This window comes from Thunnus albacares, chromosome 11 (assembly GCF_914725855.1).
Source record: "Thunnus albacares chromosome 11, fThuAlb1.1, whole genome shotgun sequence".
Classification (NCBI taxonomy): Eukaryota; Metazoa; Chordata; class Actinopteri; order Scombriformes; family Scombridae; genus Thunnus; species Thunnus albacares.
In genome coordinates, this window is record NC_058116.1 from 865,339 (window position 1) to 994,885 (window position 129,547).

General features: G+C 38.9%; 3 protein-coding genes across 5 annotated transcripts; all 3 read left to right on the forward strand.

Annotated features, from left to right (window-relative positions):
- Positions 1 to 478: 478 nt before the first annotated feature.
- On the forward strand, positions 479 to 36,466 carry LOC122992844 (MAGUK p55 subfamily member 4-like). The gene is made up of 21 exons (XM_044366833.1): positions 479 to 851; positions 4,156 to 4,227; positions 6,150 to 6,271; positions 9,451 to 9,528; positions 10,906 to 10,989; positions 11,140 to 11,271; positions 17,347 to 17,428; positions 17,620 to 17,705; positions 17,969 to 18,040; positions 18,389 to 18,585; positions 20,053 to 20,111; positions 20,648 to 20,665; positions 22,855 to 22,896; positions 23,004 to 23,024; positions 23,846 to 23,884; positions 25,183 to 25,350; positions 26,317 to 26,397; positions 27,637 to 27,730; positions 27,878 to 27,986; positions 33,413 to 33,547; positions 34,797 to 36,466. Exons 2-21 carry the CDS (start codon positions 4,206 to 4,208, stop codon positions 34,980 to 34,982), a joined length of 1,827 nt encoding a protein of 608 aa, XP_044222768.1. The 5' UTR covers positions 479 to 851; positions 4,156 to 4,205; the 3' UTR covers positions 34,983 to 36,466.
- A 4,342-nt stretch (positions 36,467 to 40,808) lies between these two features.
- On the forward strand, positions 40,809 to 51,771 carry LOC122992342 (transmembrane protein 237A-like). The gene is made up of 11 exons (XM_044366110.1): positions 40,809 to 40,898; positions 42,709 to 42,788; positions 43,647 to 43,775; positions 44,858 to 44,963; positions 47,504 to 47,658; positions 48,542 to 48,662; positions 48,988 to 49,179; positions 49,261 to 49,334; positions 49,421 to 49,508; positions 50,448 to 50,569; positions 51,539 to 51,771. Exons 2-11 carry the CDS (start codon positions 42,719 to 42,721, stop codon positions 51,604 to 51,606), a joined length of 1,125 nt encoding a protein of 374 aa, XP_044222045.1. The 5' UTR covers positions 40,809 to 40,898; positions 42,709 to 42,718; the 3' UTR covers positions 51,607 to 51,771.
- Positions 51,772 to 60,913: 9,142 nt separating this feature from the next.
- LOC122991968 (abl interactor 2-like) lies at positions 60,914 to 116,836 on the forward strand. Of its 3 annotated transcripts, XM_044365462.1 has the most exons (12): positions 60,914 to 61,318; positions 81,091 to 81,258; positions 92,094 to 92,270; positions 93,948 to 93,965; positions 94,266 to 94,369; positions 99,999 to 100,151; positions 102,668 to 102,792; positions 103,254 to 103,580; positions 108,294 to 108,458; positions 108,824 to 108,904; positions 111,227 to 111,409; positions 115,978 to 116,836. In XM_044365462.1, exons 1-12 carry the CDS (start codon positions 61,202 to 61,204, stop codon positions 116,151 to 116,153), a joined length of 1,794 nt encoding a protein of 597 aa, XP_044221397.1. In that variant the 5' UTR covers positions 60,914 to 61,201; the 3' UTR covers positions 116,154 to 116,836. The 3 variants fall into 3 exon arrangements, with proteins under 3 accessions (XP_044221397.1, XP_044221398.1, XP_044221400.1); XM_044365463.1 differs by lacking the exon at positions 103,254 to 103,580 and having other exon boundaries at positions 60,925 to 61,318; XM_044365465.1 differs by lacking the exons at positions 93,948 to 93,965; positions 103,254 to 103,580 and having other exon boundaries at positions 60,925 to 61,318.
- The last annotated feature ends 12,711 nt before the right edge of the window (positions 116,837 to 129,547 follow it).

The following is a 129,547-nucleotide window of genomic DNA, read 5'->3' on the forward strand; positions in this document are numbered from 1 at the left end:
GAGGACATGGATCTCTGTCATGCTTCATTTGGCAGCTGTGTTTTCTTATATCTGCCTTATATCTATGACCTCTCTCTCTTCCTGTCTTTCTCTCTCTTTCTGAAGGATCAGTGTTAATCTCTGAGGAGCTGACCCAGTGACCATTACTCTGTAATAACCCCCAACACACACACACACACACACACACACACACACACACACACACACAGAGCTGATAACGGCTGGCCTCTTGAAGACCCAGATGTTGCAGTGGGATTTAATGCATCAAAACTACTGTACTCAATGTTTTTGTGTTGTACTCTTAACACTGTTTTGCCTGCTGCTGCGCACGTGTGACCTGCTGTGCATGTGTGTGTGTGTGTGTTAGTGTGAGTGTCTGGCTAAAAGCAGCAAAGAGTTAAGAAGCTTTGTCATCTGTTGAAGTACTTAAAGTGAGTGAGAGAGCGAGAGCATGATAGCATGAGGATGTGAAACAATGTGTGAACAGTAGGGAGGTAAAGAGACACTGACAAAGAGCGCACCAGAGAAATAGATGGAGTGAGTGACAGGAGGGCAGGTGAGGAAAGAAAATTGTTTTTAAAAATCCTAAAATAAAAGCAAAGAGAAACCGAGACGAGAGAAGAGAGAGAAAGAGATAGAGAGGTCGTTGGTTTGTGGATTAAGTCGGGTTAAAGAGGATTAGTGCCTGTTTTGTTTTGGTTTGGTAGTAAAATCACATGAATGTCAGTCACCACTGGCTGCTGCTGACACACCAGCTCACACCGCTGATTCAATTCACCACAGAGTTCACACACTGAAACATACCTGCTGTGGAAACTGGACCAGAGGAAGAGGAGGAAGAAGAAGAGGTGGTAAGTTCTTCTCCTTAAAGAGTTTTGAGTCTTATATTTTTACTCTTCTCCATATGCTAACATGCTCACAATAACAATGCCGAAAGCTGATGTGTAGCAAGTATAATGTTTACTGTGTTCACTGTCAATTAATTTGCATTTTCCTGAATTGCCACAAACCAACTGACAAATAATGAATATTTTAGCTTTGCACGGATGGTAATCCAAGCTCCAAGTTACAGGTCGTTCCTGTTGTGGAAACATGCCTTCAAAACCTTGAGTCCAGGTGGCCAACTTAGTCCAAGAAGTTGTCAAAAATCCAGCAAAGTGGTAAATAGAGGATCAGTATGAATGTTACAAAAACAATTCATATGACTGTTTTCTGATCTGCCACCTCTGGCTACAGTTTGGTTAAGTTTAGGCAACTAAAACTTAAGATTCAGGGAAACGGCTGCACTGACACAACCTTCCTAAATGCTGCCCTCACACTTTGGGCAAAAGTCAGTCATGTTTAAGACATTAGGCATTTAGAATTTTACTGTTTAAAACCACAAACATATCCCTATTTAATAAAAATCTACAAAACACTTCTGTATCACACTGACAGTTAAAGTAGGCCTAAAGTACAACAGAGTTTAAGCAGCAGAAACAAGGCCAGGCTTTATAGCTCTGTAAGGCTGCGTGACGTAGTCAGTTGACTTTTCATGACTTTCAGGTCTGTTAATGGAAACTCTTCCTGAGCAGCGTCAGTGGAAACAGAAGCTGAGCCAAGATAATAGGCTAAAGAGGAGACGTAACTTCAAATTAGTCCACATTTAGAAACCTGCTGCTGTAAAAGGAAGTGCTAAAATAACACAAGGGGTGTTTAAAATCTTCAAGTCTTTCATATAAAGAAAATCCTGTTGTTGGGGGACATGTAACATACTCTAATAAAATTACTGATTATTAACACTCACAGTGGAATATCAAGGATGTTATCAGCTGATTTATGACTTTGAAAATGATAACACTGGTAGGGCTTTTGTATTTTTCAGCTCATCTTGAGTAAGTTTAAAGGGGCAATAAATCCAATTTTATAGACTAAACTGGTGATAACATACAGTATGATCATATATTGGCCGTTTTGATGGATTTGATTTGATCAGGTTGTTGATAAATTAACTAAAAGCATCTTCTACATGTAACAAGACACTCATACAATTTGGTTTATTTATTTATTTTCACATTTATTTATTTTTAGTTTTCATGTTTAAAAAGGAACTTTAATAAAAAAGTTAATGATTAGACGTGTGTGTGTGTGTGTGTGTATATATATATATATATATACACTAATATATGTTTAGTCTAAAAGTAGTCAAATACAGATATTATGTATATAAATACAAATATTGGCTTTTTAAAAATATTTTAAAATCAAAAAAATTTAAATTTTTCTCTGTATTAAGTTGAAACTGACAGAAGTATATGGTATCCATCATTCTTAATTTCACATTGAAAATAACTGAAACTTTACTTTGGATTTGCCATTTTACATTATTTAATACAATAAAACAAATGAAAATAGCATGGCCAAAAATATTGGTACTCTTTAGTTAATATTTTGTAGCACAGCCTTTGGAGGCAATAACTGCAGTCAAACGCTTTCTGTAACTCTGAATAAGGTTTCTACACTTCTCCACTGGTAGTTCGGCCCACTCTTCTTGAGCAAACTGCTTCAGTTCTCTCAGGTTTGATGGCTGCCGTCTCCCAACTGCAAGTTTCAGCTCTTTCCACAGATGTTCAATGGGATTCAGATCAGGACTCATAGCAGGTCACTTCAGGACGGGTCAACGTTTTCTTCTCATCCACTCTGGGGTGTTTTTTGATGTATGTGTGGGGTTGTTATCCTGCTGGAAAACCCATAACCTGCAACCAAGACACAGCTTTCTGACATTGGGCTGTATGTTTCGCTCCAAGGTGCCTTCATAGTCTTCTGATTTCATTGTGTCCTGCACAGATTCAAGGCACCCAGTGCCTGAGGCAGCAAAGCAACCCCAAAACATCACTTAGCTTCCTCCATGTTCCATGGTAGGCATGGTGTCCTTTTCTTTGAAGGCTTCATTTTTTTCTTCTGTAAACAAACAGGGTTGGTGTGATTTACCAAAAATCTCTGATTTTTATCTGTCCAAAGCACATTCTCCCAGAAGGACTGTGGCTTGTCAACATGCATTTTGGCAAAGTCCAGTCTGGCTTTTTTGTGTCTCTCTCTTAGAAGTGGGGTCTTCCTGGGTCTTCTACCAATGGAGCCCATTTTCATTCAGACAGTGACAGATAGTGCGACTTGAAACTACTGTACTTTGAACTTAAAGATCAGCTTGGATCTGTATTGAAGTTCTTTCTCAACCAGATAGAACCTTCTGTTCTATCTCTCCAATTTTCCTGTTGCGACCACGTCCAGAGATGTTGGCTACAATTCCATCAGCCTTAAACTTCTTAATAATATTGGCAATAGTGGTTTTGGAGATGGTCTTGTAACCTTTACGTGGTTACTACCTTTTTTCTAATGTCTTCAAACCACTCTCTAGTTTTCCTTTTGTTTTCCATGTTCAATGTGATGCACACAGTGGCACAAAACAGCAGAGTGAGTCATTTTCTCCTTTTAAACTGGCTGCATGAGTGATTATAAGATTGACACCTGTGATACTGATTAAAACACAATAGTCTGCTTAAAGTATCACTACAAATCAATTATTTCTGATTAATTGTTTGTGTGTATTTGTGTTTGCAAACTTCCTTGACTCAAGTTGCCCAGTGAGGAATAGGAAGGGTAAGAAAGTATTTTATACGATCAGAGTACAATAGGAGAATAGAAAGTTATTTAAATTATTACCCAATCTGTCAGTTATAAACATCCATTTGAATTAGCAACTTCTGTCCAACTTTTTCTATGCAGTGATCCATCAAAAACATTTGTATTTAGTATCAGTTTCACCTCCATATGATTACTTTAGACAATATGGCAAAACACAGGCCTGCTACTAGCCCTATGTGAACTTCTTTTGCAGTCAAAACATGTTGCATGCAGTTACATGCTAAATCAGCTCTTGATTAGATCATTTCTGTGTATCATGTATCATATCTGTGTACATGAAACTAAGAAACATTTAGCAGTTATTTCAGTTCATGTAGTTTAAGAATGACATTTAGTTTGTTAGTGAAAGGTTGTTATATGATGTAGAGCATTAGATATATGCATCTTGACACTGTTGCCTCAGACCAGATTATGATTAATTTTGTGCCTCTGAACCTTCCACACAACTGAAAGTTGCTTTACATTTATTTTCAGTGAACTAAGCTTTTTTTCGTCTGTGGTGATTCTGTGGCTGGACAATCACCATGAGACAAGCTATGGAGGATGGTGAGAAGCACACACACACACACACATCCCTATATGAGCTTCTATTTTACTCCTAGCATAAAGCTAATTGAATTCTAGTCTTAACCCTGAACTCAGGTCTAAATCCTGACCCGGGCTTAATTTGAATTTAATCTTGTCTAAAGCCTAATTCAGATGGTATTAGTCTCTCGGTCACTGTGGGGTCAGGCCTCCTCAGTCATGTTAATCCTGTCTGGCCCAAACATGTCTGTTTTTCACCTTCTGCTCTGGAGAAACATCCAGCCTCAAACATCTGCCGTGATATCACTATAAACTCCTGTTGACCAGTGTCACATATTGTATTTGCCATGGTGAGGCTTCAGTGTCTTATTTCTTTCACTTTTTGGTGGCAGTGTTCATCATTGGATATACCCTGTAGCCTACATGAATTGCTCCACTTTATCTGAATGTCCTGGTTGTCATGGTGTTCATCTGTTAGTTTAGAACTCATCTAAAATGATACATGATATCAACGAGGGGCCCTGCAAATACTTTTTAGACACATCTGTCAGAAAAACAATCGTCTCACAGCACAGTTTGATTAAATCTCAATCTTTTACCCACCACCTAGAGGAGTGAAGAAAATCAAACTCATTTTAAAAACAAGACTAAGATGCAGAGGAGAAAATGCAGTGCCACACCAGCGAATTGCTATTTTCCTGCAGTGCACTTAGGTTATATCCTCAACTGTGCAGGTTTGGTATCTTTGTGACTCACCGTGCATCAACTACTGTTTGCCTGCTCAGAGCAGGTCTACAGATTGGGACCTTGTGTTCCATAATATTTTGTCACAATTTGGTGAATAATAAACCTTTCTAAAATCACACAAACCCATGTACATTCACATTCTGCTCTTTTTTCTACTTACATCATCAGCATATCCAGAAAAATGAATTCAACTTAAAAAAGAGTCATCATCTGCTGTTTGAAGCATATTTTAAGCTGCTGTATCCATATTTTTACATCCTGGACAACAAGTTTCCTCTGGGGAAAAGTCTCTGCAGGATTTCAAACTATCAGTGCATCATGACCGGGAAAGCCCTGTGTTTAAAGGGGATGAAAGCAAATGTGATATGCCATGATTGTCAACACGCCGGCTTATAAAGTGTGATAAAGTATTCTTTGTGTGCCACGGATGCATGCGATGAACCTAGCCATGAAATTACTTAAAGTGTGCTGTGACACTTGACTGCAATCTGTGCCACGAAAATTGGGTCTTAAAATTCTACAGCCAGACAAGCAGACTGTGAGGCTGTAATGCTTGTTACAAAAAATGTTGGTGGATGAAAAATGGAGATGCAGCTTTGGCTATATTCAATGCCAGTGTTTTTAAAATTCTCACTTCCTACATTACTTGAGTATGGCAACTACTGTATGGTTAAGGTTTAGGTAAGTGGTCATGGCAAATATACTATAGATATTGTATAGTAGGGGTAAGATTTGGCAACTAAAACACTTAGTGTCCCAACATGGATTTGCAATCATTCATGGCAAATGTTGCATTAGCCGTAAATCATGAGTTGTCCAAGTACTCAATTCGTAGGGGTACTGGGCTGCCTGTCATAAACTGAAGTAGACAAGAGGATATTCAGAAAGATTGGTGGATCTAGATGAACAGACAGGGGGGTCACCAAAGTCATTAGGGTTCATCTTGTGCGGACCATGACTGTCTGTACCAAATTTTATGCTAATATAAACAATGACAGTTAAACTAAAAATGGCTATCATATATGTAATATAATATTTGAAGAGATATTTTACTCCAGACCAAAGTGTTGGGCTGTACAGCCAGTATTGCCATCCAGAACACAGAAATATCCAAAACTGTGGCTAAAAATGTTTCTTATGCTCTCAAATTGAACATCTTCATTTCTTTTAAATTTTTTCTTGTGCTTTTTCTGCAGGTGTCAGTGAAGTGCTGTCCAGTGTGGTGGAGGATGTCGGTCAAGCCATCAGCAGAAACATTAATGGTGCTCAAGTTCTGCATGAACTATTGAGCGCACCGTGGCTGCGCAACCTGCTTAAGGTACAACCTGATTCAAAAGGTGTGCACTAGAACACACCTTGTACAGGTGTCTGTACTTGTATACAGATATACTGCCATCTCCTGGATACTACATGGTAATGTTATTCAGGTTCAGGGACATACCTTTGTTTAGTTAGGGCCCGAGCAAGAAGTGCCCGGGGCAAATGGTTCCTGACATGAAGTGCGAGGAACCTATTGTTTTTGTAGAGATTATTATTATTCTCCATCACCATTGCCTTTTTGAGGGGCTTGGAATGCTCAAAAAAAAAAAAAAAGAAAAGTTCTGTAGTGACTGGGCTAAGGTGTGGCCAGTGGGCTTCATAGCACCCCCAAATGCAGACCCATGTTGGATGTTCATGAAATTTGGTGGGATTATTGCTCTTGTTACTCTGGACATAATACATATTTTTTCAAAGTTTTTTGCTCGACATGAAGTCAGTCATTTTGGATTTTATGCGTCAATTTTCATTTTATGAACACATTTGTGGCCTTTAGGATGCACAAAAACTCACAAAACTTTGCTTCTATGTTCAAACTAGTACATATTTTGCTTAGGATCACAATTGGGCTTATGCATGGTATTTCAGCTAAATAGTGCCCCCTAATTACTTTTACCATTTTTGAGTTGTGTGTGTGTGGCTGTACTGTCTGTGCTGCCGCCGTGTGAGTGACGTGCGTGTTGTGTGTGTGTTAGGGATGTGCAGAGAGCCCAGTATTAGCAGTCGTGTTTGTATTTGTATTCGATTAAAAGTGGAAAGAAGCTTAACAATCCTGGGTTTTTTATACGCTTTTAATTTTAGAAAATCAAAGTGTTACAATAAGTGTTCACGAATAAACTACCTTACGAAGGAGGTCCCCCACAGCAGATCATAGACGCCTGCACTGACTACTGAGCTAAAACTTTACTCATCGCCTCATTGCCTATTTATACACCCATAACACAGAGACAGCACACCATGTAATGTGTAGGGAAGAACTTCAAAGGTGATTCTTGCCTTGCACTTTTCATTTATTGCCTATTTTTTACAACCTAACTTTGTGGAAAGGAGAAGGGAAACAACAGGTTATGGAGAGTCCCTTGAGAGCACTTCGCTTATGTCAGTAGCTCAGTTTTATCTCTGGGGAACACCCCCAACACCAGGAGTGATGTCTAAATAAAGAAATGTGCATCATGTAGCAGGTGGATGTGACTCCCCTTGTTGAGACCTGCTGATAGACGTAACAGTAGGGTGGAGTAGAGAGACTGAAATAGCGATGTAACCGTCTTGCGTGCTGGTATTTGACATGGGTTTTTTTTCTTCCTGAAAACAAATAATTTTTGAAATATTTGTATGAAACAAATACACGTAAAAACCACCCACCTATTTGTGCTTTGCCAAATAACATATTTGTATTCGGGCACACCACTAGTGTGTGTAGCTACACTGTCTGTGCGCTGTGTGCGCAACATGTATGTTGTGTATGTGTGGGGTGGCTGTCTATGCTCTGTGTGTGCAACGTGCATGTTGTGTATATGTGTGGCTGATCTGTCTGTGCTCTGTGTGAACGACATGCATGTTGTGTGGGTTGTCTGTGCTGCAGCAGCTGTGTGCGTGACATGAAACATAGTGCAGCTATGTTCGGAAAATATGATCAGCAAAAAATGGGATATATGAGACTGATCAGGGCTGGTCACCAGTCATGGCCAATTAGCCATACCCTAAGTCCGGCAAGAAGTCCACCATTTTGAATCTACTGTGCATTTTCTTTTCACAAAGTGAATCCATGTGCAGGCATTGTACTTTAACAAATTCCTCTTAGTGATTTAACCTGAGCGACTTCAAATTTGGCAGGTGACATCTAAAGGCCTTTGCGATGCTAAATTGTGAAGCTTTTGAGTTTTCATGGAAGGCCCTTGGCGTGGCATGTCAATCAATTTGCCCAAAATATTTTTGGGGCCTTAAACAGGAAGTTGTTGTTACTTGACTTACATTGTCCAGTCTGCCCCAAATTTCTCAACTTTGATGAGGCCTGAACATATCTTCATGTCAATATTGAGTCATAGTCATAGCACCACGTACTGACAACAGGAAGTCAGCTTTATGTGACAAACATCATCCAATTAACATGAAATTTACATGGTGTGGTCTACACATGAGACATAGCAACCAGTAGCAATACCACGGCACACACGAGGTGCGAGGGCTTGTTCGTCGTTGTTTGCAGCTTTAATTTAATTTAGTTTTTTGGTGAACTTGTTGGTTGTAGCAACCTGAGGGAAATTTCCATTCTATAATTAAAACCTTACACGTGGTGGGTATATTATAAGCTGATTACAGTTGGTTTTTAACTGAATATGTGTACATTTGACTAATTCAGGCCAATAAAAAAATAAATACATAAACGCTTTAGCATTTCTCTCGCAGAATTGTATTCCTCACAGAGAAGGCTTTAAACACATTTTAGACCTTCATGTTGTGTAAATACAATTGGCAGAAAGTATAATGAAACAGCTAACTGATCAAGTAAGATATGAAGAAGAACGTTTTTTTAGAGTCCTTTGGTTTGTGTCATGTCATTATTTAGAGCAATTTGAGCCAAACTGAGGCAAACGAGTTCAGCAAGAAGACTGCAACTAAAAACTACAATACCCATGACACTTACGACGCTATTGCTGTAGGTGCTACCAGAGCCATGATTTCGGGTCAGTGTTCTAACTAATTCAGAACCATTTGTGGTCAGGAACAAAACCTGTTGCTGAATTGATTCAAAATCCAAAACTGAACTGATTCAAATTGCTGAATTTATCCAACAATCACTGAGAGTAAACTTTGATTCTGATTTTTGCTACTCATCTAATTTAGAAACAGCCGTTGATGCTCATTGCTAGTCTAGTATTTAGAACCATTCATCATACCAAACTAACTTTTATCAGAACCAAATCTGTAATTAACAAACAGTACTATAACTATACTATAACTATAATAATAGTTATAGTACTAAAGTTATAGTGCAAATAAGTGATCCAGGAGACTTCATGATTCTATCGTGCAGAACACCAAGGATATTATAAAGAAAAAGAACATTTAATGCTGATTTACAATAGCAGAAAAATACTTCCCAAACACATTCACTTCACTACTCTATAGGTAACACTTTCCTGTGAAGTGATGATATAATTTCCTGTTTTTTCTCTCCAGATTTATGAGTGCCTGTTGCAGTTCCAGAGACTGAAGCCCAGCCCCTTTCTGCCTTATGCCTCAGGACTCTTACACGAGGTTTATATATATACACAAACACATACTACAAAACAAAATCTGTCACTATTCAATTACATTAGATTAGATTAGCAGATTTGCTAATGTATTTTGTGGATGCTAGCATTAGCATGTTTACTGGTTCAGTCACACTGCATGAGTAATTCAACCTTAAAACCTTTGTCCCAATTCCCGTATGTAATGGAGTTGGGAACATATTCTACCCATTCATGTTCTACAACTTGATGTTACCCCAGGAAAATTCAGAAGATCTTCAAAAGCTTTGTCACTGTGGGACTGAAAAAATGGAAAAACAAATTTAATATGTATAGCCTGAAGAAAAAGATTGTGCTGTTACAATATGAACCTGAAGTGTGTCTTAAAGTCCTAAAAAAAAATGTGTTTTGCTTATTATTTTTTCAGTTGGATGTATGATCTTCACTGTGCACAATAATGTATGTGCAGAGTTTTTTTCACATTCATCTGCATATGTGATTCATCTGTGATCACCTTAAATATGAATTTAAAACATGTACCTACATGCAGGATTTGTGATATCACAACTAGTCTGGAGCCAGTCATGGTCCATTATACAACTCATACAAGTACGATGTAAAAACTTGAAGCCTCCAGTACACATACACTGACTTTTCAGTAAAGGGTTAGGTTTAGTAGGTATCTTGTGTCCAATGTTGAACTGGCCTAAAAAATATATATATATATATATATATATATATATATATATATATATATGTATATATATATATATATATATATATATATATATATATATTACACCCCACGGAATTTCTGACTGAACAGACAGTAATGTCAGGGTGTATTGTTGAGTTGTCACCTCTTTAACCTAATTGCTAAAATGTGACATATACTGACATACTGGTGTCTAGCTTTTCTTTCTTAGCATTCTGTCATTTTAAGTTAAAGGCAGTATACAACTCTGAATATGTTGCAAGGTGTAGACAAGTGGGAGACACAAAACTACAGAAAACACAAACTTCTTTTCTCCACTGTGAACACAACAGTTTTTTTTCCCCAAATAAGCTGGCCTTGACTCCTCTCCCAGCCATTTAAACTGCCTGCTACTCTTAATGGGGAAAGATGAGCTGGTTTGATTGTTCACTGAAATCATATGTCACTTGGAATAGGAATTATATGAAACATACTATAACTCCACCTGCTGATTATACTTGAGCATCTGGTTTCAAAAATTAAAAATATTATTAGATCACACCAATGTGCCTCAAGTTTGAGCTTGTTTGCACCCAGTTTGACACCCAATAGGCCAAAGGGTTTGCTGATGTGCTGTCTCCAATTTTTCTCCAGACAGTATTGGTATTAAAATCTGTATTCCTCACTGTCTGCTTGTCTATCTCTCAGATCATGACTGTCATGCAGAGGGCCCACTGTCCCTCTGCTGAAGCTAGAGAGCTCTACAGCCTCCTCAGCTCACCACACATCCAGGTCTGTACTCTCATTTAGTAATATTTGTGCACATCCAAAGCCTGTGCGTAAGCCAGATATGCACAGAATGGAAAAGAGCAGGGCTTGCAGCTCATATTAGATGCTATGTTATAACACCTGTACCTGTCTCTGTGTCATTGTGTCTCTCAGGCCCTCTTGTCATCCCATGACAGCGTAGCCCAGTCAGACTACGGACCTGTTTTACCCCCTCTGCCTGATGAGTTGCCTGAGGACGAGGAGGCCATGAGGATTGTTTGTCTGGTGAAGAATAATCAGCCATTGGTGAGAAAGAGGCATCTTTGTAATTCTCAGTTTAGTGTACTTTTCTAGTTCAGTTTTATGCAGTTGATGAAATTGGTGTATTTTCAAATCTGACGTTAGGGGACTGTAAGGGTGTCTGTCCTTTGCATTTTTCATTAAATCTACTAGAAAAGTTATAAAATGCTTTGACTGGTCAAACTTGGAAACACTGGTTTGCATATCTTATGCCTGAGGAAGAATAAATAAGGAATTTTCTGTTTGTCAGTGCAGCATTCAATATTTCCTCTGAAATAATAGTTTATCTATTCTCCCTATATATAGATCTATAGCTACTGATTGGTCAATGAAGCCTTATGAAGCTTTGGGGCTTTATTTCTGTTTGTGCTAAAAAAATAGACTTGCAGCTTTGGTGCTTTAAACTCAGTAGTGACTTCTGGTGGTTTAAAAAAGTTATAGAAGCCTCTCTGATTTTATGTTTTTAACGTCATGTGTGCAATAAATATCCAAGACACCTACCTATTATTTATTCAATCTGTAATACTCTTGTTTAGAAGTGCTGCAGTAAATGTACATATTATTGTAAAATCACCTGGAGTCCACTGTGGGCTCATATGTTTAACTTCATGGTCAATATTTATCTGACATTTCATATGACTCACATACGATGTGATGTGATTGGAGACTGATATTAATTAAAATATTACTCTTGTACTTGGTAGGCTATAATGTGAAAATGTTCCCATACTTATGACTTTGTCTTTCTAGTGTACATCACCATATTTCTCAGTTATTCTCCTCTCTTCTTATCTCACCAATGTGCATATCACTTGAGCATATTGTTTAGTTGCAAAACTGTCAAACTAATCTGAACTGAAGCGCTCTCTGAAGCATCAGTGATGTTTGATGCTTTGGACGTCATTAGTCACGTGGTATTCTTCATTTGATACAAACTCTGACACAACGTAAAACAGTGCACTTCACTAGAGCGAAACAAGCTCTGGTATCAAGCAAGCTCTTCCCATCACTACTGCTATCATTACCACTAGCTGTTTTCTATCAACATAATGAGGAAATGTTGTTAATGAATGGATTTTCCAAATCACAGAGTGTTGATACCGAACACATCTGTAAAATGTTCACTGACAAAGAATTTCATTTCATTTCCCGCAATATCTGCTGTTGCAGTGTAGTAACCCCTCTTTTGAAGGTTAGGGAAAGATGGCGGTCTTGGTTAAACATTAAAAAACTCAAAAGTGGATTTTATTACCATTTGACCAAAACACAATCTCTCCCTAACCCTAAGGAATAGTTAGGCATTTTGGGATCTCACTTATTCGTTTTCTTTCACATGTTATATCTTGTTTGTGTGATTGGTGTAAAAATGAAATGTAAAAAGGACACATTGCAGGGGGTTATGTGCTGGACAATTTCTTGGCTGAGCACAGTGGCTTTCTTGAGTCTCCACTGGTTCCCTGGCAACCTCACGGTGATGACAGGACTCCAGGAAATAGTCTGGCAACTCCTCCCGTAACACCACAACTTGTCGTTTTTACATTTCGGTTTTTGTGGATTTAAACAAAAGGAGCTATATCATGTTAATTTGTGAACTTAAGAGGTGCTGGTAGGCAGATTTTGTTACCTGTGGAGATAGCCAGGCTAGCTGTTTTCCCTTCTTTCCAGTCTTTGTGCTAAGGTAAGCTAACCGGACACTGGCTATAGTTTCATATTTAACACACACGACAGTGGTATTGATCTTTTCAACTAACTCTCTGCAGACAAGCAAATAAGCATATTTTCCCAAATGTCAAACTATCCTTTAAACATCAGGCTTTTGTTGCCTAAACTTGACTCAGGATGTTTACCCTGGTCTCTGGTGTCAAAGTGATACATATGAGTGAACCTGTGAACATAATCCAGGCAGCAATTACGTTTCCCTACAAAATGTAATTGGTACCATAAAGCAAGTTTTAAACCTTTTTAAACCATACAAAAAAATGAGTTTCTTATCTTTCATTCACCAAGAATGGAGAAGATCGCAGGGGAAATGTGGAAGATGGAGTACAAGTGATTCGTAGTCGGTGGAGCAGCCTTCGTCGCCTCACATTGGAGCGCCTCATCCCTGCGAGGAGGGCATGGTCGAGGGAGGAGCTTAGAGCAACTGAAAGTGAAGCCAGGCTTTTGCCTCTTTCTAGAGGAGGCCAGTCCTGCCCCTTTCTCCCCCGCTATGAGTCAACAGGAAGTTGCTGTTGGTGTCCACAAACCACAGAGCTTTTGAAGAAAGAGTTCAACCAATCAGCTCCCTCTGTCTTCAGTCCCACCCTCTGCACTGGTAAGAGGAGGAGGAGAGAAATATGGTCAATTCATACAATGACCAATCATTTGTCTATTTCCTCATGTCATTCTTTATCCGATCATTCATTTAGCCATTCAGTCACAACTATGTGGATGGACTAAACAGTCCATCCATCAGTATTTTCACTTGTAAATCATGCACTCCATCCATTCATTCATCTATGCATATCTGCATTTGCCTATTCCTTTGACGGAAAGTCCATCTTTTCATTCATCCATTATTTTGGAACGTGACAACCAGTTTACTCATCAATTCATCCACTGTGTATCTTTCAGCGCGCAAAATTCTCTGTATCATCAACAAGTCATGTCACTCATTGTTATAATCAGTTTTTTCATCTTGCCATCATTTGGCTCATTTTTTTAGTTTTTCCTGCATGGCTGGTCTTTTCAGTGATGTGTATTTCCCTTTATGTTGGCATTGAATATGCCAACTTTCTTTCTGTTCTTCTTCTCCCTCCTTACATTGAGGTTCATTTTCAGAGAAACCCAAACACAACGGGGGAGAAGGTAACTCTATTGGAGGGAACAGCGATGACTACGCCCACCCTCCTCCTCCAATACCAGCTTACAGTCTCAGCCTTTCTAACTCCCCTGTCCTATACAAAAAGGGGGCTATAGGTGGACACTCAAGGAACATCCCTACACCTGGCAGAGTCTCCGCTTGTCCTAGGATGAACCCTGTTAGAGCCCACACAGCACCTTCTAGTCCTGCAACTCAGCACTCCACTCGGAAGCAGGGAGTTAGCACTCTGCCTATTTCTGGCAGACAGCATGGGTATCAGACAGGACCTCATAACAGATGCCAAGAAGAATCTCTAAATTGTCCCTCAATGCTCCACTACTCTACTGCTCCACATCACAATGGATGCCAGAACCAACCAAAACAGTCAAAAAACAAGCAGCAGCGGCAACCAAAACACCATCAACATCATCAGCCTCCTGAGCTTACCAAACAGCGCAGCGTGGAAGAGCTTAGGTCCACTGTTCAGACACTGGCCAGCAGTATTGAGCATGGCACTCATGATGTATGCCACCTTGGTCAGAAGATGGTGGCAGCGACAGAGATGATCACTGACAGCGTGGAAGAGAACGCCCAGGCTCTCAACCTGCTGGCTGAGGTGGTTGACAAGCTCCAGGGACTCATTGTGGCCAGCAAACACCCCATGCCATCACCTCCATGCAGGCCAAAACAGCACGCTCCTCCCCAAGCTCCGCCAAGGGTCTCCTCAATCTCTCCAAAAGTAGTGTGCAACCCTGCCACACCTTACCCACATCACCTCTCATTCTCCTCTTCTTCTTCTTGCTCCTCCTCTTCGTCCACATCTATCAGTTCCTGTGCAGATGGCTTTGCAATGTCTAGGAGTCCAAGACGATTGAATGGAGGCTCAAAAAGGATGGTGGTGGCCTTTGGTGCCACCCAGATGGCAGGTGGCAGTGGTAGTAATGGACAGATGAGGCTCAACAATGGAACAGTTTCTAGAGCTCCTTTGGATGTCCAACAAGACTGTAACGGCACAGGCTGCTTGACAAGCAAGAAGAAAAAGAATAAGTAGACTGAAAACAAACTGTCTCCTCTCCTTCTCTGCTCTATTAATGGAAATTGACTATGAAACTGACTAATATACCTCTAGTTCTTTGACTTTTTCAGTCTAAGAAGATTAAGAGAACATTATTCACAAACAGGAAACCACCTATTAAGTTAAGGGACAAAGTTGTATTTTTAACCTTATAAGAGAAGCAGACTTAAATCAATTCTTGGACAACAAACACTTTCAAGAGACAATTGTTTTTTCATCACTGGCTCTATAACTCAAAGGGGAGAAAGCTAAATATTTAAAAAAGGTACAGCAAAATTACATTCTCTACATCCACATTTCCCATTTCATCCAGCTATCCTTAAAATTATGACCATTTTTCACTTTTTTCATTGGCTCTCTTTCATTCTTTGCTAATGTTTTTCAGACAGTCTGAATACTCTTGTGATGCATTATTTATATACATTTATTTTGTGATACATTATCGATACATGTAGTCAAGATGAGAGCTGAGTCACAGTGTTTTTTTTCGGTATTATCCTAATTTGTCTCTATATTCTGGCCCATAAAATCATTAAGTGATTCAATGCACCTGTGGGGAGAATCTATGGGACTGCAGTGAGAGGGCAAGGTAAATTCAGGTGTCCTCTGTATAATTATGATGCATCATTTGCATCATTTGGTTTAATGGAAGCATAAAGGTTCCATTAAGCATAAAAGCATAATGAGACCTGAGAAATTAGCCTTGAATAACTCCACCTGTCAAGTCAGTTTACATAGATGCATAGTACCTCAAGTTCCTGTCAAGGAGACTATTTTCCAAACCATTCAAATATCAGGGTCACACATTTTCATGATCTCATGAATTGCCACTTTATCCCTTCCAGTCAGTTTTTAACCATGCTAGCTGCATAGCTATAGAAATTGTAATGTCGGTCTGTCAGTTCACCACTTAGGTCCAAACTGAAATATCTCAACAACTGAGATGTATTGCCATGAATTGTATGACATGTATTGTACAAACATCCATGTTCCCCAGAGAACCAAGCCTACTGACTTTGGTGATCCCCTGACATTTTCTCTTTTCTTTGATTGTTTGTGAAATGTCTTGACAACCATTGGATGGATTACCATGAAATTTGGTACAGACATTTGCAGTACCCAGACGATGAATCATGGCAAAGTTTTTCATCTTTTTGACCTTTTTGGTTTTGAGTCAAATGTCTCATCAACTATTGAATGTATTGCCATGAAATCAAGTATAAACATTCCTGTCCCCCACAAGATGAACTGTAATAACGTTGGTGATCCTCTGCTGCGTTTTGATACCTATCGCCAGTGGTCCAAATCAGTCAATGAAATGGTACACTTGTTGTGTTTTCCCATTGGTTTAGTTTCTTCTCATACAGAAAAGATTCAAGCAAACCAAAATGCATCACTCAAAGCCCTGTGAGAACATTCATTCCACTCATTGGTTAACCGTGTCTAGGGTGGGAGCAAAAACGTAAACACAGGAAGAAGGTCCTGAAGAAGCTCCTATCGCCAAATGCAACATACTTCGTTGTACTGGCCCAACTTGGATCTCAATTTATTCTCCCCGGCACCACTCCAAATTTGTCTGGGACTGGACCAAGACCACTTTGTCAAAGCATCTCAGTACAGTTGTTGGTCCACACAGGAGTATGAGATCTGTGGTCAGATCATCCCAAACAATTCACACCAAGGAGGAAAACAAACTAGAGTCCAATTCAACCAGACTAAACAAGACAAGTTTGAAAATGCCCTTAGTTCAGTTATTGCCTCCATTCTGTTTCGTCTTTGCTTGTAAATTAATGAGGACCACATGAAGGCAATTAGTATTTTATTTATTTATGTATTTATTTATTTATTATTTGATTTGATTGGCTGGCTGAGAGTGTATATGGTGGCCAGTAGGGACCAAGTCTGAGACTAGCCAAAAACAAAAGTCTGTATAACTGAGGTGTTCCACCTGTTAAAATGAACGGCCAGTGTTAGAGTGACCCATAAGGGATTTCGGCTTTTGCATTAAGGGCTTCCGCCATCCTTTTTTTCATCCTATCCCCTATCTGTATCCCTTCCACATTAATATTGCCCCTATTTCCCCTCTATTTATACAGAGGTATTCAAAACCTTGTAGTTACTGCTACTGTAGCTATTAAATTTGGAGGAACTGTCTGCCTGTCAGGGGGCGACTATAAGAAGGGACGAGGAGACAGGAGAGATCTACATCGCCAGGGTGATTCATGGAGGACTGGCCGACCGCAGTGGTGAGATTAAGTTGTATAACACTATATATGTGTTTCTGTGTGAATGTGTCAGCGAGATGATGATAAGATGATGATGTTTGCAGACAACACATGGGACACACAGATCCAAAATATGCTTTTCAAATGGTCAAAATGTGCAGTACCTGGACTTGATATTTGTGTTTCTGTGTGTGCATGCACGTGTGTCCCAGGACTCCTCCATCCTGGTGATCTGTTAGTAGAGGTGAACGGAAACCCAGTGGTAGGACTGGAGCCAGAACAGGTCATCCAGATACTGGTAAGTTTTTAGGTGGGAAAAAAATGTAATTAAATAAAAAGGGCAGAGGTGACATAAGTAAATTTCTTGTGATGACAAGAAGACAATTTGAGCACAATGCAAGTAAAAGTAAAATTTTAAAAATCAAAATAACTCTTTTGGTTGTGAAATGTTGGTGGGATCTCAAATTAAGTGGTGACTAAAGTTGTCCATATTTGTGATGTACCTCTGAATATTAAAATAATTTACCAATTTTTTTTTTGTTTTGTTTTTCTCCCTGTCAGATCAATTCCCAAGGCACTATCCTGTTTAAAGTCATTCCAAATGCAGCTCAGACCAGCAGCAGCCAGAAACCGGTAAGAAACATCCACCAGACTCTACAGCCCTCACATAGCAATGACTTATTGTAAATATAAATTTGAAATGACCGTAAAATGTAGGAGATGCTGACATATACAGGTTGCTCCTATCTCTTAAATTGAAATCTAATGGACAAAATTTGATTTAAAAGGTAAGGCTTTCATGACAACACCTATCTAAAAAAAAAAAAGATAATAATGGGAATAATTCAACATTTTGGGACATACACTGAGAGGATACAACTCTCATATCTGTATGAAACTACAGGAGCTTAATATTTAATAAGTATTTAACTTCATCCCTTCCTTTCTCTCTCTGTCTGTCTCTCTCAATTTTACTGTCAGGTGTACATGAGGGCGATGGTGGATTACTGCCCCCTGCAGGACTCCTCCATCCCTTGTCCTGATGCAGGAATGGCGTTTAGCAGAGGAGACCTGCTGGAGGTGGTTGACCAGTCGGATGGACAGTGGTGGCAAGCCAGGAAGCTGTACTGTCCTATGTCCTACGCTGGTCTGATTCCTTCCGCCAGCATGCTGAAGAGGTAACACCTGACACATCCTGAATACTGGCCATAAAGTCTGCATTTAGAGGTTGCAGTTATTTAATATCCTTCCTGTGATAACCCAGCAAACATTAAGACATTGTATGAACATTGTTTAAACAATCCTTCAAGACATCCTGTAATGGTTCAAAATAGTTCCAGAATGAAAGTTGTGCGACATCCAGTATTCTGGCTGTCAGCTGGAGGTCCTCTCTGGGTGTGCGAGCAACATCGAAAGATGTTGTTACCATCATCGGTGGGTCTATTTAACTATTTTGCCAAGGTTTATGTCCACAGTGTAAATTCTGCAGCTTTATACAACCTATATGTCTAGATTAACTTTATATGCTCTTTCTAAAATGGTCCAGCTGATGTTCTGTCTGACCTGGACATCATTTTTACAGAAACACACTGAGTCAATACTGACATGCAACAGTATTTTACTAGGATAAACAAAACATAATTAAAGATGATCATCAAAAGTAAAGCTTCTTGTAGATAATTTAACAATTTGAATTCTTGATTCTTTGAATTCCCTCTGTTGCACTTTTCTCCAGTTTCCACTGAGACAATGCTGCAGGATAATGCTAATGCTAATGCTAACTCCAGGATGTCAAACAGTCATTGACAATCTGGGTCTGAAGTCTGTGAGGAAAACAGAGGCTCTAAATCACTGCTCTTCATCAACAGGAGTGTTGTAGAACATACACACCAACATGAAAGTAAACTCTAAAAGCAAACCCACCCAACAGTGTTTCTCTCTTGTTTTTGATGCATTTCAAACTTGAATAGTAGCAAATGCAGCTCTCGGTGCATCTCTTGTGACAAACTATGAGTATTCTCATGAGGCAGGATGATGCTCTGCTCATATCAAACATGAATGAGACAAAATTATGAAGATATTTGACTTAATAATGAATCCTTTGTAACTCTTATCCCATAACCCAGATAAAGCTCACATGATTGCTAAAATGTTAAAAAACCTATAATGCTCAATGATGTTTATTCTATGTGGAGAGGATGTCCCTCTAGGATGTCTGTTCTCAACCAATTAAAGACTAAATTAAACACTTGTAGTTGTTGTATGAATAAAATACATAAAAAGGTAAAAAAACTAATAAAAAACAAAACTTGCATAGATGTGTTGCACAGTGAAATTAAAGTTGCTCTGTGTCTGATGGGTGTGTAAATCAGCCTTATACGGTGATAATGATATTTAATTCAGCATTTCCAATTTATTGTCATCCAATCAATTGTCATTTTAATAGAGGAATGATTCGAGAACTTTAGTGTTTCTGGTTATTCACTTTTGTTAAAACACTATTTGTGTTTAACTGCATTTCAAGTTTGTTATCTTACATTTATTCTCTCTCTCTCTCTCTCTCTCTCTCTCTCTCTCTCTTTCTCTCTCTCTCTCTCTCTCTCTTCTCTCTCACACACTCCCTCTCCCCCTCTCTCTCTGTGCAGTAGACAGAGGGAACAGTGGTGGTGTCAGCCATTACAGGTTCATACCTGTATCAGACCATGTAAGGACTCATTGCTATCACTAACTTGAATCATCAATTTGCATATACATCACTGGTCGCCTCAATCCCTGCAGTGAAGTCACAGAGTAGTGCTGTTTCCAGTCTTTATGCTAAGCTAAGCTAACTGCTGGAGCTTCATATTTGTTGTACAGATGAGAGTGGTATCAATCTCCTCATCTAACTCTCTGCAAGAAACTAAATGAAAATGTCAAAATTCTCCTTTAAGCAAGGCCTGCTTAAAGGAGAACTGCTTTCTCCAGTGGAGCTGCTCCAGTAGCCAACAGATCAGACACTGGGCAGCTTCCAGGTGTGAATGTGTGTAACTGTGAGTGTAAACCCTAACTCACTGAGGTGAGGTCAGTCACTTCAATGACACCTTGTTACACTGCTGTCATTTTGTGTCAGCGTGGTCTTCTTATCCTGTGTCTGGTATTTCCCATCTGTTTCTTAAGCTCTATTTAACATTGTTACTAGGAAAAAACAGGAGTCACTTTTAACCACCGTTTCTTTCTCTCTGTTAATGCTGCTGGCCACAGTGACCTTGGCTGATAATGGTGGGTATGATTGCTGATACAAGAGTCATACATCGACGCAGTTCACTTATTATGTCTACTGTGTCAGGTTGTTTTTATTTAGACATTATATACAATAGTTTGTCATCTTTTCCTATGACTTTGAGATGATATTGATATGTTTTTTCACTGCTCTGAGACCTCTTAATTAACATTTTTTTGTGAAAGGGGCCTATTATTGTAGAAAACAAAGAAAAGGCGATTGGGGCATAAAACTTACAAAAACAGTTTTATCTTAAAATCAGACAGCCTAGGTTCAATACCAAACACATGACAACAAGTTTCCTCTCAGGACAATTTATTTACCAGAACCTGAATGCAACCTTAAAGGATAGGTTCACATTTTTCAAGTCTGTCTTAAAACAGCACTCACATGTCTTTATGTACATTGAAAGAAATATTGGTTTCTGTAATGTGAGGTGGGAATTTTTGGGAATCTCACAATTCAATTCAATTCAATTCTAATTCTTGGTGTCACGATTCAATTCATAATTGATTCTCAACTTGTCACAGCCTGGCTCTAGCCTGTGGCAAAAAAGGGAAATCACACGTGTATTCAGTAATACAGAAGTAAATGTTTTTAACACAAGGTACTCAAAACCAACAAAAAATAACAATAGGTAGGGTTAGTCTGTAAAATCAGTCCTGTAGGGAGTGGATGAGTGAGTGTATGCTGTGTGGGTGTTGTATGGTGAAACAAAAGAAAAGGAACCGAAAAGTAATGCAGGAGGGTGTGTGGGAGAGAGGAGAGAACCTGAACTGGCAGCCTCTCTGACTTGATATATGGGGCACACCCGGCCCAGGTGTGTCCCATCCTGCTAGTCAGTGTGCTCAGGATCCTGCCCCTGCAAACAAAGAACACAGCAGAAACAAGGAGCACAAAGCAGAGGGGCCATCACAAACTGAATAGCTAGAAATGTGGGCACTATTTTTAGAGTTTTACTTCAGTTACCTGTGTGCCAAACCATTTACTTGTGTCCTTTATCCACTATAGTATGAAACAGGGTACTGTAGTTAAGCTGGTCTTGATGAAGGTGACTGTCTGACGAACAGAAGAGTGCAGATAAACATGTGCGAGAGTACAAATCTTGTTGAAGCCTGTTTGTTGAACAGTTAACTGCATAAATATGGTTACATTACAGTCTTCCACTTGTATGAGAATAATGAAAGTGTAATTTAAAAACAGAAGTTTGTTTGTGTGTTCTGGACTGGGGGATACTACAACACAGTAGTAGGAAACACTTGCCTCTTTACAAGGTGAACTACAAGATAACTCTAGTTTGTGCACACTGTTGTACCGTACCCCAGTTCCTAGTTTCTTGTTCCATCAAGATTACTGACATTATTACAAAAAGGGATTTTGGCATTTGTAAATCAATTTGGAATCATAGAAGATGAGAATCTCAATTTTTATGTGAATCGTTTTTTTCATCCACCCCTCTTAAAGCAATTTCAATATCAGTGATGGGGGACAAAATCCATAGTCCTCGTTTTGTGCAAAAACACATTCTATTCTATGAAGCTTTCAGCAGTTTGTGTTAGACAAATCAACTGGATATCATCCAAAGTTAGTGTTTTTAGTCCCAAATTTCCACTTTGTATTACCATCCTTCTCCCCCAGCTCAGACTAACACAAAGAGGAAACATCATGCTCAAAATACAGTCTGCTGAAGCCTCATATTAGCTTCAGGCTAACTTTGGAATGCATTCTTACACAGAAAGAGAACTGGATTTTGTCCCCCATCACCCACATTGAAATTGCTATAGTACAAGATGTCTTTGTGGACAGTATGGACAGGAGGAACAATCACAACAGCCAATTATTCTTTCATTGTACTCTTTATCGCATTTTCATTTCACTCACCAATTTTTTGGAGAGTGAGTTTCCCCTAGACCTAGCAAACAATATGTCCACATATTCATCTGCTATTATTGTTTATTAAATGATAAATAGGTACTGGTGCTGTTATACTTTGTGTAATTTATAGTACATCAGGAAACCATCAGGTCTTGTGATAGGGGCCTGGTCTCACAACAAGACTGAAAATAGTGGTCAAAACAGATCACCGGAGCAGAGTAACTACTCATATACTGTATGATTTGTTACATACTGAAGCCTGGCTGTCTGGAGACAAACTTGAACTAAAAAAGTGTCTTTTCCTTTGTTCCAGAGGACGACCTTACCCAAGCTGACGACAAACTCACCATAGCAGGTAAAACGTATCAGACACAATGATAAATATATGATACAATTTTATAGACTGAAATTAATCATCCATCAGTGCAGTGGGAATGACTATTGTCTGTCTTCTTTTCCCAGATCACGAAAAAAATTATTTTGGTGGGTAAGTTTGTTCAGACTCATGTAAATACAGATAAAAAATACTGAAGTTACATATGGATCACTGCTGAACAGTCTCATTCTATGTGTTTTATAAAATTCTGCATTATACAAAATAAAGTGAATGGAATTTCTCCGTGATTTCTCAGAAATTGCTGTTTTTATGTTCAGGGGCATTAAGTAGTACATGAGCGTTATCCACTAAGGAGGTGGGGAATTATATTATACCACTGCATGTAACATCTCTGAACACAGGAATGTAGACTCAAAAGCAAGACTCAAGAGCAGGGCAGTTTGAAAGTTCTTTACTTAAATCAAAGCTGGGTTCTGCAACAGGTGATCAGTTAGTGAGGGCAAACAAAGCCAGCAAATAGCAGGCTGGCAGAAAACAGGACTGAGTGCTGGAACGCTAAGACTGGGTAGCACAATAGACGGTCTGGCAGATGACTGGGAAATGTGGGCCTGTGTGTATATACTAGGAAGAAAATTAGGGAATAGGGATGTCAGGTGATGGAGAAAACAAGTGTAACTGCAGGGCAGATGGGAGTGGCTTGGTCTGAAATGCAACTTCTCAACAGCTTCATATGACTTGGATATCTGTGGAGACAGAGACATTAGGTAGAGTCTGACACCCTTCCACTTTTTTGTGTACAAGGCCTTTTTGCAAATGTGACCCATCTCAGTATAGAAAACTTGTTTCTATTAACTATCTGTTGTGTGCTCAATTAAAAGCTGTGTTTAAGTAAACCAACTGTTCTGAAGTGTAAAGTGAAATTAATCCTGAAGAGAGAGTGAAGAGTTTTAATGTTTTCTTCCTTCAGATGAGAATGACTCTGATATTATGGATGGAATCTATCTTGGTAAGACACATCTAATTAGTTTGTTAGTTAGTTAACATAGTAAAATTGTATTCACTCAGTCTTAAGCCCCATTTGGACTAGATAAGTTTCTCTAGGGAAGGTGGGGTTTTAACATTACCTGCACTGGTCTGTGATTTTAATCCAGTCCGGAGCACGTATGTGGGTCATTTTTCACCCCCACCCCAGTAATAATTACAGTCAAAGTTACCTGTGGATGTCTTAGTTTTTTCTGTGGGAAGAACTGCTTGTCCTACTTTTTTAACAAATAATAAATGGTAAATGGACTGTGCTTGTATAGAGCCTTTCTAGTCTTCTGACCACTCAAAGTGCTTTTACACTAGGAATCACATTCACTTATTCACACACATTCATATAGTGAATGGGTACAGGGGCTACCATGCAAGGTCCCAACCTGCCCATCAGGGGAAATCTAATCATTCACACACACACAATTTGGGGTTAAGTATCTTGCCCAAGGACACATTGACATGTGTACTGGAGGAGCCAGGAATCGAACCACCGATCTTCTAATTAGTGGACGACCCGCTCTACCTCCTGAGCCACAGCTGTGTGAAATTTGACTTTTGCATGACAATAAAGAAACTCAGAAATATTTTTTTAAATATTTTACCACTCTGATAGATGGAAACATGCTGCCACCAACACATAGGCCTTTGGAAACCATTATGACAACTGAAAAAAAGAAAACATCAGGAGAGCAAGACCCCATAAAAACTCATCAAATGGGCTGTTGTTATGTCAGTTATAGGTGGTACTGGCATGTTCTTTTGAGCCCCACTTTTAGCCAATATTTGTTTACATTTTGGCAAATTGGCTGCACTAAAAGTATGCTTAATCAGCTATTAAGAGTTCCTGTGTAAAATGTACCAGTGGATGTACAGACAGCTATCACTGGATTACTTTGATACTGAAGAAAACATAAAAATGTAATGATTCTTAAGTTCTGTAGCCTCTTTTTTTCTCAGATTTCTCTGAAATAAGAAAATCTGTAACTGAATAACATGACAATGTACATTAATAAAAGAATTAGTCCCACATGTGAAATGAATAAATGAAGGAATGTACTGGTTAGCTGTTTGACAAAGTCAATAATTTAATGGGAAGATACATAGAAAATTATATATTGGTATATATAAATGCACTGTATATTAATAGTTACTGTACTTAATCCCATGGATAATGTGTCAGCAGCTTAATGCACATAAAAATGAGTTAAAAAGAGACTTAAAATGGAACGAAGCAGTCAGTGGATGATCAGTGTTCTTCACTCTCCTCAGCTGGTTTCCGTCGCAGTTTCCGCCTTTGGAGGAGGACGTCCTATAGGAGGAGACGGCAGTCCTGCACCTCCTGCTCACCCAGCAGCAGTGCTCTGTCCACCCCATACGAGGAGGTTGCTTTGTACCAGCGCCCCCCACAGGAGAATCACCGCCTCATCATACTCGTCGGTGAGTTAGGGTGTTTAACCTGCTGTTCACCTGAATTTGAAGACAGCCCATGGAAACAGTTGTTCAACGTCTTCTGTGACTCTGAAGGAGTCAAGTCTAGGGTAAAAAAAACCTCAAATGATATCACTGAGGAAGGCTCCAGAAAAAGCCAGTAAGTGGACCTTGACTTGAGATTTTTTAAATTATTTCATTCATTTGTCAAATCAAATCACTTCAGAAATCTTGGTTTGGACTTGGTGACTAAAAATGAATGCAAGTAAGGTAAGATTTATTTATATAGTCTGTTCATGGATTTTTTTCAGTTCCAGTTATAAGAGCATTGCAAAAGTAGAGACAAGAGAAAACCAAAGCATGAATCAGCTTTTTTGCGTCAGAAAGTGCCAGATATGGTCCAGTCTATAAGGTGGAAAAATGTGGTCTTATTGACACAGTCAGTGTGCTTTCTTAACCCTAAAAGAGCAACTTTCTGGTCAGCAACCCTAAAGAATGAATGTGTAAAGGAACGCTAACCTTTTCCTCTGAATTTCTGCCTTTCTCTTCTAAAACTAATAAAATCACACATTAACTGTTTAGTAACCATTTTTATGAAGAATTATGAATTTAGTGAGAAAATCAGCCTGCAAGTTGCTCTTTAAGACCAATAATGACACCCAAATCTTTTGCCTATAATTGAACCTGTTTTGCAAGAGTTTTACAGGCATCTAAAATTCTGTCTTTCTTTCTTTCAGTCCAAACAACTATAATTGCTGTTTTATCCTCATTTTATTTCAAACTGTTGTTAGTCATCAAAGTTGTAATACTTTTTAAGCAGTCTTTTATACAATTTAGACTGTTGGGGTTGCTGGGCACTAGAGATAAATAGAATTGTCTGCATACTAGCCATGAAATCTTGTTTTACATCTACTGTGTTGTCCTTTAAAGTGCAAAAGGAATCTCTCATCTGTTTGTTTTTTTTCTACTCAACAGGCGCTTCAGGAGTTGGAGTTAATGAACTGAGGAAAAGACTCATCAAACTCAACCCTTCGACTTTCCAGGGACCACTACCTCGTATGTAGCAGGAAAGTTGATCCCTGTCTGATCTGTTGTCCTTATCCATTTGCCGGGTCTTGACAGACACCCTCAACCTGACAGTTCTGTTTGAATAGCTACGTGTATTGCCATGATTTGGTCAAATAATTAGACAATTTCATCTGTCATTACTGCAATTAGCTAATTCTGACAAATATTATGACTAACCATTATGACATGTATTTTTTAATATATGTTAATGTAGCCTACACAATAATAATCTTTCACATTGTAATCCTTTTATTTGTAATCTTTTGCATGTTTGTGCACTGCTGCGCATCCGTGTGTGTAACAAGCAGAGTGTATGCGTGTTGTGCACCCGCCTATGTAGGTGTATATGACTGTCTTGATAATGTGCCCTTAAAAGAGTAGTTAAATACTGCACTATTGACTTCAGACCAGGTTTTTGTTGGTCAATCACGCAATCGCTTTCTGCTGCCTCAAGATAGCAATGTGCCAACAATGCGCCTGACCACACCTCATTTTAAGATCAACACATTAATCTGAGTACCCATGGGCATGGTGGTTTTAAAATGCATTTGCAAGTGCATTTGCTTTACTTTGTGCCACTTTGCATCACATTATGCATCTTACACCTGGCGCAAGTCCTAGGGCCCATTAACTTTAGTGTTTCCACATACATTAAAATCAGTTTGGTTTTTGACATTGTATGCCCCATGGTGATAGAATGGAATCTACAGTGATAGAAAAGACAAAAAAATAATAACAATTCGGTTGTGTGCATAGCACATTATCCACATATTGACATGTATATTTTAATGCTCACATGGATTATTACACATGATACACAAAAGACAACACACAAACAAGTAATTATATCAAGAAACCATATTAAAACAAAAGACACATTTTTAGATTTTCTATGACAAATTCAAGGTTTAATTTACACTCATAAATGATAAATCAACAAATGAAAAGGACAAAGAAAATAAGTCAGGGAAACAAATATAAAAAAATTTCTAAATGAGTTCGCACTCCTCTAGGATGATGATGTCTGCATCATTTAAAAAAACATACACTGCGTTTTTTAGCAGACTTGAGGACTGAGTGGATCATAATCTGAAATCCCAGATGAAGAAAAAGATACTGAAAAACACCCAACAAGATATATTTATAAAGACTGCAGCTGTTTGCGTCTGTGTGTTGCTATACTGCTATGTCTCATTTGAATAATTGCCTGTTTTGATTGGCTGTCAGACACCACTCGTCCAATCAGAGCAGAGGAGCAGACAGGAAGAGAATACCACTTTGTCACCAAAGAGCTGTTTGAGTACATGGTCTGTAACCACAGGTAGGCTTTTCTTTTCTTTTTTTTTTTGACTATTAGCATCGTGACTTTTCATTCTTGATATTAAAAACAGTTGTTAAATGAATGTGTGTGTGTGTGTGTGTGTGTGTGTGTGTGTGTGTGTGTGTGTGTGTGTGTGTGTGTGTTAAGGTTTGTGGAGTATGGGGAGTATAAGGGTCATCTGTACGGGACCAGCACTGACGCCATTGACGAAGTGCTAAAGCGAGGACGGATGTGCATCATCGATGTTGAACCACACGTGAGTTTCAGTAAGAAGCCGGTCAGTACTGACATGGATTAATTTGTTCCTTCCTTCAGAGGAATCCTTCCTCTGTTGATCTTGTTAAGGTTTCACCCTTATTTTAATTTTTATGAAATTTTTTTACCAACCTAATCATGGGTCTAAGGATAGACGGTGCTGTATGCTGTACAGATTTTAATGCCCTTTGGGGCTAAATTGTGATTTTCGCAATTTTGGGCTGAATAAATAGAATTGTCTCCACTTAATGCGAACAGCAAAGTAATGCTCTTTCAGCAAGTGGTGGGTGTAGCATCAGCATGGCTATTAGCACTTTAAATATGTTGTTATCTAAGTGTCACAAATGTATTTTCATTTATTTTGGACCCTGTGGAGTTTTTGACCACTATGTTTGTACAAGTGGGTCCCCATTTTGTTTATCACAAGTACACGTACACAGCAAAGTGATACACATTCCTACTGACGGTTTCACACTATTGCATTGATCTGCTAGCTAGCAAACATAGATTTAAAAGTATTTTTAAAATCGGCTTTGCAAATATTTTATGATGAAGGAAATGCATTCAAATATACACTCACCAAGCACCTTATTAGGAACACCTGTGCAATCGAATGCAACCCAATACAGCAGCTCTGCCACAAATTCTTTTACGGAGCTTATACATTTTCAGTTTTTGTTGACATTGTCAGAAGGGTGAAAATTCTACTTTATGTTTATTATTTAGGTCATAGTGGGTGGTGGTGATGTCCTGGAGTGCATTATGATGAAAAGTGTTCCTAATATTTTACCCCCCTCATGTATGTTAATGGGTAAGAAGCTCACCATTGTGTGCACTGGTGTCGAGTGGAGTTGTCAGGGGTTCACTAGGGATACCAGCTTGGGCTGCCACGTAGGAGTCTTTGAAGCTTTCGTCAGCTCCAGAATCCACCAGAGCATGTAGGGGCAGACATTGCTGATCCCAACAGAGTGTTGCCTCAAGCTGCATTCGGGGTTGGGGGTTGGAGGTTGGAAAGGGAGGAGGTTGGGCTAACCAGAACCCAAACTGCTCCTGGCAAGCATCCTCTCTTGGCTGACAGGGACAGACAGTGAGGAAGTGGCCTTTCTGGCCACGATAGATCCATTCCCCAGCTTGAATTCTCCTCAAAGATGTCTCCCACTTCACAAAAAAGTCCATTCTCAGTGTATGTGCACTAGAGGTTTCAAGTTTCCACACCACAGTTTTGTAAGTTGCATATTGGAACATGATTGGCTCCAAACTAGTTCACAAATTCTCCTCCTTCAGCAGATGAATGTAAAAATGCATACAGACAGTGCATAAAAATGCAGCTAAAACAGGCGCAAACAGTTGATTGACCTCGTTAAACACAACAGTAAACAGAAATGTTTTAAGTCTTTACTTACTTACTTTTAAAGGAACTAAGCATTGGGGCATCACTAATATCACTTGGAAGGCTATTATGCTCCATCTGTATGGAGCATAATAGCTGAATGCAGCTTCTCTTGCTTTAGAGCACACACAGGGGACAACTGATGATCTGAGGCTTCTTGTTGGTTCATACGGCACAAGCAATTCCTTAATAGCATTTGGAGCAGGGCCATTTAGTGGCTTGTAGACAAGTAGGAGGACTTTGAAATCAATTCTAGCATTTACTGGAAACCAGTGCAGGAATTTAAAAACAGGTGACCATTGCAATAGTCATGTCTGCTTCTGGAAATGCATGGACTAGTTTTTCAGCATCTGGCATGTTCTTTGCTCTCAAAGGAAAAGGAACCGAGATGGGCTGCAATTTCGTGTCTCTTTGCTTTTGCACCTATAATAATAACTTCAATTTTGTCATGATTTAGTTGCAGGAAATTTTGGCTCATCCATGTGTTAATGTCCTTAATGTGTTTAATCAGTGTTTCCACGTGGCTCAAATCATCAGGAGAGAGGGAGATGAAAAGTTGCGTGGCATCCACGTAATTATGGTATTGTATATTGTGTTTCTTTATGATGTGCTCAAACGGAAGCATATATAGGTTGAACAGAAGTGGGCCAAGGATTGAGCACTGTGGAACCCCACAGGTCACAGTGACTTTATCAGATCCAAATTTTCAATGGAGACAAAGAAATTCCTGTCTAGCAGGTTGATTCTGAACCAATTCAGAACAGGAGCGGACAATCCCACCCAGTTTTGTAGTTTGTCTATCAAAATCCCATGATCGACAGTGTCGAACACGGCACTGAGATCTAAGAGTACAAGGATTGAGAGTTTACCAGAGTCCGTTTTCATATGGAGATAATTTACAACTTTCACAAGGGCAGTTTCTGTGCTGTGGTGAGCTCTAAAACCAGACTGCAAAACACCAAAAAGGTAATGTGTGGTTAGGTAGCTATTCAGTTGGGGTTTTTTCAAAGATCTTACTGAGAAATAGGAGAGTTGAGATTGGTCTGTAGTTACTCATGTTTGAGGGATCTAGATTGTTCTTTTTTAACAATGGTTTTATAACAGCAGTTTTAAGAGCAAAAAAAGTTGTGGGTCAAGACAGCAGGTGGAGGACTTGAGCTTCAGCACAGCATCCTCCAGTGCTGTGGAGTCCACAGGAGAAAAATAAGACATATCACAAGTCCTATTCTTGTGAGCAGGTAACACATCTTCTTTGCCAAAACTCAAAGAACTTCTGTTTTTTCTGATGGTGCTGATTTTGCTGTCGAAAAATGTTGCAAATTCCTTGCATTTTATAGTAGAGAGTAGGTCACGGTGGGTTGAAGATGATGGATTGATGAGCTGATCAACAGTAGAGAACAGCACTTGTACATTATTCAGATGATTATTTATGATTTTAGAGAGAAATGATAGGAAGTTTTTATTTTCTTGTTATAATTGATGAGGCAGTTTTTGTGGATGTCATAATGGATTTGGAGCTTAGTTTTTCTCCATTTACCTTTCTACTTTGTTTTTTCAGTTGTCTTACAAAAATATTATTTGTCCAAGGAGCTCTTTGTTTTCCGGAGATTGTTTTTGTTTTCAAGAGTGCAATATTGTCAATAAGATTTTTTACTTTGAAATTGAAGTTGTCTACCAGAACATCCAGAGATATTGAAGTGGACAGTACCAGATTGGATATGGAGTTAGTAAAGGCCTCAGCAGTGTTGATACCAATATAGCATTTTTGCACAGTTTCCTATTAATTTTTGGGGACTAAAGGAGGTATCAAAAGAAATACAAAAATGATCTGATACTGTAATATCCTTGATTGAGGTTACTGTAATATTAAATCCCTTGGCAATAATCAGGTCCAGAGTGTGACCTTGGTTGTGGGTGGGTCCAGAGACATGCTTAACTCAAAAGCCTCCAGTAGGCTTATGAACTCTTTTGTATCATGGTCATTCAGATCATCAATATGAATATTAAAGTCCCCTGAAATGACCATATAATCAAAGTCTGTAGAAATTTTAGACAGCTCGGAAAACTCTTCAAGGAAACCATTTTTACACTTTGGCGGACAGGAAATGACAATAGAGAGAACAGGGATTGTAGTACAAACAATCTTAAAAGCAAGTATGTCAAAAGTGGAGAAAGCACCAAATTTAACAGAGCTACAATTGAAGTGGCTCCTATAAACAACAGCTAGTCCACCACCACAGCCATAAGATCTTGGAGAGTTAATGAACTCATAGTTTTGGGGGCATAGTTCAATCAATTGACTGTGTTCATTACCTCTCAGCCAAGTTTCCATCAAAAATAAAAAGTCCAGGTTAGAGGAGGCAACAATGTCATTAAAAATGAAAGATTTGTTTGAGAGTTTTCTAGCATTAATCAATGCTATTTTAACACTGGTATCACAAGAAGCAGTGGCAATTTTGAGTTGTTTGTGAGGAGCTGTAAGTGATTGGGGGCACCAGGCCACAGGGTGGAGCAACTGAGTGTGGCAGCGGGAGTCATGGCAGTGGCGGGGCAGTGAAGCAGTCTGCTGAAGACCAGAAGTGACCAACGGTGGACCTTGGCATGTGGACCAGTGTTTAAAATGGTCTAAAATAAGTTGTCAGCTAAAATACATCCACCCAGAACACTGGGGTGGATGCCATCATTTCTATGAAAAGATGGACAATTCCTGAAAAGATTAAAATTGTCAATAAAAAACGCATTGTGCAGTGCACAAGCAGAGTGGAGCCAGCTGTGGAGGGCAAGAGTTCTGCTGAAAGAGTTCAGCCTCATTTGAAAGGAGGAAGAGGTCCAGATATGTAAATTCTGCCACAGTCTTTGAGGGAGTCAAATAGCTTGATGAAATCTTGTTTTAAGAGTACAGACCTCTGCTTCTGCAGAGCTTCTGACAGGCACACGCAGCGCTGATGCATGCACCCAAAGCAGGAAAACTGGCCACTATGATAGCCAGTATATGTGTAAGTCCGTCTCTCATTACTTGATACTTATTGCATTTAACCAGTGTTGCAGAATCTGTAAAGCAAGATGCATTTGCTCCCCCTGCAGAAAATTTTGGGCCACCAATGATAATGATGTCTTTACTAAATGAGCCTTGGAAAAGGAAAGGCGACTCAACTAGCATGCATGTAACCACTGAGACAGGCAACTGGTGAAAGTGTAGCTCACCTGCTGGGACCAAACCAGACCTGACTGTTACTGGGATGTGGTAAAAAAAAAAAAAAAAAAATCTAAATGAAAAAGGTAACAAGATGGGGCAAATAGTATACAACGAGAAAAAAAAGCTTAATGGTAAACTTTTGGAGTTTTTGTGTAAAAATGTTCATTTGAATTTCAGGTAATGGATACACAGTAAGTGACTAAGATTTTACCACTCACTGCAAAAATTCCTATTTACAGTGGCCGTGAGGAGAAACTCATATTTAGTTAAAACATGTAGTGTAGTGTTTTGTTAAAGCATGTTCATTGTCATTTTACTTACTTCCATGTATTGGAATGTATGTATGTATGTATTGTGAAATATACAAATAGAAATATCATTTCTCCTATATGTCGTGACACACAGTTAAGAGGGGAAAACAATTCATAACAACAAATATGCACACATCTAAAACCACAAAAATAAACAATAGTACTTGATTGGAACAGTATGCCCCCATAACATTTTTTACTGCATCCCCAGGCCAGACAGATTATCCAGCCCCATTAGCTTGTGCACTAATCAATTAGCAACTAGGTTCTACAGTTAGCTAGTTTATAAACAAAAAAGAATCATATAGATCAGTAATAAAGTGATCAGTTCCCAGTAAGAATCAGAAATTAACCATGTCTGTTCAAATCTATTGAGATGGACATAGTCATGGCTGTTGGCAGAGCTTGTTGACCTCCAAGGTAGCCATCCTGTGAGGAAGAGTCATCACCTGGAAGCCTTCCTCAGATATAGTTTGCAATGTAGACTTGCTGTTAATTACTAATCGTATATATGTTGGCTTCATTGTCAGTGCATCCAGCCACTTCGGGCAAGGAAACTGAAGCCCTATGTGATCTTCATCAAAGCTCCCAGCCCGGACAGACTGAGGCAGACTCGAAGAGATGCCCGTATCATCACCAACTACACCATCAGCAGAGCATTCAAAGTAAGAGCACTGCCCTCCAGATATCTATCCAGATCTAAATTTTTATTTAAACTAATTTTTCCTGTTGAGATCATACATATTTAGAGAATACATTGTGTGTCTGTTCTGCAGTTATTACACAAGTATGATTAGTATTATTTTAGTGCAGTGTACATATTTGTGTTAAGCTTTTGCAGTGGTTAGCACAACAGTAGCACTTTCACATTTAGATGAGCATATCTTCTGGCATGTTTTCATGTTGTCAAATCAGAAGGTGGTTATTTTCAGTTGTACTTACATTAGGATCCCCAGCATGATGGTACCAACAAAGTTCACCTATACCCAAACCATCTGTGAAATCCTGTGCTGCAAAGATACACCAGCTGCTTTATTTTAAAAAAAGATGTAAGAGATTATGAGAAGTTGTACTGATACAAGAAAATCATGAAAAAAGTGGAGACCAAGAACTTCCAAGACCATTTTAAACACAACATGATGTTTTCAAATCATTTTTATGGGTTTTTTGTTTTGATGTTGTGGGTTTATTTTCCCATAGTTAGTTTTATTTCACAAATTGGAGATAGTAGATAATGTAGTATGAAGCTTATAGGAACTGTTCAGCAATTTGGGAAATACGCTTATTAGTTTTCTTGAAATGAGGAGATTGATTACACTCTTATGTCAGTCCATTAAATATGAAGCTGCAGCCAGTAGGTTGTTAGCAAAGACTGGAAACGGGGAAACAGCTAGCCTGTCTCCGTCCTAAGGTAATAAAATCTGCCTAACAGCATCTCTAAAGTTCACTGATTAACATGTTTAAAAAAAAATGTAAAAATGACAAGTTGTGGTTTTATGGGGGTCATGTGGGGGACTATTTTATGGCTGGGCGCAATGACTTCCCATGCTGGACGGAGCCAGGCTAGCTGTTAAAGTCCAAACTCAGCCCAGTGACGTAACAGAACTGGAGACATCCCTGTGCATTAACTCTCACTCTTCAAGGTGCAGCCACCATTTTAGCTCACTGAACTGAAAAAAAAAATTGGTTGAAATGAAATAAGTTAGTCTGCCTCTGAAGAACATATATGTCAAATTTCTAAAACCTCATACCTCATAGTAGTTCACAAATTAAGGCAAAAGTGAAGCGCAGAAAATTGACAGTGAAAGAAGAGCAGCAAGAGTAACTAGTAGTAGACAGTTGTAATGACAAAACAAAACAAAATCGGCCTTTCAACACCTTACAAAGCACGGCCTCATGTGTCTCCTTCTGTAGGAAGATGACTTTGTGGAGCTGGAGGAGGCATCCCGGCTGATGGAGGCGAAGTACAAACAGTTCTTCGACAGTGTGCTGGTGAACGACGACCTGCAGGATGCCTGCATGCAGCTCTGCTCCATCATGCAGCAGGCACAGGACGAACCACAGTGGATACCTGTCAGCTGGACCCGAATGGAGGAGTAGAGCAGAAGAGGAGAGGAAAGGAGAGGAGGAGAAGAAAGGGGGAAATGTGGGAAGAAGATGAAGGAAAATATTTGACAAAAGTGGAGAGGGAGTTACAAGTATTGGATAACTGGATAGAATAAGAGACAAAGTGAAATGAGGACATGTAGGGACAGAGGGGAGGAAGATAAAGAACAAGGAGAGGCAAATCAAAGAGAAGAAAATACGAAGAAATGAGGTTGAAAGGGGAGAATACTAAGTGAAATAAAAACAGATGGAAAGCGGTTAGAGAAGGGGAGATGCAATGTGTAGAGAGAAGACTTGAATTTGGAGATTAAGAAGAAGTTTATGGCATAATGGAGAGAAGAGGGAAACTGATGGGTTCGGGAGAACCTAAGAGGAACTTTTCCCAGCTTGTCTTTGGGATTTGCTCCCAAATTCTTAAGTAATATGGAACTTAAGTTATATCAATATCTTTTCTGAGGCAGAGCAATTTTTGAGGAAGAAATAATATCACTGGTTGAGATAACCCCTGGGCAGAATCAAAAAAGCATATTTTTCACAGCACAAGCTAACTGAATGGAAAAGAAGGAACAAAGAAGAAAGGATAGTATAAGGAAATCTAAATTGTCTCTATATTCATTCACAATGTTGGCAGAAAACCAGGCTAAATAAGTAGCCACTAACTACCTTAATTTACAAGGTAGCCTCAGGCTAAAAGAAAGCACAGGTAAAGCCTATTAAAGCCCATTGATTAAAGTCTTTCTGTTGTCTCACGTTATAGTATCTCACATCTTCCGTTAAAAGCTGCACTTTAAGTTAAAATTCTCAGGATTTTCAGGTAATCTAACCTCCTATTTATGGTCTGCCTTTTTTCAGGAATTTTGCATCTTGTAATTGCCTCTCTATGAAGTTGTTTTCATTGTTAGCGGTGGAATCTGCCATTCTCATGCAGGATTCAAACCGCATTCCCACGTGCAAGATTCACAGGAAATAATGCAGCATATAATCCAGAGTTACTGTTTGTAATTTGATCTCAGTGATATCTGGCTCACTGTTCACTCTCCTACAAGTGTATCAGAGCTGTATGAGGTTGCTCTTAATGCTAACCCAACATTGCCCAATGTCAAATATGGCCAAATATGAGGGGGCTTTTGGGGTCGTCTTGGTTGTGAGATGATTAATGGGGTAGAAAAAGAAGAAAAATAAAATTCTGCTACACAAATGTATCCATTCTGGACTCTCTGCTGTTTTTTGCTAAATATCAGATAATTTTACCACTTTGAGCCTTGAACAGTTATTCATATGAAACCATATGGGGTATCTAGAGGGGAAAATCACTCTGTTTGAAATGCTAACAAATCATAGCAAGCCGAGAAAGACCCCAGCTAGACCTGTTTTTTTTGTACAATACAAAAGAGGTTGGGAACCACTTTGCTTGTTAGGTAGAATGAAAGTGGATGTGTATATCTGTGATAATTAAAGATTGAGATAAAATCATAACAGTCCATGTGTCTTCTTCTCTTCCAAAGGTTACACACACACACACACACACCTGTCTCTCTCTTGCTCTGTCTTTCTCAGGTTAATCCTTTGCAGGGCAGATGTAGCTCAGGAGATTTAACAGGAGGATTAGGATCTTCTGCCTGCATCATTCAGATTCATCCACATAAACAGCAGCCAGTGACTGTCAGTGTAACACAACAACATAGGGATCTGCTGGATAATTAACCCCCAGACGTGATAGTTCTATACTGTGTTGAAATGACAATAACCTAAAAAGAGTACATAAAAATTCTGGTTGCACACTCCAGGCTGCATATGTACAGTTTGCAAGTGTGTGTGTGTGTGTGTATGTGTGTGTGTGTCTGTTTGTCTAATAGGATCCAATGTGTTGACCTGGTTTCTGTGGTATAAGGGTTTTACCTTTAACCTGTTAACCTGAAACAGAACCAACCAGTTTCTGCAGGTTTATATAGTTATGCTGATGAAGTGATTGAATCACCTCTAACCAGCCTCTTCTCCATAGAGTTGTAAAGTAGGAGGAGCTATTTCAGGAAGTAAAAGTCTGTGACTCACAGTTGGAGTACTTCTACGGCTTGTATCTCTCGCATTTGAATCATCTGTACAAAAGATGAACTAAAGATTTACAAAACATCTGTTTTTTGATAAAAAGTTAAAGGTACAAACCTTTGTATACAAACACTTTGGGGTAGAAGTTAACTATGACCCCCAAGGAGCATTTTGGAAAGAAACAGCTGATAACCAGGCTCAAAGTTCTGTTACGTGCAGCCCTAACTTCAGGCAGAGGCCAAAGTTTATGCTGTTGAGAAAACTGACAATCCAATCAGCAGCTTAAATCAATTCACTTCAATGATGCAGCGTTTTTGAATTTGCACTTCTGACTCTCCTCTTCTCCATGACAACAGTGGGTGAAGCTCATGGGTATTGCAGTATTTAGAGCTGTCTGCCATGCCAAACTGACAGACAAAACATGATTTGTCAGAAAGAAAGTTAAAGTAAGTAAAACATAAACCTGTAAGATCTTTACATTATCTGGGAAATGTATGTGTTTCTATGTTCAGTAATATTGAGGATATTGTTTAAGGAATTTGTTTGAAATAGGAATACAGAAGGGGAAACCGCTGGAACCAACAGCCCCTCCTACTTCGCAACTCCATAGAAACCACCTCAGAGATTTATGGGTGCTGTAGTATTTAAAGCCATCTATCATACCAAACAGATGGAAAAAACATGATTTCTCAAAAACATAGTTGTTAGACTAACCAGCTGCTGGCTGTAACTTCATATTTACTGTCACAACTACTGTCTCAGTCCTGTTCATTTAGTTCATTCTGCCCACGTTTCTGCCTTCAGCCACATTCACACTGCCACAGGCCCCTGCCATTATTCAGCTGATCACCAGATGCCCTCAGACTTCTCCACCCGTCCAAGTCACCTGCTCACCTGTTCTCATTCCTCAGTCATCTTCACTTGCCTCTCATCATCTCATCAGCTCCAGTAGTATAAACTGTATATGCCAGCCCAGACTCAGTCATTCTTTTTCAGTTCATCAGTGTTGCACTGAGCCTTTACATTTTAGCCATTCTGTTACCTGTTCCTGCTTACCTGATCCTGAACCTGAGTCCCGGTTCCTGATTTTCCTGCCTGATTATCTGCTACCTGTGTTATAAGTATTTTTGACCTGTCTGCCTGCTTTGCCCCTCTGGACTTGTTTGCCTGTTTGGAGTGCCTTCCTGTTGCCTGACTGTAAGTCTGATTTTGAAACACTGATTTATTGAAGACCCCTTTCCTTCAGCCTGCTCTGCCTTGGTGTCTGCATTTGGGTTCTCCTCCAATTTGCCTCATACACAGAACTGTGGAAATTTACTGTACAATATGAGAGTAGTATCAATCTTCTCCTCTAACAGTTCAAAATATGGAGCATTTAACTTGGTGAACACTGTAATCATAATAACCCCAGCTACGAAAATGAGACCCAAGTGGTATTATGTTCTAAATGTGATTCACTGTGACCAACATTTACTCTTATTAAATTGGTGTCAGTACAACTTTATGGGTACTTTATGAATACCATACCACATACCATAAATAGTGTAATTATTCCTCATTGGATGACACAAAGTTGTGCTTTTTTTGGATATTGTACCCCCTAGAAATCACATTTTGCACACATGGTATCACATACTAATGTGAGAACACAATTAGCAGATATCATTATGTAGACCTATTCATATGCATTGTTATTAGCATTGTATTTTATAAATTTGAAGATAATCATTTTTCCCATTTCAGACTGCCATAGTGCACAGGTGTAGGAGAAGGAATAGTCTGACCACAGACTGACCTGATTTTGTTTCTTGATGACTGAACTGCAGCATAAAGACTGAGTGCATCTGTTTAAGAAAAGATTGGCAAGAAAGCAGGCTGAGGGATTATTAGCATCCATGGCTACTTTGGAGCCCTGCCATCTGGTGACATCACAGCTGATCAACCTACCACAAAGCTCTCAGAGGCTGTCACGGCTCAGCACAAGATCCACCTGCCACTCTAAACACCAGGACAAGTCTCAAATCTGCAAATGAGCCTCCTTCTCCCGCTGCATCTCCTTTCTGCTTCACCTTATTACCTCACCTTGGATATGTGCTTCAAGTTTTTCATTTTAAGATTTTGAACTCTGCAGGCACCTTGACCAGTCATCCACCTTTTTGAGACTGAACAGGGACACAGGACCAAGAAACAGAGGGAAGGAGGTGAGTTTTTATACTGAAGCTCACCCTAAGACACTTTCCCTCCACTTGATAAGATCAGAGACAGAGGGGAAGGCTGTGATAGTCTGCTGTCTGTAGTGTCTCCTCTTCACAGCCGCAAAAAGACTCAGCTGACACAGGTGAGCACAGATACCAATTCACTGAGATACACCTGTAAATATATCTTTAAAACATGCTGAAGCAGCACTTGGTATATAAATATTCCTCTTAGACTAATCAGATCATTTAGTATTTTGTTTTATTCCTTTTAGAGCAAATATCCAATGTTTCATACAGCACTAAACCATGTTTTGTTATATTGGTACATTGATTGTGGTCATTTTGTGTGTCACAGTCACTGTTCAGCAGCAAACAGTGTGAAGCTGCAAGACCCAATAGAAAAGATTCACAAAACTGTGTTTTATTGACTTACCCTTGCTCCCCAGCTTTAACAGACTGCTATTACTATGAAAAGTTACATGAATATTAACATTTAATGTATTACAGTATTGAAAGATTAGACTCATCTTTTCGGTTAAAGTGTTCATCTTTATATATCAGAATATCTGGTCGTAAAATGCAGAGTATACAACTTAAACCTTAAAAATATGGTGCCTCCTTTACTCCAAAGCAGTCTGGCAGTCCAACAGTGTAACAATATTAAGTTCAAATTCATTGCAAGGGTCAATGATTAAAAATAGTCAATATTTTTTCCCCCCCAAAAAAGGCATTTGTCACATTCTTTGACAAAAAAACATAACTCATGGTTTACTTACTTGCTTTTTCTGGAGCCTTCAACTGCATCTCACTGTCTGTTTGTCATCATGTGACCTAAGTATGTCCCATAGTAACCACTACATGTGTGGAGATGGTACTGTGTTGTCTGTTTAAAGATAGCCTCTAGTATCCCTTCTCTGATCATTCATTCACCTTTGGCCTCTTCCCAGTGGATGCTGTTCACAGAAGCTGCTGCTGTCTGTTTCTAGTGCTTGTTCAGTCTCTTGTTCAGGGCATGGATGTATAAAGAGAACTGGATACAATGTCAGAGGCGGGGCCCCGTTCATTCCTATGAAAGTTGCTCAGTGGCGCATGAAGCCAAAAAAGTTTGACTCTTGGGCATAAAATTACCCGGAACTTCCGAGATCATTGGGCCCATAGAGCATGCGCATGAGTGACTTTCCTTGGCTGAGCCGGCTACTTCCAGTTTAGCCCTCCAGCTAATTTGAATGGGGATAAAACAATTCAATTGTGCGACTCTTTTAGACTTTTGAAATGTGATCGGACCGAATGGATCAAATTCCGATAGTGATGGAGTCATTTTGCAGGGGTTGTGATGTTCAAAAAAATGTATGCGCTGATTTTCAGACGTCTTTTTTACAATGTAAGTCTATGGGAAAAAGTCTTTTTGGGCCCAGTAGCGTCACATGATGTTGTAATTACATGGTTTTGCTGCTATGTAAAATTGGCTTCACAGCCCAGAGCTGTTTCTGGGGGCTTGGTTCAGGGTCCTTGTTGTTTCACTGATATGGTGTTCCCCACCACTGTGATGTGATGTCATACACTACTCCAGTCTTCCTCTTGGGAGGGAGGGGGCAGCGTCCTGTCTTTAGGGTGTAGAGCTATACAGTCTATGGTGTAGAGACCTTGAGGTGTTGAATGGTTTGTGGTAAGTGCTGACTCGTGACTTAGCAGCTCTTTAAGTCAGTCCATGGTAGTCCTCCTTGATTTAGCAGTGTCCGTGGTTTCAAGTGGGGGTGTGTACCCATGGCCTGGTGTTCACATTCTTACTGTTCTCTGGCATATTGTGGAAAGGAAAGTGTTCTCTGAAACAGACCCAGTGTCTGCTTATAACCATGTTTTGAATTTAATTTAAACAAGACTAACAGTCTTCAGTCATGCTAGAAGCTCTGTGAGGCTGCACTTGGGCACAGCGAAGGTTTAAGCTAAATGCTAATGTCAGTGACAATGCTAAAATGCTGATGGCAAGCAGGTATAATTCACCATCTTAGTTTAGCATGTCAACGTGCTAACATTTGTTAAACACATATTATGTAATGTCTGTCACTAGGGGTCTCTAAATCAAAACAATAACAAAAGAGTGTGATGACGGTGTGAAGTAGCGTGGGATCATGGGAGTTGTTGTCTTCAATGTTAAACAACCAGCTTCTTTGGGTTAGGATTACTCTAGTGTTCATCGTTCAGGATGTTTTTACTGGGAGCCTCCCCTCCCAAACAAACGGACCCACTGATTAAAGCAGTTTCACGTTAAAAATCAGTGTTTCTCTGGCGCTGTTCAGCTGGCACTGGACGTCTGGTAGGGGCTGTTAGCTGAGCTGCTGCTAACATTTGCTCAGCTTGTTCCTCTGATAACTTAAGATCCAGACATTCAGCAGGTTTCTACGGGGAGCCGAATTATCTCCTCCTCTCCAAAAACAATGTACACGGGGAATAAAACTGTAAAAATACTGAATAAAGCTATTTCACACAAAAAATCAATGTTTCTCCGACGATGATCTACGAGCACTGGACTCCCAGGAGGGACTGCTAGCTGAGCTGCTTCTAACGTTTGTTCAGTTTGTTTCTCTGATCCAGATGTCCAATGACTAAAATCCTTCATCCATTTAAAGGATATAGTTAAAAACCAACAGTCTCACTCAACAAAATACATAACATAGGTCTAGTTGTTTTTAGACATTTTAATGCAGAATAGCCACATATTAAAGCTTTAATTAGCACTAAATACAAAGTACAACTGAGGCTGATGGGAATGTCATTAATTTTGCAGATATTTGGTCATAAATCAAAGTATTGGACAAATAGAAAAATTTGATCCGATGGTGGCACTAGATGAAAAGCCACAGAATCAAAGCTATTACAGTTCATCCTGAGGGGGACATGTCTGAACCATTTTTTGGGGTAATTTATCCAATAGTTGTTGAGACATTTGAGTCAAAACCCCAAATTGCTCTTTGTGTGTATGGAGGAAATCCTTGGATGCCACATGAACACAAGCTTATGTGACATTATAGGGTCCGATGAATCCAACCAAGGGATATGTGAACAAGACTTTAAAGAAATGACAAGCTGCTGTCAACCAAAATTGTTATTCAGTTTCAGTATGCACACACACTGAGTGAATCAACATGTAACACAGAAACTGAAATTTAAACATGTGGTATATTTCCATATCCTGACTGTTCTATCTTGGACTGATGACTTACTTTAAAATAAGTATTTAAAAAATCATTTTGGTGTGTTTCCTGAGGCTTTGCTCTACCACATGTTCTCAAAGCTCAGGTTAATCCAATCATCTTAAACAGGCATCACCGCTGGACCACCTCAAGATCCTCTTTAAACGTTAATTAACTGACCTAAATAACTCTTAAAAGGGAGATACTCTATTACATGCTGACAGATCCCTGTAATTGACTTTATTCACATGACAGCCATTTTGAAATGTTGATCCTCTCACATAGAAACATCACTATGCCAACGGTCAAGAGCAAGAAGAAGAAGCCGAAGAAAGAGGTCAACGATGGAGAGGAGCAGGCGGAAGGTGAGATGTGACAGAGGGTGTTTCTCATTTGTCTTTAATATCTTCTTGTTTCCCTCACTTGTGTCTTCATGTAAGATGTGAGGAGAGATGCAGGAAAAGATGTGAGGAAAGTGGAATCAACAAATTACGTTTTTGGCTAAATAAGATGTCCTTTCCTCAAAGGCGTCATCTGAAGTGACGTCAGTTTCTGATGACGGTGGAATAGCTGGATCAGTTGTGACTGCGGGTGACTTTTGATGCCTTGGAGTTTGAATGTCCTATAATTCGTAGACATTATTTAGTTGCTTATATCTTTTAGTGAAAGAGGAATATACTTTCTTCCCGATGTATGGGGATTTCCAGCCTCAAAGAAAACCCATTAAAATGTGATTACTGCTAAAAGATAATAGACTTACCACAGACTATAACCATATCCAAGCCAAGCCAATTTCATTCGTATAACCCAACATCACAAATCACTAATTTGCCTCAGCGAGTTTTACAATCTGTACAGCAACATCCTCTATACTTAGAACCTGTATCCCTGATACAGGTTAAAGTAGGAAAATAACCAACAATGAAAAGTCCCAAAATAAAACTGCATTGGTGTAGTATCAGTCCAATCAGCTGCAGCATCTAGTCACTAACAGATTTCTGTCTTATAATAGACTTTGGTTTTGTGTATCCTCGCCTAAGGGATCCCTCCCCGCTCCTCAGAGCAGATATAAGTGAACTGAGATGATGGCATAATGGCAGATTTCAGGGTCACCTGAGGACTGAGGACACATGAAATAAGGAAAATAAGAAGCACCAGGAGTCTCTACCTGCAGCTCCACACAACACTATTTTATTCTATTCTCTGCTTTTATTTCACTGCAGTGGGTCTGGAGGTCGAGATGGAAGAAATGACCAATAGGAGTCATTCTGAAAGCAGAGACCCTTTGACCCCAGAGCCGCAGGATCCAGCACCACAGAAAAAGAAGAAAAAAAAGAAGGCGCCTACTATCGGTAACAAAGCATGTACTGCACTGACTGTTGCTCACAGTGCCTTTTACACCAAAGCAAGAGCCCGAAATGAACCGGTGTCTGGGTGAACGCTTGGTGCAGAATCAAAGTTCCCCTTCATCAGTGCAAAGTTTCCCATAGTGATACCTCCAGCTTTGTTGTCAGTTCCAACTAACACCTTGTTGGCTGTTGGGAAGCTGACAGGGGGTCTCCAACTCGGTGCTGCACTACCTGGCTGGTTGGAGCTGGGGGATAGCATGAACCTCCCAACTATTAAAGTGTCATTATGCGTAAAACAAATGAGTTAGTTAGTTTTAATTAATTAGTTACAATTAGTTTGTACATGTTGTCCCACTACATCAGAAATAGTTGTATGACGAATGAAAAAAAGAGCTTGAGACACCTCCACACGCCTAGCTAATCACTGTGTTAAGTGGGTGTGAATGTCAGATTGTCATATCGGAAAGGTACAAAAAGATTCAGACATTCCAACGTCTGAAAGGTGTTGGGGGAAGGGTGTATTTGTGCTGGTCGACCAGCCCAATGCTTCTGTTGAAGCATACTGACACCTTATGCCATTAACTGACTGCACTGCACAGGGAACTGGACATTCCAAATTGGGAGGCAACAGGAAAAAATATGCAAAAATGCTTATTAATCAATCACTTGAGTTGACCTTTCATCAACTTAGATTTCCAGAGCCCTTTAATATTTTTCAAAAAAAATAAACACTGTCTAAAGTGGCTTGACTGTTACCTTGACGGGCAGAGTTTACTTAACTCATTATGGAAACACCAAGAATAAACGAGAAGGTAAATCAAGGAAGAGCTTCTAGAAGTACAGACAGGTTTCCATGTTGAGCAGAGTCAAGAAATCATCTTCAATTACTATGTTTTACTCCTTATAAATTTAGTAAGAAACTGATTTGATTCTGAAAGTGCATTTGCAATAATTTGTAGCATTGACTTTTAACAAGAAACAATGTCTTATTAAAGTGACTAAGCTTTGCTGTATAATGATAATTAACCTTTCCCCGGTCAAAAAAGGCATACTCCAAGCTTTCATGTCATGTTTTGTGAGATCAGATCAGGAAGCAGAGAATGCTGATATGCCAAACGGTGACATGTCTGAACCAATGATGGACGGAGAGGAAATGACTGTTGCTGTAACCAGAAGGACGAAAAGGAAGAGGTGAGTACCCATATTAAGTAAGCTAATGAATTGAGCGAGTTGCTTATAGGTCCTACTCCAGTGATTTCCAAAAAAGTTGTGAGGCTTACAACAGACACATATAAAAAAGAATGATCAAAATTGAAGCAGCAGAAGCAGAAATAGCCAGACTCTAAAAATATTAAGTGCCGACAACCTTGAAGAGCAGTTTTGTGGCAGATTATTATTCATTTCCACATGAATCATAAACTCATGGTTCTGAACAGACAAATGTTATGTAGCATGACAAGCACATCAGTATGAAATTAGATTGGCAATGAGTGGAGCTGAGTGTAGGGACCGCATAAACTGTGGAACCAGAGCTGGTGGTTAGAGGTAGTAGCAATGAGGAAGAGTAAAGCAAAGCTGACACATAAACCCATACAGCTGTGAAGTTGGAGGGAACACTGGTTCCAGAAGAGTTTTTCTTCGTTCTGTATTCCCATTTCAAAAGTTGCTTTTAATGACATCTTTTTTTTAATTAGTGGTAGATAAGAAAAGAGAAATAACAGGTTCACAACAGACAAGAAACAAATTGAAGATACAAATTTCATCATAGACGAAAGACAAATAATGACCAATAAATGTTTTTAACATATCTATAATCAATCATCATGTTACAAAATGTGTCAGTTGATATCGATCGCATGTGATTTCTAGGTTTGGGTGATACTGCATGTTCTGTTTTGTGCATGTGTTCAATATCTTCAATGTTACTTGACATATAAAGAGAAGATTCTCAGATAATGTAACAAAAATCACACAGGTATATGTTATAACCACCAGTGGCCACCGATTTTACTTCAATTTACATTAATGTATTTCAGTTTTGTTTCTGAGAAATCAGGTTTCGACATGGTCAGTAGATCTAAATACTGTGCGTTGGCAGCCAGTAACATTTAAGGGAAAATGCCAGTACGGCTGTGTTGTGAATGAAAGCAGTAACAATGCAGGGACAAGCATGTAAAGGGCTACGTCTGTCTGACGAAAGACATTTTCATGTGGAGCAAGTGAGCCAATCACAAGACTATGGTGATGACTCATTTGAATCCGCAACTTGTTTGCGGTTTTCGCGAATGATTTGATAAGCAATACAAGTTCTCTTGTTTGCTCCTTTTTTCAACAATGGCTGGACACTGGACAAAAACAGCTCCTTGCCCGCCATGTTCCTGAAAATAAAAAGTCGTCTTCTTGCCATGTACACCTATATCCGGCTTTGCCCCATCTTCTTCTTCTGCTTCTGTTTAATTTTATGGTGGTTGGCATCCATAAGTTTTGCATTACTGCCATCTGCTGGACTGGCCCTTGCCCCATCTATTCTGGCATTACCATGACATGTGTGAAAAGGAACATGACAGAAATGTTCCTGAATGTTGCTGCATGTGTGAATAGTGAAAATCACTAGCGGTGCCTGAAAGGTTATCAAGTAATGTATTGTGTGAAAGAGGCAAGAGGCACGAATGAGAGCAGTAACAAATTCAAAGCTCTTTATTTTTGAATTTGTGCTCAAAAGCGTCATACTTGCTGAATTCATCCAAAGTTGACCCAGAATCCAAGAGTGCATTGATTTAAGCTGCAGGTTGTGTTTTCTCAACATTGTAATCTTTAGCTTTTGCCTACCATTTAGTGGTTTATTTAACATAATAGACCTTTTTCACAGCATATACCTGGGCTTAGTAGGAAAAGCGCAGGTGTAACTGGTAACATTAACGATGACAGTTCCATTCAAGTATCCAGTAAAGCCATACAGTAGTGGTGAGCCATCATGCAATCAACCAGAGTCATATAAATATTTGAAAAAACGAAATAGGATTCTGCCATAATTAATGTCATGAATGGAACATGTGCTTTTCCTGCTTTGACATGTCAAGGTCTCTTTTAAGCTTTGACTGGATGTTTCTTGCCAAAATGCACCTTAGGTTATAAAACTTTCATCCCAAAGTTTTTATGTACACAAACTTGTACCTTCAACTTTTCATTAAAGAACCAGATATTTTCTAACAGTTTTGTTATTTTTTTATGCTAACATTCAGCCAGGAGAGTTTAATGCTGACCTAAGCTGTAGAAGTGCTGCAACAGTAAGCACAGCCTCTCACTAGCTGATCCACTTGGGCTACTCCTGTCACAGAGGTGATTGACACCTCGCCGGGTTGAGGGCACTTTTATTCCTTCATATTATAGTGATAGTGGGGAGATAACAGGAAATGAGAGAGAGATGCAACAAAGAGTTGAACCGGGGGCAATGGTCAGTGTCTTAACCCCTAATCCACTGGGGCACCCCAGATGTTGAGAAGTTTCACTAGATAGTGTTTGTTGTTGTTTGTGGAGGAAGTCAGGGGATCACCAGGATTCATTGTCTGGAGACAGTAATTGTCTGTATAAAATGTCATAGTAAGTGCTCAATTGTTTTTGAGATATAATGACTAAATAATGAACACTACAATCCACAGAGGCATGCCGCTAGTGTGGTTAAAATTGTATGTTGTTTTAGACAAAATCCTCTTTCTTATATCACATGGCAGGAAGGCGAAGGCGACTGAGCACTACAGCAATGATCTGGGCGCCGAAGATGATGATATCATCACAGACGCCCAGTCACCCATCCCCCAGCATTCCCTGTTCTCTGCCCCCCACGGACACAGCCAGCCAGTTGGCAAAGTCTTCGTGGAGAGGAACCGTGAGTGTGAATCAGATTTTACTGGGTAAATTATATCACACAGACTACTTACTCTTTTAGTTGCTGAAGTCACAAGTAACCAGCATTTTGTGGTCATCCTGCTTCCAGTCACAGCATTCCAGTCTGATAGAGATTTCTGACCAGCATTGTTAAACGAACATCACAAAGCAGAACAAGTGATATATTAAGACAAACACATTCAGCACGATTTAGAGTCAACCTACTCTGAGATCAGACTTGTTCATTAGACTTGTTTTTGTATAACAATACAGCACACAACCACAAAAACAGCACAAATACATTTCACAAAAGACAAAAATGTGAATTTACATTAAATTAGTGAGTGATTCTGAATAAATATTGTAATGTGATATAAATCTTTTATTATAATGTAAATGTTATTTATCAGAAAGAAAGTGTTTGTTGAAACTACAAACTTTTTCTGGGTTCAATCACTATATAATATAATATGCAACTTCCTTTCTAGCCAATAAGGATTTGATTTACTTTACTTGGTCTTCCAATCTAGCACAAATTACATTCACTGAAATCAAAACTCTTTAGTGGAAGAAATCCCTGAAGAGTGGAGTTATACCCTCAATATCCCAGAATACATTTCTGTTGGAACCAGCAGCCTCTTTAATCTATCAGAAGCAGTACTGTTGTCTGTGTGGGTCACTGGTAGTTAACATGCCAAATCTCTTCAGACAATGAGCATTTGCCTGGGCCTGGCTGAACTAACCACAGAGTTGATGTTTATCAGTACTCTGTTTCAGGATTCTAAAAATTTCACAGATATTTTCACAGTTGACGGAGCACGCGTGTAATTTATACATTAATAACAGCTACTGTCTCATGGGTGTGTGTGCGTGTGTATGTGCAGGGCGTTTCCAGGCAGAGCGAGTTGAGCAGCTCCGACATTCAGAGCTGATGGACGACTACATGGACCCCAGACAGATCTGGACCACAAGAGACATTGCTATGAGGGTCCACAGTGGCTTCAGGTCTGTACAAACACACACAAAAACACAAACTTGTTTCCATCAATTAGAAGGACATTGCATTGATGTACATTAATTGCCTGCAGACTTCCCCTACCCTAACTTTACTCATAACCGCTATTTCCCTTACCCATCTTTTACCTTAAACTTAACCTGAAACCAAGTCTTACTCAAAAATCTTGAAAGTTATTGCATGCATCACAAGGTAATGCAAAATGCTGCGCTAAATATCTGAGTGGTACTGAGTTGTCAAAACCTATAAGGGACTGTCAAATGGCAACACACTGTTTAACTCCTGTGTTACATGTTGTCTGTTCTCCCTCTGCAGGGTGATTGGTCTGTTCTCTCATGGTTTCCTAGCTGGCTACGCAGTGTGGAACATAATTGTTGTGTATGTGTTGGCGGGTGAGCAGATGACCACGCTGCCCAACCTGCTGCAGCAGTACCACCCTCTAGCCTACCCGGCTCAGTCTCTGCTCTACCTGCTGTTGGCCATCAGCACGGTGTCTGCATTCGACAGGTCTGTGGATCTGTGTGTGTGTGTGTGTGAGTGTGTGTATGTTTAAATAAACAATGAAACAAATCATGTGTTCACTTGCAGAGTGAACCTGGCCAAAGCTTCCATGGCCCTGAGAGGATTCCTCACCCTGGACCCTGCTGCTCTGGCCTCTTTCCGTAAGTGAGACAAAATAAAGGAGGGATGGTGATGATGATTATGAGTATGATGTGTGTCATACCAACTTCTCTCTCTGTGTTTTCAGTGTATTTCATAGCCCTGATTCTGTCCCTCAGTCAGCAAATGACCAGTGATCGCATCAACCTTTATCCTACCGCCAATGAGACTCTGTGGTGAGAATTATAGTCTCCTCTCTTTTTATATTTTTTATTGTCATCTATAAAAAAACACAATCAATTGAAATAATAATTTAAGCAAGCTCAAAGATGACATTTTATGAAAACATAGACATTGCAATAAAAAAGAAAGAACAGGCAAGTCATAAAATTACAACATAAGACAACATAGAAAACTGAAAAAAAAATAGAAAACTGTGGGCTGGGGGGTTATGCCAAAATCTGATATACATTCACTTATTAAGACATGATAATTCTATTAAGTAAGTTCAGGAACATGTGTTTGTTTTCAATAATGATAGAATGTCCTTCATCTTCATTTATGTACTTTCCCTTCTAACTCGCTCCATGGTTTAGAATTCTCCCTATTTTTCTTCCAGTCGTGGATGCATAGACATGATTTCTGTATCCATCATTTAGTCATAAGGTTCAAAGCAGGAATCCTTAAAATTAAGTAAATGTATATCATTCTTACGTTGGCATTCTATCATGTAATACAAATCCTGCATCTAACACAAAGTGCTTTTTTCTTTTTTTCTATTTCTTGGTTTTTTCCCAAAAAATGTGGTCAACATTGGGCAAAACAAAAAAATGATACTCAACATTAGTTAGTTCATATTTTTTCCAAAGGTATTGAATAAGTGGGTGCATGTCATGTATTGCGTATTATTCATTTTTATTGATTTACTGTCCAAATATATTAAAACTCTTTTGAGACCATTTCCCAAATTTATTATCTCCTTGATTTGGAGTAAAATCTTAATCCTGTCTCATTTCTCTTAAAATGGTAAATTCTTTATCTACATTCAGTGTTTTTCTAATTTTATTCCAGACTCTGTCTTCTTTACACATCCGTTTTTTTTTGTTCCCAGTAGTTTATCTTTATCAATCTTTATTGTAACTCTTTTCTGTTCTGTTTACCTTTACTTCCTCCAGGCCTCCGGGTTCAGAGCAGCAGATCCTACGGCCGTGGATTGTAGTGAACCTGGTGGTGGCACTGTTGGTGGGCCTGGCCTGGGCCGTTGTCTCTACACGGCCAGACATCGACTATACAGAAGGTAGGTGGAAATATGATACTGTAGATTACTTTCAGGTTAACTCTCTTAAACACTTTCTATAGGAAATAATATCAGCAGAGGAAAGCCCACTTAAATTCAATTAAATTATGTTATGTTGCTGATAAAAACAATTTTATAGTTCTGTTAATAATTAATGGGACTCAAATGTAATTTTTAAAAGCTGGTTCAAAAGTCTTAAGACAGGATTTTAAAGTGGCAATAATATTAGTAGTTCCACAGTCTGTGGGTAGCAGTGGAAAAAGCTTAGTCACTTTCAGACTTTGAATGGGAATGTGGAACAGTGAAGAGTAACTGATCACAGCATCTGAGGGATCTGGACTTAGAAGAGGGACTGAGGAGATTGGAGATGCAAACTGGTTCATGTAGTAAACCAACTTTAAATACTAATAGAAGATCAGAATTTATTTGTTTGTCAAAAGTGACACCCAGATTTCTTTCATATGTATGGACATTTGAGGACAGAGGCCCAAGAAAATTGGTTGCACTGCTATTGAAATTTGCAGAACAGATAATAAGGACCTCTGTCTTTTAGTTTTGGAAAATATTTGGCCATCCAGCCTGTTATGTCTTGGAGTCAACAAATAAGAGACTGAAGGTCATGTGCTTCAGCCAGTTCTAAGACACAGTATATCAGCTGTGTGTGTTGCTGTTTATCAGTGTCATTTTTAATACTACCACAAGATGATGCCAAAGTAAGGAATGTCTTTAAAAGGTGACTTCACTGATTGTCAATTTGATTCCTATGGATTAGGATCATGTTAATGACATATACAAGTGGGATATACTGTCTACTGTAGATATGCAGGTATTATACACGTGTGTGTATGTGTGTGTGTGTGTGTGTGTGTGTGTGTGTGTGTGTGTGTGTGTGTGTGTGTGTGTGTGTGTGTGTGGTTTCCATAATCATGCAATAATGTGAAAGTCTTGCTTTTCTTTTCTTTTTTTCAGAGTTTTTGATGACAATGGAAGTAGAGGGATACCCGAGAGGAGACGAGAACCTGGACATTCCTGCCTGAACACCTGTAAACCTCTCCCCGTCTGTTCTCTGGTCATATATTGATATGTCACTGTCTAACTCTCAGTATTCTTGTCATTTGATGTATGTTTTTGTACAATGTGTCATCTAGCACTTAATTTTCCTGAGTGTGATTTTGTAAATAAAGAAATACAGTACATGTGTGCAGCTGTCAGTTGTTTGGTGTTTTTCCAGCTTTTGACCACAGGATGGAGCTGCTGCTCCAAGAAACATGTAACTGAGGAGAACAAAGTATTTGCTGGTGTTTGTTTATCACTTGTAAGCCATGTATAAAATCACATGGGTAGTAAGGACTTCTTGCTGTAGATTTAGGTTCAGTTGTAGAATCAAGCTTTATTCAATTCACACGTTTTATAAAAACTATAATAAGAATTGTGGCATGTTATTGGCAGTAATCACCATTATTAAACTGCATTTAGTTCACAGTTCACACAATTTCTAATTTTGTTGCTCTAATAAACAGAAGAACTTGGTAGTTTAAAATAACCAGTGATGGACAGACTCAGAAAAAAAGACAGAAAATCATTCTGCACCAAGAGAAATTAATTCCTAATTCTTTTGCTCTTTGAAAGTTTGCTCTTTTTGCTCTTAGCCTCTCAAAACTCTCCAGACCTGGGCTACCTTCTGTAGTCTAAATGGGCCTACTGGCACAGTCAAACGGCTCTTTGAAACCTTTCAGTGAATCTGAATATGATAGCAGATATTACCCAGACCTCAACTGGGGATATTATACAGGAGTCACAGGGACATATAAAGCTGCCAGTCATCCCCTCGAAAAGAGGCTCAGCTGGGAGTTTCAGATCCAGCAGTGATTTGATGATTTGCAAAATTTCATTGTACCTGAGTATAATGAAATTTCGCAGGGCTTCTGTCATTGTCATTAAGATAAAACAAATAAATAAATAAATGTTTGTGTGTAGGTGCATATATGTGTCACAGTCTTGGATGTGTAAAGCGTGTGTGTGTGTGTGTGTGTGTGTGTGTGTGTGTGTGTGTGTGTGTGTGTGTGTGTGTTCAGGTTTGTGGATTATGGGGACTATACAGTGTGCTCACAGCTCCTTGAATAGAACGAACCATTTGCGGCGGTTCAAACAGCGAGTGGCCAGGGTGTTTGGTGTCCCTGATAATGCTGCTAGCCTTCCTCCTCAGTCAACTGGCATAAATAGTTTCAAGGTGTGGGAGCTCCATCCCAACAATGCTCTGGGCCACCTTCACCACATGATACAGGTCCTCTGTACAGCTGAATCAGGATGCTCTCGATGACACTCCTGTAGAAATTTAGCAGCAGTTTCTGTGGGAGCTGGGCCTGTTTCAGCTTCCTGAGGAAGAAGATTCTTTGTTGGGCCTTTTTAACCAGGAGTGAGGTGTTGGAGGTCCATGTCAGCTGTTTTGACACATTGACTCAAAGGAACTTTAGGTTTTCCACGCTTTCCACTGCTTCTCCATGTATGTGGCAGGGGAGGTGTACTCTTTCCTTAGCTCTCCTGAAGTCAATAATCATCACCTGGGTCCTTTGTCTTTACGCCACTCAGCCAGATGTTCCACCTCAAGCCTGTCGACAGTCTGTTGTGTCATCTGTGGATTTAATTATGGAGTCAGAGGTGTGGATGGGGGTGCTGTTGTGGGTGAAGAGTGTGAAGAGCATAGAGCTCCGCACACAGCCCTGTGGGGTTCCTGTGTTTAGGATGAGGGTGGAGGATGTTGCTGTGGCCGGTCTGTGAGGAAGTCCATGACCAATGAGCACAGCAAAGAACCAAGGTCCAGGCTGTACAGTTTGCTGACTAGTTTGTGGGAGATTAGAGTGTTAAATACAGAAGTAAAATCCATGAATAGCATCCTCACATAACTGTTTGGACCCTCTGTGTCATAGTGGTATGGACAGCTGTTCTAATGGCATCCTTTGTGGATCGGTTTGCTGAGTAAGCAAAATGGTGCTTATCCAGATCAGATGGGATGATGGTTCTGATATGTGAAAGCACGAGTTTCTCAAAGCACTTCATGGCTATGGGTGTTAGCGCCACAGGGCAATAGTCATTTAGACACTTCACAGATGATTTTTTGGGGACTGGAATGATGATGGAGGATTTACAGCATGTAGGAACAGCAGCTTGCTGTAATGAGAGGTTGAATATTTTACACCTCTGTAAGCTGATCGGCACATGCTTTTATTACCCAGCCAGGCACTCCATCTGGGCCTGTCACCTTGCTTTCCTCAGGGTGGTCCTAAACTGGTGATCCTAAACCAGTTCTTTGCTCACTTAAACACTCAGAGAGGGGGTCTGTATGGAATCAAATAATGGTCATAAATATTCTGAGCTTGTGAAATGGTTTGTGAATGTGTATAAAGTTTTGCAGCTGTAGAAATATTTTGTGCATGTGTGAAAAAGTTTTGTGCACACAGATATATATATTTCTGTTAGTGAATGTCTGCTAGCGCTACCAAAGTAGCAGCATCAATGCTGGCAGGAACTTTTCAGGCTGAAGGCAAACCAATAGCTCGCAGTATTACATACTGTTGCTCTGCTTTAGCATGTTTGATTAAATAAATAATGTAAGTGATGCTAGACTAACCATTAAAACATGCTTCTGAGAAACATTGCCCTGAGCTAGTTGTTTCTCCAGATGGATCAGCAGTTGGCGTTGCTGTATGATAATGTGTTGCTCTACCATTGATGATGTTGAAGCTTTATTTCTAGCATATTTTTAATATACCCAGTCTTCCCTTGTGCCAAGAAGTAAAATAATTTCCTTTGTGTGTAGTTATTAAATACATCAGTGAGAAGCAGTGCTGTATAATCACCCATTTGCTGGTAGACATGAGTTGTCATTCTCATATTTCAGATGCTGAAGGAGGCCAAAGACTACAGCTCCATCCCAAAAGTTCAGAGGGCCATGATACTGTAATAAAATGAGTGTTATCAGGGCCGAGGATGACACAGCTTTGATCCAGAAGGCCAGATGAACCATGTCAGTTTGGTTTACAGTCTGCAGTACCAGCCTCGACCACTCAGGAGTCATCGAAGATCAGATTGCACTGTTGTGCAAGAGGTGGTTGTTACACTCAAGTCATACATACAAAATATGAATATTGTTCCAAGCCAATCTTTGGCCAGTTATTCAGTTTTTCTCTAAATGCGTGCTGGATTGCAAAGGAACAGTAAGTTCCTGGGGGTTCATGTGGTCAACAACCTGTCCTGGTCCCTGCACACCTCCTCTCTGGTGAAAAAGGCTCACCAGCGTCTAAATTTCCTGCAGAGGCAGAAGAGGACTCATCTCAATCCATCGATCCTCACCACCTTCTACAGGGGCACCATTGAGAGTGTTTTGACCAGCAGCATCTCTCTCTGGCATAAGAGCTCTAACACCACAGACAGAAAGGCCCTGAGGAGAGTGGTAAGGACAGCAGAAAGGACTACTGAGGTCATACTGCCACCTATAGAGGATCTGGCCCAAAAACGCTTACTGGCCAAAGCGACGTGCACCCTGAGAGACTCCACTCACCCCTGCAACAAACTGTTCTCCCTCTTGCCTTCAGGCAGGAGGTAAAGCAGCCTGCGTAGCATCACTGTCAGGTTCAGTAACAGCTTCTACCTGGCTGCTATCAGACTGCTCAACAAAATAACACACCACTGACTGTGCTTCTGTGCTCTTCTCTCATCCACAGCCAGGCAGCTGCTATACAAAAGTGCAATATTATTTATTTATGCATGTGCAATATAACACAATCATATGTGCAAAAACTCTCCCTCTTCCTTTTTATGTTTACATTCCTTACACCTCACACCCGTGCAATGTCCAGAAATTATTTATTTATTTTTAATTTTATTATTTATTATTGAGTTTTGTTTTGTTTTTATATAGATCTTCTTATATTCTGTTTTCTTTTTATTTATCTGTGTTTTTAACGGGACCTATGCTCGTAATTTCGTTCTGCTTTTTTGCTGAATGACAATAAAAACATCTTGAATCTTGAAAAGGGTGGCCATACTGAGTATTCAATGCCTCCCATGCTTGGTCATGGGCTTCCATCCGGGAAGCTTCCTTCAAATACACACCACTGATGTATTTTTTTGGTGAACAACCTGTCAGCTGGATTTGTGCATCACCGTTCTATCAATGCCTTAAAACTTGTGCTTCACTCAGACTTAAGTGGGTCCCCTGAGAAGACTGAGGGCTCGAGTACAGGAAGTCTGGTGAGAACCACTGTGCTATGTAGGGCTTGCACTAACAATGCTTCATTTTTAGCGTTGTTTGTTTGTTCATTGTTATTGTTTGTGCTTGTTTATTCTCTTTTAATTTCTTTATAAGGCACTGGAGGACAAATGGCCACCTCACTGTGTGCTGTTCTACTTTTGTCACAGGCCTCACCTGAGTCAGCTTCAGAGTACGCTTTAAGCTTAGCAGCTATTACTTGAAGATCTCTCTGATTTTCCATTCTGTTTTAAGTTCTTTCCTCTGTGCAGCGATTGCCTCCTCCATCTTCACTTCTGCTTTCTTTGCAGCAAATTGTGCATCACACTCTGCTCTTTTTGTTGTGGTGCTTTGCTGTTCTGATGAACAGCTTGAATGGTGGCTACGAACAGTAGATTTGGAGATTGTAGTCTCAAATATTGACTGGACATACTCTCTGTTGAGCACCAAACAAAATCTTGCATTTTCTGCCCGAGCATCAAATTCCTCTTACCCCACTTCACTCATGCATACTTTCATTAGCCCCATTAAATCTGTTGTTACTGCTGTGCAGGAATCCATCTTTCTTCTCATCTCAGTAGAAGGTGCTGATTGAGATTGTATATTTTCATACGCATCTCTCACTTGTGTCTCCAGCCCTTCAACAGCATCCATCATGTCACCCAAGTCTTGGTCGGAGCACTCATCCTTAAGTTTGGTACGTATAACACTAACTTGTTCTTTCTACCTTTCATATAGCATGATGAATTTACTCTCCCTCTGAGAGGCCTCTTGTTGCTTCAGCTCCAGCATTTATGAGCTTAACCGTCTTTCCTGTGAATATTTCCTGGGTTCGACTGTCTTTGAAGTGACTCCATCATTACTTTTTGGTGTATTTCCATTTTAGCATGTATGTAACCTATGAGTGACTCTAATCTCTCCTTTTCAGCATCATCAGTTTGTGATTTTAATTGTTCACCTAACCTAGACAATTCTGCTTGAAGAGATTCAGTTTGTTTACTAAATTTACCACCTTGCGATTTTTCTCTGTGAACTGACATTGTACGTTTTAGAGAAGACATTGTATCTGAGATGACTTTTGTTGTGATTTGGCGCTATATAAAAATTGATTGATTGATTGATTGATTGATTGATTGATTGATTGATCTGTCACCAAGTTATTGCTAAATATGCATGTAAACCTTTTGCAACTATGTAATTGTCAATGCAGTCCAAGAACTAATATTTAGTTATTTACACAAATAAACCCCCAGTGCACTCCTTTGATTATGCATTTGATCTCTCAGTTCAAAAACACCATTAGAACATTCATAGCAATGCAACTGGTAAAGCAGGAACAACAATAAGTATTTGTCTTTCACGCTTTACAAATGTCCATAAAATTGTAGCGGTAGCATAGTTAAAGCTGATGCAGTTTGCAGAGCCACACTCCTCTGCCTGAAGACGGCAACGGGATGAAACAGACACTGCACACTGAAGCCTGTAGAGAGGATATTTGCAGAGCTGTATCCACGCTCGTAAATGTCACCCTCTTTTGGTGAAATCGTGGTACTTTCAACCCAGTGGTGTCAGGAGCCGAGATTCTCATCTTCTCACATGAATCGGTGAGCCTCTTCTCCAACGTCTTCTCCGGCCACACACTGCCCAAGCAATCATGCTTCCTCCTCTCTTCTTCCGGGACACACACTGCTCCTTACTTTGAATTCTCAGCCGCCATGTTAGCGGTACGTTTTCACCGTAGCTACACTGGTTCAATGAATCAATGGCCACACATCAAACAGATGTCTTTTGAAGATTTATTTTATCTCTCTCTCTTTCATCAGCAGACACCTTGAAAACTACATGAAAATGGTTTAAAATATACATTTATCAGTCATTTTAAAGTCTCTCAAGCTAGTGCCTATTGATAAACATGTCCAAACACATCAGCACAACAGAAATGTGATGAAACAAAATTACTGGAAATGTATCACATTGTCCATGTAAAGGCACATCAACAAACATTATACACAAATATAAAATAAATTAAAGATAACGACTGTGTACACCTCTTGGACTATGTGCAGAATAAGGTTAGTTTGGGGCCGTATATCTTTCTTCTGTATCCATGTTGGAGACAGTTTACAATGCCGTTCCACATGCTGCAAGGGTTGTTGTTAAATTGATCCTCAATGTGCTGTTTGTGTTTGTGCTTTGCATCCCTGATGCCTCTCTTGAGTTTCCCCAGTGCTTCACTGTAGGCTTGTTTGTCACCTGGCCTGAAAGCTGCATCCAGCTCCTTAAGTAATGTCCTCACATTGCTGTTTATCCACAGCTTTTGGTAAAAAAACACTTTTATTGTCCTTTGTGTTAACACATTTTCTGTGCAAAAGTTAATACATCTCATACTGATCGACAGCACATTCTTCAAGGTCTGTTCTCTCTGCAAACAAATCCCAGTCTTTATTATCAAAGCAGTCTTGCAGCATTGATGTGGCTTCCTCAGACCATACTTGTAAGGGAGAACGGGGTAACATGAGCCACTTTTTACATTTGATGATATTACCATTACCATTACCACAACTTGCCCCAAGGTAGGGGTGAAATGACCTTGGGGATGGGGTAAATTGAGCACTCTAGGGGTAAATTGTGCCAAATGTTTAGATAAAACAGTTAAAATGATAAAGTTCAACTTAGCAAATTTTAGACATATTAGAAACTGTCTCTCTTTGGATGCAGCCAAGATATTTATGCATGCTATGATTCTTTCCCATATGTCGAAAGGCCTAAACGCACTGGAAGCATCTGACCCGCGCGTTTTGAAGTACACCAATTGTTTTTAATGGCCTAACACGCACTAAAAGCGTTATGAATGTCTTGACACTCCGACCTTGTTGCGATTTTGGAGCATCAAATGAGGACCCGGTGACCAAAGCTGTTTTCTCTGCAGGCGAAATAGAGATAGCGCGAGCCAGAGCGAGAGAGAGAGGGACAGCGCGGCGGTGGTTGAGTACGGAGAGCGAGCAGTAGTGAGAACAAAACCTCTGAATGAGAAAAATTAAACGTTATATTCTGATTATTTCACGGCAGTCACGTTTTAAAGCACAAATAAATAACCATCACACAGTCAACAGATGATTTACTGTGCACACAGACACTCTTAATTTCAGTTTCATTTTCCTCCTCTGCATTTCTCCTTTTCATTCATTCATTACATCCAACTAATGCAGTGGTTAATACAAAAAACAAAATGAAAAACCTGTGTTGGTTCTGTGGTGGAATTTCAAATCTGATGCCTGCAGTGCGCCATAGGAGCATCAATTGACACACGTCATTTGACGCGTGTCAATTATCGCAGTGCGTTTGAGCCTTTATTGCATCACATGTTGGGGGCAGATTGGAAAAACAGCCATAATAACCCTTAAGTCCTTGTACAAACAATCTCTAAAAACTCTGGACAAAAAGCCAATGCATTTCCATCACTGTAGGATACTGAAGAAATACAATTTACTGAGCTTTGACAATTTTAGATTATTTTCAAATTTGTGCCTAGTTTATAAAATTTTAAATGATTTGGCCCCTCCTCCACTACGTGACTTTGTGTTCACTCACTCAGTAAGTTCTATTTGATCCTCCATAATATCCTCTATACAAGATTGTACCATACCATTTCATGGCACTGCATTTGAGCAGTCAGCTTTCTCTGTGAAAGCCACAATTCAGTGGAATGTCCTAACTGATGATATGAAGAGCTTCAGTTCCATCAGTACATTCAAAACAAAATTTAAAAATCTGCTAAGAGCTACTCAGCTCTGTGACCACTGAATCAAAATTTCATGTCATGGTCTTCTCATGAACGCAAATAATCTTGCTTTTAATTTGACAAGCTTACATTATTAATTTCTAGTTGACATTGTGAGTGTATGTGATGTGCTATTGTGTGTAGGTTTGTATTTTGTATAATGTGTCCTGTGTGTTGTTTGCTTAGTACTGCTTGTTATTGTGCTGTTATATGTTTTAATTGTAAGAGACTGCAGATGAAAATTAGCTTAAGCTAACTCTGGTGCAGTACATCGAATGTTAACATTTTTGTTTAACACTGTACATGTTCCCAATAAATACAGTACAACATGATGTGAACTATACTTCCTTAATTTGTGGTCACATGGTTACTTTTGTTTATGGTTACCTAGATACAGGGGGTGGCTCATTTTACCCACTGGCTCGACTTACCCTGTTCTCCCCTACTGTCCTGATAGCTGGTTTTGTTCTGGGTTAAATTTGAAAAATTAGTTTCTTAAGACAAATCACATGGAAATATAAAAGTGCTGTTCACATTTCAACCAAATGTAGCTCAGTTTAGCCTAGATCTCTAGACGTTTGTTGACCTGCAAATCACCATGAATCCTTACTGGGAAGGTTCAGAGGTTCCCCTGCAGACATGTTTTAAGACTCAAGTATAATAATATGTGTCTGATATGGTTGGTTTTATTTGTCTAACATGGTGTTTCGACAAAATAGTTTGGTTGTCATTATAACTTGTTAATTCTTTAGGTTACATAATGCATATATCCCTTCATTGAAAAATTCAGTATAAATCAGTGGCAAATATTTTTCATTTCAAAATTTCTAACTGTGGGATGTCTCCTACTTCACTGAAAAGTCCATTCTCAGTGTATGTGCACTAGAGCTTCAAGTTTCCACATCACACTAGTTTTGATATCACAAATCATTCCCGTAGGTACGTGCCTTTAAGTCAGATTTAAGGTGAGCATAGGGAAACTTTGCTCTTTCTGCAGATGAATGTTAAAAACAAACTGCACACACATCATTCGAGAGAGAGCCATCCAACTAAAATAACAAGAAAAATGCAATTTTGAGTGGGACTTTAAGCATGACTTTATTTAGGAAGTATCACTATGTAAGAACAATATAATTTAAATTAATAAGTGGCTTAAATCTAGATTTTGACAGAGGGCCACAAGTTTAGATAATGCAGGACCTACTTTAGTTGTACTTATGTAATTCAATGGTGCATAATCCTATAAAAATATACAATTAATCAAATTGCCAAACTAACTGACCCACTCTGAACTTGAGGTGGCCTTGACGATCCGGGGCCCTTGGACAGTTGCCTGCTTTGCACGGATGGTACCCACTTTCATAATTTATAATGATGATAAAATCGTAATCGTAATTTGAAAATCTTCTGTGTGCTTCCCCTAAAAGTCACATCTCAGATGCTCTGGGTCACTCGAGCGTGACAGAACAATTCCTTTTTTTCCTTTTTTTTTTTTCGTTCAGCGCGTCACAGTTTGGATTTTTCTCACAGCTCCTGAAGACAGCAGTACACATTCAGTCAGCGCGCCGAGCAGCCCTTGTTTCAGTAGTAAAACCATGTAAAGATGGCGGAGTTACAAATGCTGCTGGAAGAGGAAATTCCTGCAGGACGTAGAGCTCTACTGGACAGTTTTACTAATCTGGAAAGAGTAGCGGAGTACTGCGAAAGCAACTATGTCCAGGTACATGCTCGTATTTTATCACCCGTGTGAAAGTGGAGTGACATGTCGGCGTACTGTTAGCAGGGAGTCGGCGGTTTGAGAAGAGAGTGGTGGCATTACTGTACCATGCTCCGTTATGTAGCTATCGCATGACAGATAAAACAAGCCGAATTCAATAGAAAAGCAGACCCATCTTATGACTGAATGGCTACAGCCTCAAAGTCGATTCGGCTTACAAATATTCCACCAAACACGGTTATTCTTATGAGAATTCAACTTTTATTACTGGTTTACGCTGCACTGCGCTGCGTTTTAGTTAAAGCTGACTGTGGGGATGCCATGTGTAATTAAGTTAACGTAGTGAGCTAGTTTTAAAAGTTGTCGTTTTACTAACCTGAGTTTTTAATTGGGTTATTGCATACGTGGCGAATTAAACAGCGATTTGTGTTATTTTTAAAAGGCCTTCAAGCATCTTCTATCAGCTGTGTGTCATTTACAGATAGGCATAGAATTTTTACACGGAGATGTTTTTATAGGAGTCTGGCGAGACACATTCTCCCAATTAACCTAACTGTTAGCGTATTGATTAGTATAACGCAAAGGATAGTTTGTATCATAAATCACTGACGGAAGAAACTGAGCTACACTAACAAAACGATGCTGTTTTAACAAGGCATTGTTGTAATGTTTCCTTAAAATCTTAATTTCAGTGAAGTCAGTGAGATGATTTCTCCTCTTTCAACATTTCTCTATTTATTATTTTTTCCTTCCTATGTTTAATATTATATATATATTTGTATATATATCATATAAGTAAGGTTTTATTACTATTATTATGAAGTTGTCGTAAGTCTGGTTTCACACCAGTCAGTGGAAAGGTATGGATGTGTACTTGGCATGCAAACATTCATTTTTGGTGGAAATGAAAGATGATCACTTTACTGATAATTAAAAATGAATTAATAAGTGGTTCCAGATGGAATCCCGATGAAATTATCCAAACTTAACAAAGCAGAATTAGTACAGGAGGATGCTAATGAGAGTTAAATTTGGCTGAAGGGCTGTGTGATATGACCAAAAATACATTATGAGTACCTTTACATATTTACCTTGACAATGATAAATTAATGATCACTTTATAAAGGTTAAGATGTACATTTTAAACAGTTGGATTTAATGCTCTGTCATGTTATTGGCACATTCAGATTAAGTGTTCAATCATTTAGTCTGTAAAATGTAAGACCATAGCAAAGGATGCCCATCACAAGTTCCCAGAACCAAAGGTGAGGTCCTCAAGTTGTTCTTTTTTTATTTTTTTGCCAGACCAACAGTTTTAATATTTTAAGATACTCATTAAGATACTTTTTTTTTACAATGTTGAACAGAGTAAACCAGCAAATGCTCATGTTTCAAAAGCTGGAAAAGCAGCAAATATTTGGCATATTTTGCTTAATAAATAACTTAAACTATGAGTTGATTGAATATGTGGGCAGGCAAGGCTGTTATGAACTGTTTTTCCTCAGTTGGCTCTGAACACACACCTGTTAAGTGCCAGAGACAAACTGCTTAAAAGATTTGTTTTTATATTTGTCAAATTTCAGAAGCTGTGTGTGTGTGTGTGTGTGTGTTTGTGTGCATGTGTGTGTGTGTGTGTGTGTGTGTGTGTGTGTGTGTGTGTGTGTGTGTGTGTGTGTTTGTGTGTGTGTGTGTGTGTGTGTGTGTGTGTGTGTATGTGTGTGTGTGTGTGTGTGTGTGTGTGTGTGTGTGTTTGTGTGCATGTGTGTGTGTGTGCGCGCATGCGTGCATGCTTGAGTGTGAGTTTTGCTGTCAATCAACAAGATGTATCAACGGTATCCTTTTAGAGCCTTTAAAGGACAGGTTCACAATTTTTCAAGTGTGTCTTAAAACAACAGTCACGTGTCCATATGAACACTGAAAGTGGTTTTCCTTGCTGTAATTATTCCTCCTGTTCATACTGGCTATTAAAAGATTTGCTTTCAACATAAGTGGGAAAAAAAAGTTTGATGCAGTATGATGTTGGAATCAGAGATGTGGCGCTACTGTTATGAGGCTGAATATCGTGTTGTGGAATTGGACACAGCAGTATGGAGGAGGAAGCAACCACCGGAGCTACATTACAGCCACAGCTAAAAGACGGGTGCTGTGGCCAGAGTAGCTTTGCAGCATCAACCGGTACTTGGTGATGACTGTCAAACTTTGCGCTGCTTTTGTAAACCTGACTTTGTTTTCTCAAAGAATACTATATCAGACTTTGCCAACTCTGAATACAGAACAGCACAACCGTAATTTATGTGGCTGTGTTCAGCTTGAGCACAATCAGGTCCCGATTCCTTGTCATCCATAGCAATAAAAGATGCGGCATTTGGTGATAGTTTTTAGTTTTTCAACACTTTGTCCATGATGGTTTCCCAAACCAAGCTGAAATGGAGACTGCAGACTCAGAGGTTTTGTTTGACTGTCCACTGATGTGCTCTGGCAGCATTCTGGCTTGTGTACAGCTCTCTGTACATTTGCAATAATCCTCATACCTAACTCCAGCACGCCATTTGTTTTTATGATACTTGCACACTTGCAAAACAGGACTAGATGAGGAAAAACATTTTGGAAATGAAAATAAGACTATGTAAAGAGGTTTAATGCTGCTCAATTCTAACATTGTCTCTGCTAACCGGCCACGGGCAGTACATTCTGGTTGTTGTAGGATTTCCACCATTAGGTAACGTTCAGATCGAGAACTACTCTGCATTAAAACAGTACAGGGGCTACAATGATGGGGGCATGTTGTTTAAGGTACCAGTGAGTGAAATACAATCCAGGAAGTTGAGTTAGAGGTACAGATTAATACATTTAAAGGCTTAATAGAAGCCAAAACACCATATAGAAGTTTGTAATACTCACAGACAGGATTTTACAACTTTGGAAAGTTATCACTGCGGCAACCTTTTTATATTTCTTTGCAACAATCACAAGGTAAACAGTCGAATACGGCGTTCGTGTTACAAAGTATTCAACCGGGAATGTGTGCTTGCATGTATGTGATTGGCCAACACAGTGCCTTGCCAGATGACTTTGGGTTGCGTAGCGGGAAAAGTTGAGAATGTGCGTTAATGCACTGCCCCCATTCAAATGAATGGGAGAGCTGCATATTTTCACGCACTGCTGTTTTCGCTCTGAACACAGCCTTAGAGGGATAGGGGAATCTACAGCCTTTTTCTCACTTTTCTATGGTCATATGGTACCAATTCCAAGTCCTCCCATTTACAAAGTTGAAATTCCTTTTTAAGCAACAATAGGGCTGAACAATTAGAAGAAAATATCTCATTGCAATTTTATTTTGACCAATATAATATATGATTGTGATTTTGTAAATTGTATTTTTTTTTTTTTTAATAAATTGTATTATTTATTTTATTTATTAATAATACTACAGGCCTGTAATTATGGTCCTCATAGTTTTAAACTAGATATAATTATACCAATTAAACCTATCTTGTTTCTACATTAAAAGTTTTTTTAACCAGTCAATTAGCAAAAAGTCAACTTTACTTTGTTTTACATAGAAAAATGGCCCAGTTTAGGTCACATTTATTAAGATATTACATTCATGGTATACTTAACATTATTCAGTAATATTGAAGTATAATCATTACGTTCAAAAATAGTATTACATTTATCGATAACAGCTACATATTTGGCCATCATAGTAATAGTGACAAACTGCTGGTAAATCACTTTTGACAAAGTTTTGATATTAGTCTGATGAAATCTAATGCTACGGTTGATTGATCTGCTTTTGTAGCTACTTAAGCTAACGTTAGCTCCAGACCTAATTGCGATTTCAATGTAAAACAATGAATTGTTCATCCCTTTGCAATAATGAGTATCTCTGGTTCTCACAATGGTTAATTCAACAGTCTTTTTTCCATAGTTGCTTCTGTATGCCCCTTTTCTTTCTTTCCTTTTTTTTCTTTATTCCCTCTTCATTTCTCAATTTCCATACATCTTTATTTTCTTCTTTCATTTCTCTTTCTCCTTTCTTCCATTCTTTTCTCCCTATGCTTTGTCAAATTGTCCTTTTTAAAGTGTTTCCTTTTTCCTCTTTTCCCTTGCTTGCATCCTTTCATCCTTCCTCTCTACCTTTTCTTTTATTGAAATGACTCATAACACTCTTTTTTGCCTTAATGAGCAATAACTTTCTCCTCTCAACAATCACATACTGTCTTCTTGTGTTTCTAGTTCATTAGACTGTTCGTCCAAACTGGGCTAACTGGGCTAACTCAGTACCCACTTGATGGCCTACTTTTCCGCTGCCAGCAGATGATGTGAGTTGTTACATAATCCAGTCGTGATGCTGATCCTGTTTTATGGGCTAAATATTTGGATTCAATATTTGGACCCATGTTAAGCCCTACTTGGCCCTGTGCCCCCCCCCCCCATGGGCAAAGTGGCCACAAGTGACTATCTCGGTTAAATCTGTCTGGATTTATTTAACCCAAGGCAGCTGCTTTTCATTATACTGTTTTTCATATTTTTAATTAGATGAACAGAAAATATAGAAAATGAGCATGTCTCTCATAGTTAGACCTGAAACAAATGAGGGAATCCTATTTGAAGTATACTCTTTATTACTATTCACTGGCATGTGATGAGCGTCATTTGTCATTATTTTTGCATTACGTTAGCATATACATAGATGTTGGCAAAGTACTGAACTCACTACACACAGCACGCCAGTACTAGCATTACAGCAGTGAGATTGGTCTTCACTGCTGGAGATATAACATGAGTAACAACCCTCTTCCCTCTTACTCCACAACACACCGACCCCCCTTTGCTTTACTGAAGACATTTAGCCAGCTATGTTGGTCAGTAAATTACACTTTCATTATTCACATACATGCAGAAGTGATTTTTTTTGTCTGCTACAACACACACACACAAACACACACACACACACACACATATATATATATAAAATTACCTAGCTCTGCATTAATTTGAAAGAATACTGGTATAGTTAAATCTTTGCATAAAGCAATAACGTGTCTTTCTATCATAGTCACAGCAGATGGTCACACTGAGCCTGATAGCAGCTGGCTACACAACACAAGAGCCACAGACTTTGCTGTTGCTATTTGCTGTTTTGGGATATTCTGTACACATCATCTATTGCATGTCTGTCTGTTCTGGAAGAGGGAACCGTCCTCTGTTGCTCTTTCTGAAGTGTCTTCAATTTGTTTCCTGGTGAAATGTTCTCCCTTATCTGAACTGTGCTTTGTGATATTGAGCTGTATTTTATAAAATTGGCTTGACTTGACAGACTCTGAACAACAACCCATATCAGCTTTCCTGCTAATGTCTCCTGCTTATTCAATTTATAAACATGAACATAACTTCTTCTTCTATCTTTTCTTTCTTAAGGAGGTTTTAGATAGTTTTATCTATGATGTACTGGACATTGTAAACTGCTCACTAGAGACAGGCATCTTCCCATACACTCAAAACAGCTTTTGTCAGGCCTTTACTCAAAAAGCACACTCTTGACCCTTCTGTTTTGAGTAATTTTAGGCCCATTTCACACCTGCCTTTTCTAGGTAAGATTTTAGAAAAGGCTGTGTTAAAACAGTTGGACGCATTCCTGCAAAAAAATGAGATCCATGAAATATTTCAGTCTGGCTTTAGAAGAGGTCATAGTACCGAGACAGCACTTATAAAAGTAACAAATTATCTCAGAGTGAGTGCAGATAATAAAAACGTTTCAGTCCTTGTGCTTCTTGATTTAAGTGCTTAAATCACAGTCAACCATGAGATACTCTTACACAGACTGGAAAGTTTGATTGGGCTCTCTGGAACCGCGCTGAACTGGTTCAAGACTTACCTCACTGGCAGAAGCTATTTTGTCAGCCTTTGTGAACATGTCTCCAACAAGCATGACATTCTCTTTGGTGTTCCTCAGGGTTCAATTCTTGGTCCACTACTGTTCTCCCTGTATATGCTCATGTTCATGCAAGCTTGGAAATCTGGCTCTACAGATAAAACCAGAAGCAAAAAACTTGGGTGTTATCCTTGACTTTGAATTGAATTTTAAAAGTCATGTCCACAACGTTACAAAGACAGCTTTTTATCATTTAAGAAACATTGCAAGAGTCAGACCCGACCTTACTTTGGAAGATGCCAAGAAACTCACTCATGCCTTTGTTTTTTCACACTCAGGCTACCGGTAAACTATGCTGTGTTGTCTTTGACCTTTTTTTTTTTGGATGCGCACAAATAGGCGGCTGTGGAGAAAAAAAAATAGAGAGAATCACTGATCCTACTTTTGATGTCAAAGGTCAAAACTGAACACTCATTTTGATCGATTTTTCATTTAAAATCGAAATTGTGACGCCTCTAGTGGAAACTATTATTGAAACAGTTTGGTTGTGCCGCAGTGGAAAAGGAGGAAGACAGAGTGGAAAGGAGTCAGGACACCTACTCATTTATGGTTGCTCAGACCTGGTTCTTATGATGTGTTGTTCAATCACGTTGGAAATCAAATGTGTTTATAGTTCGGAAAGGATTCACTCAAAGCTGACCGTCACAGAGAGGAGAGGCGAGGAGAGACAATATTGTTTAATTATGAGGATAACGACACATATTTTAATAATAACAACTGCAGCGACACTACATGAGCATGGGTAACCAGGGTACCTTAGCTAAGCTGGCGAGCATACATCCGTGAGCATGCTACCCACATGCTACTGCTAAGTGGTGCACTGCCAAAATGTTCTAGGTGGAACTCAAGTGCTAGAATTATTGTCAGAGTAAGTGGATTATTAAACTATTTTGACAGTAATTGTTTGGGTCACGGAGTATACAGAACTGAGAAAAGTCATGAACCGAACCGAACATTCTGTACTGAATGATTTGGGACAAATACACAAACCGTTACACCCCTACTGGACAGTAGGGGTGTAACGGTTTGCTTTGACAAAAAAGTCCATGTAAAAATAGCAAACATCTCCTAATGTTATAAAAGCTGGTAAATTGATGTGAAACTGAGGGAAGTGAAGCAAGAAAACTCTGCATCCATTAATCAACATTCATTTTTCATAAATCCCAACTTGGGATTTAAATTTGTGCCTTTTCTTCAGTGAAGCCTCTGAGCCGGCCTGTACTGAGCATGCGCCGATCTCCCTGCCCCCCACAGTCACGTCCTGCGTTGTTCCCTCTGGGTCCTCCACAGCTGGTACCGGTTAGTTGTCAGCAGAGGTAGTCGTAATGTAACTCGACCTCCTGCTGCTCATTGAAAACACATGGTACCGCTGCAGAGGCTTGACGTCGATGCTGGTTGTGTGTGTGTGTGTGTGTGTGTGTGCGTGCGTGCGCGTGTGTGTGTGTGTTTTGTGTTGGAAACGATTGGTTTTCCAGTTGAAGGAGTATCAGCCTCCACCGTCAGTGTTGGTGCCAGGAACAGCTCCTGCGGGGGCGAAACAGGCTGAGCATTTGGAAAGATGGGTTTGTGATCAGAAGCTTGGCAGTTTCAAACCAGAGCAGGAAATGTGTGCAAGCTTACATGATTTCACAGCAAAACTCCCTTATAAAAGAGTACTCCAACAACTTAGAACTGCTCTTCTATAACATTGTTGGACTCACAATGGTCAGTCTTTTAATAAAAAGATCAAAATTGATGCAGCAGAACGAGTGATTTCATCTTTGTATTTCACATATTCTTCTTCCTTGGCAAAGCTCATTCAATTGGAGATTTGGGTGTGTTATGCTAGTATCAGCTAATGTAATGTGCAACTAGCCTCAGAGATGAACAGAGATTTTTTTTCATTCCCAAAAGGCCTTTATATAACTTTTCTCACATATGCTGTATTAAACACCTGTATACAGATTTTAATGTGTAAAATCAGTGTAGTTCGCATTTAATGTTCTTACTCTGTTCTATGATATTCAGCTCATTCAGCAGTATTTTTTAGTAACCCCAGCAACACCAGTTGGCAAATGCACTTTCACTCAACCTAAAGTAATTTTGTGCATTTCCCAGAATACCTTTCAACAGGAACCAGAGAAGTGATTAATCAATTAATCAATCATGTTGATTTCCAACCATTTTGATAAGTGATTACTCATTTAAGTCATTTATATAGGCAAACACCCAACATTATCTGATTCCAGCTTCTCAAATGTTAGGATTTGCTGCTCTCCTCTGTTTAAGCCAAAGTGTACCCACACCACCGACATGCTATCTCTTTTCTGTGCCAGCATTACTCATTGGCACCAGTTGAAATATAACCTAACCTTGGTGGGTTTGTACACCACCTGTATGGCTTATGTTCCGTCTGCTTGTGTAATAGACTGCTGCTTCTGAATCGTGCAGTCAAATATTCCTGCTTCAGCCTCCAGACTGTGGTTGAGAAGCACAGGGGAGACTCCATCACTGCTCCAGACCAAATGTGTGGCCAACTTAACTATATACTCAGCTGCTGGTAGAGATGGGGTTCGATAGCCTTTCATCAAATTCAAATCCTGTATCAAATCCACTTATTGAATCAGAATCCTTTTGAATACCTTATCGAATCTGATCAGGTTTACCTTTCAACATTTGTGTGTAATTAAAGTACACACAAAATGAATTACAACTCAAAGACATCGGATCATCTTTTGTTGGTTGAGAAGCAGTAACACAACAGTTTTGAAAGTTCACAATCTGAAAATGAGCTGAGCAGCAGAATATATGAAATGACATGATATATATATATATCTGAATTATAGACTACTGTACTTCACTAGCAACTTACTCCAAATACTGAAGCTCCTGATTCACAACTATGAAGCTAATCGGATTCAAACACACAGCGGCCATACAGTGGTGGCACAGGGTGATGTGTCTTCTCACTTACTTTGTCTGAATACAGACAGCAGCTGCAGAGAGCACATTAACCAGAGAACTTTTTATTTTAGCCGTTAGAGAATTAACATTGATTATATAGCTGATCTAATCTGCAGCTGCTGATGTTTGTCATTGTAAGCAGAGATTGAGATAAACATGAGAAGCTGCCATCTACAATATATGTTTTCTGTTGATCTTTCCTAATAAAAATTGAGGAGAGATAAAAGTTTGATAAGATTCATTAGTGTCGGAGCTTCACGACCTGAGTATATTGCCGACTGGGAATCAGATCCAAAATGAAACCAACAATGGAAACACATCCCTAGCTGCTGGTACTCTCACCTGCTTCAGCTGGGAATCAGACCGCAAACAGCAAAACAATAAAGTACGATACAGGAGGTCCACTTGGAGTAACAAATTGCTAAGTTTAAAGGCTGAAAGGTAGGGTTTTACAACTGTGGAACATTATCACAACAGCAACTATCTTTATTTCATCACGATTATCACAAGTTAACAGTAGTGAAATACAGCTTTCATGTTACAGAGTAATCCACCAGGAATGTGCACTTGCATGTATGTGATAGTTCAACACAGGGCCTTGCCAGTTGACGTCACGTTGTGTTTTTTTGGCAGATGACCCTGCATTGTTTTGCTGGAGCTCTCTGCATTGGCACCCCCATTGCATCGGTGGGCTGCCTTTATTGAAATGAATGAGAAAGCTGCGTTTTTTTTACACAGGACTAATGTTGGTTTGAACATGGCCTTAGACTTTAGACTGGGCACTTGTAGTTAAAAACATAGCCACAAACTACCTTGTGGAATTGTGGAATTAGGTCAGTTAGCAATTAATAATTTCTATGAATGTTCAATGAATCTAACATCAGCTGTCTGTTTAAAAAAAAAAAAAGCAGTGTGTCCCTTAGCAGTTATAATCATCTTGTTTGTTCTGTCTGCATGAAGACAACATAGATAATAATAACAATGCTGTCCCAAGAACAATGGGAGAAAACTGTGATCTCCATTCTGAGTAGAAAAATTTGTGATTCTCATTTTGACCAGAATCATACAACCTCGCAAGCACACACATTCTGACAGTAGCTGTTTCTATTCATCTATTTTTATGCCAGGGTTTTCCCTGCCTATCTAACTCAAAGGCCTTTGTTGAAAATCCTGGCATGTGATGTTGACGGAACGAAAAAGGTGAAACTCAACTGCGAGGGCAGCGCAGCATCCGGACAGTCTACATGGAGCACACTCTAGAGATAGAGTTCATCTTCAAAAAAATGCAGCAGTTGCAAGCATTTTTGGATTTAATGACTAAATAATTACTAACGTTAGTGGACTCTGAGGTAAAGAAAATAACTCAGCGTGTTGTACAATGATGGCTGTCCAACAGTTGAGCAGAGAGGCTGCTCTTCCCTGGCTGGAGACATGATGTTAATAACAACACAGCCGAGCACTCCGCCTCCCTCTCATTTTGTTATTCTATACAGGGACTGTAAGATGCTGTCAAATGAATGAATGAATTAATTAACACAGTTACTTTTTTAAAATGAAAAGGCTGCAGACCATTTATCTTATCTGTCAGCTATGTTTCATATTGTATTTGAGTGGAATAAGGACACCAGTGAATGGTTTGGCTACCAGTATACTGGAGCAAGAGACTGAAAATGGTTCTCCCTTTTCTATGCATTCAATCGATTCTGAATGGAATCGGCAGTCGAGCATCATGATAGTATTGAATGGAGAGATAAGCACATTGTCCCAGGTCTACAAAATAAACACTGTCATTTGTCACAACCTTTATTTTTCATCTTAAGTTCCATCATTGGATAAAATTGAAATCCCTATGGACACATTTGACTGTCAAATCATGATTTTTTTCACTTAAGCACACAACATTCTAAAGGTGTGTGCACCGCACCAAGCAGACCCTGTATGCACATTTTGAAGTATCGCATTAGAAAAGCTTAATGGAAACCTTTTCCTCTGCATTCACCGTCACTTTTCTGCCACTCGCTCTCTCATTCAACCACTCACCCACCTATGTCACATTTTACACACTGCTGTATTCCTTAAAAAGAGCTACGCTACCAAGAGTTTCCAAGGCAACGACACAGAGGTTAACTCACGTTTTGGAACAGCGCTGTACAGAGGCTCCCAAACTCTATTGATTTCTGAATGAATGGATATTTGGTGTTATTTTTGGCATTTAAAAAATATTTTTTTGGGCCTGGTGAGGGTTCTGGTTGTGTGCCATTATAGGGGAAACACTGCCTCGCTCCATTTTACTCTGGTCAAGGCAATATAACTATTTGTTTTGTTTCCGGTTGGCAACCTCTACTTCTTCTACTCTGTTTACCGGCAGATTATTTAATTCTGTACCGCCATCTTCTGATAAAACTATGCGTAGCGTAGCATAGTTTATTCACTCAAACCAGTTGATAGAAACACACCTAATTCACATTTTCCTTTTTGCGACATTTCAAAAGTTTTCTTACAATTCTCTTGTGAATCTAGTGGAGACACGGCTAGTGTGATGTGATTGTGTTTTACTCTCAGGTGCTTTAAAGGGTAGGCTACCAATGAAAGCCTGTCTGAATAAATGAATTTACCAAACATACAGATATGGCTGAAACTGGATCAATGAGACCTTCATTATGGCAGTTTCATTTTCAGTTTATTGCACAGTCCTAGTGTAGAGATAGGTCCTTATGTTTCCTTGTCTTCCACAGATGTGACTGTTGAACATTTTTGCAAAATGGTGACTGGAGAAGTTAGAAAGTCTTGCTCCTTGATGCAGAGAGACACTTACCAAAAAATGTTTTACTGTTGATGTTTTAAATTGCTGAAACATGTTCTGCTTGGGATTTGCCCTTAAATTCAAATATCAGCACTATTTAAGCATTTCATTTCTCTTATAAAGTTAGCTGTATTAGAAGTTTAAACACCTCCTGTTACCCACACACACACACACACACACACACACACACACACACACACACACACACACACACACACACACTAAGAAGAGAGGGACTTGTCCTTGTAAGGTAAAAGCAGGCTGTTGGCCGTTGGTGGCCGTCTTCCTTGCTGAGAGAAGGTACAAACAGACCTCTGTGTGTGTGTGTGTGTGTGTGTGTGTGTGTGTGTGTGTGTGTGTGTGTGTGTGTGTGTGTGTGTGTGTGTGCGCGTGCGTATGTGCATGTGTGTGCATGCGTGTGTGTGTGTGTTTTAGCTGTTTTAGATGAGTGGCTCAGAATTGGGTATAGGATCTGGTTCTAAGCCACAGAGAATGACACACAGAGAGTTATGAGGTGTATGTGTACCTTACTTTAACACACACACAAAGTCCCATCTGTCACACATGGTAAATAAAGATCTGTAAGTCATTTTTAGATATAGAACATACAGACACAGGTCTGGTTGTACCTCTCAGTGTGTGAGACAGTTACCAAGTTTTTTTTCTTGACACAAATTTTTTATTTACCAATTCTTTAATGGTTGGTGTCTTTTTATGTATGTGAAATACAAAAGTATACAAAATCTGAAACAAACCTTTCAAAACATCTGTGTTTGCTATTCAGGGTTAATATTTCCTAGTATACTGAAGTGCATAAATACAGCACTTCTTCTGTCTGTGTGATCCGTCCACTGTGTGCTGCACTGACATTATGTCTACACAGGCTGTGCAGTAAAAGGAGCATGCTCCAGCGTGAGTTATCCGTCTGTTTCTACACAAGATGCATTCAGGTACGGTATATAATAGTGTAGGTCACCTGTATTTTGACAGCATTCAGAGCCCAACACACGTACTGTACTTATAGTAAAATGGAAGACAATAGACTTGACACATAGAAATACACTCCGATCTGTGTAATGTGAGCCGAAGCATATTTGTTCTGTCAGACTTGTCTGAGATGTAGGATTGAAAAGATACTTAATTAATCCCAAAGGGAAATTAAAATGTTACAGCAGCCAACAATCAGGTAGAAAAAATGAGGTAAAAAGGTAAAAAACAAATGCAATTAAAGGCTAAATTATATACAATAACTAAACAGACTCACTCAAATGTAAAAAAAACGGAATAGAACAGACAGAATAAAATGGTAGTAAGGTACATGATTGTTCATAGACGTCAGAATTGAGTTTACTAAATGTAGATTCATATAGATCATCTACACATGATAACGGTATATACAGACAGTACCCCAAAGGTTATCAGAATATGAATCTGAAATACAACAGATGTCATGGACAATGTAGTAATAAACTAAAAGTCTGTCTTCACTGTCCCGACACAGAGGAGAATCGTTGAACAGACTGATGGCAGTTGGCAGGATGACTTCCTGTTGCATTCCTTGTCACAGCGGAACTGAAGAAGCCTCTAAGTGAAAGTGCTCTGTCGTTTGACCAGCAGGTCATTGAGTTTGTGCCACATCCTCTTCTCCACAACCAGTGTCAGTGTGTCCAGAGGAGTCCCCAACACAGATCCAGCCTTCCTGATCAATTTGCTCAGCTTCTTAGTGTCCCTGGCTCTGATGCTGTTGCCCCCGCAGATAGCAGCGAAGAATATTGCACTTGCCTCAACAGACTGGTAGAAGATTTGCACCTAAGCTTCTTTAAGAAGTAGAGTCTGCTCTGTCCCTTCCTGTAGACAGCCTCTGTGTTGCATTCACAGTCCAGTCTGTTGTCAAGGTGGACTCCAGGACTCCATCTCCTTGTCCATGACAGGTTCTCTGTGATGCTGATACCCAGGAACTTAAAACTGTTCACCTGCTCCACCTCAGCTCCACTGATGTAGACAGCGGTGTGTGTCTTTGCCTCCTTCTTTGTAACATCAACAATCAGCTCCTTGGTTTTGTTGACACTGAAGATGGTGGCAAACTTCACAACAGAGTTGTCTCCATGTTGGTTGCAGTCATGTTGTTTGAAATCATCTGCTGGATTTCAAACAACAATGAGAGTTCATATCGGGAGGAAATCAACAATCTTACAGAATGGTGCAGAGAGAACAACAAAATGTCAACAAAACCAAGGAGCTGATTGTTGATTTTAGAAAAAAAAAAGGATTATGGTAACATCTTGAGGTTTGGCAGCAGAATTTGCCATCACACCTTTAGGTGGTTGTGAGTTTATTCCATGTTGATGTTGGCTTGTTTGTACTGGCATAATAATCCAGAAAAAAAATAACAGTTGGAACACGACTAGTAGACCTAAGTCTGTTTTTAACAATAACAATAAAAAAGAGGTCAGAGGAATCAGAGCGTGCATAGGATTGTATCTGCGTCTGATCTCATTCATGTACATGAACATCACACATTTAGTTGGAACTGGAAAAAAAACAGCAACAGCAGTAATGTGCTTATGCTGTGTGCATTCGTGTGTGTGTGTGTGTGTGTGTGTGTGTGTGTGTGTGTGTGTGCTGTCCTCAGGCCAGAGGAGGCAGCCCTCCAACTAGGTCAACACTAACAGGACATCAGATGGCTGATGGGGAAGATGGAGAGAAAAAGAGGAGATATTAAGATGATATGATAAAGATCGGGAGATGAAAGGGAAAAAGAGATGGTGGAGAAAAACTGGAAGGAACAGACAGAGAGGGAAGAGTAAAAAACAAGTGGGACAGAAGAGAAACAGAGTCAGGGAGGGAGGAGGATGACAGTGGAGGTGAGAAAGAGACTGAGTTGAAAAGATTAGACAGAAAGGAGGATGGAAAGAGGGTAGGACTAAAAAGATTTATGGTTCTTTATCAAGATGTTTCTGTACGTGTGTGTGTGTGTGTGTGTGTGTGAGAGAGAGAGAGAGGCCCTGTTTACACCTGGTATCACAAGTGGACACCTTGCATTAACATGCATCTCCACATGTGTCTTGAGTGACCACTTGTGATTAGATCTCAGATCTCTATATTCAAATAAACATGCACATCATTTCCGTTCACAAAGACCAAATTCGTTGGTTATTAACCGGCGAGAGAACTGGGTTGCCGCGAGAGAGAGAGAGAGAGAGAGAGAGAGAGAGAGAGAGAGAGAGAGAGAGAGAGAGAGAGTTGCAGCGATCTCCCCGCTCTCTCTCCACTGAGAGAAGCTGTGCGCATTTACGCACGAGACACAGCAGCATAAATTCATTGATTGAAGTTGACACGCAGACAGGATCAGTCAGGATCTATTGTTAATAATACACATCCAATACGTTAGCCGCTACACACACACAGTCCAGGTTCATACAGTTTGGAGATAAGCAGTCACCCTCCTGATAAATTGTGAGCTCATTGTGTCGAGCAGCACAGCAAAACTAAAAACTGTCGTTATCAAGTTGACAGGAAAGAAGAAACTATCCAGCAACGTTTAGCTTCTGAAATATTTTTTTAGACAGACGAGCAAAAAACAAGTTTGTTTCTGGTTTTGGTTTAATTACTATTCTAACTGTAGATTTGAAGAGGGAAACGGGTTAGGGGAATGGGAAAAACGGGAAAAAACGGGAGGTGGATGACGTTTTTTAATTCACATGAAAAGCAAATTAATTTGTTTATCCTGTTATCAAATCAGTTGAACACAGCTTTGGACCCCGAGGCAGCGATGCAACTCCCCTGCCTAGTCTGCTGGAAAACAGAGGACATCAGCTGAGTAGATGGTCCTTCAATGTGGTCCAGGATGCATTGCGTTTACACTACTAATGAATGTGGTCACATGTGGCTCAGACCACCTCCGAATGTGATCGGATCACCCAAGACGCATGTTAATACCAGGTGTAAACAGGGCCAGAAAGAGAGAGCGAATGAGACCTTCTCCACAGCACCCAGATGATGTACAGCACTTGACTGATCTAAGCTTCATCTGCAGAAGTATTTTGTGAATAATTCACAAACTCATCACCCATAGACCAACATCACCAAAGTCCAGCACTAGCTAACCAGCCGGCCAACTGATGTAAAAGTTAACCAGCACTTGGGTAATTATAATTATGTTTTAATAAGTATCAAAATATATGTACGGTAAGACTTCAAAGATACATTGGTAATACATCATCCATGAGCCGAATAACCACTTAAGAAAATCAAAAACTAGAACAGAGTTATAATCAGTTAATAAATTAAATATCAAAGCTGAGTAGTATTAAAATAACGGCAACGTATTCTTTAACACTATGTGTATTCATACACCTGGTATACAGATTGTGATACATCAGATGCATCATAATATACAGCAGGGAAAATCAGTGAATTAAAGAGTGCAGATTTCTTTCTGTGTACTGCTCATGGAAGCTACTTGTCATTAACCAGCCTGTTGAAAACAGCGAGCCTGCTGACAGGACAGTTGGCTCTGAGAACAGTGATGGCGTAATGGAGGTTTGACTGCGTCGGTGTGGATTGAACTGATGGACGCTTGTTTTCCAAGCTCTAATTTTGTGTCCCTGTGTTAATTTCTCAGTTATCTCTTGGTCAGTTATCTTTTGGTTTATGTGTCAAAATGTGATTTCGGGTGACTACCTAACCCTGCCCATCATAAAAAAAGCAAACGTCAACGTTGGCTCGTGGGTCATAGTAGCTCAGAGGGCTGTGTTTGGATTTCATTTTGGAAGAACTTTCCAAAAGAGTGTGGTTGAGGTCTAATTAATGCATTTCTCCCTCCTCCTCCTTGTGTGACATTAGCTCTGCACGAAAAAACACAGCCCTCTCATTAATTTGAACGGGGGCAGTGTGTTGACGCAGAAGGGGGCACAATACAGGGTACATGCCATGCAAACACACATCTCTAGTAGATTATTTTGTAACATGAATCGCATATTTCTGCTGTTTACCTCGTGATTGTCACCATGAAAGACAAAATAGTCACCACCGTGATATTTTCCTTAAGTCATGAAATCCTGTCTGTGATCCACTTTAACTGACACTTCACTGTGACTTTAAGTAGCGCTTACACACTGCTGACATCTCCCCTCTGCTGGGAATTCGGAGTTAGTGTTTAAGCTGCTGACACTACCTCAGCAGTCACGGCCAATCAGAATGGAGTTTTTTCTTTAATTGAAGAGATTTTATAGCTTAAATTGTATGAGAATGTGAAAGTGGGGCTCTGACGCCAACTCAGTGTTGTCTGTTATATTTTTGTGTGTAAGTATGTATCGTGTGTGTGTGTGTGTGTGTGTGTGTGGGTGAGAGAGACACAGATGGGTGTCAGAGTGTTTCTTGTCAACCTCAGGCATGAATGAGTTTGCACTGACCTACATCATGCTTCAGCAGACACACACACACACACACATACACATACATTTGCATAGTGCGTCTCCCTATACTGGCCTTCCTGTACTATGTACACTTACAGTATATACATGTGCACAAACACAAATAAATGTACTAGTACCCTCACACACACACACAGTCTTGCAAAAACACACACACACACACAGTGTGTCTCTACTGGTAAAATGCTGAATGTGACATTACAGCACAAATCACAAGAATATGCTGTGTGTGTGTGTGTGTTTGTGTGTTTGTGTTTGTATGTGTGTGTCTCGCCTCCAGAGGTCAATCACAGGTCGACATTCTGATCAAATACACACACACACACACACACACACACACACACAAACACCTCCTGTGTGTAATGTACAGTGAGCACTCTGTATCTATGTATATTAGCTTTACACTCGCATCTATTAACTTTGCAATGCAGGGCATTAAAGAGGGGCAATAATTTAATTAGGACTGCTAAGTTGATGTCTGTATTACCTTCTGTCTCAGCCCAGTGTAAAATAAATGAAGACAATGTATCATGTTTGACTGAAAAAACAGAAGGCTGCACCAACGGAAATCATGTAGAGAGTTGAAGAAAAACTGGAACTTTTAGATTCTGTTCCAGAAGTTAAAAAAAAAACACAAATTAAACAATCTAAAAATCCAGCCTTGGAACATACTGTAAACTTATCAACAAAGCAGTATGTCATGTAGTTCACTGCATGTTAGGGGTGCAACAGATCACACAACCACGGTTCAGATCATATTACGGTTTTAAGTCACAGATTGGATAATTTTTCATATTAAAAAAAAAGGGGGCATGGGGGCAAATATAACTTTGCTTTCCATTTATTCTGTAAAACACTCTTAAAGCAAGGAACTTTGGTCTTAAATGAAAACAACATTCAAGATGTCCAATGTTAATAATATATATTAAAATATATAAGATACTCAATTGTTAATTAAATTGCAATATGAGGCATGATACCATCTTCTTTTAAACATGGTAGTGAATGAACCAATAGCCTGTGTCCACATCATCAAAACTTGATGATAACTTACAAACATGAACACATGTCTTGTTATACAGCTCAGCTTGTTGAATGAGCCACCAAACAAACATTCACCGGGGAAAAGTGCACCGCTAACATCAGTTGCAGCTAGATAGCTAATTAGCTGCTGCAGCACATTAAAAATGAAGCCAATGCAGAAATGCCAAATGCAGTTCCTTGAATGGCCACTTGAGGCTGGCTCCAAAAGCGAGTCAATCCCCATAGACCCCCATGTTAAAATGCCCAACTTTACAGCAGAAATAAACATGTTTACAGCCTGGTACAGTTTTGGTCTCTGTAGCTAATTTCCCCTTTCATGACGACTGTATGGGGGGTGAATATTTTTATAACTCAACCTTTTAGCCGTAAAGTTATGCATAATGAAGGACAGGTCTACCAGCCACTAGGTGGCTTGTTTCAGCCATTCGGCCTGCCTCTTTGCCCATTTTGGATTGGCTGGGAGTTAAGCAGCATAATGCACTGCCAAGATGGCAACGGCTGGAGCGGCTCACTTTGAGCTTCAAAACCGCTCTTCAAAAACCAACAGGTGACGTCACGGTAACTACGTCCATATTTTTATACAGTCTATGGTAAACATACCTGCTGATGTCACTATGGACCTGTGAGATGCTGGTTTGGTCGTTGCTCTTCAAAAGCCCTGTTAGCGCCTCACTGTCTGTCCATGACTTGTACTTACAGCAGTTTGTTTACTTTGTCTCCAATGAGACATTCAATTTTGCAATTAATCCATGGTTCACATGCAGGCCGAACTGTAGGTTCCGATCCCTAAGGATCACGGATCACCTATGTTCCATTACACCACAACTGCGTATATTTAGATAAGGACAGTCGAAATCAAAATATATATAATATTGATCTAATATTATTCAAGTCCCCCTCCACTTAAAAAATGTGTTTTGCTTCTTGTTTCTTCAGTTGGATGTTGTCCTCTTCTCTGTGCAGAATGATGTATGTGCAGAGTTGTTTTCACATTCATCTGCTGAAGGAAGAAGAAGCTTATGAAAAACTCAAGACATTCATCAGGCAGACATTTCACTGTTCTCTATTAAAGAGCGGCTGAGATTGACACTAAAATGAGAATTGTTGGTCCACCTTAAAGGTCAGTCCACCTTAAGTGAGCCTGGTTAGGTTGCTAACTTCTGGGCTAAGCCCCTTCAATAGAAGAGTATTTTCTTGGTCTTGAGAAGCTGCAGCATTTATTAACTGACACACTGTAGCCTGTACTGTACATTTACTGTCAGATTGAAAACTTACTGCTAACCTTTTCCTCTGCTCCGCTCACATCACCGTCGCTTTTCTGCCACTCGCTCTGTCACTTAACCACCCGCTATGTTGAGTGTATTATGAGTTAAGGGGTAAAGTAGGTTCTGCACCGTGAACAGTCGAGTGCTGCCTTTTCTGTTCCATCAACATTTGTTTTCACCCAACCGTAGCAAATATGTTCACATCGTCTCATCCCTTGTAAGGATTATGTGTTCTGCCACTACTGTTTGATATTTTTCTCATTTGCAAATGTGAATTTTTGTGTATGTGAAGAAAATGGTGGCACTGTATGACCCTTGTCCTGAATCTGTCTCCTCTTTCCCTGCAGACTGCAGACAAGGAGCAAGCCCTGGAGGAAACAAAGAGCTACACCACCCAATCTCTGGCCAGTGTTGCCTACCTCATCAATACGCTTGCCAACAATGTCCTGCAGATGCTGGACATCCAGGCCTCCCAACTCCGACGAATGGAGAGCTCAGTTAACCACATTTCACAGGTTGGTGCCAGGAACAGAAGATGACTCTGTAACCTCAGTTTGGTCAATTTTTAATGTGCTCATTTCATTTGAGAACATTGCACAACTGAGAACATTCTCCAGACTCCAGACTTAATACCAGCTAAAAAGCAGTTTGTATTCCTCAACGGTAACATTATTTGGAGAACACTTTGGAGATTCAAGATTTTCTTCCACCTGCAACATTATGTAGATGTATGAGAATCAGACAAATAAGAATCCCTTTCACCTGACCACATTGCCTTGAGCCAGGTGTTTACAGGCACACTGATACTGAAAAATGTTCTGAAATTAATGAAAAATGTCTTTTAAACCTGAAATCTGTCTTGAAAATATGGACACATAAAGCATAGGTACACCTACGTGCATAGAATCATAGATACAGTGTAGCTCTGTTCATGGTGAGAGAGCACATGGGTGAAAGCACACAGTATGTAATCATGTATGTATACAGACTCATTTATGTTGACTGCTCTGTGAACTGCATAATTCTGAGTGCAGCAGCCCACAATTCATCTCAGGAGGATTTAGTACAAAGATGGTTAACGAATGCAGAAAGCATTCGATAGGGTCCTTTGGACCTTTATTTTTAATACAGCAAAAGATTTGGTTTTCATCCCAAATTAATTTCATGGTTACAATTAATATATGAAAATCCTGTAGCAAAAGTAAAGGTGAACGGTACCCTATCAAGACATCTAAAAATACATAAAGAAACCAGACAGGGAGACTGTATGGCCTGATTTTTACTATGTGTATAGAACCCCTGGCTGAAGCAGTGAGACAGCACAACCACATTGAAAGAGTGTATTGCAATTCTTACAGCGTCTTTTAAATGGTGGAATGAATGAATAACTCATTTTATCTGGAATAACAAAAGGAAAAGAACAAAATTTAATAAATTAACCAAAGCAAAAGGCTGTTCTAACCTGCAGAGCTATTTTAATGCAACACAAATAAATACAATAATAACATGGTTGAAGGACTGAGCAGAAGCATAGTGACTATTAATTGAGAAAGAATCCATACCAATACCCATAAAAACACTACCGTGTATAGACAAAAAGGATTATTCACAAATCAAAGGACTAAACAGATGGGTAGATAACACACTAAAAAGCAGGAAAAATATATGTAAAATCCACAAAATAAATGACTTGGTATACTACTGAGAAATAGCATGTAAACAGGACAAATAACATACTGCAAGTATGGGCATCAAAAGGATTAAAAACATATTCAATAATGCAGATAAACAATACCGTAAACTAATTTCAGTCATTAGTCTCTAGATATGAATTGGTATCATAATTGTATCTGCAAGTAAGGACCTATCTTTCAAAATTAAAAAAACCCAAACTATTAAAGAAATGCACCCATTAATTAGCTTTCTGATTAAAAATCATAACAAGGCAATCAAAAACACTGTCAAAAATATATAAAACTCTTGAGAACAATAAAGACACCAATAAACAAAAATGGATTTCTGAAATAGGAGATCAGCTGAATGAAGAGGCAAGCATGCAGAGAAATTCATAAAACAACAAACTTTAAATATTGGAGGGAATTTTTGTGGAAATTACAATTTTTTTTATTACTCCAAATGTACATTCTAAAATGAACACATGAATGAAATCAGACTGCTGGAGAAAATGTGGTGAGACAAAGGCAAACCACTCACACAATTCCTTTTTCTGTCCTTTTTTAAAATCATTTTGGCCTTCAGTCATGGCGGGAATCATGGGTATTCTCAAAATGAAAAAAACAATTAACCCAATGCATCTTATTCTTGGAAAACCACCACCAGAGTTAATGCCGGAAACGGACCAGTACCTATATAGAATACTCAGAATGGCAGCCCTAAAGCAAATAACTAGGAATTGGTTAAAACCCTCAAGACCATCAGATCAATGATGGAAAGTAACAATACAGGAATCTCAGAAATGGAAAGAATAACATACAGAGCCCTGTTTTAACAATCTAAAGCGCACAATCTGAAGTGCATGGCGCAAGTGCATTTAGGGTGTGTCCAAATCCACTTTTGCTATTTTAATGGCAGAAAAATGGCCGATGTGCCAGGCGCATGGTTTAAAGGAGTTGTCCATAGTCTCATTAATCATGGGTGTGTTTTCGGTGTAACATGCAATCAGTCATCTCCCATTCCCTTTAGAAGCGCTGTGTGCTTGCACCTTGGCGGATTGCTAATATGATGGCGCATTTGTCAAATAATAAGAAGGAGCACTTCTCTGCAGAGGAAACAGATCTGCTCATGTGCAGAGTGAAAACGCAGGATCCATAACGAGCACACTGCTGCTCCTGGACCCTCCTGTGGTCATCCTCAGACCACCAGTTTAAGATCCTGTTCATTCATTTGTTGCGAATGTATTTTGCGTTTGGTTTTTGAAAAGGTTTATTTTTTAATTACAGCTCTGGCTTCTTTAAAATCGTTTTGTTAGTAATGGAGTGACAGGTTAAATCAGCAGTGTTTTAATTGTTGAAAGTATGGAAACCTGATCACTGTACTCTCAAAAATGTTAAAGAATATTTGTTAAATATTGTTCATAAATTAAATCATTAATTTTAATCATGTAAAGAATCATTAACACAGTTATCAGGACTTGATCAGCTCTCCAAGATGCTGATCCTGCTGCTGGCGGCAGCTAGAAGCTGTTCAGATTTATTTCTTTAGTTTAATCATTGATTTCACCTCATTTATTTCCTCATGTGTCCCTCATGTCCTCATGTGTTGATGCAGCAGGAAAGTCAATCTGTGTCTGATCTGTTGTTGTCCGTCTGTTTAATACCTACGGTTATTGCCACGATTCGGTCAAATAATGAGACAATTTTATCCGCCATTGATGCGACTAGTTAATTATGATAAACATTATGCCTAACCATGATGACATGTATTTTTTAAAATAAGTTGATGTACACAATAATATTCTTTCACATTGTAATCCTTTTATTTGTCATCTTTTGCATGTCTGTGCGCTGCTGCGCGTCCTGTGTATGTAACAAGCAGAGTTACACGCGTTGTGCAGCCCCTGTGTAGGCGCATATTACTGTCTTGATAATGCGCCCCTAAAATAACAGTGAAACACTGCACCATTGTCTTTAGACCAGGTTTTTGTTGGTCAGTAGCGCAATAGCACTTTGCTGCCTCAAGATATCAATGCACCAACAATGCACCCGACCACACCTCATTTCAAGACCAACACACCCATGGGCGCTCTGATGGGTGCAAGTGCATTTGCTATTTAAACAATGTGGGCGCTGGACGGAAAAATAACAAAGACAGTTACGTTGCGCTTGGCGTCACTTTGCGCCGGGCGTAAGATAGGGCCCATAGAGTTAAAAATGAAGAGACAGAGTATAAAAGATGTTGATTTAAGTGGATTAGATATGAGGCCACCAATTAACTTATGAAATTATTCAAACTCCGACTAACAAAAGAATTTATAAAAGGACAGAGGCAGATCTTGGGAAAACAAATAAACCTCAGTGCCTTTGATGCATTCCAATTATTACTCCTTAATCACCGACTAGTTTTAAACGCAGAAAAGACACCCATATTACTCTTGCTGAATCATAAGCCCCTTTCACACATGCAGTCTATCCCTGAAATGTTCAGGAACATTTCCTGGATGGGGTCATGTGTGAATAGGAACAGGGATCGATATTCAGGGAAATCTGTACCGCCAATGTCCCACCTCAAGACCTAGTAACATTTCAAGGAAAATGCCGGTATGGCTGTGTTGTGAATGAAAGCCGTAACATTGCAGGGACAAGCACGTAAATGGTTATGTCTGTCTGATGAAAGATGGCAGCACTGGTTTCAGGTACTATGCACCTTTTAAATTTACTGAACTGCAAACTGCCCTCAAACTTGAGTCTTTCATTCCCTTTGGAGAATTTTAAGTCTTATTATCTGATGTTTTTTATGTTTCTTGTAATGGTTATCATTATTATCATTTCATTCTTTGTTGATTGTGTAGTTGTGTTTCTGTTTGTTGATTTTATTCTTGTCTTATGAATTTCTTGCTATCAGGTCTCCACAGAAGCCCTGAGAGGCAAGTGAGAAAAAAACTGATCATCCATTTTCTAAGTCTGATCTAAATTGTTTTCTTTCATGTTTATGACTTAAGAACAGGTGGAAAAAACAGTTTTACCAGGTGAAAAAAAAGTTTTGCCAGGACAATTTTTCTAAGTTACTTTTGTTCACCCATGAAAACAGGTGAAAAAAAGTAAGTGAAATAAAATTTTGTTGTGTTTGTTGTTGTAATACTCATTTTGGCCACAAGAGGCTGAAGTGCACCACTACCCGATGTTTTAAATAGGACTAAAAGCATTCATGTTTTCACCCAGGTGAATTTTAATTTCTCCATGCACTCTAAACACAAGGTACATATATTATTATGTAACATAATTATGTAACATGAGACAGGTATAGACGCTAATATTTTTAAGTACTGCCATGTAAATAAAAGTTGACAAGAGTTTGAATCTCTTAAATGTTTTCAAGTCCTTAACACTATGGATGTATTCCCACCTCCAACCACAATGTGGTTGCAATGGCAGAGTTGTGCTGTCTGTATTTCTGCTCATTGACTCCATGGGCAGAAGAAGCAAATCAACATCATTATTATTATTATCAACAACTTTGCACATTGACATTGCACTTCCTCGTTTCCCCAGCAATCAACTTGAAGTAGATTGGATGAACATCCCCTTATGAGTGGGATGTTTTACCAATAAAGATTAAAAAACCCTTAAGAGTGTGACATTTGGACACTTGCTAAGGGAATAGGATGATTTTGTACATTTGATGATAGCTTTACACAACAGAATAAGCACTTTGGATACATTTTGGGAATTTAAATTAATATGGTTATTATTCATATTTATTATATAGGATTGGATGCTGTCTATTGACTATTGCAATTATAGTGTGATGCTTATTCTTAATCACTCCTTCAGTGGACAGGTGAACCATTGGTACTTAGACAATTGGTTCTCAAATTTTTTCATGTCAAGGACCCCCCAAATTGATATGTAACAAGCCGTGGACCCCCATTTCGTAAGAGGTTCGTACCAGGGATCCCTATCTGAGAAGATAGTTGTCAGATATGATTTAGTAGAGAATTCCATAACTATCTATACAGTTGGTGGGGAGATAACCGTGGAGAGAGTGAAACCTCTGATTAGAATAGTCATTCTTATCCATTGTGCTAACTTCTAGTGAAAAGAACATTAGTAAAATTGAACAACTCCCCATTTTTATGGGGAATCCCTGGAACCCCCTCAAGGACCCCTGGTGGTCCTCAGACCCCACTTTGTGAACCAATGATTTAGACCAATCTAAATGACCCTTGAGGGCAGTCAGCTCAATTTTTTTTTGTAAGAGCAACTGTGACTCTGAACGATGCTGTCTTGTTTCAAAGAGGGTAGAATGAGACCTACACATTGTTGGGGAGAAAATCAAACCTGATCAGCTGTGTGTAGGTAAGGTGTTATCAAGTATGCTATCCAAGCATATTGGATTATAGAGCTAAATTTGATTTTATTGGCAGATGAAAGTGCTCACAGAGAAAATAAGAATGTGTTGTTAGTCAACATGCAGTGCATTAAAAAGACCCAATTTCAGCTCACTCTCTCAACACATTATAATTATGCTTCTCACTTCAATGGATTTTCCCCTTCCCTTTCATTTTTTACTTTTAGACCCTTCCCTTTGTTTGCCATGGTATACAATATAAGATTATTGCTGATTGGAGTGGAATCATTTCATTTAAATGAATAATTCTTCTCTTGATAAAATCTATAGGAAAAATACAGTGTACACCTGAAGGTTCCATTGGTGGCAAAGTACCTGAACCTGATCAGATGATGTGATCCAGCTTTTCAGTATTGTGTCAGAGTTGTACCTATATTTTTGGAGAACTTCATCAGACATTTACACAACCTGATTGACTTCACTGTATGCAATCTCTTGTAGACAAGATATTACATAATTAAACCACAATCCATTTAATGACAAGTGGGTTCCATATTGGTAATGCCAGCCAGGCAGTAAGCTGAAGATTTATAATATCCCTATCATCAGTATCTAAGTGCATTTTGTTACAAAGACATTTCTTTGATAGAATTATGTTTCCACTCAGTTCAGCTTTTACGCATGCACCACCCAGTGGTTTCTGCCACAAGGTCTGTGGTTACCATGCATCCTCATAGTTGACTTTAGAGAAGACTAACATATCCCAAATACAGTATCTATTTACTGCCTCAGAATTAATGGCACCTATGGCAAGTAAAAAATCAAGCAAGTATGTTTTATAATACCAATACCAGTAATTTGAGCATAAACCATAGTCCATTACTCGATCCATCTTTCAGGCCTTTTCACTTCATCCTAAGCAAGTGTGTCTATGATATTGAAAAAACTGTAGGTGGTTGGTGATTCACAGTCCTTAAGGCCTAAACGCACTGGAAGCGATGATTGACGTGTCAGTTGATGGTCCAATGGTGCACTGCAGGCATCAGATTTAAAATTCCAACACCACAGAACCAACACAGGTTTTTCATTTTGTTCTTTGTATTAACCACTGCGTTAGTTGGATGTAATGAATGAATGAAAAGGAGAAATGCAGAGGAGGAAAATGAAACTGAAACTGAGAGCGTCTGTGTCCACAGTAAATCATCTGTTGACTGTGTGATGGTTATTTATTTATGCTTTAAAACGTGACTGCCGTGAAATAATCAGAATATAACGTTTTATTTCTCTCATTCAGAGGTTTTGTTCTCACTATCGCTCGTTTTCCTTGCTCGACCACCACCATGCTCTCTCTCTCTCTCTGTCTCTCACTCGCCAGTGCTCAGCTGGCTTGCGCTATCTCTCTCTTTTTCGGCTGCAGAGAAAACTGGGTCCTCATTTGATGCTTCTAAATCACAACAAGGTCGGAGTTGGGGCATCAAGACGTTTTGACGCGCCTCATAACGCTTTTTAGTGCGTGTTTGGCCATTAAAAACAAAAGGTGTACTTCAAAACGCGCGCGTCAGACGCTTCCAGTGCGTTTAGGCCTTAACACTTCATGACTTAACACAGAGATGTTTTCAGTGTACAAGAGTTCATTTTTATCTAAAATGTTTGGTGGTCAACCTAATTCTCATTGTCAGATAATTTGTCATATGAAGATATTTTCATTAGAAAACTGTTTGCATTTTTTTTTCACTTGCAGCACATACCATCATCACTTTTTTGCTGCTCCCACATTGCAGTAAGGCTGTAGTCTCCCGGTCGACTGGTTGATTAGTTGGTCAATATGCTCTCATCCGGCCAAATTCTCATTGGTCAAATTATCTCTGTGTTCCTTTCATAAGAAGGAAAGTGCTACATCAGTAGCCTTCCAGTAACCCTTCCATTATTTCCTGCAGCGGGAGGGACAGACTAACAAATTACCCGTGAAAACGAAGGTGTATTCAAAACACCCTCGTTGTTTTCACAACTTTAGTCTGTTGTTTTGTCTGTTGTTTTTATGAGACTATACATGATTATATATGTTTAGAATCTAAACTTTAGATGTTGAAGTGTGAGTGCCAGAGAAATGTGAAAAAATTTGCCACAAACAGAATTGTGTTGCAAACTGGCAGCAAACAATAGAAACCACAGGTGCCACACTTTTTACCACACATTGCTAGAACTGTTTGCCAGAGTGCTAACAATTAGTCACAAAACTAATTTGAATGTGAAAATGGGAGTTTGCTGCAACAACACCAGAGGCTTGCTACAACTGAAGAAGGTTGTCTTATGCTACCAATAAAGATGCTATTGGATGCTTTCAGACTGAGACACCGAAAATGTGATCTTTTTTAGACTGTTTCATTATAAATAATATTCAAATGTACAGTCCTTAAAAACTTAGTATATGATGATACTTCAGTCAGAAAAAAGCTTAATGTGGAATGTTAATGTCAGGAGTGTCATTTTTTCAGCTTCAGATGTATCATTTGATTTGTTATAAATGTATTAGTGCACCTTCTCTGAGCGCAGCCAACTTTCAGTATGTTGAGGGGGCGTGGCCTTCTGTTCATCGAAAGAGATGTCAAGTTAGTATCATAATACATGAAGCTTTCAATTATAAACAAATTCATGGGGCCATTTTGATTGGTTTCTATGGGCAGGTGAGGAATAAATTATCACAGTTACTATGGATGTTTTTGAACCACTAAAATTAACTAAATTGTAGTGAAACTACTTTCATTACTTATTTATTGACTAACTAACATCCTTTACAACTACTGACAACTGGCTGATGGGCCAATCTGGGTAACCCGAGTAGATTATGCAACCTCTTCATGGAAGCAGTTTGGATATCTGAAATGGTTTGATTCTATTGGTATCCAGTGGGATAAAGATAACAGGGCTTTTATCATTTTCACAACAGTTCTAAAAATTTTGGACAATTTTACATCAACATACCTTCTGTTCAAAATACAATGAGATGGAAAAATATGAATTTCATTGTATTGAATCTATAAATTCTTGCTTCCAGAATGTGAAGTAGCGCTGATTAAAATACATTTCTAGCCAAAAGAAAGACATGACAGCAATGTTGCATAACTTGCTAACACACAATATATGAACCTTTAGAGTGAGTGGAGAAATTAAAACTCACCTGAAGAAAACATGAATGCTTTTAGTCCTATTTAGAACATGGGGTAATGGTGCACTTAAGCCTTTTGTGGCATTAATATTTCATATTTCATATTACAACAACAAACATCCTGACCAAAAAAAAAAGATTCACCTGCTAAAACTTTTTTTTTCACCTGTATTCACAGATGGAAAAAAGTAACTTAGAAAAATGATCCAGGAAAAACTTTTTTTTTATAACCTGTCAAAACTTTTTTTTTTCCACCTGTTTTTAAGTCATAAACACATGAGAGAAAACAATTTAGATCAGACTTAGAAAATGGATTACCAGAATTTTTTTTCTCACTTGCCTCTCAGGGCTTCCATACTTCTCTCTTGGAAAAGAGAGCTTAATCGCAATAAGACTTCCTGATTAAGATTAAATTAAAATATATACATATATCCCAAATAAGATCAAAACCAGGATGGGCGCTAATATCCTGCATGGCTAAGAAATCTGGTTTCTCCTGCTGGATTTCTCTTAATCCATCATTATAAATTCTTGTTTACAGCATCTAAGATATCAGGTTACTAAAAAGTCGACAGTAACCAGTTAACGTAGGTGCATTTAACTGCACAGTCTGGGAGGACAAAGAAAACCAAGACTCTTCTTCATGGTTGTAGGTGTGATCACACACAGCCGTTTAGTGTGAAGCATTGCTCAGGCTTACACAACACTCCTCACCCACACATCTCACACTACAGCTGTGTCGAATATTATCATATTCCTAGACAAACTCACATATGCATATAAAGTAATCTGACGAGTTACTCAGTGCACTCTCTGATTCATCATTACAGAGTTTGAGTTTTAATTTGGCTCAACACCGACTGAAGGAAAATGATTTCATTCACTGAACATTGAAATCCACAACCATCCCTTTCCAGAGTAGCTGTGTAATTAAAGGGATAAAATCATAGTTTTCAGTGGTACAGAGAATCCATTCTCTGTTCAACAAGCTGTGTCCTCATGCCTCTGAATAATCAGTATAATCAGAATACTCTGCATACAGAAATAATGATGTGCTTGTCACCGTTATGTCACGCCAGCCCTGTGATTGCACGTCATAATAACCACTTTCTGTTCAGTGACACACAGTCGCATCTGTTATGTAGGCAAGTGCGAAATTCCCTCTCAGAAGGAATCACACTGAGAAGATCCAGTTTGCATTTCATGGTGTGCTAATCAGTCAAAAGAGTAGAAATGTAACATGAAGAGGACATGGTTTAAACAAATGCACGATGCATCTGTATGATATACTTAAACGCACTCATTGAGTTCAAACTTATAGACCAAATGCTGTGTCTTTGGGACCTCCTAAAACAAGGAGGGTGTTTTGTATAATAACACTCCTGCTCCAGGTTGAAGAACAGGTGTTCATCCGTATTGAAATGCATTACACAAAAAATATCTATAGTGGGAGAACCTTTTGAAATGTCAAGATTACAAGATGCAAGATACTGAACCCCAAATTGCTCCTGATGATTCTGCTAGCATTCTGCGTGGTAGCTTGCTACCATTGGTGTGTGTGTGTGTGTGTGTGTGTGTGTGTGTGTGTGTGTGTGTGTGTGTGTGTGTGTGTGAGAATGGGTGAGTAAGCAGCAGAAATATTGTAAAGTGCTTTGGATTAAAAAAAAAAGTAAAATTATTATACTAATTAAATGCAACCATTTACCATTAATAAGATTAACTCGCTTTACTCACACTGAATACATTTTGGGTTTTTGGACTGTTGGTCAGACGATATAAGAAAGACATATTTACGGGCTTTCTCGATACCGTGTACGCTAAGTTTGGACTCACATACTTGGATGTTCAAGCATGGTTCAACGCTGGTCCAAACTCCTGAGGATGCAGTACGTTCCATCTGCAGTTGAGATAGTAGAAGTATACCTGATAAATTATCAAAGGGCCCTCACTGTTGGATGATGCAAAATGCATGCTGGGATACTTATCTAGCCCACACAGATGCAGACATTGAATTTCACAAGAACACAAGAATAGACAAGGACTCAGATTGAGAAAGGTTTACAGAAAGGCTTTTTATAGACAATACGATTAATGAATCAATATAAGAAGCAATAGATTAACCAATGATGATTAACCTGTTCTGATCTCTCCTTCCAGACTGTTGACATTCACAAGGAGAAGGTGGCAAGACGGGAAATTGGCATCTTGACCACCAATAAGAACACATCCCGCTCACATAAAATCGTTGCTCCTGCCAATCCGGAGAGGCCAGTGCGCTACATTAGGAAGCCCATTGACTACAGCGTGCTCGATGACATTGGACATGGAGTCAAGGTGTGAATAAAGATAAAAATGATGATGATAATGTGGTCATGATGTTTATAGATCTTTACAATGTAGTGAAAAGACCTATAGTGTCACTAAATAGTTGTATATAAAGATACAATAGGATTAAATATAGACAGTATATTAGAGTTCAGATGCAGGTAGTTAATGCCAGAGGTGATTGTTGATGTATTGTACAGAAACAAACCTGTAAAACGCTTTGGACAGCAGCACTATATCAATGCAGCCATTTGTAACCATTAGTAAAGATGATGATAGTCTCATCAAAAGTGGAAGGATTGACATAGTCACTGATTTTAAATATCTTGGTGTGACACTGGATCCAAATTGAACTTTAAGAAACATGTTAAAAAAAACTGTTAAATCAATAAAGTACAACTTAGCAAATTTTAGATATATTAGAAACTGTCTCTCTTTGGATGCAGCCAAGATATTTATGCATGCTATGATTCTTTCCCATATGTCTTGTTGGGGGCAGGCTGGAGAAACAGCCATAAAACCTCTTGAGTCCTTATACAAACAAACTCTAAAAACTCTGGACAAAAAGCCAATGCATTTCCATCACTGTAAGGTACTGGAGAAATACAATTTACTGAGCTTTGACAATTTTAGATTATTTTCAAATTTGTGCCTAGTTTATAAAATTTTAAATGGTTTTGCTCCTCCACTATGTGACTTTGTGTATATGCGCTCAGTAAGTTCTATTAGATCCTCCAGAATATCCTCTATACAAGATTGTACCATAACATTTCATGGCACTGCATTTGGGCAGTCAGCATTCTGTGTGAAAACCACAACTCAGTGGAATGCCCTACCTGATGATATGAAGAGCTTCAGTTCCATCAGTATGTGTAAAACCAAATTAAAAAGTCTGCTAACAGCTACTCAGCTCTGTGACCACTGAATCTAAATTTCATCTCATGGTCTTCTCATGGACACAGATCATCTTTGACAAGTATACATTATTCATTTCTAGTTGACATTGTGGGTGTATGTGATGTGCTATTGTGTGTAGCTTTGTATTTTGTATTATGTGTCCTGTGTGCTTTTTGCTTTGTACTGTTTGTTATTGTTCTGTTATATGTTTTAATTGTGAGCTGCTTAAGGGACTGCAGATGAAAATTAGTTAAAAGCTAACTCTGGTGCAGTACATCACACAGTAACATTTACGTTTAACACTGTACATGGTCCCAATAGATAAATAAGACAAAATAAGACAGATGAGCCACAAATAGCAAACAGAAAGCAAAAGACAGGAATACAGCCATCAAAAGAGATTGCAGCACAAAGAATAAGATTATTTAGGAGTGATGGAGTCTTAACTTGCATGTGTGTGTGCATTGCTGAGTGTGTGTCTCACTAAACATGTGGTGTGCAGACTACAGTAGTGTAAATGCTCATATGTATTTATTTAGTTATAATTATCTAGTCACTGTGTTTTCAAAATTCTGATTTATTGAGTGTAACTTGATATTTTTTTATATCTTCACTGCTAGAATGGCCATGTCTTGATTTTTTCTGCCTCTGTCTCTCTGTATGTGGGGTCTTATTTCTGCTCTGTGTTTCTAATGGCTGATGATGCATGATGCTGTAGCACTGACACTAACCTCTAGACAACTTTTCTCTTCTTTCTCCTGTTGCCATTGCTTTCATTGACGAGTTTAGTGGTTGTTGAGGTTTAAGGTAAGGATGCACAACACACCTACACACAACACATGGACAGTAAATCTGATATCTGTAACTGAGGAAGGATAAATACTATTCTAAAGGTGTATACTGGTGTAGTGTACTGGCAAGGGGAGGAAGTAACTGTCCAATAAGAGCTGAGTACGTACGCTCAACAGAGACAAGAAGAGCAGGTTACTTTCAGTTTGTATGTGTGAACAGGGCGTAACTGACACTGTATTGTTCATGCTAATGCCAACATTGATATATGAGAAATAACTTAAATCTGATAAAGAAGTAGATCATGTGTTTCCATAGGTGAACGGCCAGCAGAACATGAAACTAGGAGGGGGTCTTTCCAGGTCCAATCCCCCCACCCAGAAACCACCCAGCCCTCCGAGGGCAGGCAAGGGCATTTTAGGGTATGTACCCAGCCCAACACACACACACACATACAGTACATGCAATAACACTCACACACACTCAATGTCTCAAACATTCACTGTAACCAATCCTTTGCCCTGTCTTTGTTTCTTCTGTTTACATGGTTTATGTCTCTTGATGTTATTATTTTTGTCCTGAATGTGTGAGCGACATCTGAATAATGTGGTATGTTATATTCATTTTTTGTCATGAATGTAAAGGGAGAATTGGCCAGACAAATTCACCTTTGCGGATGCACAGATGTGTGTGAACGTGCTGCAGTTTTGTGTGTTTGTCTCTTGTGGAAGGACGGAGCATCCTGCGGCGAGCTTATTACAGATTTGACCCGGCAGAGGGGATGACATCACACACACACACACACACACATACACACTGAAACGCTCAGAGGAATAACGTCATGCGTTGTGAAAGCTTGTTGTGTTCTCTCAAACATCTAGGTCACCCAGCTGTATCTCTCCTTCTCTCTCTCCTTATCATCTCCATTTCACTCCCTCCCTCTCTCTCGGATTTTCACTCTCTACATTCTTTCCCCTCATCTCATTTGAACCATGTCACTTTCTTTGTGTCCATCTCTTTCTTACTGCATCTCATTCTTCTGATCCTGTCCTCTAACCTCTATCTCTGTTCCTCTTCTCTTCTTTACTCTCTCTGTGGTACTGCAGCATCCAAACGTTGTGGGGTCAAAGGCCATGGTTTAGTTAGATTTAAGGAATAGTTTGACATTTTGGGAAATGCGCTTATTTGCTTTCTTGACAAGAGTTAGATGATACTACTCTCATGTTTGTACATTAAATATGAAGCTATCCAAAGGTAACGAAATCCATCTACCAGCACCACTTAAGATCACTAATTGACATGTTATATCTTGTTTGTTTAATCTGTACAAAAACCAAAATGTAAAAACAACACATTGTGCTTTTACGGGGGGTTATGTGCTGAACTATTTCTTGGCTGGGACCAGTGACTGCCTGGAGTCTCAGCTGGCTGCCTGGCAAACTTACAAGGACGACTAGAGTCAAGGACTGCTCCCACTCAAGAAATAGTCCTGCACATAACCCCCTGTAAAACCACAACTTTTTCTTTTTACACTTCAGCTTTTGTACGGCTGCTTTACTCCAAATAGTATGAACCTGGACTGTGTGTTTGTAACAGCTGACCTATTGGATGTGTAGAAGAACGCAGGACATTAATTAACATTAGATCCTAACCGATCCTGTTGGCGTCGCAGAGATTTAAATAATCAATGAAGTTACGTTGCTGTGCCTCGTGTGTAAATGCACACAGCATCTCTCAATGGAGAGACGCAGCTGCGGGGAGATCACTCCATATAACTCTGTATTTGTCATATATAAACTTAGCACAAAAAGTAAGGAAATTTGTGTTTGGTAGATTATTTATTTGTTGTAACAATACTTCTTTGCAATAAATCATATACTGTTGGAAAGCCTGTTTAATTCCCTTTAAAATGGTGCTACATTTGTAAGGAACATGCATTTGTGGGATGAGCAGCAGAGCTGAGTATGTGGGTTGCGCCCATGAAAAATTTGCCAAATCTGCTCTGCCAATGCCAAACAGCTTATTTTGCTGTTGCTATCGCTATTTTGAGCTTTTGGTACCCTCAAGTGCTGCCAATCAAGTGCCAGTGGTCAGTAGATGTCTGCTCCAAGAATTGGCACGCCACGTTTGACTGATCTGGATAGGGCCTGTGCGATAGGGCAACTTCAAGCTGGTGTTCCACAAAACCAAGTTGCAGCATTATTTGGAGTGAACCCTAGTACCATCTCCAAAGTGAAGGCCAAGTTCCATATAACGGGGGATGTCAGAGACAGGCCGCGAAGTGGGCGTCCAAGAAGACGACACCCCAAGAAGACCATTTCCTCATCCTGTCAGCACTTAGGTACCGTAGGCTGTCTTCTACAGATTTGCAGTCAACGTTTGCAGGACAATATGGCCGATGGCTCTCTGTCCAGACAATCCTGAACAGATTGCACGCAGCCAATCTCCAGTCTCATAGGGCTGCCAGGAGGCCTGCCATGACTGCCCTTCACTGTCAGGCCCATTTGCGCTGGTGTTGGCAACAGGTGCACCGGAACATGTGGAGGAAAGTTATGTTCAGCGATGAGTCCAGTTTGTGCTTACGGCAGTTGGGTCATAGGGTCAAAGTGTGGAGAAGACGCAGAGAGCGCTATGGTGATTACTGCACCGATAGAGTAACATCTTTTGGTGGAGGCAATGTGATGGTGTGGGGGGGATGCATGTTCCATACAAATGTGGCACCATTTAAAAGGAAAATAAACAGGCTTTCCAACGGTATAAGATTTATTGCCAAGAAGCATTGTTACAACAAAGAAATAATCTACCAAAAACAAATTTCCTTGCTTTTTGTGCTAAGTTTATATTTTCCAGCGCAGCACTAGAGCAAATAAATAGGACAGGCATTTGATTTTCATGAAGGGGCACATAATTGTATATTTGTTAACCCTGTTATCAAACAAGTTGAACACAGCTTTGGACGGAGCAGACCCCTCAACAACAATGTATTTGGTCTTTGCTAACGGAAATGATGTACGTGTTTCTTTGCATATAGAGTGGGGAAATGAGATCTGATCACAAATGGTCACTCAAGACGCATGTGGAGATGCATGTTAATGCCAGGTATAAACAGGGCCTTAGTGGCATCTAGCAGAACGGACTTGGCAGAAATTTAATATAATATTCATAAGTATGTTTTAATTACTATATAATCACCTGAAAATAACTTGTTACCTGAGAATGAGCCCTTTATATCTACATCAGCAGGTCTTCTTCTGCGGAGAAGTACACGTTTCTACAGTAGCCCAGAATGGACAAACCAAACACCGCCTCTAGAGAGGGCCTTTTGCGTTTTTCACAAGTTTTGCGGCCATCGTAGGTTCTCTTACGCACTTGGAAGGAGAGAGGTTGGGGGTATTCAGTTGGTCGCAATCTGCAACCTCATCACTAGATGCCACTAAATCTTACACACTGGACCTTTAATACAATACTGCGATGCCATTATGTATCTGGAAATAGGTCTTGATCACTGTAACAATTCCTACTCTACATACTGACCCTGTATTCCACAGATACATGAATACACTGTAACAGACAGAAATACCCTCTTTTTGCTTCTCCAGAAGGAAGTTCCTTTGCGAACTCCTGCGAAGGGATACAATCTGGTATTTTTGATATAACATAGATTTTAAAAAACCTGAACCTATCCTTTAGTTACTGAAGAATTCTATGCTGTGAGGTTTTCTTGTTGTGCCTGAAAATGGCCTCATATTAACATTTGTTGGCTGTATGACGTTCTCCAGTCATTTAGCACACCATGGAGGTTGACAGTGCATGTCCTGGCTCTCAGAGCTCAGTCAGCTGATGCTAAGGAAAACCCTCACGGAGAGGCTCAAACCTTAGATGCTGTTTCCACAAACAGTTCCATCATCTTTTGAAAAATAGAAAAATATGCACCACATCAGCTATTGTGTGAGATGAGGTGCTGGTAGGTAGATTTTCTTACCTTTGGACAAAGCCAGGCTAGCTGTTTCCCCCCTTTCAGCACTCTTTATGCTAAGCTAAGCTGATTAGCTGCTAGTCGTTGCTTCATATTTATTGTACAGATTTGAGAGTGGTATCGATCATCTCATCGAACTCTCAGCAAAAAGGCAAGTCATATTTCCCAAAATAATGAACTATACATTTAAGAATTCTTGTTCTGGAGCATTAATTAATTACAATACTTACTACAACCCTTACTGTACCATGTATTATTATATTATTGTGTGTGTGTGTGTGTGTGCGTGTGTGTGTGTGTGTGTGTAGCCAGGTAGCCAAACTTGCCAGAGCCAGGAAGCTCTGATTCTATTGGCTGGTGACCGTAGCCCCCTGTTGGCAGCACTTTCTGTTCAGATTGTGTGTAACCTGCTGACCAGCCATCTGTTTGTGTACAGTCAATGTGGAATAGGTGGCAGAGTTGTTCCCTTGCTGAAAGTGTCAAAGTATCAAACAACCTGGAGATCAACGTCAGTGAAACACAGAAATAAAAATGACACAAATGAATAAGATGAGAATGTGTTTGAGTTTATAAGAGAGAGTGAACAGAAGCAGCTTAGCAGTTGGTTGGAACTGTGGGCTGTTATCAACAAGCCATTCCTCCTGTCCCTCTGTCACCACACTCACAAACACAGATGTGCATGGAGAGACAAGGCACAAACACACAGCAGTGGGTTAGCATCATGCTGCAATCAACAGGCCAAGTCCTTCTGTCATTACACACACACACACACACACAAAACAACATCAACATTAACAACAACAACACTCCATATTGTGCTCATACATAATATTTACATTCTGAATTATGTAGCTGAAATTAGATTTTACTCAAGAAAGGTGTGCTTTGTGTGTGTATTTACTTTCAAGTAACCATATTTAGGAGTTAAACCCATCCAATGTTTCTTCTTACTGCAATAACTGATGCAATTTGTTTTTGATTTTGGGTGAAATTCTCACCCTGAATATATCAGACCAACTCCTGTTTGTCTTCAGTCTGGTTGTGGTGTGTTCTTGTTCTTTGATGATATTTGAATGTCCTTATTCTCTAGAGTGTTGTTATGCTGAAGGAAGTGTAATTCTCTGAAAACCTCTAAAACCTTTAAACATGACCTTAACAGATTTCCCTCTTTCTTATACAGCAAGGAGGCAAACCCCAGGCCATCCCAAATGCAGAAATAATGTATGATTATACATATCAAATATGATGCTGTATATTTATGTGCTGTATATTTATGTTGAAATTTAATGTCACATTTGATTATTTTAACTATTTTTATGGCTTCACATAACAGACAGTTAATACAAGAATACACTTTTTAAAGATTTACAGCTTTAAAGCTTTTTTTTACAGCTTTTTAAAAATCCTTTTTCTTAAAAGTTGGTTTCAAATCTTGAGCATTTCTCTATTACTTTACTCTATGACTAGCAACAATCAAACATTAAGGTAAAAAAAACATTCTTAGGTGTCACTTCAAACCAGTGAGAAAAGAACAGACAAAAACACAAATGCATAAATCTTTCATGTGAAATAACCAAGAAGGTTTTCAGGAACTTTCGAATGTTGGAGAACCATTTTCACTTTTATGATTTGGAAGTCTGAATGTCAGATGTTGCAGCACAAAATAATAATAAACAAAGTTGGACAACAAAGTTCCTTTCTCATGTTTATATATCAAATGACAGTGCTTTGTTCCAGGCTGTCATATCCGGCTTCAGGTTGGAGGTCCTGTACAGGAGGTGCTTCCCTGACAGGACGGTGGCGTCAGACTTTGTCATCAGAAATAAACTTGTCTCTTGCCCCAGTAGCTGAATGGTCAGAACGTCCCTGGTTCAATGCCAGCCAAGGACCTTTTTTGCATGTCGTACCCATTTCTCTTTCCCCTCGTTTCCTGCCTGCCTCTTCACTGCACACTGTCCAATGAAGGAAAAAATGCTGAAAAAAATAATCTAAAAAAAAAAGGAAGAAGAAAGAATAAAACTTGTCTTCACAATAACCCTGTCTTCACCCTTACCTCTCACGTCTTGCATGTACAGGAAGAACTCCCCCTACAGGACACTGGAGCCTGTGCGCCCCCCAGTGGTACCCAATGATTATGTGTCCAGCCCCACCAGAAACAATATGGCCGTCGGGCAGCTTCCAAGTCCGGCCCGCACAGCCACCCTCAACCATCGACCCCGAACATACAGGTAGCCGGGTCAGTGTGTAAACATGGCTGCCCGAACGGGATTTCAGAGCTCTTTCCTTTGTTCTAAAGGAATTATTTATTACATAACTAATCTTGAATATTTTCCACTCTGATATTATATCTGTAGATATCTGCCTCATAGTAGTGTATTTACAAAGACAAATCCATATGTCGAACGGATCCTCAATGCAAATAGAGGTTAATAATTACTGGTGTTCAGATGTGTTGTGTTGCAGTAACACAAGTAGATTGACACGTGTTGAAGATAAAGTTTTAACAAACTACCAAAGCTAATGAGGAGATTGTTTTTAGATGCACCCTTTCTCTCTCATCACATCCATCTTTTCTCAGCATGTTTTAGTTTATGCTTCCATTCTTGGTATTTTCATCTGATCTAGTCACATTTGTGAGGCGACTGAACATGAGCAAATATTTTGGATCTGTCCAAAGCTAATTTCTTGGTAAAAGGCAAGAAATGTGCCAAAGGAACCGGTCCCCAAACTGGGTTTTCAAGGTGTTCCAGTTTTTTCCTACTACAGTGAGATAATATAATCATTTATTAGTGTATTGTTTAATGAGGTTTCACTCTTATTAAGAGTTTGACCTGTACTCAAAAGCACCTCTGTGGATTGTTTGGGCAGCCATTGATTTGGAACAAGAAGGGAAATCTTAAGTGACATCGCAAACATCAGTGCGATTTGCTGTTACATTTTTCCAAAATCTTTGCTTGTGAGTTATCACCTTTCTTCTGGCTTCATTGTTAATCTTGGTTTGGTCATATTTCCCTCTGCTTTGGCCGCTCAGTGTCTGAAATTTGCTGCTGTCCAGTGTTTCTTCTGTGGTTTCATGTTGCAGTGATGCTGAAGGAGTAAATTTCGATTTGGTTGGTTTCAGTATTACAGTATAACTGACAGCAACAATCTCTTCAAAATTTCTTAACCACCTTTTCGTTTTCTCAAATTTTTCTTAAAATCCTACTTACTGATTTTCTGTTAACTTTTAATCACAGAGATGTTCTGTGAAGTGCTACTAATAAGTTTATGGGCAACTTACTGGCGATAATATATTATCTATAATTTCAGTGAGAGCATCCTCTCTCTGTGTGTCTGTGTTGAGAAAAAGTTTGTGAATCCAGACCAGAAACATTTGGACTGCTTGTACTTTTATTTCATTTACAAATATCTCCAGCAGTGATGTGTTGTCGCTGTGTTGCACCATTACTGCTGAATGAACACAGAGGACACACTGTGCTGACTTTCTGCTTACATCCTCACAGCATCAACTGATTGTCTTCTCATTCACTGATGCACTTTCTCTTTGTAGCTTTATTTTCTCTCCTCTGCAGTTCATGTAACAGTGTGTGAGCATATTGGTGCTCTGGATGGGAAACGTATTGCTTTTTAATTTTGCAAATTCCTGAAATATTTTCATGCTAGACTGTGACTGTTTTAGGAATTTATTAAAGCTGAAATTTTAAAATTTTCAAAATGCTAACAGTTTTTATGTCACCAGAAAGAATTTGGTTTCAATGAGACAGAGGACACATATTGTCCAAACATGGTGGCAATTTAATAATCCATTTGCTGCCTGCTACAGATGAAGCAGATAACACTTTAGTCACTAGAAGAAAAAAAAACTAAATTGGTTAAATTAAATATCCATACAAAATTAAAATAAGCACATTTTAAAATCTTACACATTGTATATGGAATATTGGCCTGAATTGCCATTCTATTTCACTTCATTATTTACTATGTTATTTATGTATTTGTTTATTTTTAATATTATTCACTATTGGAATCACTGAACATATCAAAGATGTTGGTGGTGTTTCAGAGATCTAAAATGTCATCTCTGCTGTCCAATCACAGCTCTGCTCTGCTGCAGACAGTTCAAGAATCCTTCCCATCCAATCACCACCTTGGGCAATCCCTCTCTGAAGCCCTCAGCCAATCAGATTCTCAGTGTTTGCTGCTTTTCACTGTTTCATTGCTTCTGCTGGCATTAACATTCATGAGTTCTTACAGCCATCGCTCTGCTTTCACTCTGTTGTTTTCTCTACAGGCAGCTGACTTCCTGTCTGTCTGTTTGTATATCTGTCTGTTTTGTCTTCATCAGTCTGTCTTCCTGCTTCTGTCGTACTCTTTTCTTCTGTCTTTGCCTTTACTGTCCATTTGTTTCTGTCTCTCACTGTTTCTCTGTCTCTATCAACAAACTCATACTTGTGGAAAAGTTTCATTTGACAGAATGTTGCTCATCAGACATATTATATTTACTGTTCAGCAACAGTTTATGTTGTTACTATAGCAACCACAAGCCAAGCCTCGATATGTGAAAGAAACGCAACACACACTGAAGTTCAAGATATTTTGTAATTGGAGAATGTTTAATTCATAACTTTTTTGAATTGGAAAACTGGAGAGGATCATGTCATGTGTCCTAAAGGACACTGATTATCCTGCTGTGTGTGTGTGTGTGTGTGTGTGTGTGTGTGTGTGTGTGTGTGTGTGTGTGTAGTGGTAGTAGTGAGGGCAGCCACCCCAGCAGCAGCAGTCGGAGTAGCAGCAGGGAGAACAGCGGCAGCGGCTGTGTGGGTGTTCCCATCGCCGTGCCTACACCCTCCCCACCCTCCACCTTCCCAGGTAATCTACACCCAGAAAGACACACACACACAGGACACCCACACTTTCCTTTTTTTTCTATCCTCCTGTCCTTCCTGATCAATTTCTTTCCCTCATTCCCTTTTTTTTCTTTTCCTCTGTTCTGTTTCAGTATCATTTTTTCTTCTTCCTTTTTCCTGATCTTTTTTTTCCCTCTTTTCCTCCTTCCTTTTCTGTTTTCAGTAGACCAAACGTGTCAGATCAATAAAATTTAGATACAAATTAATATTTTAAAATATATATTAAAATATATTTTTGATGTGATGTTTGAATATCTTTTAGTAGCAACCACTTTACTTAAAATATTTATAATAAGCTGTGGTCTCAACTTTGTCACTCACTCCCTACTTTAACCTTTAACTTTCTTCTTTACTGCTTCTTGCTTTTCTTTTCCCTTTCTTGTCCTTCCTCTTTTCCTTCCCTTCTTTTCTTCCATCTTAAAGTTTCCCCGACTGCTGGACCAGCTAGCTCTTCTTCCACTGCTCCTAACTCCTCCCCCTCCCCGACTCCTTCCTCCCTCTCCTCCTCCTCTTCCACCACAACTTTAACACAACCCAACGCACCCTTGTCACCAGACTCACCTTCACAACATGCTGACTCAACTCCTCAACCAAATTCACAATCAAACGCACCCACCAACACCTCCCCACCCTGTAACCCTGCCCCCGGCACATCTGAGGTCCAGTCAGGTGTTTTTCCTGGAGAACTGTCTCCTCACCTTCCTCCTGCCCCTTCTCTCTCCTCCTCCTCCTCCTCATCACCTGCTGAAGGTGAGTTTCTCCAACAACGCAGCCTCCATTATCAGCCTCACCAAGTCCTCCTTTCTTCCGTTCTTCCTGTCTCCTCTCATTATCACCCTTTCTCCATCTTCCATTTTCTAGACAAGAAAGGGAATAGTAGTTCCCTTTCATATTCACGGAGACCCATCCTGACTAAGAAGGGAAGGTTTCACAGGTCATTCAGTTGTGTGGATGACTGTGACTGTAGCAGTCTGCTACATTTATATTTAAAAAGGGAAGTCCTGTCTTTTTGTTTCTCTGGTACCACCTCGGAAGGGGAACTCTGTTACGCATCACATGAAATCTAATAAATTGCCTCAAGTGATGTCACTTGAGTCAGCGTCAGCTTGAGGTTTGAAAAAGAAATCTGGGGGTATGCAATTAGAATGAAGAGAGGTTACAAGACCTAGTCCACTCCTCATCTCTGCTTGAGGCTAGTGGCTTGAGGCTATATTAGCATAACACACTCGAATCTCTGATTGAACTGCCAGCGATCAAGTTGTATTGTGGGTAATGCAGGCACCAGGTTTTGACAAAGAAGGTGAACGTGTGCAATAAAAAAGACAATATCTCTGGTTCTGCTGTGTCAGTTTTTATCCTTTTTTTATCTTTTGTCCTTTGTTAGTCTGATGCATTCACCATCACTATCGCTGAATACTGTCATAATTGTCTGTGGAAAAGAATGAGTCAGCAGTGTTCGGCTTTTCATACTTGATGCAGCAACTGCATGTGTGTGCGGGGACCCACCTGTGATTATGTGTAAAGCACTTTACTATTATTTTAATTGTATAATAGTAGGCAATAATCAACATATAACCTTGTATAATGGGCACCACTTCTTAAAGGGTAATCTTTAATGTCTGGAGGAAACATCAAACCCTGAATTCAACCCTCAATTTGATCAATTAATCAGTTTCATAACTGTAAGTTCTTTTCAAAGCAGTGACCTCTGTTTTGTTGTGCTTAAAGAAATCACAACAACAACTTCTTAGGATAAATGAAGACATTTATTAATAGCTAAATGTTTTCAGGATGCATGATAAAGCATAAGATAATAAAGAAAAAAGAATAATAAGGCCTTTAAATGATAATAAAATAACATAATAAAGAAAATTGTTTAGAAATAGTGGCTTGAAGTGTGTGACTCGAGGCTAACGTATTGTAACAGAGAATGCTAACTCAGCTTCTCTAAAGAAATTATCTTTTAATTTTAACGTTATTCAACATCAGCCCTTCATCACAAAGCCATGTCAGGCCGAACTGTTGACGAAGATTTGTTTTAGTTGGTGTCGACTCAGTGGGTCCAGGTTTGGTTGGTTGAGCTGTAGTTAGATTCACTGTTGAGCTTGAGCGGTGCGGCCCGGCTTGGGCCGTGTTGTAGAAGAGTCTGTGCAGTGCGGCGGTGTTGAACCACCAATGAAGAGGGGTTAAACCATGTTTCAGAATCTGAGAGACTCTGTTGGCTTAACTCCCAGTCAGCTGACTGTTGTCAGTAAATAGGCCAAGATCCAGTTTCAAACATCGTTTTCTTCTTCAAAGCGACATTTCAGTTTGAGTTGAGGATTCAGGCTTTCGCTGGCTTCTTGTAATCTTAGTGTAATGCCGAATAAAGTTTAATGTGACTACACTCAAATTTTCATTCAGTAGGGGAAAACTCTATGTGAGTTGATGTGACTTCAAAAGCAAATACTATTAGTGGAAACACAAGACTTAATGTTACAAATAAAACAAACACAAACTGAGCTTGTTTCAGTAAAAGATTAACATACTGCAGACTTGGTTGGAAAACAAAGAAAATAGAACTGTGTCTTAGCTCATGTGTTTTTGGAGTCCAGCTCAAAGAGAAATCCCTCTGAGGTTGTTTTAGAAGTTTGGATAAGACAGGCAGACAGACAGACGCACCAGATTGTTGATGTATATTCAATTCCTTTGTTTTGGGGACTTTTAAGGTGTGTCTTACTTTGACTTGAGATGGTAATTATTTTTCTTGCACTGGGGAATTAAATTTTGAGTTTTAAATGCAAATTCACACTGCAGAATCACTTTGAATACCTTATGTCACATTGTCCAATATGTTGTAAAAACATTCAGAAAAACATTATATATTCATTTCATAATAAGTCAATCCTTCCTGTCATACCAAACATTAGCATTCATATTGGTGCTTCTCATGATGTTTTACATCCAATCATCATTGATTCCACCTTCTAAAACCATCTACATGTCTAGTAGTAAAAATAAAAGTTTAAAGCAACAATTGTGTGACTAGACAATTTCAAATATCAGCTCAACTCAACTCTTACTTCATAATATAAAAACATTCAAATATGATTATTATTTCATAATAAAAGAGAATGTTCAACCTGAAATTCTTCACACATGATCTCTTTACATTCCCATTACCTCAGAAACTTCATTCATTCAATACAACTACTTATCTAATGTAGCTATTAAAATATGATTGTCTATGAGGTTAATAGATCAAAAGTTAAACACTTAGGTGATTTTAAAATACCATTTCATATTTACCATATAAACATTCATTAACTCTTAACATTCAACAAAAATTCAAGTGCAGTATTGTCACATGTTGTAAAAAATAATAAAATCAAAAATTAGTATCTCCGCAATAGATCACCACACAGCTATCAAAGTTATACCGTTCTTTACATATTTCTATGACAAACAACATTACATGATTTACATAATGTTGCTTTTTAATTTTGCGAATTTAAGTTGTTGGACCTTTCTCCTGGTTCAAATGACCCCAAAGGTCATTTATGTTTTTAGTTCAGTAATAATTTCATTATTGTCCATTGCCTCTAAAGAGGTCTATTTAATCTCCATTTTGTCACAGTGTTAAACTTTGGTCAGTGTCAGATCCCCACGTGGCAAAGAGGTTGGTTTGAGGGTCCAGGGGTGAGGCACTAAGCCATGTCTCGGTAGAATTCACTCACCTCCTCAATTTGAAGTTAAAGAAAGTTTTTTTTATTCCATTAAATGAAAGAAAACAGCATGGTTTCCTATATAATGTTGGATCAATCTGTTCGATTTTAGTCATGTTAGTGGAGCGGCTTTGAGGATGGGATGTCAGTCGGTCCACCACTTTGGTCCAGACTGAAACAGCGGAGTTATTGTCATAACATTTTGTACACAAATTCATGGTCCCCTCAGGATGAATTGTGATCACTTAAGTGATACTCTGACTCAAACATGAGGTCGAAATTCAAATTTTTCCATTACTTTGGTTTATGATGAAATACCTGCAAAACTAATAACTTTGTGTTAATTATACCTGAGCACAGCAGCATGTTAGCGTTGTCACTGTGAGCATGGTAGCATGCTGAAGTTAGCATTTAGCTCAAAGCACTGCTGTGGCTTAATACAGCCTCACAGAGTAGCTAACATGGATGCAAACTGTGAAACTGTGAAAATAGTTAAAAATCCCAAGCACAGTATCCCAACACCCAAGGAGACATCTTCTAATGTCTTTTTCTGTTTGACCAAAGTGCAAAGATATTCAGTTTACAATGATATTAAACAGAAAATAGCAGGAAATCTTCACATTTGAGAAGATGGAATAAGAGAATGTTCCATATTTTGAAATAATAAAAGATTAAGCAATCTTCCAAATTCGTGTTGTTTAATTTTCATTCAGTCATTTGATTTGATTGAACTTATGTCAGCACCAGTAAGATGTACTATGGTTTTATTTTGGGAAGGTACACAGGCAGAAGCCTAAGATGCCTTTTCTAGACAAGCACAAAATAAAATAAAATGTAACTGCCCAACTGCACACACTACATACTGTACACTTGTTTTTTAAATGCTGATTCTGTCATCCCTTCATTCAGTCAGCCAGTTGTTCATCTTTGCATCCTGCTTTTTCATTTGTGGTTGGTTCTAGTTGAGTGTCAAAAATATACTGCTTTTCTGTTTTAAGTAAAAAGTAGGGATGCATTATCGTCATGCCATCAGTATCGGCTGATAAAAGCTCTAAAATGAAATATCAGCATCGGCGAATTCTGCCGATTATGAGTGGCCGATATGTCGCATTCTCCTCCGCAGCCTGACTGTGCTTCCCTCGCCAGACTGTTTCACCCTGACGGTCCCGATACTTCCTCCGCAGGCTGCACTTCACTCAGCTGCCCGTCAGACCCGTTGCCTCTTCCCACTTTAACGTCAATAACAAACCGGGCCTCGGTGCTCTGGTTGTATCCACATGAAGAGTGGGGGCTAACGTTAGCTGGGAGGCTAGCTGGCCGTGCTTCCCTGCGGTCCTGCTGCGGCTAAAGCTCCGCTAGCCTCCTTGCTAAAGTTAGCCCCTGTGTCATGGATGTATAAAGAGCTGCAGGTCTGTGTGTGTGGCTTCACAGTCAGCACAATCATCCCTGGTCTGGGAAACTGGGGTTTCGAGACTTTGCAATAGTTTATTGAAGAACACATACAGTATTTTAACACTTTAATGTCCTAAAATTAGAAGTGTAATAAAAACAGAAACAGGATCTTTATACCTATTTCCACTTTTATTCGAATACAAATAATTTTGCTGCCTCAACAAATACAGATACAAATACAAATACCGGGCTCTCTGCACATCCCTTATAGAGAGTGATTTATCTCTTCAATTTAAATTAAGTTTTCAGTTTATCAACAACGTTATGTGTTTATTGTGTCTAACCCTGGCCCTCTCTGCTGTGTCAGGTCCTATCGTCCCTCAGTTCTACAGTATGAACCGGCCGCAGCCTCGACAGCAGGCTACGCAGGTAGGGGGGTCACTGCCGTACCGCCGACCCCCCTCTGTGACCGGTCAGCCAATCATAACACAGAACCAGGTCAATGGAGGTCCCTACTACAACCAAAGCCCAGGTATGTATTGTAAAACAACTTCAACCTGCAGTGAAACCAGTCTGATGAAGGTTGCAGTTTGTAGTTGGTGTGTGATAAAGGTCTACTTGTGACCACTGCTCCTTTTGTCCCATTAAATAAAATTCCCAGTGTTTGAGACTCATGGTTTAATATAGTGAATGCGCTTGGGAAAGGTGGGAAATAGATTTTCATTATTTACACATATTTAAAAGTTTGAAATATGGACAGACTTTATAGAGAATATCTTTGATTTATTCAGACTCAGGTGTTTACATGAGACATTTATATCTTAATTGAACTGATGTGTGATTATTAATGAAATAAAAAGTTCAATATGTTAATTGACTCTTTTTGTATGTTTGCAGCCTCCCCTCCGCCCCCCTCCCTCCTCCAGTTCACCCCTCAGCTTCCGCTGATGGGCTTTGTTGCTCGAGTTCAGGAGTCCAGTAAGTGTAAATGGCATTTTTGTTCATTTTGAAATTTTTTGAATCATGAATCACAATAGTGTTTACTTGCATCACTTTTATATGGAGTGAGATTTGTTTCATAATGATTTGTGTGAACAGATCGACAATCTGTGTGTAAATGTGTGATCTGTAAATATAAACACCTTCCACAAATACAAAAATATTTTGCAGATAAAATTGAACATTTTACAAAGGGCACAACAATGAAAATATACATATTACAAAAAACATGACGTGATTATTGTTACACAAAGTTACAAGAATTACACCATTTTATATAATTAAACTTCATTACCTCCCATAAACAACTGATTGAATAGGATGAGTAAAATTCCCTAAGCAGAATGGACTACAGGCCCTACAGCTGTCCCTCTACACCACTAAATAAGTGGAAGGGTGAGTGCCCTCATCTCTCCCAAAGAGTCCAAATAGCCTGTGGTTAGTTAATATTTACATATCTCAGACAAAAACTCAAATCCTGTGTTTCATAAAGTTAACATACTCATATCACAGAAAAGAACTCAAATCCTGTGTTTCGTTAAGTCCATGAGGTTCAATAGTATTCAATTCATAAATCCAGAGTGTCTCCCTTCTTAAGAGCTGGTTAATCAAATTACCACCTCTTGGATCGGGTTGCACTCTTTCAATGCCGATAAATTTGAGGGAAGTAGCTGACCCATGTTTTTTCTCCTTGTACTGTCTAGCAATGGCATAATCCATATTACCATTTCTAATGGCAGCCTTATGTCCAGCAACTCTCAGTTTGAGATGGCGCTTTGTTTGGCCTACATACATTAAGCTACATGGGCATTTCAAGATGTATATGACGTGTAGAGAGACAGTTAATGAATTCTTTTATGTCATATTTCTTTCCTGTATGAGGGTGATTTAATGTCTTGGCATCAAATGTGTTTGAACAGTGTGCACATTTTCCACATCTATAATTTCCATACACTTGTTGAGAAAGCCAATTACTTTGTACAGGTTCCTTATACATAGAACTGACAACAGTATCTCTGACATTTCTGCCTCTTTTGAAGCAGAAACAAGGTCTAGAGGATGACAAATGATTTAAACTAGGGTCAAATAATAGTGATATAATAATACTTTCCTATCCACACTGTTAGCTTTATCAACAGCTTGATCAATGAGTGTCTGGTTATATCCCCTTTGTCTAAAACATTTCTTTAGCATCAGTTTGATAATCATCTTCTTTATTACATATTCCTCTCAACCTCACAAACTGGCCATATGGGATGTTGCTGAACATATGATCAGGGTGGAAACTTGTAGAGTGTAAAATGGTATTTCTGTCAGTTTCTTTTCGATAAATAGATGCGTCCAATTTTCTATTTTCATTAGCAGTATTGAAAAGATCCAAAAAATGTTTTTTTTCACAACTGTATTCCATAATAAAATGCAAAGAGGGATGAATGCCATTTATATAGTCACTAAATGCCCTAAGTTCATCCTCAGAGCCTGTAAACCCCATAAAGATGTCATCAATGTGCCCTCTAAAAAACAAGATGTTGTTTGCAAAAGGGTTGTTGTTAAATATATGTCTGTCTTCCCACAAACCCATGAACAAATTGGCATAGTTGGGAGCAAATAGTGACCCCATGCTCGTACCTTGAGATTGCAAGTAATACTTGTTGTCAAACATAAAGTAGTTAGATTTTAGAATAAACTTAGTGAGTGACATAAGTAATTCTGCTGGAAGTGCATCTTTTCTAGGCTCAAGTAAAAGTCCATAGCTTCCAGTCCACCATCATGTGGAATGTTGGTATACAAACTCTCCACATCAAAAGATACCAAAAAAGAGCGATAAACATGGAGTCATATGGGCTGACAGGTCACATGGACCCAGGTGGGGGAATCAAATTCTTACTGACAGCAGCAGTGTGTTTATTTATCTTTTCTCACTAAGACATGATTGATTATGAATGAATATTACCGCTGGAGCTTGTATATCATAATGGTGACAAACAAGTTGAAACTGGACAAAAAATAGGCATTTTGTTCTGTAACATCATGTGGTGATACTGCGTGGCCATTACTTTGAACAAGGGTTAGTCGATCAGGGAAATCCGCACTCATGCGCTGAGATTACTTTTGAATTCATGTTAATATCACATATCTACTGTCACACAATGCTGTTCTTTGCTCACTGTTGCACAAACTGAACCATTTAAAGGAAAAGAAATATACAGCAGTTTCAAATGCCGGATGTACATGTGTTACAGTGCAGAAATGTTTGTATGTGTGTTCTTCTCATCTTCATATTTCACTTCAACCTTCCAGTTTCAGATGCTCCTCCTCCTTCTCACCCGGTTCCTGAGAGCCAAGCTGGCCCAGAGGAGCCCCTGTCCACTCTTCAGCCATTGCAGGATGGACAGGAAGAGGAGGATTCAGCAGTAGTGGAGTACAACGACCCGTACGCTGAAGAGGACCCACCATGGGCCCCCAGAACCTACCTGGAGAAAGGTAAGCTACAGTGTACCAAATAACCAACACTAATACAAAGTCTATACTGTTTGGGCAAAGAATATTTTCTAGATCTCTCCACCACTGTCCACATTTAGTTTGAATTGTTTAGCTCCTTAGATTTGGTTGTGTGTTGCATTGTGGGACAGTGATAAGCATCCACATCAATAACCTCAAACTAACCTTATGATTTATGGAGTGCTACTCAGCCTGAGAGAAACACTACCTGACAGACTTGATTTAGGGGAGAATGTCCCTGAGACAAACTGTCACTGAGAACCTCTTGGTTATCTGAATAGACTACTGGCTACAAACTATCACAGTAGTACTCACCAACTGCTCACTGTTACCTTTTTAATACAACAGCAAATGCTCATTTGAAATTATTTTAATGAATGCCAATGCTAATGCATCACGTGTTTCCTCTCCTTTATACCTCTAAAAGTTGGAAGTTGATTTTTGTTCAAATATATTTGTATTTTTTGTCACACTTGTGTTTTTTGTTTGTTTACACAATGCAGGTTAACCTTACACAAAAATTAGTTGACTTCAAAAAGAAGAGAATATAAAGACGTTATTTCATGCACTTTCTGTATATCATACATGTTATGTTTTAAGCTTTGAATTACACTGCCTGGCCAAAAAAAAGTCGCCACTTAAAAAAAAAGGTCACACACTCTAACTAATATTTCGTTGGACCGCCTTTAGCTTTGATTATGGCACTCATTCACTGTGGCATTGTTTCGATAAGCTTCTGCAATGTCACAAGATTTATTTCTGTCCAGTGTTGCATTAATTTTTCACCAAGATCTTTTATTGATTATGGGAGAGTCGGACCACTGCGCAAAGCCTTCTCCAGCACATCCCAAAGATTCTCAATGGGGTTAAGGTCTGGACTCTGTGGAGGCCAATCCATGTGTGAAAATGATGTCTCATAGTCCCTGAACCACTCTTTCACAATTTGAGCCTGATGAATTCTGGCATTGTCATCTTGGAATATGCCCATGCCATCAGTGACGAAAAAATCCATTGATGGAATAATCTGGTCATTCAGTATATTCAGGTAGTCAGCTGACCTCATTCTTTGGGCACACAATGTTACTGAACCTAGACCTGACCAACTGCAGCAACCCCAGATCATAGCACTGCCCCCACAGGCTTGTACAGTAGGTACTAGGCATGATGAGAGCATCATTTCATCTGCCTCTCTTCTTACCCTGATGCGCCCATCACTCTGGAACCGAGTAAATCTGGACTCATCAGACCACATGACCTTCTTCCATTGCTCCAGAGTCCAATCTTTAAGCTCCCTAGCAAATTGAAGCCTTTTTTTCCAATTAGCCTCACTGATTAGAGGTTTTCTTAGGGCTACACAGCTGTTCAGTCCCAATCCCTTGAGTTCCCTTTGCACTGTGCATGTGTAAATGCTCTTACTTTCACTATTAAACATAGCCCTGAGTTCTACTGTTGTTTTTCTGCGATTTGATCTCACCAAACGTGTAAGTGATCGCCGATCACGATCAGTTAGGATTTTTTTCCGGCCACATTTCTTGGTTCCCCACTATCCTTCCAGTTTTCAATAATGCGTTGGACAGTTCTTAACCCAATTTTAGTAGTTTCTGCAATCTCCTTAGATGTTTTCTCTGCTTGATGCATGCCAATGATTTGACCCTTCTCAAACAGACTAACATCTTTTCCATGACGACGGGTTGTGTCTTTCGATATGGTTGTTTAAGAAATGAGAAGCTACTCATTGCATCAGTTGGAGTTAAATAACTTATTGCCAACTGAAAGATAATCGCCCATGCAGTAATTATCCAATCGGAGGCTCTTACCTATTTGCTTAGTTAAATCCAGGTGGCGACTTTTTTTTTGGCCAGGCAGTGTATTTTGGGGCTGAATGTTTTTAGTTAGGAAATTACACCAGTGTTTTTTTCCATATTCTTAATTGGTGTGTAAAGAACGCCAACTGCACTTAAACAAATTTGAAAAAAAAGGTTTACTGTAACAGTAAACTTAGACAATATGTTTAGTTGTGTACACTAGTTTAAACATTACCATAGGTTATTCCAAAATAACTCTAAAATGCTGCAAATTCAGAAAAGGGCTGGTTACACCAGCATTTAAAACAGTAAAATGTTGCAGTACAATCATTCCATTCAAATGGAATCACTAAATGCTGTGGTTTTACTCACAAAAGCACAGTAAATCTGTGTAAAATCTTTCACATTGATTTAATCTTTCGTGAACTTCAACTCAAAAATAGCAAGCCGTCCTGACAGTGCTGACCTTTGAGGGTACAGATCGGAGACTCCAAAATGGAGGAAACTTATCGTAGTTTATTAACTGTGTGTCACCATCTGGTTTTATTAAATCTCCTCTGTCAGAGTATTAACTGCTCCACAACAGAATAATGGTTTGCAGACAGTTATGAGACAGGAGCTGATGGTACAAATTTGTCTTTTAACTAACAAGCATGAACTTATTGTCTGGTAAGTGACTAAGCTAATAAGCTAGCTTGGAGAGCTTTTGGGTCCAACTTTTGGGTCCAACACCAATACCTGTAGTCTCGAGGACTAATGTGTGAGTTCACGCACCATCAGACAGTAGGCAAGTGTGTCCCATGTCTGAAATATACCAACACACACTACACTCAGTCCACACTGGATGCACACGTCTCCTAATACCATTTCGAACAGGTATTCAGAGCCAAGTGTATCCCACAATTCACCACGTTATACTGCGCAACACCGGTCCAGTAATTGGCAGAAGTGCGCCATTTACAACCAACATTCTACAGACAAGAGGAATTTTAAGTTCATGAAATTTAGAGTCAGCATGAATATTATTATTAATATCCAAACACTAAGTTATTGCAGAAAATCACACAGTCAGTCCTGCAGCTTGTGTCATATTTGTAAAACCATTCAAGAAAACATTTAGGCAGTTTACATATGTTTCATAATAAGTCAGTTCTTCTAATAACATAACAAACATTCAATCAATCAATCAATCAATTTTTATTTATATAATATATAATATATTATTTATATATATCACAATAAAAGTCATCTCAGGGCACTTTTCACATAGAGCAGGTCAAGACCGTACTCTTTAATTTAGAGAGACCCAACAATTCCCCCATTAGCAAGCACTTGGCGACAGCGGTAAGGAAAAACTCATTAACTCATTAAGTTCATATTCATGTTCATGATGTCTAAGCATCCGGCCTTCATTGATTCAACTTTCTTAAACTATTTACACATCTCAAACCATCTACACTGAAATTAAAGTTTAATACTATTGTGAAAGGAAATAAAGTTAGGCAATACTTGTGATTACATTACTGTCAGAAACATATTTAAATATAAGTTCAACATAACCCTTACTTCATAATATAAAAGCATTAAATGTGACTATAGTTTAACAATAAAAGAAAACTTTAAACTCAAATCCTTCAAACATTATATCTTTACATTCCTATTACTTCAGAAAATTCACTCTTTCAATACAACTACTTATCTAATTTAACTACTAAATCATGATTGTCTATTAGGTTAATAGATCAGATAGTTAAACACTTGGGTGATTTTAAAATACAAATACATTGTTATCAAACATTCATTAACTCTTAACATAAGGGAAATGAACTCTTGTCACTAGAGGGCAGTATTGTTACATGTAGTACAAAGGTAATAAAATCAAAGTCCTATCTCTTTAGTAGATAGTCACACAAATATGAAAGTTATACCATTCTTCTTGTATTTACATGACAAATAACATGATATAAGTTGCATAATAATTAGACATTTAATTTACATGAATTTCAGGTTTGGCACAGATTTGCAAAAGTCCTCAGGAATGTGGGTTAGTTTATGGCTTTGGTGAGATAAGAGAGTCTGTGTTCCATTTAAGGTGGGAGTTGTTTTTCTCCGGTCCAAGTGGCCTTAGGGTCAGATTGTGCTTTTAGTTCAGGCCGTTATTCAAATTGTTGATCAGAATGGTCTTTCTGAGTCTGTTGAGTATCACTGATCAATCCCCACTTAGAGGGTTACAAAGGTCATTTCTGCAGGCCAGGGGTCTGCTCTTACCAACTTTGGAATCCATGCAAGTCTGTCTCTTATTTTTGTCAGGAATCAAAGATTAGTTAACACAATTGAAGAACAAGCAGTTGTCATCCTACAGTTGGGATGGACCCGCTATCTCCCTTTAGTCTTTATTGTATGAAATGATGTACAACCCTGAGAGCAAAGTGCCAGGGGGGAGTAAATGGCCCAGTACAGAGAAAATAGAAAGAAGCTCTGAGCTATTGTGACTTTGTGGTCTTGGTTGGCTAGCGTGTTAGCCATTAGCTCACTGGCTGCAGTAGTTCACCAACTAGCCCTGTGAGTAGTTACTATGTTACTACATCAAGTAAGACAAGTGAATTTCACTTTGACACTGTGACTTGGCATTAATATTTTGCTGCAGTAAATCACAAAAATTCTGTAAGGTCGTGATGTGACTATGCGAAATGACTAAACGTGGATAATTAGTAATAATATTTTGGTGTGTTTGTCACCTGCCAGTGGTGGCCATCTATGACTACTCAGCCGACAAAGAGGACGAGTTGTCGTTCCAGGAAGGAGCGATTATCTACGTCATCAAGAAGAATGAGGACGGCTGGTTTGAAGGAGTGATGAATGCAACCACCGGCCTCTTCCCTGGAAACTACGTTGAGTCCATCATGCACTACACCGACTGAGGAAAAAGAAGAGGGGTGATTTTGCTTTCTTGTTTGTTCAGTCGCTCCTCTTTCTCTCTGGACTCTCTGTGTCTCGCTGTTTGGGTACGATCACACCTGCATTTCAGTTTCTTGGATCTAAACTAGAAGGGAAACATTGACTCCATTTTATTTCGTTCCTTAAGATTCACCATAACCAATCACAATCAAATCAAAGCTTGTGAACAAAAATCATGGGTTCACTAATATTTTATTGTTAGTATAGTGTATTGGACAGTCGTGGTGTCTAACCTGACAGGATGACAAAATAAGGACATCTGATTCTAGTGCTTATAGATGAATGGACTGTAAATTTGAGCATCAACTACAACAGTGTCCTTCTAACCATAAGTCCTTGCATTTTGGGGTTGTCTGCTGTTGTTGGTTCAGATTATGTTCTCAAATAAGTAATCTGCGCTGCTGATCTCTTAGAGGACTGACAGGCAGTTCAAAGGTGTCATTATGTGGTGCCACCAGAATTTAAACAGCATCATTCTCACTTGCACAAATTAGTTATTAAAGGAATAGTTTGACATTTAGTCATTTAACTTCACATTTAAAATGTCATGACATGACATACAGACGTGGCCGAAATTATTGGTACCCTTGCATTTTTCTTCTTGTGTTAAAATTAAAAGATATTTTATCATCAGTGCGTGTCTATGTTTGGTTTGGAGTGGAACAAAACAAAAATGTTGTGAAAATAACTGAATTCATGCTTATTTTACAAAGACATTCTAAAATAGCCTGGACAAAATTATTGGTACCCTTCAGAAGTTATAAGAATTAACTGATCTGTAGTTATTCTTTAAGCAGACTCTTGTGTTTTAATAAGTATCACAGGTGTTTTCAATCTTATAATCACTCATGCAGCCAGTTTAAAAGGAGAAAATGACTCACTCTGTTGTTTTGTGCCACTGTGTGCATCACATTGAACATGGAAAATAGAAGGAAAACTAGAGAGTGGTCTGAAGTCATTAGAAATAAGGTAATAAACAAGCATGGTCAACATAAAGGTTACAAGATCATCTCCAAAACCACTATTGCCAATATTATTAAGAAGTTTAAGGCTCATGGAACTGTAGTCAACATTTCTGGATGTGGTCACAAGAGGAAAATTGGCCTGAAATTGAACAGAAGGATTGTTCGAATGGTTGAAAAAGAACCAAGGAAAACTCCAATACAGATCCAAGCTGATCTTCAAGTTCAAGGTACAATAGTTTCAAGTCACACCATCCATCGCTGTCTGAATGATAATGGGCTCCATTGGTAGAAGACCCAGGAAGACCCCACTTCTAAGAGGGAGACACAAAAAAGCCAGACTGCACTTTGCCAAAATGCATGTTGACAAGCCACAGTCCTTCTGGGAGAATGTGCTTTGGACAGATAAAAATCAGAGCTTTTTGGTAAATCACACCAACCCTGTTTGTTCACAGAAGAAAAAATGAAGCCTTAAAAAAAAAAACACCATGCATACCATTAAACATTGAGGAGGCACAGTGATGTTTTGGGGTTGCTTTGCTGCCTCAGACACTGGGTGCCTTGAATCTGTGCTGGACACAATGAAATCAGAAGACTATCAAGGCATCTTGGAGTGAAACATACAGGTGAAGGTCATGGGTCTTCCAGCAGGATAATGACCCCAAACATACATCAAAAACACCCGAGAGTGGATGAGAAAAAAACGTTGCTCCGTCCTGAAGTGACCTGCTATGAGTCCTGATCTGAATCCCATTGAACATCTGTGGAAAGAGCTGAAACTTGTAGTTGGGAGACGGCAGCCATCAAACCTGAGAGAACTGAAGCAGTTTGCACAAGAAGAGTGGGCCAAACTACCAGTGGAGAAGTGTAGAAACCTTATTCAGAGTTATTTCAGTCAGACTGCAGTTATTGCCTCCAAAGGCTGTGCTACAAAATATTAAGTTAAGGGTACCAATATTTTTATTTTTATTACCATGCCATTTTCATTTGTTTTATTGTATTACATAATAGGTTAAGTTGTAAATCAAGGTGGAAGGGCACCAATATTTTTGGCCACATCTGTACATTAGTAAAGATGAGGTTTTAAATTGAGATGTCTTGTGATCACAAGAAATAAATTTCAAGATCTCAACATAACAAGCCTATTTTCTTGAAATCACAAAATACTTTTTTTATGAAACATTTTAAGTTAGAAAGTAAGACAAGTTTGTCATACTTTATCTTGACAAAAGAAGCTGTCAAACAAGTCTCATGATAATCCTGAAATTATTTTTCAACTCAACTTAAGCACTTATTTCAGTCATGGAATAGTAATTTAATGCCCACAGGAGAACAAATCTTGTCATGTCGAGGTCATCTCATGAAAATGCATTAAAAATCAGTCTTCCAGCTGAAGCGAAGACTTTAGATTATTTTTAGTATTACCATGTAGAAAACCAGAAGATATGTCATTATATGACAAATTTTGGGTCTGATCCCTGAGTTTAAAAAGACAGACTGAAAGGAAGCTACGCAGTAGCTGTCTTTGCACTATACTAACACTAAATCCTGATTTTTTCTTTCCCTTTTATTCATTTTTTTCTCTTCCTCCTTCTGAAGCACACCTTTCAGTCATGAGCTTGTATAGACCAGCTCTTGCTTTCTGTTTGGCTCCAAACACTTAGCATATCTTGGCTTTGGTCCCTTTTTTTTGACTCTTTCATTGGTGGGAAAAATCGCACACAACATAATCTGGTTTACTGACCCTCAAAATATCAGAAATTTGCCTTATGATGATTATTTAAAATAATGACAAACTGTTTGGAAACACGATTCTAACATTTTATTATTTGTGAAGCAATCACAGGTTAATAAGTGATGATTTGTGTGGTTATGTAATTATGATTGTTTGTTTTTCTGTGATTCCCTTTTGCGTGCAAAGGCAATTTGAATCCCATATGGGAATGGCGCACTCTCCCACTAACAATGAAAACTACTATATAGAGAGGTAAATACAGAATGTTAAAATATTGAATGGCTATTGTTGACAAAATTCCAACCATAAATAGTATCAAAAATAGGGTTTGATTAAATGAAAACCTCAAGGATTATAACTTTAAGACTTTGACTAATAAATAAATTATTTGGGTAAATGGGGTTGTTGAACAGGAGTAGACTGATGTATCCATTAATGATGGTTGTGAAATTGGTTGGCTCACAGTATGAGGCTATGAATAACTAATGATGTGGTTGCATCACTACAGAAAGATGAAACATAAACCACAAACATGGTCCCTACACATTTTGTATTTCAATGAATTTCTGAGAAAATATCATAACAGTATTCATTTTTGTATTTCCAGCAGTATGGAGAATTTTTAGTACCAGAAAGTACTAAAACTGACTTCCAGGTTTTAGTAATTTGTGAATTAAGTGGAAGCCATCCTGCTATGATGGACATTCTTCAGTTAAACTTGTGATTCTGCTGTGCAAGACGTTGCACATCCTTTGCACATCCTTCTGTGATGTGAAGTCTGGAACTTGAGCATCCGTGTGTTTTCTGGTGGCTGAAAAGTACCTGAGTTTAGCAGTGATGAGGCATTTTAACACCAGCAAAGAAAAAAAAATGAACCCACTAACATATAAATACACAACACAATGCAAAACAGCAGAAACAAATGAACTTATTGCATCTGGTGATCAGTGTGGAGGAAGTCCAGTTATTGCTAAAACAATTCAATACATCTTTACAAAGTCTGCCAGGCCTTTGTAAAGACCTTGTAGACTTTGTACTGGCTCATGTCACTACATTAGTCATTGGAGCATGTTAGCATGCTGATGGTAGCATTTAGCTCACAGCATGACCTCACAGAGCTGCTGGCATGGCTGTAGACTCTTAGTCTTGTTCTAAACATGTTATTTCTTTGAAATATACAAAAAGTGTTGCATTGCTGAACTACTTGCTGATTTAACTTTGATCTACCGTGCTCACTGTACATGTGTTTATTTATGCAGTCTTGTAATTCACTGGATGGTTATAATGGACAGTAAAAGTGCATCTGCCTTTGTTCTCAATTCCTAATTAGTTTAACTGGTTTCCCTCCTTTTAAAACCTAAAATCACCCTCTTTAAATCTCAGCAATTGAACCAACAAGTAGTCATGGACCAATAGCAGACAAAAACAGAACATAAACCCAAGGTCGGGTAAAGGTCTTCCTCTAGGCAGTCAGTGAAGTATTGATTGGTTCATACCAAACTGCATCAGTAATCTGAAATATTGAATATGAAGTTCGCCCCTGTCTGAGCCTTTTTCGTGTCATGGTGGTTCTGCTGCCTCAGTGTATAGTGAAGTGGACCTGACCAAACCGCCTGGTAGAGATTTTGGACCTGTTGCCAGTTTTGAAGTTTACAGTGTGTTTGCCTGCATGCCTGATATATAACTGATATTTTTACTCACCAAGTTGTCATATTCTTTTTGTTTGTATTGTTTGTATTTTTCTGTCATTTCACCAACTTGCTTTATTCTCTCTGTTTGATCAGCCAAGGTTTGTGATGTTTTGGTTGGTTCAGTGGTTTCTGGCTGAAGTCCTGTGTGTTCGGACTCCAGGCACATTCTCAGATGGAGGTGGATATTACATGCCATTTATCTGTGTGTTGTGTAAATGCAGGTGTGTGGGCGTGCATTAGAGTGTGTATGTGTGTGTGTGTGTGTGTGTGAGAGAGAGAGAGAGAACCAGTATGAACCAAACCTTCCCTTGTGGACTGAAGTGACTATGGACCTGAAAAAGTGTTAACTTGTTGTACAGTGTTATTTAAGAGGTATTTTACCACAAAATCAGAGTATGCCAAACTAATGTCCCTTTTAGAAGTGTGGATAGAGCACTATTATTTCTTTTTTAATCATCTTGTTGATCCCTGAGAGGAGAGTCCATCTTTTCGGCTGCACTACTGTTTAGTGCTACAAATATTTTCCTAAAGGTAAAGTCACTATGTGTTCAGTATGAAACTGTTTTGTTCCAGTTTGCAATATTTTACTGATTGGATGATGTTTCCCCCAATTGTGCTGAAAGTTGTGTGTCACAAAAGAAACTTAATACACTTGCAGTGAAAACTGAGTGGAGCAGTAACACTGTAATAGAAAGTAGAAAGACTACAGTGTTCAAAGACAGCCATGAATGCATCACTGAGTGCATTTTGTACACTAAACAAGTATTTAAACTTTTACTTTCAGTTTTCTCTGAGAATCACAGGAGGAGGACACATTTTTGCATTCACTCACTTGTTATAGTAGCAGTTAGTACTGTACAGCAATCACACCCATGTGTCATGATTTTCACAATTCCCTGTGTTCTCATAGTCTTTTTAATGGGCTACTCCTAAAACGGGATGTTTGAAGACCACTTTGATTTGTATCTTCTACTACAGGTTAACGCTATCAAGATAATTCATATGTCAAGTCGTGTGTAATTCTTTGTGGATGACTGCTATGACTTTCCTTTTTGATAACTGTTACTTATTTAATGAAGTACAATCTCCACAGATGCCCATTGTATTTATATCTCTGCCATTGTATACAGTACAAATTCAAATGTTCAAGTGCTCACTGTTGCACATTACTCAACTGTGAATAAGCTCATTATGATGATGTGCAGTTTATAAGTTATATACAGTAATGGCATTAAAGGCAAGTGTTATGAAGACTCAGCTCACTCCCATTGTATCTGAATAATTCATCAAATACATTAAGGTCAATGAATTTTCATGTGATTATAAAGTCATATAAAAAAAATCATGCCTATCAGCATCGGTATGCATAGCCATCACACGCATTTTCTTCAGGAAATGCGTGTTTACAATGTTTTTGGAATGTTAGAAGGCCTGACACAGTCCTGCATTAAAAGTACTAATACAGCTATGTAAAAATACTCACTGAAGTATTGAAGTGTTATCAATAAAATGTAAAAGTATCAAAAGGAAAAGTTCTTGCTCTGCATTAAAAACTATTGATATATGACATTAGATTAATACTGAAGCATCAGTGTGTAAGCAGCATGTTACTGTTGTAGCTTCTGGAGGTGGAGCTTGTTTAGTTTCCAATCTAAGGGTCAGACCCCCCTTTAAAGGGTCACAAGATCAATCTTTGGGGTCATGAGATGATTAATGTGAGAGGAAATTAAAAAAAACAAAGTTCTGCTACATACAGTTGTATTTTAAAAACATTTCTATAATCTTTGCTGTATAATTGTATGAAGTATTGGATCATTTGACCTCTTTGGGTCTCAAACAGTTATTGAAAAGAAACCAACTGAGAGGTTTAGAGGGAAAATCTCTTTTTGGCCTGCAAAGCTTTGTTGTTTTTCCTAACCAGGGAACAACAAGCACAACACCAGGCTTATTTGAATTGCAATGTGGACAGTCATGACGTCTGCATCAAACCTGTGACACTCAGGTTACAGGTAAGTTTCTGTTCATCTGGTCTGCTGGCTTCTAACCATTTTGGCATACTCTGTTTTTTATTGTGCCCGCAGTATCCCTTTAAATAGTGTGGACTGACAAATGAGATGATCTGTGAAATGTTACAGACAGCTTCTCCAGGGCTGATTTTACCAGGAATCTGCTTCACACTGATCCCTGCAGACGTTAAACCTCTGGTTTGTTTGGAAAAATAAATAAATCCAATAAAACAACTAATCTATTATCAAACCTTTTATCTCTGTTTCTTATTAGCAAAGAGCAGTGTTGGGTAGTCATCAACTAAACACTAAATATATGATGTGTCCGGGGAAACTTAAATTGTAGTTTGTCAACCAGTCAGTTAAAGCACATTCATCAAAAATCAGACACTAAAGTCTTTTTTTGTTTTTTAGCAGAAGGTTGATTCATCTGATATGATAATGTCTTTTAGGGCCCATATGTATTGAGAAAGGAAGATCCTGCACACTGCTCTTGCACTGAATCAGCCAATAGCATGCCTCTAAAGATGACATGTGTTTAAGATTACCCATATCTCATAGTCTCCAACATTATATATGCTCCAGTATAGTGAAACATGCAAAAAGAAAGCTTATAGACTATGTCATATACATACATATTATAACATATGCATACAGTGCTGTTTGAAAGTTTGTGAACCCTTTAGTATTTTCTGTATTTCTGCATAAATATGACCTAATACATGATCAGATATTTACACAAGTCCTAAAACTAGACAAGGTGAACCTAATTAAACAAATGAGACAAAAAAAAAAAAATCATCTTTTTCATTTATTTGTTGAGGAAAATTATCCAGTCTTACATATTTGTGGGAGGCAAAAGTATGTGAACCTTTGCTTTCAGTAACTGGTGTGACCCCCTTTTGCAGCTATAACTTCAACCAAACGATTCCAGTAACTGTTTATCAGCTCTGCACATCAGCTTGGAGGAATTTTAGCCCATTCCTCCTTACAGAACAGTCTCAACTCAGGGATGTTGCTGGACTTCTTTGCATGAACTACATGCTTCAGGTCCTTCCACAGCATTTCTTTAGGATTAAGGTCAGGACTTTGACTCGGCCATTCCAAAACATTATCTTTCTTCTGCTTTAACCATTCTTTGGTAGAATGACTTGTGTGTTTAGGGTTGTTGTCTTACTGCATGACCCACTTTCTGTTGAACTTCAATTCACAGACAGATACCATAACATTTTCCTGTAGAATTTGCTGGTACGATTCAGAACTCATAGCTCCATCAATGATTGCAAGCTGTCCTGATTCAGAGGCAGCAAAGCAGCCCAAACCATGATACTACCACCACCATCTTTCATAGATGAGATAAGGTTCTTTTGCTGGAATGCAGTGTTTGCTCTTCGCAAACAGAACGCTTCTCATTCAAGCCAAAAGGTTCAATTTTGGTCTCATCCATTCACAGAACATTATTCCGATCACCTTCTGGCTGATCCATGTGATCTTGAGTGAACCGTAGATGGCAGCAATGTTCTGTTTGGAGAGATGTGGCTTTTTTCCTTGCATCTCTGCCATGCACACCATTGATGTTCAATGTTCTCCTGATGGTGGACTTATTAACATCGACTGTAGCCACTGCAAGAGAGACCTTTAGTTTCCTAGACGTTACCCTGGGGTCCGTTGTGGCCTCCTGGACTATTACACGCCTGCTCTTGGTGTGATTTTTGTTGTTCGACCACTCCTGTGGAGGGCAACAATGGTGTTGGATGTCTTCAATTTGTATATGATCTGCCTGACAGCCGACTGATGGAGTCCAAACTCTTCAGAAATGGTTTTGTAACCCTTTCCAGCTTGGTGGGCATCAACAACTCTTCTTCTAAGGTCCTCAGAAATCTCCTTTGTTTGAGCCATGACACACTTCCACAAACTTGTGTTGTGAAGCTCAGACTTCGATAGTGAGGACCCAGATTTCTCTTCTTTAAATAAGGCAGGGCCTCCCAGACTCACACTTGATTGTCATCCCATTAATTGAAACAACTGACTCTAATTTCCCCTTCAAATGAATTGATAATCCTAGGGGTTCACATACTTTTGCCATGCACACATATGTAACATTGGATCATTTTCCTTAATAAATAAATTAACGAGTGTAAGGTTTTTGTCTCATTTGTTTAACTGATGTCTCTTTATCTAGTTTTAGGACATGAGTGGAAATCTGATCATGTTTTAGGTCATATTTATGCAGAAATAGAGCAAATTCTAAAGGGTTCACAAACTTTCAAGCAGCACTGTATATCCTACAGTTATGATGGCAATATAAAAACATGCTATTTGGGATTTTATTCATAAATGAGTTAAAGAAGATACAAAGCATTCCCAGTGATCTGTGTCTGTGCAGGTCATATAAGATGTTAAACCTATTCTTAAATAGTTTACTGTAAAGTTTAAATATTTCAATTAATTTCTAATTGTAATTTTGTGGGTTTTTTATTTATCATGGATCAAACTCACTAGCATTCTTGTATTTCACCACTCAGCTAATATAATAATTACTGCATTTTTAAAAATTGTTATAAATGTAAAACAGGTGAAAGTCAATAAGGCATTTTAGCTTTCACCTGGATTCCCTGCTTCATCTTTAAGTATCTCTGTTTTCATGTCTCCTCATAGTGATCCGATCGAGTCAGCTTCAATCCATCCCACCAGTCTGCAGTGTCTTCCTGGTAGAATGTGACATCTGGAGAAGCTTTCTGCTTCCAAAAGTGTACCAAGACTGAAAGCATGTTGTTTTTTGTAAGAAAGTGGAAAAAGTGGAGTGACAAAGTAAATGTTTTAACAGTCTGTCTCTTTGTTTTTTTTTATTAGACATTGGATGATTATGAAAAGGTTGCATGAGCAATGGAGTGGACATCACAAAGTTTACTCTCAGAATAAACCTGGTGAGAAGAGATTGTTAAGGAGACAAAAACTACTGACATACAAAACACAAACTGAGTTAGAAAATAAATTAAAGCCTCCATCTACAAGCTTTCTTCTACAGCAATGTAATTACTTTATTTAAATTCCTAGGAAAAACATTATAATGTAGTTATAAGCAGATATAAGTGAAGAAATGACAATATAGTAAAACAGTTGTAATGGTATTGAATATGTCTTCATAAGAGAATTTCTCATTCTTGACAAATACTGTACATTAATAAACACTTAAAAATGACCTTATATCTGCTTATAACTACATCATAGTGTGTCAGAAAACATTAAATGTTTATGTACTGCTTATACATGCTAAATAGGAGGATTTTAAGGTAACAATTACTGATAAAACTATTAACTCATTTGCATTCAAATAGGGATTCAACAATCATTTCCCATAGCTATCTTTTTTTTTTTCCCAAAGTTCCCAAAGTGAAAAGACACAGTCCAAAACCCAATTAGTTTACAATGATATAAAATAGAAAAAAGCCGCAAATCCTCACACTGAAGAAGCTGGAAACAATCATTGAAAAATGACTGAAATAATTCATCAATTAGCAAAAATTGCTCGACAATCAATTTTCTATAAACTGAAGAATCAGTTAATCAACTAATCATTTCAGCAGTGCATTCAATAACTACTAGGTTTTGAAAGACTAACTGATTAATTAGAGCTGTACTTAAACTGTGATTTTTATATTGTTTTTATCTTAGAATTTGGACAGAAAACCACAGGCTGATGAATGAAGCCTTGTATGGCAAAATAACAGAGACTTGAAAGCTTCATCATCCCCACAGCAGCGTCCTACTCACCATCATGGATGCATCTGTGGATGTTGATGTGTATTCTCTGGTTACCACTTCACTCATGGCAGAATGCCCTTTCTTTTTCTCTCCTCCCTTACTGAGCGTTGCCATATGGATGGTAAATAAAATAAACAGGCAAATCAAGAGACACTGTTTCAAACAGTGTGGTACTGAAAAGAAACAAGGACAAACATGACATCCATAGAGCTCTACAGACACCTTGATGACAGAGGCAAGGCTGGTTGAATGAGAAGATGAGCCAGTAGGGCATCTTTTTATCAATATATTTGTGAAAATTCACTTGTTAATTTAACTAGTTAATGCTCACCTCACTGAACAACATGATAATGGGACAAATAAGCCCTGTATTTTAAGATATACAAATATTTCAGAAATAATTTTGGAAGAAATTTGACTCAGAAATTAGATTTTGAAGAGCATATTCACAACATTTAATAAGACATCCCTTTGTAGGAATAATATCTATGTGCCTATCCTTATAGTGTTAAATATACAGTATTCACTCAAAATAATGTCTTGGTAATGTGGGATATTTACAAAAATGATGACATATGAGACGACATTGAATAGTTTGGCATATTAATCATTTATTACTAAAAGAGAAAACTATCTATCATGTTTTGTTTTCAAAGTTTACCATATACTGCATATTTTCTTACTAATAAAGACAGTTAATCCTACAAACCATTGTCCTCTGAAGTATAAGAATGACATGTGTAAATGCAGTATTTGTGAGCCCCAGCTCTGTTACATTCATTATCCATGTGCAGACATTTTACAGGAAGATATTACAAAATTCATAACTGATTGAACTTTAGAAAATATGCTTATTGGTTTCTACCATTTTGATTTAATAATAGTGAAATATTAATTAATTCATTAATATTGAAAATAATGTATTTTATGACTTTAATAATCATTAACATTTTTTTTTTTTTTATTTACAAACAACCCAATGGCCTCTGTTACAGTTAATTACTCATTTTTATCAACTTGAGAAAATGATTATTTATTAATATTTCTCTGGCAAAACAACAACAACGGGAAGATGAATCATTTTTAATGTGGTACAAACTTTGCCAAAACACCCACATTTTACATTGGCTCACTACTGGGTTTTTACTGAACTGAAATGAATAGTGAAACTGCTAGGGGTTCCAAGATGGCTACAGAGTAAGGTCAATATTGCTGAGCTCCTGCACACAAAAGCATTAAAACAGTGAAAAACAAAGAAGACCTCATTTGACTTTCGTGACAGTTGGACCAGCTTTTGTGATGGTTAAAAGCAACCTAATGTCAAGTCGCAAAAGAAAAAGAATGCAAAAGAGCAAAAACCACACACCTGGAGCCCAGCCAGGTAATGCTCTGATATCCTCGTGCCATGATCATGCTAGCACCATATCAACAGTAGAGGCCTCTGTGTCAGAAGAAGAGTTTCCTCCACTACCTGTGACTCCTTATAAATCCCCAGTTGCAAAAAAAGGCTCTGTATGGGATGCTGCATGAATCCACATAACAACGTTGTCATCTGTAATCTCTCCCAACTCATAAATGAGCAAAGTTCACTCTATTGAAAAGTTGGTAAGTAAGAGCTCCAAGAAAACTGTCGAAAAACACATTGAAAATAGAAGACTTTGAGAAAACACTGAATTTTGCATGCATTGAAATAAAGCACAAACAAGAAAATGGAGAATGTCAATGCTTGTCTTAAAGAGGAAGAACACAAAGTGGCCAAACTTCAAACACACGTGTGCGAGTTGGAAACCTATTGAAGAAGGTGGAATCTGAAGCGCTATGGCATCGCCAAAAACTCAACCAAAAACGTGAGGAGAAAAGTCATAGAATTCTGTCAGAACATTCTTCCAGAGGAAAAGGATAAGCTTCCAGATGTTGTAAATCGCCTTGGGAAACCATGGTGTGCATGGATTATAAACTGTGCTCTCGGATTTAGACATGGCTATTTTTTTTTCTCAGCTTGCCCCAGGAGGGTTCTGTATAATAGACATATGGACAGTTAAATCCCCACATAGGGTACCGTTCACTTGGAGTAACAAATAAAACACAAGACTATCTCGCTTAGACTTCTGGTTGGTTTCCAGAAGTATTGAAGAGCAAAATGTCTCAGTAACCGTTCTTCCCCGTCCCTTAAGCGATCATAAAGCTATCTACATTTCTATTCAATTATTTCCCTCAGATAGTGGTTGTAAATCAAATTATTGGATATTATAACATTATACTTCTTAAATATGAGACAGTGAAAACAACAATCTCACAGTTAATAACACATCTTCTTTAGCAAAGCAAGTTGTGGGAAAATCTTCAAATGGGCCAATAAATCTTCAGGTCACCAACTTGTTTTTCGCTTTGATTGTTATATCTATATTACCTGCCCCTACTGCATCATCAAAACAAGCTCATAGCCTAAATAGACAGAAAGACCGATAGATAGACCGATAGATAGATAGATAGATAGATAGATAGATAGATAGATAGATAGATAATCAGTGAAGTTACTGTGCCTCATGCATAAATGAACACGGCGTCTCTCTTAATTGGGAAACATACTTAGCGTTTCATCTTATTGAGTTTAGCGTTTAATAAACTCAAGCAGATATCTTTCAACGTTACAGTCTTTTAGTACCAAATTCCCTCTTTTTGTTAGGATCCTTCCACTGCAGCTCAACAGGGAAACACTGTAGAGGGAAACAAAAAGTGGGGAGCAGTGTAACTTGATTATTTAAATCTCCAGACACGCTGACAGGACCGGTCAGGCACTAATGTTAATTAATGTTGACTGAGTGTTTCCCGGTTGAGCTACAATGGAAGGATCATAACAAAAAGAGAGAATTTGGCACCATAAAAAAGACTTAAACATTGAAAGATATCTGCTTGAGGTTATTGAATACCTGCAGCATCACACCCCATCCCACAGCAGAAATGATAAGTGTGTTTCAAGAGAGACGCTGTGAGCTTTTACGCACGAGGCACAGCGGCATAACTTCATTGACTATCTATCTATCTATCTGTCTGTCTGTCTGTCTGTCTGTATAGGCTATGAGCATAGTCAATTACACTGTTTTGAGATGCAGTAGGGGCAGATGATATAGATATAACAATAAGAGCGAAAAACAAGATGTTATCTGGTTTTGGTATGATTCCTTCTCCGATTTGAGG

What these genes read in the sequence shown, in the direction of transcription:
- LOC122992844 (XM_044366833.1), top strand. Translation starts at nt 4,206, where the DNA reads ATGAGACAAGCTATGGAGGATG. An exon ending in CCTCAGGACTCTTACACGAG is followed by an intron (nt 9,529 to 10,905) that starts GTTTATATATAT and finishes TCTATCTCTCAG; the next exon opens with ATCATGACTGTCATGCAGAG. An exon ending in TCATCGATGTTGAACCACAC is followed by an intron (nt 27,987 to 33,412) that starts GTGAGTTTCAGT and finishes CTTCATTGTCAG; the next exon opens with TGCATCCAGCCACTTCGGGC.
- LOC122992342 (XM_044366110.1), top strand. Translation starts at nt 42,719, where the DNA reads ATGCCAACGGTCAAGAGCAAGAAGAAGAAGCCGAAGAAAGAGGTCAAC. An exon ending in TGCTGCTCTGGCCTCTTTCC is followed by an intron (nt 49,335 to 49,420) that starts GTAAGTGAGACA and finishes CTGTGTTTTCAG; the next exon opens with TGTATTTCATAGCCCTGATT. An exon ending in AGACATCGACTATACAGAAG is followed by an intron (nt 50,570 to 51,538) that starts GTAGGTGGAAAT and finishes TCTTTTTTTCAG; the next exon opens with AGTTTTTGATGACAATGGAA.
- LOC122991968 (XM_044365462.1), top strand. Translation starts at nt 61,202, where the DNA reads ATGGCGGAGTTACAAATGCTGCTGGAAGAGGAAATTCCTGCAGGACGT. An exon ending in CTACTACAACCAAAGCCCAG is followed by an intron (nt 108,459 to 108,823) that starts GTATGTATTGTA and finishes GTATGTTTGCAG; the next exon opens with CCTCCCCTCCGCCCCCCTCC. An exon ending in TGCTCGAGTTCAGGAGTCCA is followed by an intron (nt 108,905 to 111,226) that starts GTAAGTGTAAAT and finishes TCAACCTTCCAG; the next exon opens with TTTCAGATGCTCCTCCTCCT.